Source organism: Lactuca sativa, chromosome 5 (assembly GCF_002870075.4).
Source record: "Lactuca sativa cultivar Salinas chromosome 5, Lsat_Salinas_v11, whole genome shotgun sequence".
Classification (NCBI taxonomy): domain Eukaryota; kingdom Viridiplantae; phylum Streptophyta; class Magnoliopsida; order Asterales; family Asteraceae; genus Lactuca; species Lactuca sativa.
In genome coordinates, this window is record NC_056627.2 from 164726279 (window position 1) to 164870457 (window position 144179).

The 144179-nt window shown below is 37.1% G+C and overlaps 3 protein-coding genes, 1 long non-coding RNA gene and 1 pseudogene across 5 annotated transcripts; 2 read left to right on the forward strand and 3 right to left on the reverse strand.

The window, feature by feature from the left end:
- Positions 1–14432: 14432 nt before the first annotated feature.
- On the reverse strand, positions 14433–17951 carry LOC111881126 (serine--glyoxylate aminotransferase). The gene is made up of 6 exons (XM_023877518.2): positions 17795–17951; positions 16740–16955; positions 16386–16670; positions 15108–15474; positions 14802–15012; positions 14433–14722 (listed from the first exon to the last, which is right to left on the reverse strand). Exons 2-6 carry the CDS (start codon positions 16942–16944, stop codon positions 14585–14587), a joined length of 1206 nt encoding a protein of 401 aa, XP_023733286.1. The 5' UTR covers positions 16945–16955; positions 17795–17951; the 3' UTR covers positions 14433–14584.
- Positions 17952–19918: 1967 nt separating this feature from the next.
- On the reverse strand, positions 19919–21355 carry LOC111881127 (uncharacterized). 2 transcript variants are annotated; one of them, XR_006192493.2, is made up of 3 exons: positions 21170–21346; positions 20704–20855; positions 19919–20165 (listed from the first exon to the last, which is right to left on the reverse strand). It is a non-coding gene; the product is annotated as an uncharacterized LOC111881127 (long non-coding RNA). The 2 variants fall into 2 exon arrangements; XR_002846681.3 differs by lacking the exon at positions 19919–20165 and having other exon boundaries at positions 20645–20855; positions 21170–21355.
- A 38625-nt stretch (positions 21356–59980) lies between these two features.
- LOC111881130 (uncharacterized) lies at positions 59981–65193 on the forward strand. The gene is made up of 14 exons (XM_052764364.1): positions 59981–60429; positions 60545–60585; positions 61021–61113; positions 61515–61589; positions 61953–62002; positions 62289–62378; positions 62577–62633; positions 62837–62906; positions 62991–63092; positions 63174–63226; positions 63334–63481; positions 63626–63710; positions 64594–64722; positions 64834–65193. Exons 1-14 carry the CDS (start codon positions 60135–60137, stop codon positions 65019–65021), a joined length of 1476 nt encoding a protein of 491 aa, XP_052620324.1. The 5' UTR covers positions 59981–60134; the 3' UTR covers positions 65022–65193.
- A 7978-nt stretch (positions 65194–73171) lies between these two features.
- LOC111881129 (T-complex protein 1 subunit eta) lies at positions 73172–77359 on the reverse strand. The gene is made up of 14 exons (XM_023877523.3): positions 77195–77359; positions 76819–77079; positions 75722–75847; positions 75422–75625; positions 75163–75332; positions 74960–75095; positions 74778–74894; positions 74582–74701; positions 74391–74489; positions 74188–74277; positions 74022–74109; positions 73844–73932; positions 73664–73738; positions 73172–73483 (listed from the first exon to the last, which is right to left on the reverse strand). The coding sequence occupies exons 1-14, from the start codon at positions 77207–77209 to the stop codon at positions 73388–73390; spliced, it is 1686 nt and encodes a 561-aa protein (XP_023733291.1). The 5' UTR covers positions 77210–77359; the 3' UTR covers positions 73172–73387.
- Positions 77360–142975: 65616 nt separating this feature from the next.
- LOC111881131 (thylakoidal processing peptidase 1, chloroplastic-like) overlaps positions 142976–144179 on the forward strand; it is a 3052-nt pseudogene continuing 1848 nt past the window's right edge.

Sequence of the window (144179 nt, forward strand, 5' to 3'; positions counted from 1 at the left end):
AGTTGTATTATCTTATAAATTGCTATAATCTCCGCATGGTTAGAATAAGCAGCAACTAAAGTTTGTTTAACAAAATGACAAGAATTTACGTTACCTCCACAAGTGAATAAATAACTTTTTTGTGTGGATCAGATAAATATCTAGCATATACATAACTAATTAACTTTGCATTTTAAGAATTTGATTAGTATAAATTCATATCCATTGTACCTCAAAGATATCAAAGAATGTGTTTGACTTTATTACAGTATCTTCTTGTTGGACAACAACTATATCTTGCTAATAAGTTTACGATAAAATATTTATCAGGTCTTGTATTAATAGTAAGATATATTAGTGCACCAATAGCACTAAGATATAGTTCTTCTGGAACAAGAAGATTTTCATGTTTTTTATGATGCTGAAATTGATCCTTTTTGGCATCTAAGTGCCTTACCACCTTCGGGTTACTCATGGATGTGAGTTATTCATATAAAACATTTTTAGCACCTTTTCTAGATATTAATGTACAAAAACTCCATTTTTTGTGTGCTTAATTTGAAGACCCAAATAGAATTTCATCTTATCAAGATCATTCATTTCAAAAATTTCTTTCAAACAGGAAGTGACCTTTTCCAATTCTCTAGGAGTTCCAATTATGTTCAAATCATCTACAATAACATCAATTATGATAAACTCTTATCTGCATCTTTTTATGAATACACATGGGCTTAATGGATCATTTTTATAGCACTTTTTCAACCGAAATGTACTAAAACAATTGAAGCACATACGGCCAAATTGTTTCAATCTATACAAAGATTTATTTAATTTCATCAAATATACTTCACGAGAATGAGAAGTTTGTGCTTCTAGCACCTTAAACACTTCTGGGATTTTCATATAAATATCATTTTCAAGTGAACCATATAAATAAGTGGTAAAATACATCCATTAGACACATCTTCAGTTTTGCATATGTTGTTAAACTTATAAAATAACTGAATGTAATTGCATCAACTACAGGAGAATACGTTTCTTCATAATCAATTTCGGGCCTTTGGGTAAAACCTTGTGCAACAAGTATTGCTTTATATCTCACAACTTCATTTTTTCTCGTTTCTTTTGCCCACAAATACTCATTCGTGTCCCACTATTCTTACTCTGTTTGGTGTATAGACTACAGGTCCAAAAACTTTTCATTGGGTAAGACAATTAAGCTCTTTATTTATTTCATCTTTCCATTTTGGCCAATATTTTCTATTCATACATTTCTTAATAGATTTAGGTTCAAGATCCTCATTTTCTTTATAATCGCGCGCGGAACATAATATGAAAAATTATCGTCGACTTCTGTCTTATGTTGGTACCATCTTATTTCTGTGATGACATAATTTATTGAGATCTCATCATTTTCATTTTTTCCAGGTACCTTATATTCTTTTGTTATGTCATTGGGCTCTTCTAGAGCTTCATTAATCTTTTCAAGAGATTTTGTTTTCTCTTTTGGACCATCAATTGTATTTGCTCCATTTCATTTTCGAGGATTTTTATCTTTGGAACCGACTGATCTTCCATGCTTCAGGCGTGCCTAAGATTCATTTGTAGTTGTATTTTTTTTCTTGTAGGATATAAATTCTAACTGGAGTATGTATAACTGGTACATGAGACTTTGTTACTCTCTTAGGGTCAGTAAATGCTTCTGGCAATTGATTTGCTACATTTTGTAAAGGAATTATCTTTTTTATCTCAAGTTCACATTGACTTGAACGAGGATCTAAAACTGAAAGTGATAGTTCCTTTCAAGAAATTTTATTTTCCAGCTTCTTTATTTCTCCCCCTAATGTTGGAAAATATGATTCATCAAAATATTAATCATCAAATATAGCTGTAAATAAATCTTTAGTTGATGATTTTAAATATTTTACTATAGATGGAGATTCATAACCAACATAAATTCTCATTCTTCTCGAGGACCCATTTTTGTGAAGTGAGGTGGAGAAATGGGTACATAAATTGTACATCCAAACATCCTTGGATGGTAAATATTTGGTTTCTGACCGCAAACCAGTTGAATAGGGGAGAACTCATGATAACTAATTGGCATTATGCATATAAGTGATGTTGCATGTAAAATTGCATGCCCTTATGTTGATTAGAAAGTTTATAATGCATTAGTAATGGTCTTGTAATTAATTAATGGTGTTTGATTAATTAATCAATTAGACCATTTTGTGTACGAACGTGTGTAACAGGATGTTCAATCCAATTGACATGCAATAATCGTTAATAGCATGCAATGAAAATTTTGCAACATTGTCAAGTCGAATTATCTTAATTGGGTTCGTGGAAATGTGCCCTTGGGCTGATTATTTATGCAAGTAATATTGCAAAAACCAAATTACAGCTAGACAACAAGCACACATGTGACCATCTAGTTGACTCATCAATTAAAACCATAAAATATCTAAATGGTCCACATGGTGTTGGATGAATTATTCCATATATATCCTCTTGAATTCTTTGTAAGAAACTAAGACTTTCATAACCAACTTTGTTCAATGATGGACTGGAAATTAATTTTCCTTAAGAGCATGCAACACAATTCATTATCTTGAAAAATCTTCTGGTTTTTCAAGGAATGACCACTTGAAGTTTTATTTATCCTATATACCATAATTGATCCGGGATGGCCCAACCGGTCATGCCAAACTATGAAGGTAATATCATATCGTTTTTATTTTCAATAACATGAATCATTGTAATATTTTCAATAGCATGAATCATTGTAATATTTGTATAGTACAATCCGGAGGACAATACATGTAATTTTTCCAAAAAACTTTTCTTATCCGATATCATTTTTGTAATGTTGAGATAATTTTTATTACCATTATTAGTTGTTTCAATAGGATATCCGTTAGACCGAATATCCTTAAAACTTAATAATTTTCTTAGTGATTTTAATAAAAATAATGCATCACCAATTGTAATTATTGTCACTTATGGTAATACTATATTTGCTCTTCTGGAGCTTTTAATCATTTTTGTATTACCTGTTATTATATTAACATTTGCTTCTCTAATTGATAAGTAAGCAGAATGTTATTGCATTGTTTGCAAGAAATATATCTTCCTTATTTCTTTTGCGAATATTCATATTTCTTTTCAATAAATAAATAAAACATAAGAAACATTCGACATATGACATAAAAACATAATAAATGTCATGAAACAAAACTACACAATATTCTTCAATCACCATCCATATCACCACTTGTCCCTTCTGGGTAGACAAGAAAATCGGCAACATCCAAATGTGTCATTTCAGGTTGATCTTCATGAATATCACTTTGAATAAAAAAAATTTGATATATTATTTTTCTTTAGATTTTAGAGAAGTTTGATAAAGATCAACAAAATGCTTTGGTAAGCAGCATGTACAAGACCAATGAATGGTCGTTCCACATCAATGACAAACATTTTCAATTTTTTTTTTCCTTAACCTAGTCTATCATTAGGATGTGGATTTTTGCTATTTTCCAACTTCTGGTGGTTGCTTGTAATCTTGTTATTGTTTATGATAATAACCTCCACGACCTCGATTATACCCATGACTATTATGATTATATGATATTGCATTCACTTCAGGGAATGCACTAGAACCGGTTGGGATTGGTTGATGATTTTTCATCAATAGTTCATAGTTTTATTCAGCCACAAGAAGAAATGAGATTAATTCATAATATATTCTTTTTAAATCTTTCTCACGATATTGCTGCTGCAGGAGCATGTTGGTGGCATGGAAAGTAGAGAAAATTTTCTCTAGCATAACATAGTTTTTCATAGTGAAAATACTAATCAAAATAAAGACTTGTATGCTCAAGAATTGTTAGTTAATAAATTTCAGAAAATAATTTGTAAGCATTGTACATGTAAACTTATAAAAAAATACATACCTGAAAATAATGAGAGCGATAAAGAGTTAGAGCTCTATGGTAGAGTCGTGCTGATAACGTGTTATAAAATATGATCAAATAACAAGATAAGTTATAGAGTAAAGAAAGACATGAGAGTAGAGAGAGCTTTTATTCTAATACTTGTGATGAAATCATCAAACTTTATAATACATAATATTCACTATTTATACTAGACAAAGAAGATGAAAGGTGATGTATGATATGAATGCTCATTATAGTGGTGCATAACTACACTCATAAAACACATAATAATGTTTGCTATAATGTTCACTAATTATGGAGAGTAATGGGGGAATATGGAGAATCCAATAGTCATTCACTAAATAATAATTCATAACACAAAATTGTTTGTAAAAAATTTGGTCTAATGATAACCTCAGATGGAGCATTAGAGACTAAAAGGTATTGGGTTGGGGCTAAAAGGAAAAATTGTTTCTAATGAAATAATTGGGTAAAATAAAAAGAAAGAAATTAATTGGTTTTAAAAAAATGTTGGGACAAAAAAATGTGTCATTCAAAATTAGCAAAAGTGAATCCAATAAAGAGAAGTGAATCCAAAATGAAGTGGGTCGGTTCGGATAGTTTGATCCGAAATAGAAAACCAAAAAATTTGAATGGATTTTTCTCGTACAATGAATATGAGCAAAAAGAATCCAAGCAGAATGGGTAGGATCTTGTGGATCCGAGATTGAGTCTGATCTATATAAATAAATGATGGTCGGATGAGGTTTGTAGGTAATCCGAGAAAGACAAAAAATTAGCTTAAAAAAAAGTTGTTCGAATGGGTGTGGATCTGTAATTGGAATATAAAAAAAAACATAAAAAATAATCAAAATAAAAAAGAGTTATGTCAAAAGCAACTGCCTTGGTTGGGTAATAAGGTGTTTTTTTACTTTTGGTTGAGAAACCAAGTGGGTATCACCAATTGATAAAAAACAAATGTTGCATGTACACAAACTCACAACCCATAGCTTAAAAAGAAACAAAGTACAAGTTTTTCCAAAACAACATTGTTCAAAATATAATTTCATAATAGTTTCAACACGATGCAGCATGTTCTATGATGATGAATCTTTATATCCACTTACTAATTATTTCCTGAAAAAGCATGTAAAAATCATAGCTAGTAAAAGTTGAGGTGTGACCTGGTAAAAAAATGTAGGCATGAGTAGGGCTGTTAATCGGGTCAACCCGATTGGGTTTCGGGTTAAACGGGTCGGGTTAGTCGGGTTTTTTATAAAAATAATTTCACCCAGAACCCGTCCCTATTAAGGTACGGGTTATTCGGGTTTCGGGTTTATAGGGTCGAGTTAGTCGGGTTAATCGGGTTACAATGTAAGACAAAAATATTGTGTCATATTTATAATAATGTTTATTTTCAGAAGGTTAAATTAGGATGTGTTAAATCCAAATGACTATGAGTGTATATGGTTTATTTTTCTTGTTTATACTATACAATTAAAAAGCATTATTCATTTGATTTGTGACTGTGTATTTTTTATTTTAGGCCACGATAAACTACCATTGCATATTATTTTACTATGCTACATATTAATTTCCATTTGTACAAATCAATATTTTGTTCTACAATTGTGTTGCATCTTATTTTCCTCTTTTTTAGGCCACATAATGTACAAAAATAAAAGATGTGAGGTGGAATAAAATACATAAATATTGTAGTGTATTTTTATTCGGGTTAATCGGGTTAACCCGAAACCCGACTTTTATAAAAAAAATCAACCCTAAACCCGACCCTAACTATAGTTCGGGTTTGTCGGGTTAACCCGAATAACCCGATTAAGAATTTTGACCCTATAAAACCCGACCCTAAATACCTTAATCGGGTTAGGGTCGGGTCGAGTTAATCGGGTTCGAGTTTTTTTGACACCCCTAAGCATGAGTGTTAGCATTTATTCCTTACGTTGTACGACAATTAATGCACAATGTCGATTGTTACTCATTCATAAATTTCCTTTATTCAACGTATGATAGCTTCTAAGCTTTGCACATCAGTTATAAGAACTTATGCACTCCATAAAAAGCTTTAACATCTAAACTTAGTAAAAATGTTAAATCCTATATCCTAAAACTAGGTTTATTTCTTTTTCAAAACAACTTTTTCCAAGGGATAAACATATCAAACAATCTATTTTCAACAATAACTTCATATTCTTCATTATATATATATATATATATATATATATATATATATATATATATATATATATATATATATATATATATATATATAATGTCTTCAAGAACTTAGATAAAAAGTAGCAAATGTATAAACAATAACACCAAAATCTTTATTTTTGGAAGCAACATCACCAACAAAACAGTAAAAACTAACCGGAAAAATTCCAGATGCAAAAGTTGAAAATTTCTTCAATAATCACGAAAATCTTCAAAATAATAAACTGATCGGGATCGTTCCCTTGAAAATCTTCAAGATAATAAAAGTTCACCACACCTCATACCATGAAATTACGAGGATTCATCGGTGAACACAAAGTGATTGTGCTCACTGACAGCGGTACCACACATAATTTTGTATCATTGCGGTTGGTTGAACCGCTAGAGCTTACCATAAATGGGAAATGGGACACAAGAAAATGGTGTTATCTTGGGTAATAGAGGGTTTGACAAGAGTGTTGGAAGTTTCAAGAGCGTGACATTAACCTTACATGGGTTTCGACTGGTGCACAGTTTTTATCCACTAGACTTGGGTAGTATTGATGTTATATTGGGTATCAAATGGCTTCGCACCCTCAGAGAGACTCGGGTTAACTAGTGTGATTTAACAGTGACATTCATGGACAAGGGGCGCAAGGTGACTTTACAAGGGAAACCAGGTTTGAACCGGTCAGAAACGTCCTTACAGACATTGGTAAGGGGTTTATCTATGGCTCTAAAAAGTGCGCCATGGTGGACCTCAAGGTGTGCCATGGCGCGAGGCATGGTGTAGTCATTACAAAAATGTCCAAGGCGGTTTTGTTTATCGTGGCATCCAAATAACGTGTCAAGGTGTACCTTATCGTGTTATGGCACGCATTCTTTTCAAGGTGGGCATGTTTTTTTTTTTTTGGGTTTTTATTTTTTTGTTTTTCCTGATAGAGGCTAAAATAATTGAGTTTTTGTTACCTTTTTTATATTAAATATTAATATAACACTTCTAAAAACTTGATATATTTGATAAAATTCAATAATTATATAATTAATCTTTTTTAATGTATATAAAATAATCATGCCTTGAAAAACGTCATGGCTTGCCATGACTTAACTTTGACCTTGCCACCAAGCCCACCACCAAGCTCACGACTCTCTTTATTTAGAACTTTGGGTTTATCTCAGGGTAGTTAAGGTTTTTTGATAGCAGTACTCCAACTAGAATTCATTGATCAAACCGATTCTCAAGTTCACCCTACAGTTAACGAAATAATGATAGAATTTACTGACGTGTTTCAGCTACCAGCAGAGCTACCGCCACCTTAGGGTCACGAACATGCCATTACATTGAAAATGGGCACCGAACCTGTCAACACCTGACCGTAGCGCTACCTACAATTGCAAAATAAAAAATCGAGCGTTTGTTGGAAGAAATACTTACCGTGGGGGTTATTCGGTTGAGCTCAAACCCATTCTCTAGTATGGCTCTACTAGTAAAAAAAATAGGAGTTGGCATTTCTACATGGATTACCGTTCCTTAAACAAATCCATGATCCTAGACCCATTATTTATGAGTTGCTCGACAAGCTACATGGAGCAATGATTTTTAGCAAGTTGGATCTCAAGTCGGGGTACCATCACATTCGCATGAAACAAGAAGACATCAAAGAAGGAATTTCGAACGCATGAAGGGCATTACAATTTCCTTTGACATTTCAATCTTTCATGAATAAGTTTTTTCTTCCTTACCTCAGAAAATTACTGCTTGTTTTCTTTGACGATATTCTTGTATACAACAGAACCATGGAAGATTATCAGCAACACATAAGGATGGTGTTCGAAAGTCTTAGGGCCGAGAGCCTATTCTGTAATAGAAAAAATGTGTATTCGGTCGAAATCGGGTTGACTATTTGTGACATGTGGGGATTAGCAGGGATTAGCAGCTGATCCAATCGAGTTGACTATTTATGGCATGTGGTGACAAGCAGGGATTGGCAGCTGAACCAAGCAAGATTTTAACTATGTTGGAATGGCTTATGCCCAAGACAATAGGTAAGTTGAGTGGGTTTTTAGAACTAATAGGTTATTATCAAAATTTTGTGTAAGGTTATGGAAGGATCGTCAAACCGTTGACTATCTTACTCAAGAAAGACAAATTTAGTTGGAATGACGAAGCATCACCAGCTTTTCGGTAGTCACAATAAGCAATGATGTTGGTAACAGTGTTAAATTTACCAGATTTTGCTAAAGCATTCACGATCGGGACGGATGCCTCGGGTTATGGTGTAGGACCAACTCGTATGCAATAAAACAGACTTGTGGCTTGGTTTAGTCGGGTCTTTGGAACCCACACCCAACTCAATTCAGTTCATAAGCGAGTGTTGATGAAAATAGTGATAACGGTTCAAAAGTGGCGGACTTATTTGCTTGGGTGTCGGTTCAAGGTTACCACCAACCAATAGAACTTAAAGTATTTGTTGGAGCAACGATCAATATTCGGCGAGCATAAATGGTGCCTTTCAAAGTTGTCCAGATTTGAATTCAAGATTATATATCGTTTGGGAAAAGAAAACAGGGTAGCCACGTGTTATCCAGGCACGGGGTGGGGGTATCCATGGCGGAACTCACGTTGTCCGAGATTAGCCACGGGAGTAAACTTCTATCCAACTTTCTTAACGAACCAAAATTGGCCACTATCCAAAAAAAATAGAAACCCCTAGCAAATATATGGTCGGCTATGTCATTTCTAAGAGGGCATGTGCGCTACAAGGTTCACTTAGTACTTTCGCATACATCTAAATAGGTGGTACGTTTATTTCAATAATTCCAATGGGGGTGACCGGGGGGTACGATGGCATGCAAATAACATATCAACGTCTCGTGAAAGCATTCTTTAAGGTCGGAATACAGAAGGATGTGGCCAAATTCATCTTGGAATGTGCAGTGTGCCAATGCAACAAGTACTCAAACTTGGTGTCGGTGGGTCTGTTGCAACCGTTAGCATTACCAGAATAGATTTGGGAAGATCTGTGTATGGATTTTATTGAAGGGTTACAAAAATCGGTGAAGTATAGTGTAATTTTTGTGTTCGTGGATCGCTTGAGCAAATCAGCCCATTTTATACCCCTTAATCACCATTTCATGGTTTTGTCTATATTTGTGATCATTATCCTGGAAGTACTTTGCTTACATAACATTTCATGTGTCAGATAGAGACAGTGTTTTGTGAGTTTATTTTTGTAACGCCTGCAGATTCGGGCTAGTCAATTTAGAGACAATAAGCGTTATAAATGAGTTTTCGATAGAAGATTATTTAGAGTAATTAATCTGAACCAAAGTTATAGTATATGTCACAAGGATTTCATACATATAAAGAACGCTGAAATCCGACTTAAAACGAAGAAGTTATGACCCGTCGAAGTTTTGCGACAAAACCAGCACGACGCGGAGTATCGTAAAAAGAAAATTTTTGAAAAAATACTTTTTAGCCCTAGCGATCTAAACGAAAGTCATAGTATATGTTAAACTGAGAGTGTGCATATAGAGAACATCCAAATCTGACTTTGTTTGAGGAAGTTATGATTTTTCTAAGATTTAGCAAAGCAGTTCACAGCCCGAAAATCGAATTTCAGATCGATCGATTATTAGCCGACACAACCTAAATGATAATTGAATATCTCGTTAATAGGAGCTCAACGATATAAAGAAATTCGAAAACGGACGTCGAATGACAAAGTTATGAATTTTTAACGGACTTTAACTGTTTAAGTCTGTTAAAATATAACTTTAAAAATAAAGTCAAAATTAGCCAATGGAGTCTAAACGAAAGTTGTAGATCACTTCGCTACCTACGCGTGGAAATAAATAATGTCAAAAATTGAGCTCGTATGTGAAAGTTATAGAATTTGGAAGATAATTAATTTTGGGGTTAAGTTCCGAAGGTGACACGTGGCACCATCTCAGTCACACCTTCCTCCCCATGGTTTCGCATGTGATGCTTATACATGGAGCCGGTACGCCCAGCGTAGGGCTTGGTACCCCCTGTATATCGATTACGCCCAACGTACATCTCAGTTACGTCCCACGTAACCCAATTTCCCAGCCTATTAATAGAGGCGCGGATCACTCATTTTTCTTCACACTTTCTCAAACCTTCTCTCCCAAACACCCCAACCCTTCCAAATTTTTCCCTATAACCTACTAGGTTCTAGAAGCGAGTCCCGGAGCGCCAGAAGGCCCTGAGAAGAAGATCTTTCGCCTCAGAAGTTCTGTCCGCGCAAAGCCCAGTTCTTTGCTAAACCCCCTTGTAAGTGAGTTATGGCTACCATACTTTAAGTATAACTTATGTTTAAGTTCATTATCATTATTATGAAACTATAAACAAGATTTATAAGTGATTCCAAGTCGTTATATTGATTGATCTACTTACATGGATGATGTCTAGGTTGTGATTTAGTAAGGTGTTTAAAGTGGGATTTCCAAACAGTATACTTCGTATACCAAATGGACCCTACCTCTGATATGATCCTACCTGGTTGTTCCTTAATTGATAGATCATGAAAGTATACTTTGAGTTAATGATGAATCTAGACTACTAATTAGTCGCAATCTTAGACTAAAACTTAGTGATAATAATACTAGGTTTCGTCAACAGAAAAAGGCAATTGCTAGAAGCGAATCGTTGTCTGAATTTCGAGTCATCAATTTAACAAGTGAGTGCATAGTCCCTTTCATGAACATGATTTTAATACAAGTATTAATAAAAGTATTAAATATATGTTGAAATTTTATATGTGAGTTATATGATTATTATCTGGAAATTTGTGTTATATGTATATTTGATGATATACGCTATACGAACCAGGCATGGTTCTATATGTGTTGAGATGTATTTACAAGATACTAATAATAGAAGTATTATAAATGAGAAGATAAATGTATGTTAATACTTAATACTCTGTATAAAATAGTAGACTAAATTTAGATAGTGTTTCCGAAACAGAGTTAGTATTGAAAGTTGATTATAAGCATTGTAGGCTTGCTTAGTGATGAAATAAGACTTAAAAGAGATGCTTAGTTCAATTAAGTTTGGATATTGGGTAGTATCTTATTAACGGTATGTGTGTGATCGGAATAGAGAGTATAAACTCTGTTCGAGGAGATTGATGATCGATGGAGTATGTCCTACGTACAAAAGTACTTTCTATGTACCAATTCTTTTTACAAAACTCTGTGTTTTAGGTGCTGCTTGTGTTGGGGTATTATTATGTTCTAGGGTACGAGTCCTACTCATAATAGGGTACTATAATATGCCAGAAGTACTATCATGTACAAAGTCCTTTTTTGACACTATTGTGTGTCTGGGTATGGGAGCGTACGGGAGTACTTTATTAGTATTTACCCATACTTTTTATTTTGAAGAGCTTTGGAGTCATCGTTTCTTTTATGAAGTGATCAGACGAGCTTCATGTGTCAGAGTTTCCTTTCATGAAGTAATTGAGGGAACTTCGTAGACTGCCTAATATAGTGTGTCAGCAATAGACCACTACTAGGTATATATGATGTTGTATTGCTGGATAGGGTGAGTTTTGGGGTAAAATAGCTCATGATCTCATACCATTGCTAGGCACAGTAATCTAGATAACCACCCCTGACTTAATTGTCTTGTTGTTTTTACGAACGGAGGTTCATGGTGAAACTTATTCCATTCCCCTCATTTGATGTACTTATTGATCCTCGTTTGCTGTCAGGGAATTTCCAAAACAGCGTCGTCAGATTGTTGTTCATATTGATCCTTTAGGATAGATCTTGTAAGATTGTTGTATAGGATTTATACGAGGGAATCGACGAGATAGGATAAATTGTTTTAAAAGATATGATATATGGGTTAATGATAATAGTTGGATTGCAGGTTTGAGATATACATTATTATCACATTGTGGGATTGAAATCCCTATGTACTCGCCAGGTTTTCCAACCTGGCCCACTCAGTTTATTGTCGTCCATCGCTTCCATTCACCCAGTTTTCCATGTGTCGTAGCTCAAGAAGGTGTGATGCAACTACAATGAAAAACACACTACAAACGGGAAAGAAAAGACAATCAACGAGACAATTTTGATATAGAGCGACTCTACTCAAACAAATATTACTTTTATAGTTTTATCAAAAAAATCTCTCCTTCAAACATAGGCTTCAAGAAATACTTGGGCGTGTTCGGCACGTGGCATTTAGGAGCTTCTGGCTTCTAGTTTTTAAGAAAACACTTGTATAAAAAAAATAAACAAAAAAACAAACTTCGTTCGGCAACAACAGGAGCGTTTAGTTTTTACTTTAAACAAAATGTTCCAAAATCAAAAGCTACATGGAGAAGCTTTGAACAAAACTCTCCAAAATCAAACGCTACTCGTTACACGCTACCAGCTATTTTTGTCGAACACGTTCATAGTATAGTAAACATATAAAACTGGCATTAGCATATTGGCCACATAAAGACCAATTAATAAAATAAAATAAAATCCTTCCAAAACTTATTTAGGTGTTGTTTGTTTTTTTAATAAAAAATTCATGAAGTCTGTGGACCACCTCCGCTACCCTCTACAGTAGAAGAGGTGGACCAAACGGCTGCATATTATAATAAGAAACGTGTTTGTTTTTTTAATATCTACATGCTGCTGCAGATATTAAAAATTAAAATAAATTGATTTTATAAATCGAAAATAGTTTTGTTAATACCGAAAATTTAATAATGTATGACATTTTAGCAATAATTTATGATATTTCAACAAAATAATGATATTTCAACAAAAAAATAAAGATATTTTAGCAAAAAAAATAATAATGTTCATCAAGAAATTATTATTATTTAATATAAAAAAACGAAAAAAAAATGTAAAAGAATATTTCAGCAACATATAATAAAGATTTCAGCAAAAAAAAAATAAAAAATAAAAAAAGTGGTTGAAAGAGGCAATACAAGTGATGCGCCAAACAGAACACGCACTGAGATTTTTTACTCTGAAGACTTCTAAAAAACAAACAACTACGAGATTAAAAGTGTTTGGTGTGTGTTGCGTCCAGTAGCAATAAAAAATCTGAAGAGGTTTTTTTTTAAAAAAAAAAAAAAAAAAAAAAAAAAAAAAAAAAACCAAACAGCACCTTAGTATTCGTGCCTTTCTTTCTTGACACCAACGTGGTTAGTGACAACAAGTGCTTATCGAGCTTCCATTTGAACTACATGAGAGGAACGTGAGGATACTCAACACCGATTTCCAGGTGATTTTTCATAAAGAGGGGGGGTTGATATGAATGGGCTGGGTCGCCAAAGCTTATCAGAGGCGTGGAAAGAAATTGCAAAGGGGCGATTAGTTATTTTGCTAAAAAAAACATCATTAGTTAATTTTGATATGTATCTTTTTGGATTATGCTTTCATTTGAAGTATTTGCTTCCTAATTTTCAGCTAGCGTTAGACTAAGTAGAGAGGGAGCCGACCTCTCGGTGGTAGAAGATTTAGAACCTTATTTTCGTTTTTGGAGATCCTCTTGAGTCTCGAATTTCAGGCTTTCTTTCGATTAATTGCAAGCATTAAGCTACATTTGATTATGTCCTCAAAAGTGTTCTTATCAATAATCCTTGAGAGTATTTAAGCAACAATCACTACCATATTGTGTTTTATAGTAAAACTTAGATTGAGGTGTACTTTGGATGATGTAGTGTTGAACTCCATGTATGGTATAGGAACCAAAGTAGCTTCCATCTAATAGACACATGCAAGAATCAACATCCAACCAATAAAGTGCAAAGAATGGATTGCTAAACCTTAAAGTATGAATATCAATGCCTCTCAACCCCCTTAAAGTGAGGAAAGACTCCACTTAAATAGGTTGGCACTAGGATTCTTGAGGGGATTTGGTTGTAATGCATCGACCATGTTAATCATGAGACCCAATTAATCATGAGATTCACAACACTTTCAGTCCAAATAGTAAGGTGTCATGTTGTTCTTAATTATGATCATCCCACTATAATCGTTTACTAATCGCCCTAATTTTGCAAACCAATAGATTTATATTGATAATAGCAAAGAGCTTTTCTAACTAAGCCCATCGATTTTCTATATGAGTAGGCTCTCAACTCTCAAGTCTCACTTCCATAGTGGGTCAATTGTCAAAACCTCTTGTACTAACAAGCAACAAGCTCACATTTAATATTGTGTGGGTGATGGTAGTTGATATAGATTTGAATTTGGTCACACATAATTTTTCAACTCAAAGGCATATTCATGGATGTAATGAGAAAACAAGAATTTACAAATGAAGATGATTGAAGTAAAGTAGGATATTTAAGTGTTCTTTACAAAGGTATTAATTTGAAGCAAATCAACATTGAAGAAGAGGAGTAGCATGCAGTAGTTACATACATAAACACAATTGACACTGACAGTGACACTGACAGAATTCAAATCCTTGATGGAATCATGGGAATGTTGTTCTGTAGATATGCACAAGCAGCAGCCACTCCACTCCCCAGCTTCACCGGGTATCCCACATCCTTGAGCACCATCTCCACCCCCGCAAGACACCCCAGCAGTTGCAACTACACACACATTCATTTATTAATTCTTAATTTTGTAACATCGATAGACATATGCATGTATGTATGTATGTATGCTTACGTCATTAACATGGCCAAGATGTCCTATTCTGAAGACTTTTCCAGCTACTTTGTTAAGGCCAAGACCCAAGCTTAAGTTGTATCTTTTCCATCCCCTTCTAACAATTTCAGAGCTATCAATATATGGAGGAACAACCACAGCTGTGACTGTGTCACTGAACCATTCCTCCTTTTGGGTGCAGTTTTTCAACCCCCATGCTTCAACAGCCAGCCTTCATTACACATACATATTTATTTATTAGTAGTATAAACTATAAAGTAAATAGAAAGTTAAGTTTGTTGATATTAATGTAAATAATTTATATACCTTGTGGCAGTGCCAAGACGATTGTGCCTTGCAATAACATTATCCAAGCCTTCTTCAAAGATGAGATCAAGGGCAGCTTTTAGGCCATAGAGAAGCTGAATGGAAGGAGTGTAGGGCCAATAAGTCCCCATTTTGTAGAATTTCAAGTAATCTTTCCAGTCAAAGAAAACTCGAAGTGATTTTGCAGTTTGAGAGGCCTCGATGGCTTTAGGGCTCGCACACACGATTCCCATACCGGTGGGAAGGGAAAGTGCTTTCTGAGAACCGGTTAAAGCCACATCTACACCCCATTCATCCATGCGGAAATCCAAAGCGCATATTGATGACACCCCATCAACTAGAAACAGGGCCGGGTGCTGGTAGTGATCTAACATATATATTACCAAATTTACAAAACTTATTACTTACCCAACAAAATACTATTTTAATACACAAAAATTAAGAAAAGGACAATGTATTTTAATTAACCATTTATCGATTAATCTGTGGTGATCATACACTTTTTACCGTTTAAAACCCGTTTTTATTTTTATACCGGTAATGTATACAAAAAATCACAGCGTACTTAATTACCATCTGTCGATTGCATCAGTTGACTGTTTTCTCAAGTGTGATTAAATCATTACATATTTTTTTGACTATTCTAAATTATTACTATTTTTCCTTGTTACCAAATTTTGGTATCAGTATAAATAAATGTATAATATACAAAATCATTACCTACTGTCATAATTTTATGATTAAGAAGTTAACTATTTTATATGTAGTAAATAAACCATTATACGTTACCATTCAAAATTAAAAAACATTATTATTATTGATTGTTATAAATTGTAATTTTTATTTTAAACAGCCACCCAAATTTATTGAAAAACAACTATCAAGGAGCTAGTAAAAGTTACAAAGTACAAGAAAAAGGACTTTTAAAATTTAAACCACTTGTTTCTAGAGATAATATTATTTCATCCTAATGACAATAATAAAAACAATGACAGTAAAAAAGTATAATCGTTTATTTACTATAGAAAACAGTTAAATGATTAAATCGATAAAGTTGTTAAACAGGAACTGACAAAGTAAATTATATTTTCCTGGATTTTACCATACTAATGTTAGAGGTTGACCAATAACAAAAGATAGAAAATAAGGGAACATCTCTTTCACTTAACTTACCATATTAAGTCGCTTAAAACAAAATAATTAAGAAGGCGAGTTTAGATGGATGTAATAATATGAATATGATGCGATAAAAAACTAAAAAAAGCAAAATGATTTTACCAAGTATTTTCCTTACGGAAGCCAAGTTGTTTGTAACTCCGGTGGCAGTCTCATTGTGAACAATGCAGACAGCCTTAATAGTATGCGCAGTATCTGCAGCCAGTTTTGATGCTAAAACTTCCAAGTTAGCACCCGCACCCCATTCACTTTCCACCACATCAACATTGAACCCAAGTCGTTGCTGTTGATCCACCCAAAGCAAACTGAATTGTCCAATCACAAATGACACAATTCGGTCTCCAGGAGACAAGGTGTTTGTAAGTGCACTTTCCCATGCACCCGTACCTAACCCAAAATATTGCAATAAGTAACTATATGTTGATATTTAACCCTAGAGAAAAGAAAATAATATACCTGTAGTTGGGATGAGAAAAGGGGTCCCCGAAGTGGTTTTGAAAATCTTCTTCACATCTTCAAGTAAAATTTTAGTCAAAGCGGGAACTGCTGGAGACCGATAGTCTTCATTGTTTCGGTTCATTGCACGAAGTACTTGATCCGGGATGTTCACGGGTCCCGGAACAAACAAATGATTCCTTCCAGGTGCATAAGTATAGTCCATCTTTTCCTTACCTTTCGCCAATTCAAAAAACAATTTAAAAAAAAAAAAACATACTTTCTTTTATTTGTATATTATAGTGTTGTACTTTCTTTTCATTCTATCACATCATTGTACTTTCAAGTGAAATTTACCGGATTATAGCAGTGAAATTTGCTTTGTATTTTGAATGACATCGCCATAGTTATAGATATTTCAAAATGAAATGTTAAAAGTAGGGTGTTATATAAACAAATCAACGAAAATTTGTTGTTATTGATTGCATTTAACACAAAAATAAACTACATAAGATAAGCACAAAAGGTCAAAAACACAATAATTGACTAATTATGTTTAACATAAAAAGGTGGAAATCAGTGTTATAATAAGTACTATAAGTTAAGTTAGGCGATCAAATGACCTTCTAGCACTTAATTGTCTTAGTGGGGATTTACAAGTGGTTCAGTTTACCATATAAAATATAATTATTTCATTTTCTTATGAGTTTGTATTCTATACGTAATCAACAATAACTGAAAACTAGAGATTAAATCTTCATCAGGATTGATGATTCAAAGTCTACGTTTATTCTTTAGATTTATATTCTAAATTTCTAACCACGAACAACCATAGTGTTCAAGATAGAACGAGATCTCTGTTTAGTATACTCGATTATTCCTCTTTTTTACAGCAATCTAAAGCAAAATCAACCTCAGATTGCGCAAAAATCATAAAAAAGAAAACGACAGTTCGTGAAAGTAACCGGATTGCTAAGAAATCAAACATAATCCGGAAAACTGATGAGCTTGAATAAACGAAATCTCGATTCACAGCGTAAAATTTTTCAAAGTGCATATGAAATGAAAGTAATTACCTGATTGCGTAGGATCTCTGTGAAGGAGGAGGAGGAGGAAGGAAAAGACACGGATGAAAAAGCCAAAAAGGAAGGGAATCGGAATTTATAAGAGGGCGGGAGATGATGTGGGTCCCATCAGCAGATAAGAACTCAAGAGAGCCTCAATTTTGAATCCTACGGCTAATACTATATGTATGTATCTCCCGTTGCCACCTAATCATCCTCATCTTCATTTATAAATGAGAAATTACAATCCAATAGCCAGCCAATAGTAAATTTATTACTAATAGTTACTAAAAATGTATTTCGCTCACATTATCGTTTTTATTTGAACTTCTATCTTTTATTCCTATAATTATTCATACCCATTAAAATCATGACAAATCACCATTTAATTCAATTTAATTTTGTTATGTTTAGTATATAGGAAACGAAATAAAGTATTTGATGATTTGTGAGCACGATCGATTGTGAATCCATAGAATAAATAAAATGAAATTATATATTATAGTTATAAATTTATTTAGTTGAAATTTATTTTTTTCAAACTGAAAATGTAATTTATTATAATGTTATTTTAAAAAGGTATTATTATTATTATATTTTTAATTTATGTTTTCCCAATGGTAAATAAGGCTTGTTTAAAATATGTGTCGATTTAAAATGTGTTTATATATAGCTTATTATTAATGGTATATCTTAATTTTATCAAAGTTTATTTTACTGAATTGGCTCTATTTATCAATTTTATTTCAAAGTTTATTTTATAGAAGTGTCTATTTATCAATTTTATTTCAAAGTTTATTATTAATGGTATATCTTAATTTTATTTAAGTTTATTTTACAGAAGTGTCTCTATTTATCAATCTAATTTCATGTGTTTAATTATGCATAGCAAAGATATTTTTGAATTAAGCCTACAAAACATTATTATGCGATATAATTACATATTTCACACTGAAATCAACCACTATATGATTCTAACACATTTCTTTTGTCCGTTAATACTTTTCATCTTATGTATTTACTTTTTTTTATAATAGCTCCAGTTATGTTTGATAAAATTAGTTGGTAGCTAGAAATATAAAGACATAGCATTTATTTGTATAAAAGTACTGAACAAAAGTAGTTGTAAACTTCTAAAATATGTAAAATGACATAAAACATAAAAGCTAAGCTCTTAAAAGCTAGTATAGTTTGGAATTTGGATTATGGGTTTTTGTTTAAAATAAAAGTTTTAATCTTGTACTACTTGACGAAGTTTTTTCTTTATTTCTAACTTTTTTTAAAAGCTAAAAGTTAAAAGATACTAAAAGCTCTCAAAGCAAAATATGCTCGAATATCTAATATGTTTCAACCATTGGGTATCAATTTATTTAGTTTTTATTAAGTAAATGAGAAAGAAGTTGTAATATTAAGATCCACTTGATTCTTACCCATTTAAGAAAGGAAATAAGAGGTTGTAATGAAAGATAAAGTGATAGAGAAGAAGGATGATTATAAGCCACACCCTCACTTGTGGGAGCCAAACCAATACCTCCTTTTCTTCTTTTGGAACTACTCTTCCATCATCATCCAGATTATCCATCATCTTTTGCTTCACTACATTTTAAACACACACACGCACATAAACTAATAACACCCATATTTGTAATAAAAAGAAAATCAGTACAATGAACAATAGATGGGGCTTATAGACGAGTGGGGCATCGTTAAAAGTATCACACTTTGGAAGAGTTTCATATTTGCATCATGAAATTTTCATTTCAGTACATTACATTTCAACGTGTTATTGTTTTCCTTTTGAAAAAAAAGGCTCTATTATTATCTTTTGTTCATTAATGGTTATTAAAAAAAAAAAAAATAGTTGTTCATTAATAGCGTGATTGTATTGTAGGTCCTCGTGTTGGCATAATCAAAACACATTCCATATGTAGTGGTTACGTGTACTCTCTTCGTTGATAAAACTAAAATAATTCTTCAAATTGGATGAAAATCACTTACATTCATAGATCCAATTCAAGATTTTTTATGAATATCCACAATATTTTTGCAAGAATTATTCTTGTAGCAACCTTGATACTTAAGAGCATCATGTAAAGCAATTTTCATCTTAACAAATAACAACTCTTTTTTCATTGATTTGCTTATTAAAACATCAGACTTTCATTTCTTCTATTATAACAACAACATATTTTAAAAATTCTAGCCAATAAGAGCAATATCATCCATAACAAAAAACAACTTACACTTCTACAATAAGAATAATGTAATATTCAAATATAACAATGGAAAGAAAAGAATTTTCATAATTGTGATATTATTGCCTTAAATGCACTCAGTAATTCATGTTCTGCCTCATCTTCAGCACCTTTCTGTTCAACCTTTTCTGCTCTTTCAAGAATCTCATCAATATTATGAAAAAAAATATATTATAATATTGATACTTTGACCTTGTTCAAAGAAAGGCGAAATGAAAGAAATAGCAACATACTTTCATTTGCTTATTTATTACGTCATATTTCTTTCTATTTCACTTTTATACTTCCAAACTTTTTCACATTAAGGAATTTTACTTTCGAAAATCTACCCAATTATAATATTTTCTTTCAGCTGTTTTTTCTTCTTTCACAATACAATGTTTGTATAAAAGAGAAATGAAGGTAGGAGTAGCATGCTATATTACAAAGATTAATAAGATAAGTGAAATCTTCAAAATGATTGAAAAGAAGCATATTGATATAAGAAATCTTCATAATGATTAATGAGTAAAAAGAAGCATATAGATAAGAGAAAGCTTCAACATAAGTAACAGAAAACTTTCAAAACGAGTAAAAGAAGCATGTAGATAAGAGAAAATATTTGAAATAAGTAAAAAAGAAGCATATGGATACATGGATGTTCAATCAAGATAATGGAGTCCAAACCTGGAGATCATTTTGAGGATTACAGTCAGAGTCAAAAATGCTTACTGTGTCTGCTGTTGCAGAGTCTCCAGCATAACCATGGTCAGCACTTTCAAACAGGAATGGATGATTACAGCATTTCTTCAACTCACCACAATGTTCAAAAGGGAAACCTAAACATTTGCAAGAGATGGAAGTCAATATTTATTGATCATATAAGTATATTGACAACTGTATGTCTAAAGAAATAACAGAACAAGTGATAAATTGATCGATAAGAACAATAATAAACTTTTTAAGTTCTAAGAACGCCGATAATGACCAATTATAAAGAAAACTGAAGCGTTGAATTTTAACAGCGTGTATGATTCCCACATGAAGATTCGCAAGCTATAAATATAAAATATAATCTCAGTTTTATGCCACTTAAAATTTCCCTGGTTTAGGGTTTAGTAAATCAGGAAGAATGTATAAGAATAATTTGCACCTCAATCTCATTAAATGAGCTGAGATTCTTGTAGTTCTGCACGAATTCATCCTTGTTATTGAAGAATCGAGAAAGTGGAGCAACGCCCTGCCAATATACAAAAGTATAAATCGTTAAAAAGGATTCATAGTTAGGGTTTATTTGAGTGAGAGGTGAGAAGTGAATGGGGTGTTATGGGAAGTTTTGGGTTTTGGGTAGCTGGGGTTTATCAAACAGGGGTAGCTAGGGTTTTTCCTTAGAAAAATAATATCCAATACCCGCCCGCTATTACAATTTGGGTTCTCGGGTTTCGCGTATTTGGGTTTTAGGTTGGGTTGAATATTTTTGGGTGATGCGACATGGTCACCAAACAACTACACCTGTTGCCTCTTATTGTTCCGATGAACCTGCAAGGTCACAACAGGATGAAGTCGTCAGTCGTTCTCCGGGAGGAGTCCCCCGGGAAAACACTCTGACGGTCAAGTCAATGGATAGAATTGGATGTGTTTTAGGGTGAATTTGGAGAGAGAAACTTACCTTCCAAGGTCCCAGAGGAGGCATTTTATATTGAGGCCTTCTGCTAGTCCCTACGGGACAAGGGTGTCAGACCCGACAGGATCGGGAGTGTTGATTGGGTAATCATGCTCATTATTTTGTCATAGCCAACGATTGGTTCAGGTGATAACACGTTGAGCATCCTCCTTGTCACCTGGAGCCGTTATACTTTGTCGCGGAGTAGAAGGTGCCATTGGCGGTGTCGAGCCTTCGTCACGACCGCCCTGCTCCTAGGGGCGTCTGCGGGCGCGAGGTTCCGTCGGGCTTATTCTGCTAGGCGCGGCTTGCCTTGGGGAGTTCTCTAGCGCATCTGAGAGCGACTCTTCGTTCATGCCAAGGGCAGGTCATCAAGTCCCCTAGTCCAGTAGTCGTAGCGTTGCTAGACTGGCTATGATGTTCTAGACTTAACTAATTGGTACACGCGTTAAGTTCTGATTCAATCGTCGCTTCGGTTTTTCCGGCGACGAGACTGCCCATTATAACAGTCAGTTACATCATTGCGTCAGGGATTTTGAATATCCCGCCTTTCCTTATTCTTTATAAGGTTAAGGGCTTCTCCTATCAACGCAACCTCTTCCTCTTATTTCTCCTTCTTCTTCGTCTAGGGTTTTCTTTGTTTTCCCCCTTGTTTTAATGGCTGCTCAATCCGGCATTGTTCCTTCAAAAGTTGGTTTCAAACTTCTCAGCGATGCTTACGGCTTCTCTTTGGCTGACGGTGTAGATTTTCGACGGACGACTCGATGACCCTTTCTCCTCCTTCTGGCAAGGTAGGTATTTATTTGAAGACCTTTGATGTTGGTTTGCACCTTCCTCTCCTGACTTCCAAGAATAGCTTCTTCGGAAGAATGGTTGTAGTGTCCAGATGTGTGACAACAGCCAAATCTGGTCAAACAAAGTCAACAAACGTCAACCATGTCAACTTGTCTAGTATTGGAAATTTAGGAGAAATGTGATATCCCCTGGTGTTTCTAATATACTATTGACAAATTTTAATACAAAGTACCTCTCTGGATTGCCAATTATCAAATATAAACCCTAATTAGGGTTAGTAACGTAACAACTCGATAATTCAGCTATATATTATTTTAGAATAAATAATACTCGTAACATAATGTAGTGGAGTTCATAAACCTAACACTACGTGGCAAATTCATAGCAAAGGCTATAAACACAAATTTTTGGTGAATTCCTCACCAAATGCGACAAAGTTTATACCCGGTTAAACACCAAATTTTTAACGAAACAAACTTGGAAATTCAGCCTAACTTTCATGTAACGTATTATTATTTTGATAATAATGTTTGTTATAATGATTTGAATTTTTATAATTCAAATTAAATATTTTATACATCCTTTATACCTTATTTATTTTATAAAAACGTCATCATTTTTATAAAAATACCAAAAGTTTATAAAGGTTTGACTTCTTTTTATAAAAAGTCACAAGTTATTAAGTTGTACCTTCATCTTAAATGGGCAACCACTTAAACCCTAGACTAGCTTACCATTAGTCCAATCCATGTCCCCCCATACCACCCCCCATAACCCACCCCACCCTCATTCCCCCCGTAACTTCCCAAAATTTAAGACCAAAAATTTCATTTTAATTAAGTTATTATAAAATCAACAGTATAAGAAAACATCCATAATAACATATCATGTCAAAACCAGTATGTCAATAATCAAAGCATGTCATCATAAAACAATATCAGAGTATAATCCCAAAAATATCATGTGCGGAAAACATAGTGTGATGTGCTGCGATCGAGTCGGCTCCTTTCCTTTGAAAACGAAGTACCTGAAACCAAAACTGAAAACCGTAAGAACGAAGTTTAGTGAGTTCCCCCATCATACCACACACCATACAAATCACGTACTGCCAGGCATATCTGGGTGCCCGGCCTACCCTGTCAGGCATATCTGGGTGCCCAACCTAACCTGTCAAGAATTAATTTAGAATTAATTTAGTGATCAAAAGGAACTAATTAAATATGGACTCTTATATATAGGATGGGCCAAGTTCATTTAGGTTGGGCTAAGCTTTCATGGATAGTCCATGGAGTTTTAACCCATGGATCCTATGGAAATGAAAGGTCATGGGTATTATGGTTTACATGAATGTAACCCTAATCCTCCACACTATATAAAGAGGCCTTTAGTTCATGAAACTGGCACTAGTGTATAGTACACAAGAGGGAAAATTTGATTTCATAAGAGTGAACATAAGTATTCTTTGTCTCAAGTTATTCCAAGGGTTTTTGGTGTTGTGTGAACCATTTGAGGTGCAACAATTGGCGCATTAAGCTCTTAAAGGTTCAAGACTTCAAGCTCCATCAAAAGGTATGTCATCTAACAGGACTTTTGTAGTATAGTTTCTCCTTTGTATGCTAGTTAGGATGAGAACCTTGGAAAAATCATATTTGCATGTATAATAGAGAAAACATAGATCCAAGTTTTCTAGGGTTGCCTGTACACCATAGGAGTGTTAGAATGCTCAAAACCCATCAGTGGTATTAGAGCCTAGGCTTGTTTCCTTTATACTTGATGAAAATTGCTGAAAATGTTGAATTTATGCACACTGCCCAGTTGACTCGCCTAGTCCCTCATGGAACTCGACGAGTTCATGCATATATTCAACCAACTCGCCAAGTCAGTTCTTGCACTCGACGATTTGGCAGGCCTGAGTGCAGATTTTCAAGTTTTGGTGCTGGAATTGGTGTAGAATCATTACCTTAAACTGTTTTGGACTTATAAAACCTGTTTTTTGATGTGGTAATGATTATGGTAAACCGATTTCAAGGTTATTATCAAAATTTCAAGTTTTATATGTGTTTATATGATTCTTGAAATTGTTAATATGATTGTTCATACACTTATGAGTTTTGGTAGATCATAGGAATTATTTGCAAATTGGTTGTTAGTTAATTCTTGATCTAAATGTTTTTTTAATGGAGTCCATAATTTTTCCTCAAGTTATGGATCACCAAAAGTCATTTCTTTTAAAGATCCATTAAAAACTCATAGGTTACATAATTGACGAGTCTTTCTCATAAATAGTTTTATGGGCTCCATAACTTGTCCTCAAGTTATGGATGTTCAAGAGTTTCTTCATTAAAGTTTTAAAACCTTAATTAAACTCATAAGTTATGAAAATCCAAAAGTTTTTTGAATTTTTCAAAACTTGCCCTCAAGTTTTGGAATTTGTAAAGTCTCTCACTAGGGATGTATGTGCTTGCTATCTTTGTGAATCTTGTTGTATGCTTGTATGCTTGTTTTCTATCTATATGTGGGGTGAAATAGACTCGTACAATTAAAAAATATTGATTGAGTTAAAATAGACACGGGGGTGAAATAGACCTGGTACATCCTTGAGCTAATATTTGAGTTGAAATAAACTCATGGGTGAAATAGACCCGGTACAGCCTTGAGCGGACGTATGTGTATGGTATGCGGTATTTTGGGGAACTTACTAAGTTTTGTGTTTACGATTTTCAGTTTATGTTTCAGGTACTTCCGGTTCAAAGGGGAAGAACTCGAGATGATCGCATCGCACACACCATGATTTTCCGCCTTATTTGACTCTGATGTATTTTTGGATGATTGTTGACATACTCTAATTTCCTTTATGATTTCTATAAACATGCTTGGTTGATGGTTTTATTAATACAAAAATGAAATTTTTGGTTATAAATTTTAGGACATTACACCTTCATTAACTTCTATAACAAAAAGACAAAACATAAGTCAACTTCTTTTGGTCTACACACCTCCTTCAGAACATGCACCTTCCGGATCTCACTTTCCTTCGATCATAATAGCTTTCGATCAACATATTATTGTTGAGCTTCGTTGGAGGGTCACTTATGGGTTCAACAGATGCAAAGCATAAGACTTATACTCAGAAATCCTATGTTACATAATAATTTAAAATTAAACAATTAAAACAACAAACAAAGTGATTTCCAATTTTTGTAAAACCAACAAATTTGTATGAGATTGTAAAATCCGACTCAAATGCAGAATTGTGACTACACGCCACGAAGGATGAGCCATTGCACCATGTCCTACGAACAAAATAGTGTCATGAAGCAGAAAACATCGTGGCACAATTTTTTGTTTAGGGTCTCAGATTAAACTCGCCATCGCACCGCAAAAGAGAGCCTTTCATGCCATGATAATGCAAAAACATAGTGGATCAAAACCCTAATCATTTTTCATATTAAACCAAACCTTTTAAAACGATTTAATTTTTTTAGTAACCCGATCTAATCATTTTACTAAGATGCAAATTTGGTTATAATAAACAGAACGAGAATCAATATGCGTTAGACGTGAACAAGTGGCTTTGATACTACTATTGGGTTATGATGATCTTTTGGCCATAAAGGCGCACAAAGGAATCATACAAAACAAAACAAATAACTCATAAACCCAATAGTCAAATCCATGTTCAACCAAATTTAGTGCAACTCAAAATAAAGACGAATCAACAATACATACCCTTGTAGTTCTTTGAAAACTACCAAGCTCTTGAGAGAGAGGATTGTTAAGAGTCCAAACTAGAATTCTTTTTTGTAGTCTCACCCAAGAAGCAGATCCAGCAATGCATGACATCCTCAAACCACAAAGTAGTAAACCCTATAAAATTAGGGTTATGTCGTAGGCTTCACGACGCGGAGTATGAATATTCGAGATGTGAACTTGGAGTAAATCAAGGTTTTTATGAGAAGATAGAGGCCAGGAAATTTTTTTGGGTTGGAATCACTTAAAATTAGTTCCTAAGGTTCCTCTATTTATAGGGGAGGGTTTTGAACCCTTCTGGGATAATTACTTGGTCACTAAGTAATTATCCATAAGTTTGGTAATCATACTAAAGATCTGACTTTCAGATCTTTAAAGTTAAACCCCTTAAGTCTACAAGTTTCTTATTAATTAATTAAATACTTAATCAATTAACAAACTAGACCCCTAATAAAACTATCATGTCAATAGTACTTATATATTCCCTTACGTGTAACCCGAAAGAACTGTGTTATTAACAATAATGTTACCAATTGTTGTGACTACGGACACTATTTCCATCAGTGAATCCTCTACTGCCTCCTCCATAATGGGAATTACTAAATGAGGTAATGGTCGTGTTACCCCTATTGTAATTGAATAATTATAATGAAACCAAGTTTAATGCCCACTTTTATGTTAAGCCTACTCGTTATATCCTTATTCAAATAAAATTACATAGAAGAAGTACGACGCCCCGATACACATATAAAAAAAAGGCGATCTTTGGAAAATTTTCAAAAAACATAAACTGTCCTACTTTTGAGCTTGGAAAATACGACTATTTGATATCCAAATATTGAGTGTAATATGTCCATAGATAGTCGTTGTTACAAAGAACACAACAAAAAAATCAACTAAAACATAGTTCATATGCGAAAGTTATAAATGTTCAAAGTTGGGTCAATTTTCCTATTTTTCATTGAGTTTTCTACCTTGGAATTAATATATATATATATATATATATATATATATATATATATATATATATATATATATATATATATATATATGACTTTCCGATCACCAAAATTGGAGTGTGATATTGTTCATAGATAACTCTTATGATAAAAATTAAAAACACTATGAAAATAAAATCACCTCAGACAAGTTTCATATGAAAATTATGAATATTCAAAGTTGGACAAAAAATTTGATTTTCGACCGCCACCTAAACGCTCTAGGGATATCTAAAAGTCTCGTTGGGCCCTGATCCCGTATGGGAGATATTTGTTAAAAAAATCGGGGGTGGGGGTGTTGGCGGGGGCAAGGTTAACCCTCATTTTAATTTTAGGGGCGGGGACGAGGTGGGTAGTCATGTCCTGAATCCCCCATGGGGGCTCCGTTAATATATATATATATATATATATATATATATATATATATATATATATATATATATATATATATATATATATATATATATATATATATATATATATATATAATAGCAATAATTTGAGCTTCCAAAATTTAACAAAAAAATTATCTTTTTAAGTTGTTAGTATAATGTTTTTAAGATGTTATAACATTTTCGTTTTTAACATGTAAAATTATGTTATAAATAATTATTTCTACCCCAAAAAATAGATTTTTAAAGCCTAAAAAACAATTTCTTTTAGCCTAATAAAAAGATAGCCCAAAACCAATCGGGGGCGGGGAAACGAGGGCATGGGCAAGGGTAATCAATGAATTCGGAGGCAATGATGGGGGTGGGGAGGCTAGAAATTTCGGGGCAGGTGGGAGAATGGAAAATTTTCAGGGGTGGAGGCGGGGAATGCAATCCCGTCACATTTGCCCTCGTTGACATTCTTGAGACGCTCACTTACAAAAATTGTGGATATTTAGGTTATTTTTGAATTTTTTTGGCCTTTCTTTTAAAAATAATAATAATATTTTTTTTAAATTTATCATTTACTTACATTTTAAGATATTATAATAGTTAGAGGGTGTTTGGATAGGGAAAAAAAGAGAAAGCTTATAGCTTATTGCTTATCCCTATCGCTATAAGCTAAGTTTTAGTGTTTGGATACGAAACACTAAAAATCAGCTTATTTGGGTTGGGGATAAGCTAAATAAGCTAATTTTAATAAGCATCATCTTGCTTATAGCTTATTGCTTATTTCTAATTCAAAAATATTAAAAAAAAAACTATTTTCTCTCACCACCATAAGTTAACAAGCTATAAACTAATTTATCAAAAAAAAAAACCTTTTAGATTATCTATATGTATATATATATATATATATATATATATATATATATATATATTAAAGCAGAAACTTAATTACATCACCTCAAACAATCTGGCCCCTTCAATGTTTTTCATTGATTATTTTAAACCATTGGATCAATTTCGCTGATGTCATCGTAACAAAAGGGAACTACAAATACGCCTTTGTTACCATCTATAACCATTTTTCCTCCAAAATAGGGATTGCTCTCTTCCTCTTTCTCTCTCTGATGAAGATAATATCAAGCGCCGATGATCTCTCCAATTTATATCCATGTTCTTCCTCCTCAAGAGCCGATGATCTCTCCAATTTCTATCCATGTTCTTCTCCATCAATTCATCTCATGCATCGTGTTTGTCACTAACAACTTGAAATTGAGATTCACTACCAAAGATTATTCCCATTGCGCTTTTCTTCTTCTCAAGGTATTTGAATTTTTATGAATCTGCAACTGGTTTCCATTTTGATTATTCTAACGGGAATTTTGATTTGAATCACTCTTATTTGGGTTTTAGGTTTATATTATGCGTATCCAATTTATGTTTCTATCTATGGTTTTTTAGTAATCAAATCGAAATGGTATTGATTCGTTTTGGATTTGACTGCGATTAACGAAATCAAACAGGTTGTTGGATGTGAAGCAAGGTGTAAACAAAGATGGGAAGACAATCCTCTTGGGTGAAAATTCTTAAAAAAAGTACCATTTCGATTGACAAAACGGTTAAAATTATTAAAAAAAAAAAAGTTAATTTGAAGATTGCTAAATAACTTGTATCATTTCAGATATTGACCCTTTGGTATAGAGCTCCAGAAGTCCTTTTGGGTGCTACTCATTATTCAACAACTGTTGACATGTGGTCTGTTGGTTTCATATTTGGTACTCATTCTTTCTGAATTAATTAAGTCTGTTATGTATTAAGTCAAAAAAAACACTAATGTGTTCTTCAAATTTGAAGACTGTAGTAGTCAGAATGCAACCGATGGCATTGTTACCACCTACACATACTATGATTATACTTTTGGATTCATCCATCATTGCAATCTTACTGATTTGGAGGTACTAATTTTGATTTCTACTACCAAACTTTCTTATAATTCATCAACATTTAGGATCTTTACCCTAATTAAAAGAAAATTTTGTTTGGAATCATATTGATTAGTTATATTTTGTAGCATAATACAATTTGATGAGTTTAAGAAACTCTTTGATCGTTTAGATCTTATAACAGATAAATCACGAAAGCGAAAAACACCAATATAAAACACAAGAATGAATCTGAATATGTCGAATGATTCAATTGATTCAATCCTCAGCAGAGCTCGATTAAGAACTTCCGCTATAGAGGATATTAGGGTTACAAAAGATAAAGATCAAATGCTTGACAAAATAATTTCCAAAAATCCCACGTACTAGGATGCATGCAAGCACCTATAAATACAGAACCCTATAAAATAACTCACGGATGGACAGGCCCATACCAGAGACTAAATGGACTAAATAGCGAGCCCAAGACGCAACACCTTCTGGACCTAACAATCTCCCCATTTGCGTCAATTGGAGCGAGACTGTCTCTTCGGCTTGCTGGGTCCAGCTGCAGGAACTTTCTTAGTGATATCAAACAGACGTGGGATGAGAGCAAGGATAGTCTGTCTGAATCAAATGTACCACTAAATCATGTCATTGAAGTACTTCTTGTCGTCTGCTGAATTCTGCTTGCATCGATGAATGATACCTAGAACATGTTCCAAGCATGCAGTGGTGTAAAGGTGTTTGTCAGCCAAGGCGAACAGGCATTTTTGGCCTTCGTTCCTTGTAAACATGACAGAATTCCGCTTCAGGTCAATTCTTCTCATCTGCATCATGTTCAAATCACTGGCAGAGCCTATAGGAGAAATAGTAGGCTTTTTCCTGAAGATGCTAGCGATCTCCTGATCCATCTTGACAACCTCCATAATGTAGCATACGAGCATCCTTTTGAAGTGATCAATAATTGGACCATACTCAGCTTCGTTGGTGAGGAGGATGTTGTGCAAAATAATCCAGTCATGTGGATTCAGGTTGGGAAGATCAGCAAGTGATATCGCGTGTTCGGTTTTAGCAGAACCTCTCAGCACTTTGAATCAAACGTTCGTGAAGTTCCCCTCACGAAACGGCTTGAGGACCCGAACATTGACGATCTTCTGAGCGCTCCAAGTTTGATACTGTGGTTGAGCAGACTTCAGATAGAATTCGACGAGTTCCCTATCAACCTTTGGATGAGGATGAGGGACATTAGCAACGTTATCAAAGGCATGAAAGATGAAGGCTTTTCGGGTCAGTGGCATGTCGAACTGAGAATCGACAGAGTTGATACGATCCAATGAAATCACTGGTTCGAGCCACAGAATGCTGGGAGTTTCAATAGCCTCTTTCAAAAGCTTCTCAAGAGTCCAAGGAGGAAAAAGAGTTTTCCTACTCTCAAGAAGGTCATGAGCCTCCTTCATTTTCCTATCGGTCGCCTCAGCCTCTCTGGCAACACGAATGCATCGTAAACTTGAGGAGTGAGGTCAATAATCAAACTTTGTTGAGGACGGATTGGCAGAATGTGAGAAGTAGCATGAACTGATGATGAGTCCGCCATTGAAGAGAATAATTTGGGAGGGATGATGAACAATAGAAGAATCAAAGCTTTTCTTGCTCTCTGAAGGTTTGGTGCAGTAAAGAGGCAAATTATGGTAGAAATTACCTTTTATACCGTGGTAAGAAGAGAGAGAAAAATATGTTCCCAAATCTTCAAGGGAAATGCGAAGAGTTTCCTTAGGTGATTGACGCGTGACAGTTTAGAGCCCCGATGATTACGCAGGAGAGAGAAAAATTGTCCCATGTCACACGCCTTCCCATCAGGTGCCGTTTGGAATGTCAAAAACGGTTCCACTTCACACGCCTTCCCATCAAGCGCCGTTTGAAATATCAAACCGATTGGACTTTCGGCTGAGTCAGCAACTTATCCCTTTAGAGTGAGCTGTCGTCATAAAGCAAAATAACCACGTGTAACATTGTGAGCCACATCTCTTTTATAACGTTAAATCCCATAGCCAAAAATTGCTTGTAAGTAATGAAACCAGAATTATGGAAAATCAAAAAGATTTTCGTGCATAGAGTGTAAAAGAAAAGAAATAAAGCAATACATATGTGGGAAATTGTGATGTCAATAAAGACACGAAACAATAGATCCCGGGCACGAATCTCTTCCTTCAAAGTCAAGAGAGACCTTAAAGTGTTTGTGTGGTTTCCCGTTGAATTACGATCAAACACTTATTAAGAAGTGTTGAAAGGCATCTTTTAATAAGGCTAATGTGGGTGGTTTTCGCTTCAGTTCAGAATTCCTGATCTTGACATAAGACAGAAATCAACTGAAGTACTTGTGAGACCAATGCAGTCTGTTGAAAAAGTAGGTGTGAAGAGAATTTAAGTGGCATGTGGAAAATACTTTTAGGTGAAATCTCAAAAAAAAAAAAAAAAAAAAAAAAAAAAAAACTGGATTCTAAGGGAAGAAATGTTATGGGATTTAACAATTTCGTAAGAATCACACAAAAAGAAAATTTAGAGATTTCAAGGTACAGCCCCATGAGTGACTTCGTTAATTCATTAGTGAAAACTAGAGCAAATTTAATTGTTCACCGTCAATGCATAGTAGGTATTGAATTGTGGGTTTCACTTAGCACGTAGTGGCACGATGCTAAGATCATAAACACAGAAATTGTGTAACCATAAACCTTAGTGGTAATTACTGAGAGTCTCAAGGGTTACTTGTATGAGGCAAATAGGATGGAGAAAAGTATTGGAGATGGTGTAAAGAAACCAAAGTACCTCTGCTGTAAAATAAGGACCAGGCAGAAAACTCTTATCTCATGTGAGAAGAGAGTAAGGTAGCTCATGATTAGAATAAATATAAAAGCCTAGTTAGGAAGACAAGGGTTGTATATACCAAGTCAGTAAGGCTATTATTCATAATCAGGTGAGGCTTTGGACACATACAACATCATGCTTCTAGGGTTACTTAACTATTAAAAATGTGAGAACAAGAATTGCTCCACAATTATCCACAAAAAAAATAACGAACACAAAAAAATGTTTTTGGAGTTTTTGATTTAAAGAGAAAAACAAACAAAAATATTTTTGGAGTTTTTGATTTAAAGAAAGAAAAGAAAAAAATAAAAAAAAAAAAAAAACTTTGGAACCGAACCCGAAATAGACCGAACGCTCGGTTCATTTCGGTTAAAAAAACTTTGAAAAAGTAAGAAAGAAATGAGAAATAAGAGTACAAAAGTTTACAACCAAAAGTTTACCACCAAAGAAACTACCTTTAAGTGAGAAGCGAAGATAAGAGAATAGGACCGAACCCGAGCGCTCGGTTCATTTCGGCACTCACGGGAACCGAACCCGAACGTTCGGTTCATTTCGCTACCAACTTTTAGTTTTGAGAAGTAGTTTTTGGTACTGACTCCGATTCCATCATACCTAGCCCTTGTAGAATTTTATTGAAACTTGCTTTAGGAAGAGCTTTGGTGAAGATGTCAGCCAGTTGATCAGTAGTTCGAACAAAATGAATCTCTATGTTTCCGTTTTCTACGTGATCTTTAATGAAGTGATACCGCAATGCAATATGTTTGGTTTTGGAATGTTGTATTGGGTTATGACAGATCCTAATTGCACTTTCTGAGTCACAATATAGTGGGATCTTTTTCATGTTGAGTCCGTAATCCCTGAGTTGACTTTGGATCCAAATCACTTGAGATGTGCAAGAAGCGGCTGCAATATATTCTGCTTCGGCTGTAGATAGTGAAACACATGTTTGTTTCTTAGATTGCCAGCTCACCAATTTTCCGTCGAGGAATTGACATCCTCCTGTAGTGCTTTTCCTGTCTAAACCACATCCTCCAAGGTCTGCATCGGAGTAGGCTTGAACAAAGAAACCTGAGTTTGATGGATACCAGAGACCGAGAGAGGTGGTTCGCTTCAGATATCGGAGTATGTTTTTCACTGCTAGCAGGTGTGGTTTCACGAGGATTCGCCTGAAACCTAGCACAATAACACACAGAAAACATTATACCGAGCCTGCTAGCTGTGAGGTACATCAGGGAACCAATCATTTGTCGATATAGCGTTATATCAACTGCAGGTTTTTCCAAGGATGGTGTGAGTTTGGTGTCGAACGCCATTGGAACTTTGACCTTTGAATCTCCCATCATGCCAAATTTAGCAAGAAGAGTTTTGGTATATGCTTCCTGGTTGATAAAGATGCCTTCGGGTCCCTGTCTAATGTTTAAACCAAGGAAAAAGTTAATCGGACCCATTGAGCTCATTTCAAATTTAGTCTCCATCAGCTTTCTGAATTCAGCTGTTAAGCTAGGATTCATTGAGCCAAAGATGATATCATCGACATAGATTTGAACTATCATAAGGTGGTTACCTTCCTTCTTTCGAAAGAAGGTTGGGTCAACCGAACCTTGTTTGAATTTAGACGTCTTTAAGAACTTAGTTAGTGTTTCATACCATGCCCTAGGCGCTTGTTTCAGACCATAAACTGCCTTGTCTAGAATGTAACAGTGATTTGGATGCTTTTCATTCACAAATCCTGGAGGTTGCTCCACGTAAACCGTTTCTTCAAGTTCTCCATTCAGAAAGGCGCATTTCACATCCATTTGGTAGACCTCGAAGTTCTTGTGTGCAGCGTAGGCAAGAAATATTCGAACAGATTCCAGCCTTGCTACCGGAGCAAAAGTTTCTTCGTAATCAATTCCTTCTTCCTGGCAGTATCCTTTCACCACAAGACGAGCTTTATTTCGAATCACATTACCCTCCTTGTCCATTTTGTTTCTGAATACCCATTTAAGACCAACGACTGAGGAATCTTTAGGTGTTGGAATGAGGCGCCATACCTTTTTTCTTTCAAATTCATTGAGTTCATCTTGCATAGCCTGAACCCAATCAGAATGGTCAAGAGCAGAATTGACGGTCTTCCACTCAATTTTGGATACGAAGGAATTATACATGCAGAACTCTACTTTGGAAAATAGGGAGGTTTGCTTTGCCTTGACTTGGGATCGGGTCAGGACCTTTTCAGATACATTACCCACTATCTGAGATACAGGATGATCTCTGGTCCGTTTAATGAGGGGAGGATAGTTTGGATCATAGGATGGATCCAATTCGGCGTTGACCATTTCTTCCAATTCAGATTGACTATCGTCATCATAGAACATATCGGAATTCTCCCCCTCGACTGATGATGAATCATATGGATTTTCAGGTTGGTTCAGACCTTTGGGTGCAACAGAACTCTCAGGTGTAGCCAGAATGTCGGGTGCTACTGGACTTTCGGGTGTAGCAGGGCTTTCGGGTGCTACAGGACTTTCGGGTGTAGCTGGGCTTTCGGGTGCTACAGGAATGGAATTCTTCCCCTGAAATTGTGAGTTCATTTGATTTGAAGAAAATAGACTCTCCCCCTCAACTGAAGTGTCGTGCTGAGGAGGTTCGTTTCGAACTTGTTCTCCTTCTCCCATTTGTTTGGCTGCATCTTCGACAATCTACTTCAGATCATCGATTTTGTTGTCTGCCGCCTTGGCTTCTGAGAGAGTGACTTTCTCAGGTTCATCGAACATGTCTACGAACTGATCAAATAAATTAGCAATCGTGGCTATGACTTGACCTGTTTGAGAGAAAATCTCTCCAATTGCTTCTTCAGTAGTCTTTAGCTTCTTGACGTAGCTGTCATCGAAAGTCACATAATAGGTTTCTTCAATCTTTCTAGAACGCTTATTTAAAACCCGATATGCTTTTGAAGTAAGAGAATATCCCAGAAAAATTCTTTCATCAGCTTTAACATCAAATTTGTTACGATGTTCTTTGGAGTTGAAGATGAAGCACCGTGAACCGAACACATGGAAGAATTTTACGTTCGGCTTCCTGTTATTGATGATCTCATAAGGAGTGAGAGAGAAACACTTGTTGAGATAAGGCCTATTCTGCGTAAAACATGTTGCAGCAATAGCATCAGCCCATAAATATAAGGGAAGAGAAGCAAAACTTAGCATAGTTCGGGCCGCCTCACACAAGGATCGGTTTCGCCTTTCGACAATACCATTCTGTTGAGGTGTGTAAGGGGCTGAGAAGTTATGACTGGTTCCTTTTCTGCCAAAAAGTTTTCGAGTTCTTTGTTCTTGAATTCCAGTCCATTGTCGCTCCTAATGTTTCGAATGATTTTTCTCAGTTGCACTTCAACCTGCTTGATAAACATCTTTAGCTTAGAAGTGGCCTCAGATTTGTTCTTCAGAAAGAATACCCATGTAAAACGTGAGAAATCATCAACAACAACAAGAATGTACTTGTTACCGCCAATGCTCTCGATTGATGATGGACCACACAAGTCGATGTGAAGCAACTCAAGTGGTTCAACAACTTTTGTGTTTATAATTGATGGGTGACTTTGACGACTTTGTTTCCCCATTTCGCATGCAGCACATAAGTGTTCTCGATCAAACTTGAGCAATGGAAGACCCCGAACATGACCTCCGGTGACAAGCTTGTTGATGTCTTTGAAGTTGAGATGAGAGAGCCTTTGGTGCCACAACCAGCTTTCGTCAGAATGAGCTTTGGACAAAAGACATATGGTTGGATTTCCTTTGATTGGTCTGAGATTCAGAGGAAACATTTCGCCTTTTCGATCTGATTTGAGAATGACCTTGTTGGATTTCTTCTCTATAATCTCTGAACCTTCGTCGTCGAATGATACTTTGAGACCGGTACCACCCACCAGTTGAGATACACTAATGAGATTATGCTGCAATCCTTCTACGTATGCCACCTTTCTTATCGTGAAGTCTCCATTGGTTATCATCCCATAACCCTTTATCGTTCCATAGGAGTTGTTACCAAACTTGACATTGCCACCATTATGAAGTGATCGAAACTCCCTTAACTCTTCCTTCCTTCCTGTCATGTGACGTGAGCAACCACTGTCAATGTACCATTCTTCGTCAAACTGCTCGTAACTAATAACCTGCAAAAATTAAGCAGATTTAGGAACCCAAAGTTTCTTGGGTTCACGTGAGCCTTTCACAGGAACAGGAATAGTAAGAGAAACATCAACAAGATATGTGCGTTTTACTAAGGTTGTTTCATCATTTCTTTTAATAGTAAACACTTTGATTTTGTTAGAATTAGTTTCAGGTATTTTGGATTCAGATTCTGGGGTTTGAGCACTAGACTGCTTTCGGTCCTCCTTGACTGAGGAAACCTTCGTTTTCCCTTTCAAGTTCGTTGATGATCTTGAATTTTGTGCAGAGACTGAATTGGGTTTAGAAGAGGGTTTAGAATGAGAAGAATTAGAGAAAGAGAATTTAGAATGAGAGTTTTTCCTAACTTGAGGTTCGAAATGACCCTTTCGTTTATGGTCATTAGAGGGACCGAACTTGGACCTTCGGTAGCTGCTCGATGATGAGCCGAAGTTGGATTTTTGGTTGTTGTTGGCTGGTGGTCCGAAACTTGGTCTTTTATTATAAAAGCTTGATCGACTGAAATCAGGTCTTTGCCTGTTATTACTTGGGGGACCAAAATTAGCTCTTCGGTTGCTGCTGCTTTCGGGACCAAACCTATCCTTTCGGTTTTGTGCTTTGTGTGGCCCGAAAGTCTTTCTCTTTGACTTAGAATCTTTATCATGGTAAGAGTAATGAGGATTTTGAGAGCGCCAAAACTGCTTTCGCTCTGAGATTTTTCTTGTATCTAAGATTTCTCTGCTGGTTTTGATTTTTCACCTGTTTCGGTTGTCTGTGGATATTGGCTTTTTGTTTCAGCTTCTTGGCAGTCGGTTCACTTTTCATAGATGAGGATTCGCTTGTGGAGGTGACTTCTTCTACAGGAATTTCTTTGGTGCCACTTGTACCAGGTACGTCAAAGTTGGTAGGCTTATTCAGCGGTTCTGGCACATATCTTCCTTTGGTCTTCCAGGATGTTCGCTCCGACAGACTAACCGTTTCATATGCATTGTCTATGGGTGCTGACCAGAAAAACTCATCACAGCCATCTGCATTATCTTCGTTCACTATGGCAGTGAGTTCGGCTGTTTGATGTTCAGTTACTCCTGTGACCTTATACACCTGATTGGGAGTAGTTCTAACCTTCTGAAACACAACAGCTTTTTCTTTAAGGGCTGGAGACTTAGTTTTGGACAAACGAGCGAATTCCACAGAATTTTCAGAAATCAGATTTTTGTGGTTTTCGGGTTCGCTATTGACAAACTCAGAACAGTCGACTTCAACCTCTACAGAAATTTCACTCATATCATCGTCCTCATCAAGTTCAGATGCGTTTTCAACATCAATTTTGTTTTCTGAACTTAAATTGGTACTCAATGAGTCAAATTTTTGTATGGTTTCGGTCTTGAGTTTCAGCTTATCATTTTCATCCAGAAGATTTTTAAGCATGTCCTTATGATCTTTGGACTTTATAAAAGATTCTATTTTGTCCAGACCATACATATAAGTGGGATTCACATCATCGGAAGATACAACACTTTCACAGTTGTATGCTTCAGCATCGATTTCATCCTCCTTAAACTCAAGGAAGGGTAGAATCATGCGATGTATCTTCTGCCCTATTTCACAATTCAGATGCAGTTGAGTAATGTTAGCATAAAGCCTTTTAGCGATTAAACTGTCACAACCAGAAATTTGGTGTCATGTAATCTCTACACTCAAGTAAAATGTAGAATCAAAAACTTAAAGAGCATGTAAGATGCTTACTCTATGACATCTAATTTTCAAACTAATACACCATACAAGTGCTACAAATAGTCAATAAGCAATTGGAAACCCTAGAGGTTCTTGTTAAGTCTATGTTGGACTAGGACTTCCTTATTGGACCTATTGGGCCAATAAGCCTCCAATTTGACTATCATGGGATTAGAACTAATGGGCTCTAATTAGACCCACATTCATGTATTTCAACATTTTGGGCCATATTGGACCTATAATGAAATAAATTAAATATTATGAATCATAATTAACTCAAACTAGCTCAACAAAGTGTAAAAATCATATTATATTTTTTTGGGCCAAAGATCATCCAAACTAACTATAATATGGGCTTAGGGGCAATAAAGCCCAAAAATCTTTTCTTCCTTTCCAAATCTCGGCCCAAGACAAGCCCAAGAAGAGGAAGTGGACTATTGGCATGACACCTCACTTTTGTATGGGGGATATCCAAGTTTTACACCTCAAACATCCATGAAAATCTCATCTCTCCATGCAAACCACTCTCTTCTTCTCCCTCTCTCTCATTCTCGGCCGATTCCAACACACACACACACACACACAATTCACTCACTTTTCTCTCAAGGAAACTCTCTCATAACTCATCCATATTTCGAGATCTAAGGAGAAATCAAGAGGATTTTTACACAAAAATCAACATCTAAGGTAAGAAATCTCTTAGATCCTTAAACTAGCTACTTCATTTCATCCAAAAATCACCACTTAATTCATTCAAACTCATGATCTTGCATCCTAGAAACACCTCAAGGCCGAGATCTTCATCAAAATGTGCTAGGGCCGAAAATCATCTCATTTTTCTTCCATCTTTTCTCCAAAACCGAAACCACACCCAAGGTGAGCTTCATACCCCCTATTTCTCGGTTTTTATAAGTTTTGTGGGGGGGGAATACAAGCAAATGTGTATATCTATGATTATATGTATGCTTTGTATGATTTCTATGCTTATTTACATGTTTATATGTGATTATGGTGTTGAAACTAGTCAAAAAGTCCTAAAAATCGAGATTTGCATTAGGATGTATGAAACAAGTGTTAAACATATTATTACACACAAATCATTTCTAGAGAAATAACCAACTTGGTTAACATGAACTCATTGGGCTAAAAATCACATTTTTGGACTCAAAATGTTGAAAATATAAAGTTAAAGGGCCCAAAATGACAAAATACAAATTCTGATGGAGGAAATGAGTCAAAACAGTTTCAATAAGGTATTTTCCAGAAACTTACTCTTTGGAAGGATTAAAATGTGAACTTTTAAGCATAATGGGCCAAAAATGAACTTTTCGGCCCAATAAGGCCCAATATGCGAAAATTGTAAAGTTGAGGGGCTGGAAATGCATTTTTCTGTAAAACAGGGGACTACTAGTGTCCCAAGTCCATTTCAAAGGTTAAAAATGCTTTTCATATTTAAAAGGGACCAAAAATGCAAAAATTCTCTATTTTGGGCCAAAAGTGTAAAAACTGCGAAAATGAGGGTTCCAGCAGAGAAAAATTTCATTTGGTGGACTAAAACTGTTTTCCAAATAATCTTTGAGCTGAAAAATAACTTTTCTATAAGTTTTGATACTAAAGTGTCAAGAAAAATGGTTTGAGGACTAAAATAGAAATTTATTTTATACAAAGGGCTAAATGTGTAATTATCCAAAAGAAAGGGGCTGAAATAAAGACACATCCTAATGTTTTAAATAATAAATCCGTCATGAGGAAATATTAGCATCTCGACTATCGGCAATTTATAATACACCTTCAACACCAAAACTCGTTATCAAACGAATTGATTCGGTCTCGAATCAATAATGAATCCGAAATTACTAACACGACGAAACTTCAATACACACGCGGAAAATTCGGGAAGTCAATACACACGTGAGAATACACCAGACGTCGATACACTGTCTTTGGGCCCAAAAGTTTCAAATCATGCTTGTTGGGCCTAGCTAGCCCGATGACATGATCTTTAGGCCCGAAGGAACCTCGCTTACATGTAGTTGGGTCTTATATGACCTAATTTCGTGTAAAAGGACTCTTACAGGCTTTGTGCTGTTGGACCCCAAGGGCCTTCTGGTGCTGCTAGTAAAGTCGAGAATTCACCAAATGCGAGTCGGACTAAGGGTCCTTCGCATTCACGATAGCCTTGAACGACGTAGGGAAATACCGGGGTTTCGCACCCTCTTCTTTTCCCCTCGGTTGTGGGGCTACATGAGTCCGGGTGGTTGGGTTAAGTGAATAGTGCAAACGACGCCTAAGGGATCGTTTGTACGGTTGTCAACTGGTCGTTTTCATTAATGTATGTTTACAACAATTCACAACTCGCAATTAATCCAACGTCTCCGAAGCTCAACGAATACACCTATCGTAACGAAGAAACAAAACATAAATTATTTAATGCAAAGTAATAGGGAAACGTCGGGTTTTCCTAGGGTTTTCAATTAATACACCTACAAATTACATATCGAGTTTTACAAATCGTACTCCTACATTTATAGAAACAAACAAGCATACTTACGGATCTTCACACTTTTTATACTAAGTTCTTTTCAGAAAATATCGGATTTTCTGGTGATTTTCAAAACAATACAAACCACTGTATTTCAAACATTACTTATGAATTCACCAACATTTCATATGTTGACGTTTTTTCAAAATACTTGTATTCTCAGGTAACAGGTAAACCAAAGGAAAAATGTACTCAGTGATGTCTTGTTGTTTGTTTAACTAGTATTGAACGATCTACTTTTGAGAATGTAATGTTTTGAACTATGTACTGAATGTAAACGCAACCAGTTGTAATATTCCAATGCTTGGTATTGTATGATGTTATGTTTCATGTATATTCATTGTGATGGTATTCAATTGAGTCACAATAGCCCTCGGACGTTTCCGCCGTCTGGTTCGGGGGTGTGACATAAACAAAAAACATTCCTTTGTTTTAACAATTTCAAATTGTCTCTTTGCAAATAAATGTTTTCATCTCTAGTCTTAATTAGCTCCGACTCCTTCTGCTCAATCCACATCCTTCGCTCCTCACTCTTGGATGACACCCTGCTTATTTGGTCGGTTAGGTTAGAATTTGTGACCCGTGTTTGAGTTAAACAACTATCTAGATTTGAGATTCTTGAATTCAGGTTATTTAATTCCTTTTCATATGATTTTTGTGGAATTTTAAACGCAATAAAAACAGATTGTACCTTCTTGATCAGTTCATCAAGTTCACAGATCTGCACACTGAGAGGTTTTGCTATGAAGCATAAGTCCTCTCGCTCCTTGGCCTCGTCATTTCCACCATCAGTATTATATCCCCTCATCTGAGATACGTCCATCACCATCAGACATCTTCCACTGGTTTCATCATCTTTTGCAACATAAGCCTTTCCATGCGAAGGCTTTCTCACCTCATCATCTTCTGAATCGGTCGACCACACCTGTACGCCACCGAACTCGTCATCCTCTGCCGAACCCTGCACAATAAGAGCATTCATAGAGGGATTAGTAGCAGCTTTCTTCCTTTTAATCTCCTCCAGCTTTTACATAAGAATTGCCTCTTCATCTTTCTCAGCCATCTTCTTCAGCACACAATCCTTTGCGTAGTGATTCTTTCCCCCACAGTAGAAGCAACTGACACCAGAGTCAGCTTCACCCTTAGCTTCCGTTTTCGACTCCTCAACTTTCAGTTCATCTTTTACTCTTTCGGAACTATAGCTTCCTTGCCAATTGCGATTTTTGTTGGAAGGAAACTTTTTCTTGATAAATCTTCTGGGATTTGACACCATTAAAGCATAATCTTCGGCTGTCAGATCGTGATCTCCCAGATTAAGATCCTCTTCATCTTCTTCTACACTTTTACCCTTGGATAAGAGTGCCAGAGACCCCAGACTAGAAACCACGCTCTTCTCTTGCAGTACTATCTTTTCTTGGGATTTCAGAATTCCCACAAGTTTCGCCAGCGAGTAGGATTTGAACTGTTCGTGTGCTTTGACTGTTGACATAACAGCTCTCCATTCGAATCTTAGACCATTCAGAAAAGTGACCTTCTGTTCAATAAGCTTCCTTTCAATATCATGTTTGATCATCTTGCTGAGAAGATGATTGAAGTGATCAAAAGTCTGTGTAACAGATTCATCAGGGCTTTGCTTGAACTCTCCAAATTCAGATAGGAGCAAGGTCTGAATTGAGTGCTCCAGATCTTCATCTGTAGAATACAGCTCTCGCAGCCGATCCCAAATTTCTTTAGCAGTACTTCAGGAACTTACCAATCTAAATGTGTCAAATTGAAGAGCGAATCGAATCAGTCTCAATGCTTTGATGTTGCACTGAAACTTCTCCTTTTCGTCCTGAGCAACATCTTTCACATCTTTTAACAAATCATTATACTCCTTTTGAGTTTTAATAATTCTGGATGTTCCTGAATGAGCAAATGGTCCAGACACAATGGCCTCCCATATCAGATACCCATTATCTTTAGATCCAATGACGTAGTCTTCGAAATTATGCGCCCAAACCTCGTAATCTTTAGTGTAGAGAATTGGAATCTTGGTTGTAGATCCTATACTGTTTGAGATGTTGATAGGATTGGATTGAGAATCGTCCATGTTTGATCGTTTAACCTGTTGTAAGATCAGACTTGTAATACTTAATATTAGGGCAAGATGAATAATTACTGAGATTCGTAAATTATGGAGTGACGGCTCAATAAATATCAGTAAATGCGGAATAAACTCTAATCACTTCTTTCACAGAAGAGATGTGTATGAATTACACAGCCTCCTGCTCTGATACCAATTGATGAGTTTAAGAAACTCTTTGATCGTTTAGATCTTATAACAGGTAAATCACGAAAGCGAAAAACACCAATATAAAACACAAGAATGAATTTGAATATGTCGAATGATTCAATTGATTCAATCCTCAGCAGAGCTCGATTAAGAACTTCCGCTGTAGAGGATATTAGGGTTACAAAAGATAAAGATCAAATGCTTGACAAAATAATTTCCAAGAATCCCACATACTAGGATGCATGCAAGCACCTATAAATACAAAACCCTATAAAATAACTCACGGATGGACAGGCCCATACCGGAGACTAAATGGACTAAATAGCGAGCCCAAGACGCAACACCTTCTGGACCTAACACAATTATATTTCAACTATTTTTGAAAAGTATGTACACATTATATCATCCTACTTTGCAAATCTGCAATATGATTCCAATATTTGACTTTATCGGTTAGACTTTGGCCAAAAAGTTACTCTTCATCCCTTAATCTTTGGCTTAAGCCACTGAGTTTGTTATTCCACAAACAATATTTTATAGCAATAATTTTTTTAATTGTTCATAACAAGCTATGTTGACCAAGTCTATTATTGTCAATTTGTTTTAAGTTTAAATAACAAACTATGTTGACCAAGTCTATTATTGTCAATTTGTGTTAAGTTTAAAGGTAATCTCCTTAATCTTTGGCTTAAGCCACTGAGTTTGTTATTCCACAAACAAGATTTTATAACAATAATTTTTTTTATTGTTCGTAACAAACTATGTTGACCAAGTCTATTATTGTCAAGTTGTTTTAAACTTAAATAACAAACTATGTTGACATGTGGTCTGTTGGCTACATATTTGGTACTCATTCTTTTTTAATTAATTAAGTCTGTTATGTATTAAGTCAAAAAAACACTAATGTGTTCTTCAAATTTGAAGACAGCAGTAGTCAGAATGCAACCGATGGCATTGTTACCACCTACACATACTATGATTATACTTCTGTATTCATCCATCATTGCAATCTTACTGATTTGGAGGTACTAATTTTGATTTCTACTACCAAACTTTCTTATAATTTGTCTACATTTAGGATCTTTACACTAATTAAAAGAAAATTTTGTTTGGAATCATATTGATTAGTTCTGTTTTGTAGCATGATACAATTATATTTCAACTATTTTTTAAAAGTATGTACACATTATATCATCAGACTTTGCAAATCTACAATAGAATCCCAATATTTGACTTTACCGGTTAGACTTTGGCCAAAAAGTTACTTCTTCGTCCCTTAATCTTTGGCTTAAGCCACTGAGTTTGTTATTCCACAAACAAGATTTTATAACAATAATTTTTTTAATTGTTCGTAACAAACTATGTTGACCAAGTCTATTATTGTCAATTTGTTTTAAGTTTAAATAACAAACTATGTTGACCAAGTCTATTATTATCAATTTGTTTTAAGTTTAAAGGTAATCTCCTTAATCTCTGGCTTAAGCAACTGAGTTTGTTATTCCACAAACAAGATTTGATAACAATAATTTTTTTTATTGTCCGTAACAAACTATGTTGACGAAGTCTATTATTGTCCATTTGTTATAAACTTAAATAACAAACTATGTTGACCAAGTCTATTATTGTCAATTTGTTATAAGTTTAAAGGTAATTTCCTTATGCCCAAGAGTATAATTGTCAACACGAGCACAAACTCTACAAATTTTAATTTCTTTCATGAATCTTATATTCTTATTTATGCAGATTATCATTCCAATTATAACGTCAATCATAAACACTTTCCAAAATAAATATATGTATATTTATCATATTTCAATACATAGAATCCAGACATTTATGATTAAATCGTTTAATAAGGAAATATTATCTTTAAATCTTTTCAAATTCATGTCCCCTTACCAATTTCAAATCCGGTCATTTAATTATATCTTATTAATTATCGATGTAAATCATATTTTTTTTATAATTATTTTAACTTAATATAATATCAGGACTCATGTTTTCCAATTATACCCTTTTTCCATATTTTGTTAAGATATATAGATATAGATATCTTATAAAATCACTGTTTACCATTCTATATATCCTTATTAACCCTATATATATTACGTATCATACAAATCAGGAAAAAAATTGTTTCTTCAACCTCTCAATCACGAAAAAAAAAAGTTTCTTCAACCTCTTTTTACACTCGTTGCTGCCTACTTCCATCATCCATCATCCATAACAGGTTTCATTATCCTCTGCAATGTTTGTTTTGTTGTTATATTATGAATCATGTATGGAATGGTGTTTTGAATATGTTTATCACGTATGCAAATTGCTTTATTTTTCCTTTCTTTCGTGTTAAAATATTTAATAATTCTAACTCTTCTTAATTCACATTCTGTCATTGAACTTCCTTTGCCGAATGCTATTTGATTTCCGTCTTTATTGAATTGAAAACTGTTTTTTTGGTGAAGGTGCGGTTTACACTTTTTCCTTCATTAAAACAACAATCATGACAGCAACAATCGATGTCAAGGTGCATAAAACCAAAATGTTGGAATATATAGATGTATATGTAACGCCCCGATTCTCAGGTATCGATTTTGTATAAGAATTTATTTGATTCAAGGTCTACTCGACGAGTTGGTTGCCCTACTCGTCGAGTAGCAGTGGGTTGGTCTACGTATTTTAGTGACCTACTCGCCGAGTCCAAGAAGGGACTCGACGAGTAGGAGCTGGCAGATGAAACCCTAAATCTCAGGGTATTGCACCCTATTTAAAGGATCATTGGCCTTCCCCAGCCTCCCCTTTACAGTTACTTGACACCCTCACACCCTAATTTGTGTGAGCATATCCCATTTGTGTTTTTAAGCTTGGGAAGAGGATCTTGGTGGGAAGAAGCTTGGAAATCAAGTGGCTAGGAGCAAGGAACGTGTGGAACCAGAAATCTACCTCAGTTGGCATCCTTTCTAGAAGGTATTAAGCCGTTATCCTAACCCCTCTTCTTTCTAGGTCTATTTTGGGTGGATTTTAGGGTTTTTCTAGCTTATTAGGAAGCCTTTCTTGTGTTTGAGCTAAGATCTGAGGTTGAAACTTCATATCTGAACTCTCTTGGGTCTCTAAGTCCTTAAAGTTTCCAGTTTTCGCAAGAATGAGACTCTCCTAAGATGTAGAGCTCCATTGAAAGCTTGGATTGGTCATTTAGAGTCTCTAGGGCCTTGCATGCATGTAAACTTTGCAACTTTACGTGATAAGCATGCCCTAGGAGCTTAGATCTGCAATATGGAGTCGTTGCATGGCTTAAAAAGTTTATGTATGGTTGAAGGTCTGAAGGGGACTCGCCAAGTTGCATAGTCAACTCGGCGAGCCACATGAAGATGTTCATGTACTCGACGAGTTGGATGAACAACTCGTCGAGTCCGTTGATGATTGTCATAGACCCAGCGAGTAAGTAGAATGACTCGGCGAGTCGGTTAGGGTTTTCCCAACCTTCGGAAACGTATGAGCACAACGAGTTGTAAAGGGAAAACTCGGCGATTTAGCCAAGGAGTTACGGCCACTGACACTAGGAACTCGACGAGTCACTCAAGTGATTCGGCAAGTTGGCGAGTCATGCCAGGAACTCGGCGAGTAGTTGAGGGTACTCGACGAGTTGAGTTCAACATGGACTGTTGACCTTAAAGTTGACTTGGACTTTGGCCGAGGGTTGACTATTGGACTTCTGGGAGTATCTTGGGAATTTATGAACTTTGTGATGTGTCAGATATAGGTGGTGGTGTTTGTGGAGGTGATCCGGGAGCTGAGCTTTCTAGTTTTAGACGACAGTTGCGAGGTGAGTTATCCTCACTATACTAAGGGGTCTAAGGCACCAAGGTCGGCCCAATGGATATGTTATCCTAGCAGTGTTAGAATGTGAGTATGAGTAGTGTTGCATGTTAGTGGTTATGCCAGTTAGGTAGATCTGTATGGCTACCTATGTTGTTATGTGATTAGTTGCATGCTCAGTGGTTATGTTATTTGTTGATGTGTTATGCGGGATGGGTTGAGGTGATACTGCTCCGTGCGATAACATATAAACCAAGGAGCATTCCAGATATGGGCTAAGGGAGACTCGTACTGTAGGCTCGATGGTGAGCCAGATGTGAGATGTGGGCCCGTAAGGCAATCCAGACTCACACTGTGGGTCCAGGGTGATCCACTCTGTAAAGCTGTGGACCCAGTACATGCTGTTATTTATATATATGTGTTATGTGTAGTGTATCGGTATTTTGGGGGAACTCACTAAGCTTTCGGGCTTACAGTTTCAGTTTATTGTTTCAAGTACATCAGGATCGCGGCAAGGCGAAGGCATGATCGTACAGTTCCTCCTATTCTATTTATGGTTCTGGGGAAAACTCTAATATAAACTATTTTGGAAAACGATTTTGTAATCATTAATGGATCTTTAATATTTTGAAAAGTTTAAATTTGGTATGATTTTTATAGATGTTACAAGTTGGTATCAGAGCCTTGGTTTTAGTGAATTAGAGGAACATGCGTGTGAATGCAGTCTCAAATCAAGGAAAGGTTTTCAAAATGATTTCTAAAATGGTTTTCAAAATAAGTAAAGGAGGATGCAGGGTGTACAATCAGCTGGAGCTAGTAAGTAGACCCCAAAATACCATACAGTTATTTGATTATGTGATATGTTAGAATGGCATGCTAGAGATAGGCTAGGGATCTTCAGGAATTGCATGATAGAAATTCCTGATTATATGATGCCTGCTAGCCTAGGTTTTTCCTTATATGAGATTGACATCATTATTGTAGTTGCTTAGTGTATGCGTCACGGTTATACATAATTAAGATCTTTTAGCATGAGAATGTTGGGTTTGACCTTATGTTCTGTTCTTATTGATTAGGGCTTTGGGTAGGATCGGATATTCGAAAGTCTATAGGGTCCAGCGTTATGTATGGCTAGCATAAACTAGTGTTACATGGTTGGTGGAAGTTTCATGGATGAATGGGTTATGAGATATCTAGCATTCCTCTAGGAGTGAGGATTGAGCGCTCGTTATGTTTATGTATTAGTAGGGTGTTGTGGTGATACTTGAGATAAATATGGGTAGGTGTGGAAGGTAGTATGGGCATGTACTACTGAAAGCACAGGACACATACACGTATCAAGGAAGTCACAACCCCTAGGGTTTAGTCGGGAGTTGGCTCCCAGCTATTTATGTGGATTATCTGATATCTTGTGGTATGTTTCAGAATGGTGATGACGAGACGCTTTGTGACTGGATCTGGTTCAGGATCAGGATCAGGAGATGGAGGCCAGGAGGGGCCAACCGCACCTGAGCCCGTGATGCCGATGGGTACAGAGGAGTTGGATGCCAGGATTCGGGAGATCCTGCATGATGAGGTTGTTGCTGCTTTCCGGGCACAGCTGCCGGAGATGTTTGGGTCTATTAAGACCGTCATGGTCGAGTACTTCGACGAGCGATACGCAGCCCTTGCGGAGACGGCTGCCGCTACAGCTGCATCGGCTGTAACAGTGGAAGGGGGGAGGAGGAGCCACTCGAGGCTTCCAGTATAGGGACTTCAATAACACGCAGCCCCTTACATTTGATGGGACGCAAGACCCCATCAAGGCTATGAGGTGGATCTCAGATGTGGAGGGGTGTTTCTTTACTTGCTCGTGCCCTACTGACCAGAAGTTCAGGTGTGCTCTGAACCTGCTAAGGTCCGGGGCCAAGGACTGGTGGAGTTTGGCGACTGGGTCGTACACTGATGATCAGAGAGCTGCTGTTACTTGGGAGCAATTCAGGGATATGTTCCGTGCCCGATTCATTCCACAGGTCGAGCGGGAATGGTTGTCACAGGAGTTTTTGAGTTTGAGACAGGATAGGGAGTCAGTAACGGAGATCACCCGCATGTTTACAGAGAGAGCGATGTTCTGCCCAGAGTTTGCTTCCGAGCAGGCTCAGATGACTCGTTATCTGAGCATGCTCAAGGCTAGCATCCGTTAGTTTGTGTCTACCCAGTGATGTGATACTCTTTCGGAGTTGCAGGAGGCCGCTAGGCGGCATGAGTTGGAGATTGAGCTGCAGTCAAGGGAGCAGCGGCAGGCCCTGACACAGTCGCAGCCGGCACTGAAGCGGCCTAAGACCGTTGTTTTTAGGACCGGGGGTCAGTAGAGCCGCACTTGTGGAAAGTGTGGCAAGGGTCATTCTGGTATGTGTCGAGCTGGTAGTGGGTGCCACATGTGTGGCAAGGAGGGGCATTACGCGAAGGACTGTTGCCAGGCAGTCCCGGTTCAGGGTATGAGGTTATGTTATCACTGTGATCAGGTTGGCCACGTGAAGGCCAACTGTCCGTTGCTTGCCGCTAAGCCGGCGCAGGTTTTCGTGTTAGCTACATTGAGGATTCCTGATGGGAGGCCAGTTAAGGCAGAGCCTCCGAAGGCTCAAGGGCGTGCCTTCCAGCTTATGGCCGAGGAGGCCAAGGCAGCACCGGATGTGGTTGCTGGTATGTTTCTATCCTTTATCTTATTTACTATATATGTCGTATGCTTATCTATTGTACCTGTGATTAGGTACGTTTCTTGTGAACTCCTTACCTGCATTGGTTTTATTTGACTCGGGGGTGAGTCGGTCTTTTGTATCTCATACATTTAGTAGGGAGTTCAGAGTGCTAGTAGGCGAACTAGAGTGTCCGTTGCGAGTCTCTATCGCTAACGAACACGGGGTTTCTGCTTCTTCGGTCTACCGAGGATGCGAGATGGAGATCTTCGGGATACCTTTTCCAATAGACTTGATTCTAATTCGCATGAAGGATGTATGTATGATTGTGGGGATGGACTGGCTCAGTCGATTCAGTGCCATGATTGATTGCGAGGGTCAGCGGGTAGTGGTTCGAACCCCAAGTGGGGGAGAAATGATCGTATATGGTGAGGGTACCATAGTGGGATCAGGGTTTTGTTCAGCCGCCAGGGCTCGACAGGACATTCAGCACGGGTATGCGGGTTACCTAGCGTATGTGATGGATACGCGAGTCAGGGATCAGACTCCAGTTTTGAAGGTTCCAGTGGTTAGAGAGTTTGTTGATGTGTTCCCAGAGGAGTTGTCAGGGATACCTTCGGAGAGGCATGTCGAGTTCCAGATCAACCTGGTGCCAGGTGCGGCCCCTATCGCCAAGGCGCCGTACTGATTGGCGTCGCCTGAGATGCAGGAGTTGTCATCACAGCTGCAGGAACTGCTAGGCAAGCAGTTTATTCGACCTAGTAGTTCTCCATGGGGAGCACCGATCCTCTTCGTCAGGAAGAAGGATGGTTCGCACCGGATGTGCATTGATTATAGGGAGTTGAACAAGTTAACGGTGAAGAACCGTTATCCACTCCCGAGGATAGATGATCTCTTCGATCAGTTACAGGGTGCATCTTGGTTTTCCAATATTGATTTGAGATCCGGGTATCATCAGGTTAGAGTGAGGGAGGAGGACGCGGAGAAGACCGCGTTTCGGACTCGTTATGGACATTATGAGTTCGTGGTGATGCCGTTTGGGCTCACCAACGCACCAGCAGTATTTATGGACCTGATGAATCGGGTCTGCAGATCGATGTTCGATCGTTTTATCATTGTATTCATAGATGATATCTTGGTGTATTCCAAGACCCGAGAGCAGCATGAGGAGCATCTACGGGAGTTATTGGGAGTCTTGAGGCGAGAACGGATCTATGCCAAGTTATCAAAGTACGACTTTTGGTTACGAGAGGTCCAGTTCCTTGGGCATCTCGTTAACTAGGAGGGGATTTTGGTCGATCCGGCCAAAATCGAGGCGGTCATGCAGTGGGAGGTTCTGAAATCTCCCTCAGACATCAGGAGCTTTTTGGGATTAGTAGGGTACTACCGGAGATTCATTCAGGATTTCTCCAAGATTGCAGTACCCCTCACTCGTCTGACGAGGAAGGGGGTGGAATTCCGGTGGGGCCCTGAGCAGCAAAGGGCATTTGAGACCCTTCGACAGCGGTTATGCGAGGCCCCAGTCTTGACACCCCCGAAGGGAGTTGAGGATTTTGTGGTGTTCTGTGATGCATCCATCACAGGTTTGGGGCAGTCCTCATGCAGATAGGACGAGTGATAGCCTATGCATCACGATAGCTGAAGCCGCATGAGACAAGATACCCTACGCACGATTTGGAGTTGGGAGCAGTAGTGTTCGCTCTCAAGATATCGAGACATTACTTATATGGGGTCCGTTGCACCATATACACGGATCACAAGAGCTTGAGGCATATCATGGATCAGCCGAACCTGAACATGAGGCAGCGCAGGTGGCTGGATGTAGTTTAGGACTACGATTGTGAGATCCTTTACCACCCCGGTAAAGCGAATGTGGTGGCGGACGCTTTGAGCAGCATGTTAGTGTTGGATTAGTGTCTAAGTCCATAACTATTTTGGTATGTACTTGACCCGATGGTGCATGGTCCTTTTGGGTTGCCTTCACCAAAGCAACTTGATAGGATGAATTATGGAGAGAGAGAGAAAGGATTAATTATGATTTATTAATATATTATGAGAATAATATATTAAAAGAGAAATCATATTGTTTAATTAATATTAGTCAATAAATAATTAAGAATTAATTTTGTGGCTAAAAGACATTAATTAAAACTTAAGGGACTAGAACTGTTAATTGTATGATAGTTGAATATTGAGCTAATGGACTCCATATTAGAGGGGTGAACGAATTCTATGGGGAAACCCATTAGAAATCATCATAGGCCTCTAACAAGGGAGTCCATGGGTTTTTTAGGGCCTAAGCAGTCAAATTAGGGTTTCCTTGTTAGATAACCCTAATAGCCTCACTATTTAAGGATCCCTAGAGCACCAAAAACGTGGAAAAAGAGTTTCATTAGGGTTTCCACACGTTTTTGGGTGCCTCTTCTCTTATCATTCTTCATCCTCTTGCTCTTGGTGTTTGTGAGCCATTAGAGGAGTGACACTTGTGACTCTAAGCTTTCTAAAGCCATTACAAGGAGGATTTGAGTTGTTATTACAATATAACAACAAGAGGTATGTAATCTAATCTTCTTGGTGAATTTAGAAAATAGTATGACTCATTAGGGTTTTATTATGTGTTCATAATGTTGTGTATCTAATAGTGAAAACATAGATCCAATTCTAGGGTTGCATGCACACATATGATTGTTTGTATAAAACTCATTAGTTAGCTGGGTCTTCCACCCCAGCGAGATGTATGAGGATAGCGGTGGATTCTCTGCTTGTGAGTTTGATCAGAGATGCCCAGGTTGAGGGCATGCGACCGAAGAATTGGAAGTTGGAGAGGATCAAGGGTGAGAATACCCGGGTTGTGCAGGATAGTCATGGATTATTGACCCGATGCGGTCGGGTTTGGGTTCCGATGTCTGGTGGGGTCAGGCAAACGGTCATGGAGGAGGCTCATAAGTCTCATTTTTCTATTCACCCGAGGCCCACCAAGATGTATAGAGACCTGAGTTTGAGTTACTGGTGGCCATGTATGAAGCGAGAAATCGCTTGGTATGTCGAGAGGTGCTTGACATGCAGGATGGTCAAGGCCAAACATCAGAGGCCGCATGGTAAGCTGCATCCTCTATAGATTCCCATGTGGAAATAGGAACAAATCACGATGGATTTCATTACCAAGTTGTCGAGGAAGGTGAAGGGATTTGATGTTATATGGGTCATCGTAGATCGATTGACCAAGAGCTAATTTCTTGGCTATTCGGGAGAGTTCGTCGGCCAAGAAGTTGGCCGACATGTACGTTCGCGAGATCATGTCTCTCCATGGGGTTCCCGTATCCATTGTCTCCGACCGAGATGTTAGGTTTACCTCCCGTTTCTGGCAGAAGTTCCATGAGGAACTGGGCACGCAGTTGCACTTTAGCACATCATTCCATCCGCAGACTGACGGTCAGAGCGAGCGAACCATTCAGACCCTCGAGGATATGTTGAGGGTGTGTGTCATTGACTTCGGTGGGAGTTGGATTCCCACCTACCGCTTACAGAGTTCTCCTACAACAACAACTATCATTCCAGCATTGGCGCCCCGCCTTTCGAGCTGTTGTATGGACGGAGATGTTGCACCCCGGTTTGTTGGGGTGAGGTGGGACACAGGGTGATGGGGCGTACGGAAGTAGTCTTGCAGACTACTGAGAAGATTCTGGAGATTAGGCAGCGGTTGCAGACCGCTCAGAGTCGGCAGAAGAGTTACGCCGACAAACGTCGATCTAAGTTAGAATTTCAGGTGGGTGATATGGTATTCCTGAAGGTCTCACCCTGGAAGGGTGTGATTCGCTTCAGGAAGAGGGGGGAATTGGGTCCCCATTACATTGGGCCGTTCAGGATCATTCCAGGGTTGGCAAGGTGACTTACAGGCTAGAGCTACCAGAGGAGCTTATTCGGATTCACAACACTTTTCATGTTTCGCAGTTGCAAAAGTGCATCATGGATCAGGAGGCAGTGTTGTCGTTGGATGATATTCATGTCGATGAGCGCCTGAATTACGTAGAGAGGCCTATGGCCATACTGGAAAAGAAGATGAAAGTCCTGCGGGACAAGGAGATACCTTTGGTGAAGGTACAGTGGGAACATCGGAGGGGGTCCGAGTGGAAGTGGGATCCAGAGGCAGAGATGCGAGAGCACTACCCAGAGCTGTTCGCCACGACAGACTTCGAGGACGAAGTCTAGTTCAAGTGGGGAGAATTGTAACACCCTGATTCTCAGGTATCGATTTTGTATAAGAATTTCTTTGATTCAAGGTCTACTCAACGAGTTGGTTTCCCTACTCGTCGAGTAGCAACGGGTTGGTCCACGTATTTTAGTGACCTACTCGCCGAGTCCAAGAAGAGACTCGACGAGTAGGAGCTGGAAGATGAAACCCTAAATCTCAGGGTATTGCACCTTATTTAAAGGATCACTGGCCTTCCCCAGCCTCCCCTTTATAGTTACTTGACACCCTCACACCCTAATTCGTGTGATCATACCCCATTTGTGTTTTTAAGCTTGGAAAGAGGATCTTGGTGGGAAGAAGCTTGGAAATCAAGTGGCTAGGAGCAAGGAACGTGTGGAACCAGAAATCTACCTCAGTTGGCATCTTTTCTAGAAGGTATTAAGCCGTTATCCTAACCCCTCTTCTTTCGAGATCTATTTTGGGTGGATTTTAGGGTTTTTCTAGCTTATTAGGAAGCCTTTCTTGTGTTTGAGCTAAGATCTGAGGTTGCAACTTCAGATCTGAACTCTCTTGGGTCTCTAAGTCCTTAAAGTTTCCAGTTTTCGCAAGAATGAGACTCTCCTAAGATGTAGAGCTCCATTGAAAGCTTGGATTGGTCATTTAGAGTCTCTAGGGCCTTGCATGCACGTAAAGTTTGCAACTTTACGTGATAAGCATGCCCTAGGAGCTTAGATCTGCAATATGGAGTCGTTGCATGGCTTAAAAAGTATATGTATGGTTGAAGGTCTGAAGGGGATTCGCCGAGTTGCATAGTCAACTCGGCGAGCCACATGAAGATGTTCATGTACTCGACGAGTTGGATGAACAACTCGTCGAGTCCGTTGAAGATTGTCATAGACCCAGCGAGTAAGTAGAATGACTCGGCGAGTCGGTTAGGGTTTTCCCAACCTTCGGACACGTATGAGCACAACGAGTTGTAAAGGGAAAACTCGGCGAGTTAGCCAAGGAGTTACGGCCACTGACACTAGGAACTCGACGAGTCACTCAAGTGACTCGGCGAGTTGGCGAGTCATGCCAGGAACTCGGCGAGTAGCTGAGGGTACTCGACGAGTTGAGTTCAACATGGACTGTTGACCTTGAAAGTTGACTTGGATTTTGGCCGAGGGTTGACTATTGGACTTCTGGGAGTATCTTGGGAATTTATGAACTTTGTGATGTGTCAGATATAGGTGGTGGAGTTTGTGGAGGTGATCCGGGAGCTGAGCTTCCTAGTTTCAGACGACAGTTGCGAGGTGAGTTATCCTCACTATACTAAGGGGTCTAAGGCACCAAGGTCGGCCCAATGGATATGTTATCCTAGCAGTGTTAGAATGTGAGTATGAGTAGTGTTGCATGTTAGTGGTTATGCCAGTTAGGTAGATATGTATGGCTACCTATGTTGTTATGTGATTAACTGCATGCTCAGTGGTTATGTTATATGTTGATGTGTTATGCGGGATGGGTTGAGGTGATACTGCTCCGTGCGATAACATATAAACCAAGGAGCATTCCAGATATGGGCTAAGGGAGACTCGTACTGTAGGCTCGATGGCGAGCCAGATGTGAGATGTGGGCCCGTAAGGCAATCCAGACTCACACTGTGGGTCCAGGGTGATCCACTCTGTAAAGTTGTGGACCCAGTACATGTTGTTGTTTATATATATATGTGTTATGCGCAGTGTATTGGTATTTTGAGGGAACTCACTAAGCTTTTGGGCTTACAGTTTCAGTTTATTGTTTCAGGTACATCAGTGGATCGCGACAAGGCGAGTGCATGATCGTACAGCTCCTCTTATTCTGTTTATGGTTCTAGGGAAAACTCTGATATAAACTATTTTGGAAAACGAATTTGTAATCATTAATGGATCTTTAATGTTTTGAAAATTTTAAATTTGTCTAATTTTTATGGATGTTACATATTAGGCAACAATGTTTACAAATCATATGGACCATTTATGTTACAATCTCCTAAATGAACATGTATTCAATATATTCTACCACATTGATCATAATATAATTTCACTTTCAATGTTGTCCCATATTATCATTAATAACAATTATATTTCAACTATTTTTTAAAAGTAAATACACATTATATCATCCTACTTTGCAAATCTGCAATAGGATCCCAATATTTGACTTTACCTCTTAGACTTTGGCCTAAAAGTTACTTCTTCATGTCTTAATCTTTTTCTTAAGCCACTGAGTTTGTTATTCCACAAACAAGATTTTATAACAATAATTTTTTATTGTTGTTCGTAACAAACTATGTTGACCAAGTCTATTATTATCAATTTGTTTTAAGTTTAAATAACAAACTATGTTGACCAAGTCTATTATTTTCAATTTGTTTTAAGTTGAAAGGTAATCTCCTTAATCTTTAGCTTAAGCCATTGAGTTTGTTATTCCACAAACAAGATTTTACAACAATAATTTTTTTATTGTTCCTAACAAACTATGTTGACCAAGTCTATTATTGTCAATATGTTTTAAGTTTAAATAACAAACTATGTTTACTAAGTCTTATTGTCAATTTGTTTTAAGTTTAAAGGTAATTTCCTTATGACCAAGGGTATAATTGTCAACACGAGCACATACTCTACAGATTTTAATTTTTTCATGAGTCTTATATTCTTATTTATGCGGATTATCATTCCAATTATACCGTCAATCATAAACATTTTCTAAATAATTATATGTATATTTATCATGTTTCAATACATTAATATTATATGCCACCTATCATGCCACATGTCAACCTATTAATTCTCCATTTCAAATTTAAAATTTAAAATTTCTCATTCTAATTACATTAAATTAATAATTGATTCTTCATTTCAAATTTCAAATTTCAAATTTCACACCTAATTATATTAAATTAATAACATTAAAATAAAAAATAATAATAAAACTAATATATATTATAAGGTGATATAATTTCATGTATTTATTTAAATGAATGATTATAATTGTATATAACTAAAAAATATCTCTTAATTAATAATTAATTTAAAATAATTTATTTGAAATAATTGATTAATAATTTTGAGTTTTTTACTATAAAAGTTTAATTAATTTTATAACTGTGGTTCTCACGGGTTATAAACTAGTCGTTTAATAAGTAAATATTATCTTTAAATCTTTTAAAATCATGTACCCTTATCAATTTAGAAATAATCATTTAATTTAATATTATTAAAAAGGATTTAATTCATCTATTTTTGATATATATTTTTATTTAATATAAAATCACTACACATGTTAACCAACTTTAATTCGTTATTATCTTCATCAATATTCTTTAATTTCATTCTTTGTATAATCATGATGAGTATTATAGATGCGTCAACAACTCTATTTGCTAGAGGTGTTGGCAAAACTGCTATTTCCATATGTTCAGCAAATGGACATTGCTTACTTTTGATTTATTATCATATCACATTGGAGAAACCTCACAATTGCAAATATGTTCATTAAAATTAATAAGATATAAGTTTTTTTTAGACTGTTATACTAATTATTTTAAATTAATATATACTTTTATTTTAATATTTGATATATGTTATGTATGTTAGGACGTTTAATATAATTATGCCCTATAGAACATAATATAATTTTAAGATCCATTTATAAGTTAAAATCTGTGTAATACACATGTTGATAACGTAAATGAGAAAAAATAACAACGTACTTTGAAAGTATGTTGCTATAAATAACAGAAATTGTTCATGTTACTATTTTTTGTTAATAATTTTTTTTATAGTTTTAGAACTCAATAAAATTATATATTTCGGGACATAACCTTAAAATAACAATCGAAATTATATAGGTTTTGTTCATAACCCTAAAATAACAAAGTATAGTTCGAAATTAAAAAAAAAAACAAATAATATTTAAATAATAAAGTTCGAAGACGCTTGTATGTATTTTAGGGATGAGATTTAGAACCGGAAAACCGGACTGAACCCGGTATACCCGGAAATTGCTTAAACGGTCCGGGTATTGGGTTTCAAAATTACTCTTATCCGGGTTCCGGGTATTTCGGGTATGAGTCTAACGGGTCCGGTTAATCCGGGTTTTTTAACCGAATTTGTTTAAAAAACCGGAACCGGGTTTAGTGGGTATTAGAACCGGTTTAGATGTGGAACTGGTATAAGGTATAGGAAATATGGGAACTAGATTTGCTTAAATGGTATTTTGCATGTGGGTGTTGAACATTAATGTTTCTTTCATTATTTGGAAATCGGATGATTGAATCAAAAGGAATCCTTATTTTCCAGATTCATTGTTGCTAACTCTCGTTCAAATTACTTTGCACATGTAAAAGTAGATGATACATAATTGTTTGGAAGAATAACCATTGTAGTTTTTTATTTTTTATTTTTCGATCCATTGTATTTTTTATTTTTTATTTTTTTGCTTCACAATGTCACCACCAAAAACAAAGTACAGGTTATTTTTTTTAAAAAAAATACATATCGTCATTTTAATAATCATTTTAATGAATGTTTCTTTTTATCCATGTTGTGGTAAAATAACAATAAAAAGAACATAACACAAGCAAGCGAAGAAAGAGACAATGGTTGGGTTCAAGTTCATGGTACCTATTGAACAATTCAAAATCAAAGTCTAATATTCAAAACAATTCAAATCAAAATTCTTAAACAATTAAGAACAAAACAACACTTATTCCTTGACCATCTTGTCGAGTTAACGCATCTTCAATCTTTATACATAAAACAAAAATAAACATATTTAGTATTAAAAAAAATGTTATCAAATAAACTAAAAGCACAAAACTTATTACCTAGCTATATTATTCGGATTTTTGGCACACGTACGACAATGTCTATTAAGACTACTTGTACCGTGTCTTGATGGATCGACTTTAAGTGTAGCGAAACAATACTTACACCTTGCTTGCCTTCGTTCAACCCCATCATCTTCTACTACCCACAACATATCAAAATGTTGCCAACATGTGGACCTCTCCTTCAAAGTCAAATGCTAAACAAATTAAGTAAAAAAAAATCTAGATAGATTTAAAGCATGTAAAAAAAATGAAGTATCAAAGACATAAAACTAATATATTCAAAACGGAACCTAATTGAAGTATAAAGACGTAAATTAGTCAATTACTTTAAATGCATATTTGCATAAAATTAAAAAGAAACATACTTGAATTGGGTGGTTAGCTTCCATTAATGTTCTTGAAAAGAAAAAACAACTCAAAACCTTCAACTTAGAGAATAATAAGTTAAATGAAAATGTAGAGGTGGAAGGGCCTATTTATAGTGAGAAGATGTGAGATGTTGACAAAACATGAAAATTAAAAGATTGCTAATGTCAAAAAAATTGTCTCTTACTTTTATGTTCAAATTTTCAAAGTTGAAGCCTTCAAGGTCAAAGATACAAAAAGACAAGTTAGTGTGGTTGCAAATAAATAAATAACTAACAATTTAGAATTTCCACATATCTTAAATTAAAACACACAATCCAAAATAAATTATCCAATAGTCAAATACATAATTTCTTTAAAATAATAATAATAATAATAATAATAATAATAGTATCAATCGTGTACAGTGCCTTCTCCAAAATCATGTACAGTGCCTTCTCCAAAATCATGAACTATGAAGTGCCTTATCCAATAGTCACTGTGATATTAGTTCATATTGGACTATTGTAGTGTCTAAATGTAATTTCTTTAAACCAACTTTGTTATACCTAGTTATTTTTTTTTTAAATAAATCAATGTCGTCAATAACCTAATAACCCAAATGTAATTTTTTGTTTGTTAATTTTTTTTATAACGGTTGAAAGATTATGCGATTGAGGTAACAAAAAAAAATCCGGGTTTTCCGGTTCTAAACCCATTTGATCCGGTTCTGCGTTACCCACTTTCCTATTTTCGGATTTTTCGGTTCTAGACCCACTTTACCCGGAACCGAACCGGACCCGGTTCCTATATACCGGTCCGGTTTCCGGTTCTAAAAAATATCGTTAAACGAGTCCGGGTTTTCCAAATCCGGATCCATCCGGTCCGGATTTGAACCCACTTTTGTTCCTAATGTATTTTATGCTCCTCGTTTAACACGGATTATAATCTTGGATCTAATTATACCACGAAGTTGTAGGTGAGGTATATTTGTAAACAATGTTTTCGGAGCAGCGTGCGCGGGGCTACAACCACTGGCTTAAATTCATTAGCATCTACCTTTCCCTGACGTGGCAAACGCATACCGTTCCCAGCTTGGCGACCACTTGGTGTTAGATGCCCCCCTCAGTTGATATTGCAGGGAAGAATGTCCAGTAATCACAAACCCTAACATGGCGGCCTTTTCTTCTCCTTCTTGCTTCCCGCCATTATCTTGCAGTGATAATCACAAGCCGTTAGGATTTCCAATTTCGTATCACCAACGCCGTCGTCATCATCATCACACCAAGACATCAATATTACTACCCCCAAGTGCACCATTAGGTTTAATCAAATTCAGATGCTTCTCCTCTCAGGAGCAGCGGCAATCTTCCGAACAAAAACCAAAACTCGAAGAAGACGATATAGAATTTGAATTCGAGAGGCTCTTCTCTAACCTTAATCGAGCTACTCTCAAAAGGGAACCTGGTATTAATCTAATTTACATTTTTAACTAATCGCCCCTTAAGAATTTCTAAACCAATTAAATGTTACGACCAATGTTTTCATACCGACTTACAGATTCTTATCCACTGCTCTCCAGGAAGCGTCACTAGTTCGATTCTTCTGGTTGCTGGCACCACTGTAATCCCTCTCTTTCTACTTAAACATGTAGTAGTTAATACTTAATAGTTATACACACATGAATAGGTACTCAAATTACTTCTTTTGATCGACGATCATAAAAGACAAAATGAATGTATGCTGTGCCTTTCTGTTACATCGAAAGGCAAGTCAGCCAGAGATATTTCATGATCCAATAACCTGCTTGAATAAAGATTCATCCCTCATAATATGGATATATAACCACACACACACACACACAATAAACTGAGTTTTGTAGGGAATCCAAACATATCCTCTATCCTCTATGTATTCCTACACTTTTGAAATTTGCTGATATTTTCAATTCTACAACTACATTTAGATCACACAACTGACCTTTCTTTTCACCATATTATTTTCTTTCTAATCACTCAATGGTAGTTTCTTAAGTACTTAACTAAATTATCTGAACAGGTAGGTGCTGGAATTCTTGCTATTCCTGCAGTGACTCAGGAAGCTGGCTTTTTGGCAGCTGGGATCACTTGCATTCTTTGTTGGATTTATATGGTACTTCCTTTTTTGTAATCAATTTATAGATATATCTCTTTTCTCCCTAGTCTTGTTGCTTTTTTCTTCTCAAAGTACATTGTTTAACAATATAGTATTTTGTACATGTAATAGGCATAAGGGTTAAATACACATTTATGTAACAACATTTCATCTTCACACCAGTTTATGCAACAAGTGATTTTAGACTAATATATACAATGTCATTCCATTATATGACCAAAAGATGCAATTTGCTACCAGTAACCTGTTTAACCAGTCGAAATATGGCTGCATAGTTCATGTCATTTTCATAAATTGGTAAAAGAGTGAAACATTGTTGCATAGATTGGTAAAAAAAATGAAACAATGCTGCATAAAATATAAGTATTATACACTGATACAGAATTTTTCTCATGCAGGTTGTAACTGGGCTGCTAATAGCTGAAGTAAATGTAAAGACAATGTGTGAACTGGGCTCTGGTGGTGTATCATTGGTAATTTCAATAATCATTTATTAGAAGTTAATTTTAATCCATTCCTCTCAATAGAATGAAACATAACTTGTATCCTATGGTCTTTCTAATTTGACTTAACCTTAATGGGTGTGAGATTACTGCGTAAAATATTTGAGAAAATGACTTCAGATTTGGGGAAATGGAAGGAAAAAAATATAAAGAGGAGAAATTTTCCCTGACTTTCTCTGTTAAGTCACTCTATCTGCGTTAAGTAAAAGAAAGAACACCCTGATTAAGTCTTGGTATCAAATTTACACTTGCCATTGGGTCATAGGTCACTTGATCACACAAGATATATATATTTTTTAATTTTTCATAACTACTTCCATGTTTGTTTTTCAGGTATCAATGGCTACAAGAACACTTGGTACTATTGGAGTTCAGATTACTTGGTAAGATGATCTGAATCTGATTATGTTAATTAGGCTACATAGTTCCAAAACTTAGTTTAGTGATTGCTTATGTTTAATGCGTTATTTATCATTATTGATTATATAGGGGTTAAAACTTAAAAGCAAGAAATAGGATTATACTTTCACCTAATTTAACTCTAGATGACTATATCATATAAATTTGTAAACAGCTTCTTTTTCCTGAACTTGTTTCCTAAAGCCTTTTCATGTTTCTTTTAACAAGTAGACCATTTTATCTTTTTTTTTTTTTTTTTTTTTTTTGCAGCTGGTCATATATTTTTATACATTATGCCCTCCTTGTTGCGTATGTGGCTCGTTCATCAGACATCTTGACTAATATCCTTGGCATTCCAGTGTATGATTTAATCTAATCTCTCATAAACAATTTTGCATTCATATAATCTTCATGCTTTTGGATGAGATCTTTGATCTGATAACAGCACATGTTTCTTAATTCTCTACTTGATGCATATTAACACAACACATGATTCTTAGATTGATATTCTTATTTTACATATTTATGATGCTACAAATTATATCATCATGATTGCAGATGGGAATGTGCATCTCTGTTTTCAATTCTCTTGGGAAGCATTTGCTACTTTGGAAGGTGGTTATTGCCTTATCTTCATCTCTCTTCTTTTACCATATCTATACAAACAAATCATTTCTTGATTTAATTTTGTTAGCCTTTTCATTTAGCTTTCATATAATAAGGTTAAATGCAAAAATAGCAACAACATGCTTTCATGAAATGGTTATCCAAAAGATATGCAAAAAAAGCTCACCCTTTTTATATTTTGATGTAGCCAGCCAGCGAGTTATTGGTGCAGTTAATGGAGTTTTAGTATCTGGCATCATAATTTCCTTTTCAGCTCTTGTGGTAATTTTAATAAATTTTTTGGCAACTAAACGTAAATCCATGGTAATGAGATTTTTCATAATTTGTTGATTGTTGATATATTAGGCAGTTGCAAGTGGAGATTTGCAGTGGGATGCTCTTTTGAAAGCTAATTTGCAAGCTATTCCCACAAGTATACCTATAATAGCACTCTCTTTTGTTTATCAGGTAATGATTTCATTTCTTACTTGAGTGTACATATAATGTTGTTTCCATCATAATTAATTGATTAAACTGTGTTCTTTTCAGAATGTAGTGCCTGTTCTTTGTACAAATCTGGAAGGAGACCTGTCAAAAATAAGGTAATTATTTTATATTTTTAATGCTAACATGGTATATGAAGATGATATCTACTGAAATGTTTGGTATTATCAAAAATAATTAATAAAAAAAAAAAAATTGGGTGCAGGAGTTCGATTGTTGTAGGCACTGCGATTCCCCTTGTCCTGTTTCTTGTTTGGAATGGTGTCATTCTTGGAACAATCACAATCACTAATCCTGATCATAAGCTTGCCGACCCATTGCAACAATTGCTAGCTACTAATGGAGTTGTTGGGGTCAGTAATTAAAGTACTAATTAATAATAACTACTAAATGCAAAAAATATTTTTCAAAGTATGATGCTATGATAAATAAATCAATAAAAGTATGTTGCTATTTCTTGCATTTAACCCTTACTGGAGTTATAAATTATCATGTAGCCGATTGTTGGGGCATTCTCACTTCTTGCCATTGCAACTTCTTATATTGGATTTGTTTTGGGCCTTTCTGACTTCCTATCTGACTGTGAGTTTCTTCTTCACGATAATCTTTGCTGCACCAAAATTACTATTTAATTTGTTTTTATTGAAATTACGAGCTTACTTTTGATATTTTATGGACTCTATTTATCTTATAACCACTCTGGCATGCTTTCTGTCAAGTTATAGCAATGTGCTTTCGTTTATTTGCTTATTATATAGCATCCTACTGTCATTTCTTTCTTGTACTTTGAAGTTTTTTTTTTAATATTAAGGAATTGTATAATGGAAAATCTGCCGAATTATAGAATTGTACTTTCATTTTTTATCATATTAGGAAAAATCTACCCAGTTATGGCCGGCAGTGAAAATTCCTTTGTATAATTGGGTAAATTTTTGAAACTACAAATACTACAATAGGAAGAAATGAAAGTAGGATGCTATATAAACAAATCAGCAAACATATATTGCTATTTCTTACATTTTTTTTATTAAGGCATTGTGCTTTGAAAAATCTACTGCATTGTACTTTCATTATTTAGCATATTAGGTAGGATTATACTTGGAAAATTATAGCAGTGAAAATTCCATTGTAGTTTGTTGAAATTGGTATAATTAAGTATATTTTTTACTTAATAGAAATAGAAGTAAGATGCTTTAACAAACAAATCAACGAAAGTACATTGCTATTTCTTGCATTCAGTTTTGGCCACCTTGTGGCACAGGAGATGAAACAAGCGTTTTATAGATACTTTTTAATTAGGGTGATGATGAGGTCATTCACATCTTTTACATAGGTCTATCTTGTTCCGCCTTTTTGGGTGGGTATAATTTTTGTTCCATTAACATCGGTCTCAATAAACGTTTACCTTTTTATTTAGTTGATTTAGATTAATTAATTAATTGTGTTTTTTTTCATGTGTTTGCAGTGTTGAAACTTCCATCTGATAGAAGCAGACCACTTCCGTACTTTCTGACATTGTTTCCACCACTAATATTGTCGTTGCTAGACCCTGACATCTTTTTCAAAGCGTTGGATTTTGCTGGAACTTATGGAGGTATGTATGTAGTTATTTGGATATATATATATATATATATATATATATATATATATATATATATATATATATATATATATATAAGAGGTTGGTTGCATGATGTTTGTGTAGTTCTGGTGCTGTTTGGTGTTGTTCCTGCTGCAATGTCTTGGTCTGATAGATACTCAAGTAGAAGTACAAGTATTTGTTTAAATCTTCGAGAGCTGGTACCTGGTGGTAGGTTCACTCTTTCTTTAGTAATTGGAGGTGCAGGGTATGTTATCATTTCAGAAGTAATTCATAACTTGATGCCTACATGATCATTAAATTCTCAAATTCCTGTAAATGATGTCCCAAACATGGAATCCAGATTTCCTACCATCAAATGCTTTGTTCCCATCCACGCATTTCTGTTTCCAGGGTTTTATTGGGATGTGTTTGTTATATGGACTCCGACTCTGGGTATTTCTAAAGGAATTTACATCTTCTCTACATATGTCCCTTCTGTTGGAATTATTTTTGAAATATACCTTACTTTGAGAATTCAGATTGAAAATTTATGACAAGATAACTCATCGCTTCTATTTTTCAAGTTCCAACTAATTTACTTTGAGAGACTTAAATATTTCATTTATCTTTGCTTCAATTTGGATTATATACATATGCTCTTGAAGGAAACCATTGACACTGCACGACAACCCAACACAAAATTAGCAGGTTTGGAGTTTGGGTAAGAGATTCGATGCATTTAAGTAACCGGGTTGACACGACATGACACAGAAATTAAACAGGTTGGGTTAGGGTCAAGAAATATGACTCGTTTAATTATATATTAGTGGACTGAATTCAAGAATTAAAATTAAAATTCCAACACCACCTATCCCATTTGCTCTCATGCTAATTCTTTCCATTTTTCCTTCTAACTAACTTTGAATTTTGTCACTCCACCTTCCAACTCCAGTTAGGGTTATAAACGAACCAAATGAACACGACACGAACCAAGGCTAGTTCATGTTCGTTCGTTTTAAGTTAGCCGAACAAATAAACAAACACAAGTGGATAAACGAACGAGTTTTATTGTTTATGTTTGTGAACACACTAAAGGAATATAAACGAACAAACACAAATGAACTGAGATAAAGAAACATAATTGAACATATTTGAATATAAACTAACATATAATATGGTAATGTAATCAAACAAAATTGAATATATATGAACATAAAATGAACTTAAATTAAATAAAACGTAGATGAATAATATAAATGAACGTTCACAAACATAATTAATTGAACGAGACAATTGTTCATGTTCGTTTGTTTAACTAAACCAACAAGAATTGGTGTTCATAACTGTTCATTTATTAAATAAATGAACATAAACAAACTTCATGTCAAACGGTTCACGATAAGTTTGTTGAACGTTCAATTTGTTTAAAGTCCTAACTCCAGTGTTTGACTTTTTCCTTTTTGTCTCCTCGTCTCTTACTTTTCTAACATTTAAAATGTTTCAACCCGACATGACAAATAGGCATGCAAAAACCGGTTTTTTTTATGAACCGGACCGGTTCAGAAAACCGGTTCGGTTCAGGTCCAAGTAGTCAAAACCGGTTCACCCCCAAACCGGTTCGGTTCCAAACCGGTTCACCCCCAAAAATATCCGAACATATGTAAACCGGTTCGGTTTATTAGAAACCGGTTCAGCAAAAACCGGTTCAGAAAACCGGTCCAAAACCGGTTCGACGCAAATAAGCTTTTCTAATTTATTTTTTTTTGTTTTTGGGCTAATAAGTGTAAAATAGGAATGTTTTTTTTTGTTTAGAGTATAAAGCACTAGATTGTCTTAAACCAAAAAAAAAAATTGGCTTCACAGTAGGTGGTTTGGGGGATTGGGAAGGCAAAGGCTTATAAGCCTTACATATATACAATACACATACACGTCCATATGGACCATGTCCAAAAGGTTTGGTTTTTTTTTTTTTTTTTTTCTTTCTTGCTTAATAATATACATATCTTTTCATGTATTAACTTTTATTTTGGTTTTGAATTTTATGTTTGTGTGTATGTAGAAAAACATAATGTATGTAAAAAATTGTTCAACTTGAATCAACACATTTTTTGGAGCAATTTTCAACCTTTTTTTCATTTTTTTTGTTTTTTTTTATATTGGAAATACATAATACAACTTCAAACATAAAAACACAAAACATCCAAATTGTCAAACTAATACATCTTCAAACATAAAAACACAAAACATCCAAATTTTTTTTGTTTTTGTTTTTTTATTCGTCATCCGCCATGTCGTTGCGTAATCCTCTCTCATACTCGATCTCTTCTAGGGTGAGTGGCACCGACATTCCCATCGTTACTTCTTCCTCATGTACTCGTGCTTCGGCATGCAACGATGTGCCTTCTAGTACTTCAATGTCTTGTATCCTTTCCACGCCATCAAGGTAGCATTTCAAGCAAATGCACACTTCCACCGACAAAGGGGTTAGTTTTGTTCTTCTTGGTGATATTACCCTGCCACTAACAGAAAAAGCCGATTCCGAAGCTACCGTAGAAGCTTGGGAGCTTAGTAGATCACGGGCCATAGCGGCTAGAATCGGAAATTGGGTTTCCTTTCCTTTCCACCAAGCCAAGATATCAAAAATTTCAAACTCTTGAATACTCATTTGAGACAAGAAATCGTAACAAATATTTTCAATTAAAGTCTCAACCCCCCCCCCCCCCCCCCCCCCCCCCCCAACATTTAGAGTCGGATTCAAAGCGGCGGAACAAGTAATAATGGGAGGCATTTCTTGAAAATATTTTTTTAACTTTGCTTTCATCGGTTTCATCATATTAGCAAACATTGTGCTCCTCATTTCAAACTCATTTATTTTCGCACACATTAAAAAAATTTGGTTTAAAACTAAATAACTTGTAGGATAATAAACACCCGATAAAAAAGTAGTTGCTTTTTTAAAAACATCAAGCATGTCCGTAACAAGTTTGATAGTATCCCAACTTGATTCCAGATAAGCCGTAACCTTATTACGGTCCGCAAGGTTGTCATGGAACATTTTTAAAGTATCTTTTTGACGTAAGGCACATTCAAACATTTTGCAAGTGGAGTTCCATTGGGTATTATTTTCCCAATTCTGACCTAAAAAGAGGGCATTCGCATCGACACAAAATTGCATATAATTATGATATCGAGCGTTACTAGAACTAAAAATATCTTTTAGCATGTCTTTGAAACCATCTTTTATAGTTTCAATGCTAGTTAGTCCATCTTGCACAACCAAATTAATGATATGTGCAACACATCGACTATGAAAAAAAACACCATCGCAAATTGGTTTATATTTTCGTTTTAGTTGTCCAACCGCGACGGTGTTGTTTGCAGCATTATCAAAAGAAATAGAAAAAATCTTTCCTTCAAGTTTATAAGTTTTGATCACACAATCTAAAATTTTAAATAAATTTCTACCGGTGTGCGAGTACTCAAACAATTCAAACGTAATCGTACGCTTCATCATTACCCAATTAGTTGGATTATGTGACAACCCAAATTTATTGCCGTTACAAATCCCGTCTGCACTAACGGAATTCGTCGTTATATTTATTGTTTTCCGTGATGTTTGGAGTCGTCAATAAACAAATATCTAGTTATTTATATGTCCTGACATTATCATAAGTAATTATAACTTGTAAGTGTTAACCCCGTTTAACTAAATAGAGTTATATTACTTTTCAACCATTTCACCCGGGTAAAAAGTTTTGACCCCGTTAAACTTTAACATCGGGTAGCCATGTACCGGGTGCAATACCCGAGACATATATAAGCAAATGAACACCACTTTTAAGCCCTTTTACCACTCATTCACTCTCTCTCACTACTTTCTCTCTCTAGACCCGAACCCGACTCCAAAACCGCGAATTCCGGCTTCCAAACGTAAGGGTTTCTTCACTATCTTGCTCTAATCATAGTCCATATCATTTAGAGGCCAAAAATCAAAGGATTTAGTAGATTAAAGGGAGTTTACGGCCTAGGAAGCCCCTTAGGCCGTAAACACCCAAAACTTGGCCAAATAACACATTTTTCTTTCCCATAAGCTTGTACAATAATTAGGGATATAGCCTAGATGAGTTGGGACATGAAAACATAAGCTTTTATGATCTAAAAAGGAGTTTACGGCCCAAGCTTGTGCTTAGGCCGTAAACACCAAATTTCTATGCCATATTTCCCCAAAAACTCATCTAAGGCATGTGGGAATTTAATTATGACCTAGAGAAATGTTTAAAACCATTAAACAACACCATTTAGAGACAAAAAGAGGAGTTTACGGCCAAGTCTGAGCTTGGGCCGTAAACACCCAATAATTATGCCAAAATGTCCCCAAAACTCCACCTAAGGTCTTCAAAAATTTATCTAAGGTGTAGGGAAGTGTTTAGGACCATTTAAACATCCATTTTGAGGGATTAAATGGAGTTTACGGCCCAAGAACAAGCCTGGACCGTAAACTCCCCAAAATGTCACAAAATGAGGGTTTAAACCCTCCAAATTAGTCCAAGACACTTGCTAGTAAATTAGGGAAGTGAAATAAGGCCTTAACTTGTAATTTTGGAGGAATACATGAGTTTACGGCCAAGCCTAGGGGGCTTACGGCCGTAAACTCCCAAGGAGTGGCCTTTGGGTCGTAAACTCCAAGGGAGTGAACTCATGGACTCCCCCGCAAACCCCTCTTGGCATTGTACCACTCCCGGGAACCCCTTCTAGGCCCTAAAACATCAATGCTAGAATGCCCAAATACTTTAATGAAAAGCATAAAATGATTAATTTATTGTAAAATACATATTTCATATGACATTAGGGGCCTAAAAGGTGCACAAGTCGTTATTTGGTACAAAACGCTCAATCGACACTTTTACCCGATTTACCCGATTCACCCGATTTACGCGATTTCAGGTGAGTTCATACCCCTTTAATGAACCTTTCAAATGTTTTATATGTTTTAAGGGGGGTACAAGTCAATTATACATGTTTATGGAAATTCATACAAGTCATTTATTCATGTTACGGAAATTAATCACATGTGATTCACTATCCGTAGTTCAAATCACATGTGATTTACCACTATGCTTTATAAAAAGGATTTTCGTTTTCAAAACCATTTCGGATAAAAGATCAATTTTCTAAATATTCCCTTTTGACAAGATTTTTATTAAATAAATTCCTTATAAAATGTAACCACACCAATATATTTATATAAATAAGGCTTGAAGGACTTAGGACCGATAGCTCGCCTTATTTCCTGTTCTTGTTTGATTGTGGGCTTAGGGTAGTTGTTATCCGTCCGACTGTCGTTGATTTCTTAGTTATATATCATATATATTAGTGTTGGATACGAGTATTTTCAATTCATTCGATGTTTAAACCACTAAATTGACAAGAATCATACGCACTAAGTTAACTATAATAGGTATAGTTAAGGCCACTATTACTCGCTAAAGCTACTACTCTACACACTATAATACACTCTATAATGATACTATATACTAATACGAGAACATATTACGAGTATACAAAAGACTACTACGCTATAATACAATAGAAAGCACTAATCAAGAGATAACACACTAACCCACTACGAGATACTCTATTCGCTACGCACTACGCCCAGAGTCTTCTGGCAGGAAGACGACGCTATATGTATAGATCTATACGGGGCAGACGCTATTACATCCCGACTGTTAACCTCAGTCCGAGCCGTACAGGTCCATGGATGCCACTACTTCACTACATTGTACATGACCGGGAAGGTCATGGGGTCCTCTATTACTCACACTAACGGTAACATACAAGAAATACACTATCACCACACTAAACTACTAACTAAGAGTTAAGTTAAAATCCTGAAGTAATCAAGTATCTAATATTATAGAAAGTTTGCACCACTATTATTGATTTCAGGCATAACCTACCATATTGCATTACTTATTGGGAACCCACTATTATACTGTTACAATGAATGTTTTCTTCAATGATGAAAATTACATGTTTCCTAAAGGTTTTCACTTACAAAGTATTTCTGGAAAATATAGGATTTTCTAGGTTTTTCTACTACTTATGAATGTAAATTACAACTTTTCATACTATCGGTTCTAATGCTTTTTATACAAAAACTCACACTAAACTCTTATGAACTCACCAGCTTTATGCTGATATTCGTTTTCAAACCAACTTGTATCCTCAGGTCAAAGATAGACAGGCATAGGCGTGGCATTTTGGAGAAGGTGGAGCATACAAGATCCATCTCTTATTTTTGTAATACTTTTGGTGATTGTTAAACATTATAAAACACACTTGTAATTAAACTCACTATGTAATGCAATGGTTGTATGTTTCTTGTTTTTACTATTATGCAATTGTGATGATACTGTACATGACGTCCTCCACCCCGAAACGTATTCCGCCGTTATCGGTTTTGGGGTGTGACAGATTAATCCAATGAGCGGTAACACAAAGGTACGCATCTGAACCGTGAGGAGCCGTCCAAACATCATAAGTTAAATTCACACCGGTTTCTAAAGATTGAAATCCTCAAATCAATTCATTTTTTGCAAGTTTCCACATTTCAATACAATCACGTCTAATAGAAGTACGACTCACATGGCAATATCGTGGTTGGAGAGTATCTTGGATGAGTGAAGTCAATCGTTTGTTGTCGAAGTGGTCAAAAGGCAAACATTCTTAAATCACGAACTTCGCCATCCTATCCCGAACTTTACTCAAATCGTAACTCCACAATGTTGCATCATTCGCCATTGTTGTTTGATTATGTCCCGGCCCAAATTTCACCGCGGGGCATCTTTTGGTCATATGAGTTTTGAATGTCGAATTCCCTTCTTCATTAAAAAAAGCACCACATTTCTTGCATCGCGCTCTTTTTGTACCGTTCGACATTACACACAAATCATAGTTGCACCAAATAGTCGGATTTCTATTTGTTTCTTTGATGCTAACAACGGTAGGATTGTTTGATGAATCTCCAACACCAATGGAAGCCGAATCCATTGTTTGAATTTAGATGGTTTTTTGAACTAAGAGAGGTTTTTTGAGGAATGGTTAAGGTAAAGTGGAGACCTAAACATCTAATACATATATATACTATAAGGAATGGTTAATATGGTCAAAAAGAGCCAAAATCGGGTCCTTAACAGCCTCAAACGGCTATATAGCCGTTAGGAAAAGACAAAAAAAACGGTAACATTCGAAAACCGGTTCAAAACCGGTTTGGAAAACCGGATCATCACCGGTTCAGCAAACCGAATAAAAAAAAAACCGGTTCCAAACCGGTCTCAAAGCGAAAATGGGCGAATTAGTCGGATTGGTCGGATCGGTTCACATGCGGTTCGGTTCTTGAGTGAACCGATTCAGGCCTAAACCGGTTTTTTGCACACGCCTAATGACAACACATTTACAAGGTCTAAACTTTAACCTGTTAACCTGAAACCTGACACGAAAATCAACAGGTTAACATGACATAACATGATAATTAAACATGTTAAGTTATGGTCAAACCATATCAATCCGTTTAATGTCTTGACAGGAAACATGTTTGTCAAGATCTAACCGCAACCTATTTAAATATTACACATGGATCATATATATATATATATATATATATATATATATATATATATATATATATATATATATATATATATATATATATATATATATATATATATATATATATATATATATATATATATATATATATATATCTCCAGATTTACATATGTGAAAAATCATACTAAAATAATGTTTTTCCAATATCTACAAACTTAATTACTTTGTATAAACGTTTTTTTGTTATTAATATTGATTTGGGAATGCAGTTTTGTGATTGTTAGTCAAAGTCCATGTGTAACTACAAAACTAAACTTGGTACCTTTAAATATTGATTATAAAAATTGGTCTTTATGAGTAATTGGTTCGTTTTAAATACTATAATTTTCAAACGCATTTTAACAGGAAATATTTTAAAAACAAGAACGAAAAATATACTATCAAAAAAACATGAATAAAGCACATCCTACGGACATGTATGTATCTTTCGAATCTTAAAATAAATGTCAAAACAATCATCTGTAAAATATTTTTATTATAAAAAGGAAGTGTCGCCTATATCGTTCTGTAGATTTGTCTTTATTAAGAAATATTGAGCATTGAATTGTATGCACTAAAAGACTTCTCAAAAGTGTGGAGACGAAGAGACTTGAATCAGAAGTAAGGTCATTGTCACTCCGATAATCGTTCTTGCAAAAACTCAATTCAAAGATCCATTTTTGATATCGGAATATAGTAATTGCTTTAAACTGTGAGCAAAGCAAAAACTAATAGCACCTGAGTTTTTTCTTTTTTTTTTCAAAGATCCAACACACTAATCGAAGCTCTACAAAAGCAAGCAAACAAAAGATACTCAAAACTTAAAAATAATCCTATTCAACCCAACCCCAAGCAGCTACAAAACACAAGTTCCATCCGTACAGAATTAATACACCAACAAAAAAAAAAAAAACAGCAAACAAAATTCGAAAATGTTTAACGTCTTTTCGGTCAAAACCCAAAATTACTTTCATACCCTTCTTCCTTAGCTCAAGCTTGTTTGTATCCCTAATAAAAATGATTTCATTTAACGTCTTCGCATCCCTCTTCCACGTCCGCCACGCATGCCACCACCACCACGGCCTCTCCCCATACCGGCGGCATCGCTTTGTGCACTCTCCGACTACAATTCAAACCAATCATTATTATTATTATTAACAAACAATTATAACCGTTTTTTGCTTTAAGGTTGTGTAGGGTTATTTCTGACAAGGTAAGAAGGGCATCAACGTCTTTTCAACTTAATGTAGAGAAATAATAAAATAAATAATTCATATAGAGAAAGTATTTAGTTATAGTTTACCTTTGGGTTCTTGACTGTCTCATCAACACTTAGTATAAGGCATGCTGCCTCAGTTGCAGCATTTATAGCATTTATCTGCAGTAATTAACAATCAAAGTAAGTTATTTTAGTTTTTTTTTTTTTTTTTTTTTTAAAAAAACAAGTCTTAAACAACATCAACAAAGAAACTATTTAGTTTACCTTTACAACTGCTGGCTCCCACACAAAGTTGGCAAAGGAATCTGAAATTCCACCTGTGTTAATATCCACTCCATAAAGAGCACCCTCACCTGTATATAATATAAATATAAATTACCAAAATAAAAACAAAAACCCCATTTTTCAAAATTTAATGCAAAAGAAAAAGAAAAAGACCAACCAGCAGCAAGTGCATGTTTCTGCCTGAGCTTGTTAAGCACATCAATTGCATCAAATCCAGCATTATCACAAAGTTGACGTGGGATAACCTGTTTATTAATTATTAATTATTATTATTATTATTATTATTATTATTAGATAAACAAACCATGATTTAAAAAACCTACCTCAAGTGCTTTAGCATAAGCATTTATAAATAGCTGGGACTTTCCAGCTATATTCCTTGCATGTTGCCACAGGTACCTGCTTATCTCCATCTGCAGTTTAAAAAATAAAAATAAAAAAAAAATTCAAATTATGACATCATCATAAACACTAACACTACTAGTAAATTATTTGATCACTTTCTTATTAAAAGACAATAAATTACATCGATTGCACCACCGCCAGCAACCACCGTGGAATTCTTCATGGCCCGCCTTACTATCATGATTGCATCATGTAAACTCCGTTCTGCTTCCTCAATAAACTATATTTTTTATTCAATTAAACTTTTAATATCAGAATCAAAATCCACTAAAAATTACAAAATCACTTTAGAAAAAAGATTAAAAAAAAAACCTGATCAGCTCCACCTCGAAGAACAATAGTGGCTGTCTGACCTAAAGGACATCCACTAAATATGTTGAATCGTTCGCTTCCAACTTGTTTTTCCTCAAAAATCTCACAAGATCCAAGAACCTTTTTTAAAAAATAAATGAAACATTTAAATAATAATAATAATAATAATATAAAGTAAAAGAGTCAAGAGGCTGACCTCATCGATAACATTGTTAACAGATGTCTGTACAGTAGCTCCAGTTGCAGCTGCAACTCTGTGCAGATCATCTTCAGCAACTCTTCCAGCACAGAAGATATCTCTGTCTGCAAAATACTGATATAACCAAAAAAAAATTAAAAACTGAATTTCATTTGTGGAAAAGTCAAAAGAGAGTCAACCTGTGTAGCCAGATCACCAATAGCAAGACGTGAAAGAACAATCTTGGCACCACTCTTGACACATTTATCCAACTTGTCATAAATGATATTCCATTCTGCATCAACTATAGACTGATATTGCAATGGATCTGAAAGCCTGTTCATAAAAACAAATGTCAAATCATAATGAAACTAAACAAATAAAATTAACCATTTATCCTCACCTTATCTCAGCATTCTCCTTTTCTGATTTTAGTTCCAGTTCAATGTTCAACAAAAGTATCTTTGGATTCAAAAACTTCTTGGGTTGTTGTTCAAATCCAGCATATGAAAAAGTCTTCTTAAATGCAACACCATTCACAAGAAATGAATCCCTCATTGTCCCACCTTGCACCTAAAAAAGAAAGCATAAATTATAGTTTAGTAGAAATTTTTTTTGCACATTTTTAAAGTTTAGTGTTGAGAATTTTTAAGAATTCACACCTTTTTTATTCCAATCATGTTCAACCTATCTTCATTTCCAATTGCAATAACAGCATCCACCACCATTTTTGCAAAAAAATCCTTCTCTCCTCCTATTAGTTTGGAAGAGAGTGTTGTAGCAGCACATTTAGCTAATAAGCTTCTTTTTTCATCTAAACTTTTTCCCTCTATGCTTACAGCTAACTCTTTGATCTTCTCAATTGCCTGTAACAGAAAGTTTCGATTCAAAAGACCTAAATCAGGAACAAATAAATACAATCATATGTAAGAATTAAGATACTATATAATAAAAAAAAATACCATAAAGGAAGCTGTTCGATAACTTCTTATCAGATTTTGAGGGTGGACCCCATCTTCAATGAATGGTTTTGCCTCCTTCAAGAACTCACCAGCAAGAAGAACTACTGTAGTGGTTCCATCACCAACCTTCATGCACATGAATAGAAATTATATTTCGAGTACAAAATCGGTATTCACAATCACAAGATTGTTGATTTTGAATAACAACATATATACATACAGTCACATAAGAAGAGCTAACACATAATATACAAGAAAGAAATCAAGTTCTTATAAGCACAAAGAATGATATGATAAAAACTTAAAATCCATACAAAAGTGATAGCCACTCTACATAATAAAAACCAACAAAACATAGCACTCTAGAAGAAATGAAATGATCAATCCCTCCTTATAAGTTACAATTACTAAGAAGATCAAACACCCGATTAAAGTAGGGTTTGATTCTCTACTTAACACAAACTTTACTCCATATGCAGTATTTATCGTGTGTTACTAATTTACTTGGTGCTTTCTACTAAAAAGCTCTAATCATACCAATACTTGAGTTCAAAAGCAACTCATTTGGCATACAAACTCAGGGATTACATGTGCAAACTTTCAAATCCTTGCAAGGTAATGCATTATCACTAAGATCAAGTTTTCTTTCTCCAATCAAGTGTTGAGCAATTGACTATACACTTGAGATATGATAGAAAAAATTTATTATGACAAGTTAAGGACTTAATGAGGAAAGACTCATTTCCCAGATGTTCTGTATTAAGCCTATTACTGGTGTCTAAACATATGCATTCAACACTCTTGATATATAATACCCTTGTAAGCAATTTTAAGGACTTAGTGAGGAAAGACTCATCCTTTTCAGTCCAAATATGTTTTTTCTACCCTACATTTGATATATAATACCCTTGTAAGCAATTTTAAGGTCAATTTGACCACCTACTTTCAACTAATCTGCCCTATAAGATGACTCCAAGTGGTAATCATTTTGTCCATTGCTAGAGCCAGGTTAAATATTCAATCACAAGATCTAAAGTACAACACCATTAAGATAACAATAACAGCTATATCGCCATGAGTGTTACTATAACTGTTACCTCAGAATCTTGTGACTTGGCTATATCAACAAGGATCTTAGCAGCGGGGTGAACGATGTCAAGAAGCTTCATGATGGTGGCGCCGTCGTTAGAAATAGTGGTGTTACCTTTATCATCGTGGATCAACTTATCCATACCTCTCGGACCTAGGGTTGTACGAACGACATCAGCCACCGCCATACACGCATTGATGTTGCTTATCAACTGCGGTTTCCCTTGCGAAGTGTCTGTACCTTCTTTAAGCAGTATGATCTGGGGTTGCTGTTTATTGTACGAAAATGAAAACAAAGTTACGCATTACATCAGTCATAACAGTAATAATAACATAAACCCTAGTACAAGGGGAAATGGGAATATGAAATGAGATGATGATTACCATCATAGATGCCATTGCGAGGGGATTTGCGGCGGAGAAGGGTGGAGGTAATACAGGAGGTGATGGCAAATGGTAATGGTGGCGCTAGGGTTTAGACTTGGTGTATTCAGCTTCCTTCCCACTGTTGTTTCGGTGTTTAGTTTGTTTTAGTACTGCGTCTCTTGGAACATTCTTCCGTGCGCTCGAACCCGGGCTGTTAGGATTCAATAAATTCTTTGATAATTTGTTATTTTTTGTTTAGTTATTTGTGAAAAATACATTACATTTAAATCCAACATCATTGGATTTATAAAAATGCTAATCACAAAAATACCAAAATAATAGAAGTGATATCATAAAATAAGAATCGTTTTAAGTATATATATTAAGATTAATGTTATTGTAACTTAGTCAAGTATTGCATGTGGTTTTAAATGGTCATTGCTAATGTTTCTTTTACAATATGGCTCCTTAAACTCTTAAATTAACTATGAAAAAGGTTTTAAAGAAAGGAAAATGATACTTTAGCACAACATTGTTTTGACTTCGTTTCGGGTTGGTCATTAAGGTTTATTTTTTACGCAATAGATCATTAATGTATTATGTTAGCTGTTAAATAAGGGAAATAACCAATTTCATTACGGTTTAACAGGTTACATTCGATCTAGGTGGTCTTTTTGAAAAAAATTCAAAATAAAAAATTAAAAGTTAAAAGACATGGCTTTTCTTTTCATTTTCACTTTAATAGAAATCTAAATTAAAACACTCCAAGACCGTCTTCTTCTCCATTCCTAGCACTAACCCTAGTCGGTGATTCATATACCAACCACCGTCGACACATTTCTCCTCAACCTTCACTGACGACTCCTTCACCAACCATCGTGTGTGCCTTTCATCACAACCATCTTCGACGTTTTTGCGTTTGATTATAGTCTTGTGATCACCGTTATAGCTCTCTCGCTTCATTTAAATCTAGTTTGGCGAAGGTTCGGTTTTACATCAGGGTTCAATGTTCCTTAGATTTCTTCGAAGATGTATTTTTTATAGGTTTTATGAACTTGAGATGTAGAATGGTTGATGCTTTTCAGGAAAGGGGGAGGAGAAGCGGTTTTCATCTTGTTTTGGAAGGTAAAGAAGGTGGAGGATGGCGATGATGGAGATGTTGGTGTTCATCTTGTTTTGGAAGTTCCCAATCTTCTTTTTGAAATGATTCAAATGTTTCTTCTAGATTTAAAGAATTTCCTTTTTATTTTTATGTAATCGGATTTTCTGGATTTTGTTTGATTTCGAGTTGTGTTTCCTTTTGATTATTGAGCGCCTACTAAGATTCCAAAAATCAATTTAAGGCTTCATGATGTTCGTAAATGTCACACCCCAAAACCGAGAACGGCGGAAACGTTCTGGAGCGGAGGACGTCATGTAAAGTATCACAACATAGTATAATAGCAAACAAGCAAACAACATCATCCATTGCATTAAATATATAATTTTAATACAAGTGTGTTCTGTACAGTTATAGACACCAAAAATGTAAATCAAAATAATAAGATGAGTCTTGAATGCGCTCTATCTTCTCAAAAGCTGGCCTCAGTACCTGTCTACTGATGACCTGAGAATACAAGTTATTTTGAAATAGTTTATCAGCATTAAAGCTGGTGAGTTCATAAGTATTTAGTGTCGATGTTTGTACAAAATATTTGAACGTAATTTGAAGTACGAGTTTGTAAACGTTTGTAATAAAAGTATATGAATGTTTGTAAGTGTTTGTAAAAGTTTGTATTTTCTAGAAAATCCTATATTTCCTACTAAAAGTAACCTTCTACCAAGGCATAACTGTTTTGTATGTTCGTTTCTTGTAAAAGTGTGTAATTTTCCCAAGTATAACTATCATTATCAAAATATAGTTTGTACATTAATGTTTAAATGAAATGTTCACTAAATATATGTAAAGGGTAAATTAATGTAGTATTGTAGTGTTGAACTACTGATGTACTAACTACCTTAAATCGGATTTATATCAAGGTATTATGTGATTAATTGTACCATACTATCGACTATGAAACACGACAACGTAAGTCGTAAAAAGGTATGGCGTTTGGCACCCGCAGACTTGCAGGTCCGGCTGTAGCTAGCAGCAAGGTGTAGGATAGTCAATCCAGTATAGATCTATACGCAAACTCACGCTCTCCATCCAAGAGACTTTGGCTACAACTCAGGCCATGACATTGAAGGCATGCTCCGATACAGTGGATCACATTTATGTTAACGTATTCATGTATGTGTAATGTATTGTTACTCATCCTAGTATCGTTGTATATGTTCTCTTTCTAGTATAGTTGTATATGTTCTCCTTCTAGTATAGTTGTATATGTTCTCATTCTAGTATAATGTATATGTTCTCATAGTAATATAATGTATATGTTCTTGTAGTAATAAGTACTGACTCATGAATCAACTGACTTCTTGTATGATTCGAGGAACTGAAAATAGTAAGTAGTATAACCCTAAACTACACCTATTATAGTTTATTAGTAAATTTGATGAATGACTGAATGTACTAAACTGAGATATAAATCTTTATGTCTTATACACATACACATAATATATAAGTAAGGATTCAACGACATTCGGACAAACAACTGGATACTTTAGGACCACAACCCAACGAGGACAGGAAGTAAAGTGGGTTATCTCTCCTAAGTCCTTCAAACCTTATTTATATAACTATATATGTAGTAGACATGGTTTTTAACAATATATAAGTTTAAAAACATGTAAAATAGTTTGATAACAGTTTAAAGTCATTTGCTTGATAAAACAGTTTAAAGCATGAAAAATCTATTTGTATGTTGGTTATTAATCACATGTGATTGATCTAATAACTAACATGGTTCAACTTGTATCCCCCCATAAAGCATTTAAAACATTTCAAAGCATTTCAAAGGTTAGTTAAAGGGGTATGAACTCACTTGTAGTGAGTGGATTGGATTGAAGTGTCGGATACGTGCTAGGTGACAAATGGAGACTTATACACACACATGAGCCTGGTTATCATATAATAAACACATATATAACTAATTAGTCAATTTATAACTAATAAATTAAGTTGGGACACTCTAGAACATGGAAACACTTTGTTTCAAGTGTTAAAGATAACAAGGGTTGCATCCAAGTGTTGTAGGGTATAGCTAGTGGGTGTAGGGTTCAAGGAAAACTCCCTAAGGGAGTTCACGGCCCTAAGGTCCTCAACAAATTAGTTTATGGTCGTAAACTCATGGGTTTACGGCCGTAAGCTCATAATTCCATGACCATTTGATGTTTTGAGGCTTTACAAGACCCTAAGAAGCATTTCTACTTGGTGGTTAAGTCTTTGGAAGAGATTAGGGCACCATTTCCCTTATTTGAGGAGTTCACGGCCCTAATACCATTTCCTTTTGGGTTTGCTGCTGTAAATCCTTAAGGATGATGGTATTTTGACGTTTTCTAGTCCCTAACTTAACAAGGAATGAATCTAGGCTAGTGTCCAAGGCTTAGGAAGCATTTAAAGCACACTTTGGCACCTTTAATTGGTGTTCACGGTCCAAGAACTTTTTGGGCCGTAAACACCTTACTCTTGGTGTTCTTGGGACATTTTCTTGGTGTATGGTAAGTTAATAAGTTGTACAATACACTAGGGTGGGAGTACTTACTAGTTAGAAGCTTGAAAAGATGCTAAGGGCCCAAGAACACTAGTGTGTGCTCTTGGTGTTTTGGAAATCTAATCAAAACACAAAAACAGATGGATGAAAAGATGTATAATCACTAGTTGTTATGATATATCAACTAATCAAGTCGAGAAATACTTGCGTTTTCGGGAAATCGGGTGAAAACCGGGATGATAGTTGAGAGTGTTTGGGAGTTGTTCTTGAGAGTGGAAATGAGAAGTGAAGTGTTTTGGGGAGTAAACTCATGCTTAAGCATGAGTTTACGGTTTTTAGGGGAATTTACGGCTCAAACATAAAAGTTTGGCCGTGAATTTCTAAGCTACGTGGTATTCGCGGTTTTGAAATTTCAAGACTCGAGACGGCACATCCTTTCACCCGTTCGTTTAAAGAATAATTATTATAATAGTCAAACGAACTTTAAATTTGTTAAAAATAAATAGAAATGAAATTGACTTATAATATGAAGTGATTGACTTTTAGGGTTTGACCGAATGAAAATTTCGGGTTGTCACAGTAAACCATGGTGGTGTTCTTCAAGATTCAGGAACAAGAACTTAGGATTTTCAGTGTGGTTTGGTTTAGTGATGGTAAAGAAAAAAATATAATTATTCTTTTAAAGCCCACGTAGAGGCCATGTCACTTGCCACATGGATCTATAAATTTAAATGGTTACTCAACTTACATGTGGTGTGTCATGTTAGGTAAGATATTAGTTGTTCCATTAGCATGGCTAAAATGGTGACATCAAAATTTCAAGTTAAATGATATATTGCGCAAAAAATAAACCTAACGATGACATCAAAATTTCAAGTTAAATGATATAGTGCGCAAAAAATAAACCTTAGTAACCAATTCGGGACAAAGTCAAAATTGTGTTGTGCTACATTGTCAATTTCCCTTTAAAAAATAATTATCTGATTTCATCGAAAAAAATGATGTGGATCTAGATTGGTCTATGTGACAGATTTGGTTCATATTAATGTCACATGAAAGATAGTTTGAATTTCTTTATTATTTATATTTTTTTTATGAAAAAATATATAAAGGAAACTAATGATGAGGATATGATTTGCCTCCTCGTTCAGATCGCCACCCCCAATCGCTTTTAGTCCATGAACCTTCGTCTCCTACAACCACCGATCTTATTGAACTACTGACCTCCGTTTCCCACTACCACCATCTTCCCATATATTCTAAACCTCCGGCCTCCATTTCTCATGACTATTGTTTGCATCCTACCACCACCTACATTCATCTCTTCCAAACCAATGACCTCAATCTTCTATTACCATTACTGTCCACTCTTGATTTGGGATCTGTTTGTGTGATAGCGGTGGAAAGAACAGGCAACAATGATAACGGGTAGGATCTTTACTTTTCGTTCTCTTGATGGATGCTTAATGGTGATCGTCCCACCATTTAGATGTACCTGGGAGCAAGATCTTGTAATGTCCATATGGATGTAAATTGAGTTCCATGTGAGTATTTTATTATATTTTGATCTACAAGCAAACATGAAAGAACATCATGGTGGTGGTTTGAGGGTCACTTGTTGGTGGGAAAAATGAAGGAGAATCATCAGTTGGGTGTAGAATAACAATAAACAAAAAAAATCTTAAGTATTCTTTAAAAAAATTGTCTCTACAACAAAATTGAGTTTAAAAGCCAATTATGACTTATACATCCACTTCACGAAGGTGGTTATTAATTAAGAACTTAACCCAGATGTGTTTCTAATTTTAGGAACATCAACCCATATTCTTTTTTCAATTTTAGGATGAAGTATGCTTCGATTTCAAAAAATATGGTGATAATGAAAGTACTAGATTGGATTTCTCGATGAGTATTTTGATTTGCCTTCAAACAGATGGGGAAAAGGATGTGAAGGGTCACCTGTGGCGCGAAGTTGTAACAACCCAACAAAAATAGTGATAATTTTTTTTAAGGACCAATAGTTTCATTCATTAACTATCTCAAAAACCATCACCAAAAACTATATCAAAATATCATAGTACAATTATCCAAAAAGTGCGGAAATCATGAGGGGAGGATGTTGTGCCATCACGTTGGGCTCTTCCCATTCGTACCGGAAGTACCTGAAACCATAAACATAAACTGTGAGCACAAAGCTTAGTGAGTTCCCAAAGTACCATATGCTAAACATGCATATATGGGTCTAGCCCTAGGGTATATTCAAGCCCAAAACACAAATATGGGCCTATCCATGGAGTTTATTTCAACTCAATCAAACAAATATGGGTCGATCTTGGGGTCTATTTCAAGCTAATAATACAATAATGTGCCCAACCCTAGGGTTTATTTCAACCCGATTAAAAAAATATAGGCCCAACCATGGGGTTATTTCAACCCGATTATACAAACATATAAGAGTCGCATAACATATAGCATTCTATATAACAAAATAATAGGCCGACATTGGTGCCTTTGACCCACAAATATAGTGAGAAGACTTAGGACAGAAGATAATTGCATCACACACTCAAGCTGCTACTAACATGGCTCCTGTAACACCCGTTATGAGAAGGTTTAATTCTAATCCTAAAACGTTTAAATTCTTGCAATTTTGGTTTGTACGTCGTGCGTACTCGATCTATATGCGTGGCATACTCATGCATGAGAAAAGCGAGACTCACACGCATACCCCGAGCATACTCAGCAGGTACGTCGCGCGTACGTTGTCCAGACCAAAACCCTAGTTTTGAGGGTTTGCACCCTATATAATTCCCTTTATGGCCCTAAGTCCTTCACTCTCATCAGCCTCCACCTAAAAATCGTCCCTCTAACTAACCCTAAATGTGAAGAGTGCACCTTGAGCTCACTTGTGTGTTTTGGTGGTGTTTTTGAAGAAGAAGAAGGTGGTAGAAGGACATTGAAGATTGAAAGAAGTTTGGATATGGGATTCTCATCTTGCTAGCAACCTTTAGGAGGTAAAAAGCTCCTAGCATGATTATCTTTTCTTGTAGATCTATATATTCCTTCATTTAGGGCATTTTTGGTCCCAACCTTTGTGGTTCTTGAGCATAGCATGCTCTTAACCAAATAAGTTGTCCTTTCAGATCCAATGAGGGGTCTTGAGTCATAAAAATGAGATCTTGATACTTAGTTCTTCCCCATGCATGCTCTAGAAGGTCTTTAGGTGTTAGGAAGTTAATATTGTTGGTATTAAGCACTTAATGGGCATGCAAAGTCACAAAGTTGGAAACTTTATGACTCTCAGTGGTATTTTGGCATTGGATCTACAATTGGAACGTACCAGCTTAACACATTAAGCTCTTAATATGGAAAGGAATCCCTTGTGCATATGTCATGCGTAACTCCGCGTACGTTGCGTGTACGAGGTCAACCGCCCGATCCCGGTCAAGGCTCGTGTATACCCAATGTACAAGCTGAGTATGTCCCACATACTCAACAGAGTGATCGAGTTGCCTCGTTGACCTTGACCTTTGACCAGAGTTTTGACCAAGTTTGACCTAGGGGTATTTTGGGTATTTTGAGTTGTTAATTAAGATTAGGTCCTTGGTTTTGGTTAGGTGATTGTTGAGCCGATTTTCGAAGCAGAGATTTATTAAGCTTGCATTTTGACTGAGAGGTGGGTTTTCCTCATTGTACATGTGGGTCAAAGGCACCAATGTCAGCCCGCTAGATTATTTATCATGGTTAGGATAATGTTATGCTAGTTTGTAGTTGTTTAGTAGATCCGTATGATTATATGTATTTGATGGCTCTGTGTTTATGTTTATTTGTTGCATATGTCAACATATTGTGTTGGATGAGGCGGTCCTGCTTTGTGTTGTAAGTAAAGACACCAGGGGACGACGGGATAGGCTGTAGGCCCTACGAGGCGGTCCAGTCAGGCCAGCGGCCCGTGGAGCGGTCCGGAAAGGTTGTAGGCCCTGTGAGGTGATCCAGTCATGCCGAAGGCTCATAGAACATTCCAGATATGTTATAGGCCCTACGAGGCAGTCCAGTCAGGTTGGCTACTCATATTTGTATGCTTGTTTGCTATGTGGTGTGTTGGTACTTTGAGGGAACTCGTTAAGCTTTGGCTTATAGTTTATAGTTTATCATTTCAGGTACTTCTAAGGATCGTGGGAAAGCAAAGGCGTAATCGTGTACAACTTCCTGTTTTATGTCACTGTGTCTTGGGAAAACCCTGATTTAAAATAATGCTTTTGAAACAATGACTCTTTTTGTAAGCAATTGGTTAATGGTTGATTTCGAAACTTTTAAAATTTCTTTGATGTTTAAAGTGTTACAAGTTGGTATCAAAGCCTTGGTTTGAGAAAATTGGATGAACATTCATGTGAATCCATGCTCAAACTAGGGAACAACAAAAGTTTTTAAATGGTTTTCAAAATCATATTCAAAATAACCAAGGATGGATGTGATGTGTAAGATCATTCGGAGCAAGAAAGTATACCCCAAGTTACCCACACTATTATTTATTATGATATGGTAGAACAACATGCTATTTGTAGGATAGGGATCTTCAAGAATGATGGTAGGGTGAGGTGTGGATCTTAGGATAGCTTAGGGAGTATGTAGTACTCATGATGCGTTTTTCTTGCAAGTGTTGGAAGTTCCATGGATAGGATATGTGTAAACAACGGTCCAGTTGGGGAATGTCTAGCCTTTCTCTAGGGAGTGAGAATAATATGTATGTGTATTATAGTATGTGATGTTAGGCTTGTTGTGATGATCTTCTGAGACAAATACAGTACATGACCCGTACGCGTAATAGGGAAGTCACAACCCCTAGGGTTTCATTATTTAGAATAGCTCATATGGCATGAAATGCGCCTTATCTGATATTTTTTGGTTTATTTTCAATATGTTGGTCACGAGGGGATCCAGATCAGGAGCTGGAGCGAGTGGCCATGATAGGTTGTGGTTGACTGAGGATGAGATTAGGGCATTGATTTCTTTTGAGGTTATGATTGTTATCCTTGATAGTGTCAAACAACACAAGGGTAGCATCCATGATACCGCAATTAATCTCGGCTGAAATGAACTCAAACAAACACTCATCAATTAGCTCAACATCTGAACCCGAGCCTGAACCAGAACCCTAACCTCCTCGAGTGATCATCACCATCCTCAGACCGAAACACAACATAGAAACAATCATCAAAGGATTCTAGGGGACTTCTCTACACAAACCTCCTTAGAGTTTCTAGAGCTGCACTAATCTCAGGTACAGGTCCTGTTCTCCTAGTAGTACGGGCCCAATACTAGCTTCCACACCTACCTATACGTTCCTCTAAGCCGGTCCTGATTCCTCTAAGTCGTCACAATAAAACCATAAACCGATCCTATTCTATAAAACATACATATCCAAGACTTTTCTAGGAATTCCCAAACCTCACAACTTGAAATTTATACACAAAATAGGATCACATAGACTATCAAATGATGATTCTACCCTAAGTCCACAATCAAACAAGGAACAGGAAATGAGGTTAAATCTATCATTCTAGGGCTATACAATCCTAATCGTATACAGCTTTGAAAACATACACTTAGCAAGTAATTGGGTCGATATCAATTCCAAGTAATACATAACATCTGATGCTTGAATGTATATTTAGCCCTAATCTAGCATGCAATTCTCATATCAAGCATACTACTCATAATTAATAGGTATGGGTAATTTGGGAACCACTTAATTAAGCTCGGCGATCTAATTGATCACACCCCCTCTTCTTAACAAAAATCTTTTTTTTAAGTTTAACTCCGTTTTTATTAAGAAAACTATAATTTCCTCAGTTTGAGTTCAGACACACTTGAAAATATGCCCAAATCACTCAAACCAAGGCTCTGATACCAACTTGTAATGACCGAAAATTAACAGTAAAACTTTTTTTTTTTTTAAACTTATCAAATCATTCATTAAGTTGTTCAGAATTAACATCAATTCATAATATCTAACAAATCATAGTACAAATATATCAAATGTGGAAATCGTGAGGGGAGGATGTTGTGCTATCACGTTGGACCCTTCCCTTTGGAACTGGATGTACCTGAAACCATGAACATTAACAGTAAGCATAAAGCTTAGTGAGTTCTTTCAAGTACCACATACTACACATGAAAGAAGATAATACTATGGTCCAAAGCATAGTCATATAATCATTTCCTACTATGGACCAAACCATGGCCTTTCCGTTCAGTGCCGAAAGCCAAATCTCAGTCTTGTATACAAATACTAGGGGCCAGATCCTAGTCTTTCATATAACTATCAGGCCCAAACCTTGGTCTTTCATACAAATGCCAGGGGTCAGATCCTAGTCTTCCATATAATTATCACAAAACATCCTACATTCTACACAACAAACAATGGGTCGGCATTGGTGCCTTCGACCCATGGATCTAGTGAGGAAACTCACCTAAACTGCTGAAAAACTAGATAAACGCTCGGACTGCTGGACTGGAGAAATCCCCGTGCTAACCAAACAAACAGGGCCCTAATTAATAATTAGGGCATAACCCAAAGTTAAAAACTGACATTACTTGCCCAATGTCCAAGGTAAAAAGGGCCAAGTTATCCTTTTCTTTTAAGCCCAATAAAATCCTAGGCCCAACCTTGAAAATCATCCAAACTCCAATATGAGCCCAAAATCATAAGTGGTCCATTACCAGGAGAATCTATGATCCAGCCCAACAAGAAAAGCCCAAAGATTAAAGGCCCAAAAATCACCCAAGTTGGACTAGGCCGTACGCCCAATGTACCAACTGGTACGCACAACGTACACGGCCGAAGCGGGAAAGGGCCGTGACTGAGGTGCAATACGCGTGCCGTACTGGGAGTTACACCCAACATATGCACCCTTAGGCAAAAAAGGTTTTAATGCCTTAAGAACTTACGACAAAAACATTTTGGGTTTAATAAGACCCCTAAGGTCAGAAAGTTGCAAACTGTATGCATTTGCATGGCTACAAGAAACCCAACACTAACATCCTAGCTTACTCAAACCTTTTCTTCACCATAACTATTGCATGCGGACAAATCAAAATCAAGCTTGCATTTTTATGACTTATAAGGTCTTAAAACGTCTTAAAGGACACCTTAAATGCTTTGGAGTACCTCTTACTTGCCAAGTTCTTGGTTTTGTGACAAATGGGTGAAAATCAAGGCTTAAATAAGATCTAAAGAAACATAAGCCAAGATTGGAGCTTTATACCTCCAAATGATGCACAATAAGGAGAAGATGTTGGATTCAAAGTCTTGAGAGCAAAGCCTACTATAACATCCCAAAAATCATGACCACAAATTTCTTTATAAAACATTAATAAAATCATAAGTATCAAGTCATTTCATTCATAACAAAGGTTTATATATAACAAATCTGAGTATCATCTCAAAACATGATCTTTTTATCAGAGCAAAATATTCCAGGCTAAAATTTCTTGGTGTGTGCCATGCGATCATCCCAAGCTCTTCCCTCCGCTGTCGGAAGTACCTGAAACCAAAACTGAAAACCGTAAGCACAAAACTTAGTGAGTTCCCCAACCTACCACATACCATATACGCATAACCATGAACACATAACCACGTACTGGCCCCCCGCCTACTGCATCGGGCCTTGCGCAGCATCAAGCCCCGCCTGACATCAGGTCCCACCTGGCATCGAGCCCCGCTCAATATACAAATTTGTCTCTCTTAGGCCCCGCCTGTCTCTGGGCCTCGCCCGCTACACACATACATACAAACAAGTAGCATACTAGTACGTAAATAAACACTCTCTAACTGTATATTGGTCTAAGGCCTCGCTTAACTAGGGCCCCGCCCCTGCTTAGAAACTGAGGTTGCGGAACCCCGTCTATACTCCTGCTAGTAATGAGATATGGGCCCCTGCCCACACTCACTTCCTTCCTATCACGGACCTTACCCTACTATGCTAATGTTGATATATGGAACCCCATCCATACTCAGCTAGTGATGAGATACGGGACCTCTCCTACACTCACCTCCCTACCAGGCACATACAAGTATCACAAAGACAACAAGTATAATCTAACATACAACATAAGAATATTCCTCGGCATTACCCTGACATCGGACCCCCGTACCGTAAATATACTCTCATCTAATCATACTACGGGCTTACCCCAACATTGGACCCCCGATCCTGATTGTTTCATACCTACTCATGCAAGAATCACAAAGACCTCTTGCATTCTAACTTTCCTCAGGCCTCGCCCGACATTAGGTCATAACCTGGAACATATCACAATACGTACCTAGGGCTAACCCTGGGTCTTCCTACTGTACATAAACATAAACATAATGGGTTGACATTGGTGCCTTAGACCCATACAAACAGTGAGGAGACTCACCTCGCACTGCTGAAGACTAGCTGAACACTTCGGACTACTAATCGACAACTTCTGAACCGCTGACCCTTCGGCTTCCCGAACTATCAATTCCCAAAATAAAATTTAGACCACAATAATGCAAAAGTCAACCCAGGTCAAAGTCAACCTCCAGTTGACTTGACTCGCCGAGTTGGTCTACCAACTCGTCAAGTCCATACTCCTCCAACCCAATACAACCCCCGACTCTACTCGTCGAGTCTAGCAAGAACTCGACGGGTCCTCTTTCAACCATACAATCGGGACCATCTTCAACCAAATCGCCGAGTTCATCCTTGAACTCATCGAGTTCATCTTCCTTATATGAATGTGTCCAGTTTGTGACTCGCCGAGTTGTATGAACAACTCGTCAAATCCATCTTCATGGATTGGGAGATTGTCTTGGACTCGCCGAGTTCCTCCTTGAACTCATCGAGTACGATGATTAACCCCCTCATTACTACTCGCCGAGTTCCAGCGTCAGCATCCAAATGACTGCCTGCACCACCTCCACCATCACTCTCAATAACGACATCCTCATCACCAGCAATTGTGTTGTTACCATGATCAAACCCCTCATTACCACCCGCCGCATCTTCAGGAGTACCATCAGAACCAGAAAAAGCGCAAAGATCACGAACCCCCTACATATACAATTCACCTAATCCCAACAATGAAGCATGATCCATACTAGCAAATGCTAAGAGAGCCTCATTGGCACTAGTAACAGAGCCAGAAGCGGGGGCATCCACAAGGCCTTGATGACCAGCATCAGTTAGAGCCTTACGTACAGACTCCGCTCCGGCAACAAAGGCAACATGAAGAATGAGGCTCACTGCCCCCGTAAACTCCGGATGCTCAATCAGCTTATCGACGACTCGTACAAGCCCCACTCATAACAACCAGTTCAGATCACGCCACCCAACGTTCACATTTGACTGCAATTCAGAAACTACCCGATCATGATCAGCTGCATCATGTTCAAGACTTTCAACTTGAATCATTAAACCCTCATTAACCTGAAAGAGAGAATCAAATTTTGCTTCCAAACCAGACCTAATCTCTTCCATGGAAGCCTTCTCAGAGTCAAGAAGCTGGTAATTCTACTCCGAACACTGATGATCATTGTTAAGTTCCGAAATACGGCGCTCCAGCTCAATAACACGAGCCCCACAACCGGCGTGTGCCATTTCCATCTCGCTGAACATCTGAATACGCCATGCCCCGACAGCAAGATAGAACATGGACTGTGCGACAGCATAGGTCATGTTATGGGAAAGAGTAGGACTACCCATAACCTCCATATCAGTAACGACAGCCGGAGGAAAGGCATGTCGGGAAAACTCCAAAGTGTTAGCACGAAAAGAAAGACGAGACCCATTCTGAAGATTACAATAGGGGATAAAAGGAGAAGGCCCTGAGGGCTCCCCACCCAAGTCTTTGATTGGAGAAACAGGAGTTGGATCTGGATCACGAAGGTCCTTTGAAGGAGAAGGATTGACAGAAGAAGAGGGAATGACCTGAGCAGGAACAATGGGTTGTTTATGTGCCCCACCAATCCTTTCAGACTGTGAAGCATCATCATCAGGGATTACTACAATGGCCGTCGGTGACGAAGAAATGGAACTCAGAAGGCGTGAAAAGCTATGCCTAGTCTGAAATCGCTTAGTAGCATTGGGCGCACTGACAACCGACTTCCCCATGGCTAGTATGGCTTTCCGCTTGGCTTGCAGTCGCCGTAAATCAGTGATAACATCATCCTTGCTATCCTCGTGACCCTCGGAGGAAGTATGGTGAGCATCACCCAATGGCATGACGGAGGAAAGAGGACGAACTGCAAGGGGTTCCACTTCGGCAGATGATAGATTTTCGCTCATCGATGGAGGAATAGGCAAAGCAGCAGTCAGAGCAAGCTGATCCAAGCAGCGGGGAGGAGGGAGACGATCAACCAGATCCACTTCATGATGTTCTAGTTTACCCTTGTAGTGTTTCCAGAGCACCTCATCCATAGACAAAGGAGATTCATTGCCTGGAAATATCAAGACATCAAAGAAAGAGTCAGGAGGGGAGGCCTCCAAATAGTAAAACCATAGCACTGATAAACAAAGGGAAATCACAGGTACGAACCACCAATGACGAGGAAGAAAACTACCATTTTACCGCAATGCCTCCAAGACGAGCTCATTCCTACATCAGCAAGAAGAGCCTCAAAATAATCCTCGGGGAACACCTAGACATTCTTAAGAAAATTGTCCATGCCCTGGTTATGGGGAAAGAGTTTGGGGGTAGTATCAGCAAAAGTATTAGCACGGTAGCGTCCGTTACACACCAAACCCTGATTAACCCCAAACCACTTATCTTGCCAGTTTTTGGGCGTTCGGCCGTTAGGCACCAGAGTATGTCCTCCCCGACGAACAGAAAACGTGTATTTATCACCGTTGCAACAAAAGCGGAAGAAGTACTTAAACACGAAGTAATCAGGAAGATACCCATTAGCCCGACAGATCATTTCAAAAGCAACAACCTTGTTCACAGCATTTGGTGTTATCATTTGAACGCTACAACCGTCTCTTTGATGGACCTCCTCCTGGAAATCAGTTAAGGGGAGGCGAAGGCCTGCATCTAGGGTTTTTTGGTAGATCCCGACTTTTCCGGGAGGGGGGGGGGGAGAGGATAGAAGAACCTGGTGAAGGAAACTCCACACCATCGAGAGAAGTGAGATCATAAGTGGTTTCAAGGTATGAGTACTCAGAAGTAGAGGGCACAATGCCCGGGGGGGCTTGCCATGGAAGGAAAGAAAACAAAATGGAGTTGAAGAAGAAGAAGAATAGAAAGGGAAAGGAAACGTAGATAAGAAGTTATGATGAACACTCTTATAAGAAAACGGAAAGGGCAAATGTTCAAAATGTCTGACACGATGACGTAACTATCGACCATCATGAGCGGTCACGTCACCATTAAAACCGGAATGGCGAGCGAACGAGGAAACAACACGCGTAAGGCTATCAAGTCTATAACGCCGTATCTAGAAGTACAACGCTAAGACTACTGAACTGGGGGACTTGATGACGTGCCTAAGCCGACATAGAAGAGTCACGCCCGATTGAGAAACCTGGCGCCCTGGCCGAGCCAAGAAAAGCAGGCTCAGCGCCTGCTAGCGCCCCTAAGGGCAGGGTGCCCCAGTGAAAGGCTCACGACCGCCAGGGACACTCTCGACGTCAAGACAAAGAATACGGTCAAGCAACAAGGCAAATGATCAGAGCATTACCGCCGGAGCCAATGGCAGTACTCTGACAGAAAGAGGCGCACAATCCTCCAATCAGCGCCTCTGACCTTGTCCCCTAAAGCGATCTTGCCCCGTACGGACGGACAGGGTCGTTAAGTATAAAAGGGCGCGCTTAGGAGCCCCTAAAGGTAAGCATTCTTCTCCAAGCAACTCTTACCAATATAACCTCAAACCCCATCTAACTTAACCGTCGGAGCGTTTTTCCGGGAGCCTCCTCTCGGAAAGCGGCTAATGGTTGTTTTCTCTTGTGACCTTGCAGATACCTTCTAGCGCCATACTAAAGCTTAAGTAGGAGCTGCAAAGGAAGGTCGCATAAAACTTCATGTCCACAATGGACCCAGATTGGCTGAGTCCCTTACCAACTCAACTCATACTCTTAACATAAGGGTTTTGGGGCAAGAAAATGGCCTGACTCGCCGAGTCCCACGAACGACTCGCCGAGTCCCTCTATGTCCAACTCTATTCACACAATTTCAGTCAAGCCCAAGGCATCCAAGTCCCAGATCTAGCCTCCGAGGGTTGAAATAACACGCAAAGCTAATACCTTTTCATCCATGCATGGCCCTTTTTGCTCAAAAGGCCATAACAACCTCTTAAACTTTGCATGGGGAGTTCTAATGGCACAAAGCTTCCACCTTTATGCCTTAACTACTCTAAATACTCCCAGATCTGAAAGGATCTAGCTTGGGGACGTCCAAATCCCACAAGGAATCATTCTTGGTCCATAAACTTCATAAAAGGGGCTATTAAGAGATCAAACAAACTAGAAGTCAAGATGAAGACTTGATTACCAAGAAATGCAGCGAAAGGAGTGTATCTTCTAGATCTACTTCCTCCTTCTTGAACCTCCACTTCCTTCTTCTCCTTATTCCTCTTCAAGAGTACACAATCCACACAAAAGTGGCTCAAACACTCACAAGATACACTAGGGTTTCGTTATGGACTTGAGAGAGCATCAAGGAGGCTGATGAAGGGTTATAATGTTCTTTAAGTAGGGTACAACAACTGCATTTAGGGTTTTCCCAAAACCTGACCAACTTGCTAAGTCAGTCTTCTGACTCGACGAGTAGGTCACGTAACCCGTGACCCAATTCATGCTCCTACTCGTTGAGTCACCCCATCTACTCGATGGGTCACTTCCTTATTTTGAGGTTTTCTTTCCTTTCTAAACATTCTGAATTCGGGGTGTTACAACTCTCCTCCACTTAAACTAGACTTCGTCCTCGAAGTCTACCACGGTCAAGTACCTTACAATCTGCTTACAACTTTCCCACTAGCTACACACTTCGCCCATTCAGTCAAATCTTTGAAATATCATCTTTAGAATAATCCGATCATTACTATCCTTGATCACAACATTCTTACTAACAGGTAACCCTACCGGTACTTCCCATACAATTACACTTGATATACAAGGGGTCCACCCCTTTACCTTGCGCTGTCTTTGGCCTTTCTAAGGCATCTTTCCACACACAACAAACCTCTCCAAACTCCATCAAAGACAAATCCTTTGCTGAGACTGCAATCTCGGCCACTCCCAGTGCCGACCATCACACCAGTACACACGGAATAATTTCACATACGATGCTCCAATACTGAAAACTCCACCCAACGTGTGAATTCAGATGATCCTTCGAGTAATAGATCCCTCTTTGTTACAGTTAAAGCTCAGACAAGAGCTGCATCACAGAGCTAAATCATTCACTCTGAGATTATTTAATTTTGCGGTGAGCAACTTAGCATCACCCGATCAGCTCACTGCTCTCTGCACCAAATCCCTTATCATCATTCTTGACAGAAGTCCTGCTGACTCACATCTGCGTTTCGGATGAACCGAGACCACCCTGGTCCCAACTGATCTACCATTACCCGAAATACCGATCCCCCACCGGTTACCGAACGCAAGAACAATCCCTTAACCGCTCTCAACGACTTATGAAGATACTGTGACAACCTGAACTGCTCTACCAACCTAGCCACTCTGGCTCTAGAAGATTTGGGATCCTCGACTGTCACACCCCTGAACCAGACGGCGGAAACGTCTGGGGGCTGGCGTGACTATCAATTGAAATATCATCACAATGAATATACATGAAACATAACACATTCATCACCAAACATTACATAGTACAATTGACATTGTATACATCAAGTACATTGTTTACATTACATAATCCAAAAATATTAAATGTTTGATGATTAACAATATCACAAAAGAAATTTTCATTACACACTTGAGGCTTCCTCGTTCTAACGGTTACCTGAGAATACAAGTTATTTTTAAAACGGTCAACATATATAATGTTGGTGAGTTCATAAGTATGTTTGATGTAAAATAGTTTATGTCGCTTGTAAAACCCATAAAATCTGATATTTTTTGTAATAAGATTGTTTACGAAAAATGTTGTGATGATCCCATTTGTGTATGTGCATGTGATTTTAAACGGGTAAAAGGAATAACTTTCATATTTGTTCATTGTATAGTAGATAAGTGTTTGTAAACGAATTGAATGTCATTGTTATCCCCGGAAAACCCAATGTTTTCCGTTTTAATTAGTATGATGGTTTTGTATTATCGAATAACCACTTGTACGTTCAATATATACGAATTTGCCTTCCCAAAAGACGAAATAAGTAACGGATCTCGATGTGAGTCGTTATAACCATACATGATGATGACTATTTCGTCTGCCTTAGCATTTGTGAAAATGCCATATTTGATCAAGGTTTTGTCACCCTAGACTGGCCGAGTCTAACTGTAGCGAACAACTTAGGTGTAGGGGAGTCACCCCCGTATAGATCTATACACAAACTCTCACTCTCCCTCTAGGAGACTATGATTATAACTATAGTGTGACAACCCGAAATTTCCATTCTGAACAAACCATATCAAGACAATAGAGCTTAGAACAGTTTCAGTGAAATTCCAGACTTCGGGTATAAATTTGGCAGTTTTTCAGGATTTACACTTAAGGGGATATCAAGAGAGTGGTTGCACTAGGGTTTTGTGCAACACTATTATTCCAACACTCTGTAATATTAGAAATCATTTCAGGAATAAAAATATTTTCTGCCAAAAATATCTCAGGACTATAAATAGAATTATGAACCAAATTCATTCATTATTCGCATTTCCAACTAGAGAAAAGCCATTTTCTCTCTCCCGGATCTTCGGGTTTTTATCCCAAATCGTGAGTACCCCTCTCTAGTAGTGTTATATAGCTTTAAATGTGTTCATAACATAGATTACATAGCTAAATCACTAGATTTAGGAGTTTACTCCCCAAGGTGTTCTTGGGCGGTAAACTCCCGAAAACAATGTCTAGCCTTTCCCCCGCGATATACTACTGCCTTAGGCTTGTTTATAAGTGTATTTGGGACATGAAAACACCAAAGAAACACATATGTATGGGAGTTCACGGCCCAAGAGGATCTTGGACCGTGAACTCCAAAAATCATGCACAAAAGGGTGCTTTTAAGGCACCTAAAGCATTGGACATTTACTAGGAATTGTTCCCACTTAAATCAAGGACCAAAAACACATCAAAATCACCTTCCAAAGTGAGTTTATGGCCAAGACATGGTTCTTGGGCCGTAAACATGAAAGAAGGGCACCAAAGTGTGCCTAATGCCTTCATATGCTTGGAATAAAAGTCTAGAACCTATACCACATGTGAAAGAGACTTGAAAGCATCAAAAACACCCATACTTAAGAGTTTACGGCTGCAAAATCTAAGGGAAATGGCCTTAGGGCCGTAAACTCCTAAATGGAGTGTTTCTATGCCTTAAACCCTTCCAAGAATATAACCACCAAGTTGGAATAATTCTAGGAGTCATTTGGAACTTCAAAACACACAATACACCCATGGTTGGGAGTTTACGCCCGTAAAATCAAGAGTTTACAACCGTAAACTCCATGTGTGCTGGTATATGAGGAGTAAACTCATATATAGGGTCTTTTGGAACCCTAAACACAAGTGCCTTGTCCCACAATAGCTTAGATGCAATCCTTAGGACTTAAAACACTTATATAAAGTGTTTATTATGTCTAGGATGTCTTAACATTATCAATTAGTAATTTGAGACCAACTGAGTGCATATATGTGTGATTATATGTTCATTAGGATCGTAGTGTGTGTACAAGTCCTCACTTGACGCCTAACAATCCTACACCGTCCAGTTCATCTGAACTACCAACTACATGTGAGTTCATACCCCTTAATCAATGTTTTAAATGATTTTAAACGTTTTAATGGGGGGGGGGGAGTACAAGTAAAAAACAATATGTTATTAAATCAATCGTATGTATTCTGTAACTGTGTTTTCACTCAGTAGATTTCACATATTTCAAAAGGTGACACATGAAGTGGTTTTCTATCTTAAAATACCTTGATAACAAAAGTATTAGTTTTGAAATGTTTATTAAAATGACATCAAGTCATTCTTAATTATTGTTCAAAACTCCTAGATATCTTGCAAAACCATTATTTTTACCTTCTTGAATCAAACTATACTTATACACATATGTTCATATATATGTTAGAGATTATAGTTTCCATCCTTCATTTAGTTTCCCACACTCTTGTGTAGCAAGGGTGTATAAACCTACTTGAACAACCAATTACCTTTCAGTTAACTACCATAGGGATAGTTAGAAGATATCAAACAATAATCCTATTACAAGGAATCACACAAGAGTCAGTTCATTCATGAGTCTTTACAAGTACCTTACCTGATACATGAGTACCTTTACATATGCTTACATGAACACATTACATGAATACCTTTACGTGGATATATCTACCTGTGTATACTTACATGAATACTTGAAACTCGATTCGTAAACATGATTTATTAGTACCTTCAGTAAAATCATTCCAGCCCATCCCAGTTCAACGGGAGTCAGTTACGGGACTAACCATTACTGGAACCTATTGTTCGCTACAGAGGTTAATTGGACAATCTTCGGATGTTCATTAGGTTATCCATTTCGCTTATAGCGATGTAGAGTCAGTTACGGGACTAACCATTCCTAGAACCTACTGTTCGCCACAGAGGTTAATTGGACAATCTTCGGATGTTCATTGGGTTGTTATTACATATATTAGGAGACAGTTAGGGGACTAACCATTCCTGGAACCTACTGTTCGCTATAGAGGTTAATTGGACAATCTTCGGATGTTCATTAGGTCATTTATTTCGCTTACAGCGATGTAGAGTCAGTTACGGGACTAACCATTCATGGAACCTACTGTTCGCCACAGAGGTTAATTGGACAATCTTCGGATGTTCATTGGGTTGTTATTACATATATTAGGAGACAGTTACGGGACTAACCATTCCTGGAACCTACTGTTCGCTATAGAGGTTAATTGGACAATCTTTGGATGTTCATTAGGTCATTTATTTAACTTACAACAATGTAGAATCAGTTACGGGACTAACCATTCCTGGAACCTACTGTTCGCCACAGAGGTTAATTGGACAATCTTCGGATGTTCATTGGGTTGTTATTACATATATTAGGAGACAGTTACGGGACTAACCATTCTTGGAACCTACTGTTCGCTATAGAGGTTAATTGGACAATCTTCGGATGTTCATTAGGTCATTTATTTTGCTTACGGCGATGTAAAGTCAGTTACGGGACTAACCATTCCTGGAACCTACTGTTCGTTACAGAGGTTAATTGGACAATCTTCGGATGTTCATTAGGTTATTTATTTCGCTTACAGCAATGTAAAGTCAGTTACGGGACTAACCATTCCTGGAACCTACTGTTCGTTACAGAGGTTAATTAAACAATCTTCGGATGTTCATTAGGTTATACCCTTTCGCTTCGGCGATGTCGTGTTAGTCTTGGTAATCCAGGAATAACACTTACATGATTATACTTTTTCCTGTTTACTTTATTTTGTGATACTTTCACACAAACGATGAGATAGACTAAGTACTTTAGTACTAGTCAATAGAAAGGAAAAACTATCATTTTACTTACAGAACATTCGGGTCTTGGTAGAAGACTACATTTCATACTTGTAGGAAATAAGGGATTTTCTAGGATTTTCAAACTTATATCAATTGTTACATTTAAAGATTTGCCAGACAACCATGACAGTTTTCCAAACAAGACAATGACACTTAAATACTTATGAATTCACCAGCTTTAGGCTGATACTCGCTTTCAAAATAACTTGTATTCTCAGGTCACCAGTTAGATAGGTACGATGTCCAGGCCTTGAGAAGACGGAGCACAGTCAAGAATCGTCATATTTTGATTATTCATTTTTATTGTTGTACATTATGAAAGAACACACATGTATTAAAACTCTACTTATAATGCAATGGATGATGTTGTTGCTTGTTTATTATATTACATTGTTGTGATACTGTACATGACGTCCTCCACCCCTGAACGTTTCCGCCGTTCGTGGTTTTGGGGTGTGACATATAGGCTACACCCAAACACTCGTTGGTGCTGAACGACGTTTCTCACTAAATCCAACTGATAGTTTATGAATATGAATAACCTTGTCCATACTTGTTTAATGATTTCATGAATATGAAGTAGGCCTAACAGACACGAGTGAGGACCATGGCGGCCCGTAGATCATGAATGTTATATTAGGCCATCGTTTATGCTACGGACGTGTTAAAGCCCATTAAGCTTATGAGGGGTATTTGGGACCACATTACTAATTCAAATTGGTCACTATGGCCCAATAGCACTTGATAGCTAATGAAGGTCTACCTGTTGGGGTGCAAAGTTCTTCATTCATGACTTTGTAAATGTTTGACTTTTCAAAAACCCACTTGCATGTGGTGCTTTAGCCTTTAGACCCATTTGTTAGTTAGAGTGAGAGAGAGAGACATGTAAACACCTCTATATAAGGTGGGTTTGTCCACTTGTAGAGGTGTGCTTGAGAGATGTAGTTCATAGTGATTAGTGAGTGGGATATTTATGAAGCTCTAGACTAGATCCCTTTTTGTACTCATTTACTATGATCGAATATATCTTTTAGCACCCAAATCACCATGTTCAATTGTGCAAGATTTAATTCCGCATGCCAAACCATGTTCTTTGTCACTACAATTGGTATCAGAGCGGGTCTTCAAGATCAAGGTAATATTTGAAGAACGATTCTCGGTTTGGCAATTTTTGTCGCAATTTGATCAAATTTTGGTGAGTCTCTCTCATTGATCTCTCTTAATTTTGTTGATTCGTGCGTTACGTTCTTGAATTTTTGATCGATTTGTTTCATTGGATCTAATTCGTTTTAATTCCTTTTGTTTGATCCAATTAATTTTTGCTTAGATCAAAATTTCTAAAATCATTCTCAAATTCGAAATTCACTGTTCATCTAATAATTCTTTTCTTTTTCGGGTTATTGTTCATTGATCCAATATCAAGCCCAATATAACAATTATTAACTATTATTGTTCATCGTGTTAGAGCCCAAAAGAATTTATCCGATATAGTTCACATAATCGATCTCATTTATTCATCAAAATCATATATTCGAAACTCGGAAGTCGTATTCAGCGTTACTGTTAATCTTGTTCTTGATTTTCATTTTCATTCTATCGTTTCTAATAATCGATGAGCTTTGATTTTTGTAATAAACTTGTGAATCGATTTCTTCGACTATAAAAATCGATAATGATCAAGTTACTCATTAAATCTGATCGATGGATCAATGGTTCTTGGTTTGAAGATTTTGATTAAGCCCTAAAATTGTTGATTTGGATCAATTTCGATTATTGATGTTATCGATCAAGAACCAAAATCAAACACGAAAAGTCAAAATTTGAGTTCCTGAAAAACGAACCAAAATCGGAGTTGATTTCATGTGTCGATCAGTAAAAGTAATTGATTTTTTAGTCGATTTTGACTGGTCGTACTTGGTGTCGATTAAAAACAAACATATTGGTTTTCTTGAGGTCCAATGGTGGTTACTGGGAATCAAATGGATATGTGCTTACTTGATTTTGGAGTCGAATGTGCTTTGGATTTGAAATCAAATTCAATTTCATGAAAAACGATTTGTGAAGGGCACTGTGATATTTCGATTTTGTATTGGATGAATGGTTCACGATTCTAAATATCGATGGCTGAATTTGGTTAATCGAGTTTAGGGTTCACATATTCTGATTTCGAAGAGTTAATTTCAATGTGGGTTATGATCGAAGTGGTTGAGGTCGACGATTCCCGATTTTGGATTTGATTGTTATTTGGGTTATGATCGAAGCAGTTAATGTCGATGTGTTGGAATCGATAGTCGATGTTCGAAGAATGATTGATACAGTCGAAGCGTTGGATTATAAACGAAGGGTGTTTTTGATTTTCATTCGAAGGGAAGTGTTTGTGATTTTGATATGAAGAATAAAAGTGTAACTGGGTTTTTATTTTGATTCGAAGTTTGGTTGTGAAATTTTTTAAACGAAGGGGTGTTTGGTTTGTACTTTGTACGAAAAATGATTATTCGAAGGGGGTGTTTGGATTTAGATTCGAAGGGTGTTTGTGGTTAATACGAAGGGATCAAAGCTTCGTATGAATGAAAGAAGAAAACAAATAGTTTCGATTTTGGTCCCTGCTCTTTTAACAAAGTGACACAAATGGTCCAACTTCGAATGTTGGGGCAAGACTTCGAATGATTGGCACATGCTTCGAATAAATTGAAAGAAAGCAACAAGTTTTGAATCTGGTCCCTGAACCTTCGAATTTTTGTCACTTCGCAAACTAAAGCAAGTTTCGTATGTTTGACACTTTTCACCCAAATTCGAAATTTTTGTGGGACTTCGAATATTTTGGGGAATCTTCGTATGTTTGGAACACAAAGAGCAGAACTTTCGAAAATAGTCCCTTAGACTTCGAATTTTCGGTAGTTTGCACCCAAATTCGAAAAAGGACTATTTTTTGCTGGAAATTGAAGAAAATGCATTTAAGGCCCCTGCAGTTTGTGCAAATTGACGCTTTCTACCCAGCTTTGGAAAAGGGGGAGAGTTTTGCATATTTTGCTGTTTTGGGAGCAACGGGTCACTGCAGAATTTTGAAATTGACAATTTCTACCCATTTTTAAGATTCTTTGTCAAAGGCAATCCGTGAACGACAATAAAAATTGATTATTTTTTGGGTTTTCCGGAATGAAGCACAAAGTTTATGCCACATGTTAAGGGGGAGTTTTGACATGAAAAATTCCGAATAGAGCACGTTCTTTTTCCTTCGAAGTTTTATAATCAAAATTTTGATTATAAAAAGGGGGAGAAGTTTTATATGGAAGTTCGAACTTGAATTTTTCATATTACGCGGATTTGAAGACCGAAGTGATCTTGAAATTTTGAAGCTTACGAGATGATGCAATTGGATGATCGGAAGTGATATATTCGAAATGGGTTTGGTTTTATTGATGATTTTTGGGTTGTGTTTTTATGCGCAACTTTTGGGTGATTATTTGGAGTTTGGAATACTCTTGATCATTCGTTGCTTCTCGGTTTGTATGGTCTCTGTCACACCCCAAAACCAAGAACGGTGGAAACGTTCTGGGGCGGAGGACGTCATGTACAGTATCACAACAATGTAAAGTAGTAACAAGCAACAACATCATCCATTGCATTAATAATAGAATTATTATACAAGTGTGTTCTGTAAAATTTTGATAAACACTAAAGCATAAATCAAAATGAGAGATGAGTCTTGAACGAGCTCCATCTTCTCTAAACCTTGCATCGGTACCTGTCTATGTTTGACCTAAGGATACAAGTAATTTTGAAAGCGAGTATCAACTTTAAAGCTGGTGAGATCATAAGTATTTTAGTGTGTTAATTTGTATGAAAGAAATTGTTTGTAAATGAACTGTAAGTATGGAAAAATGTAGATGAACTGTAAGTATAAAAATGTTTGTAAAACAACTGTAAACGTTTGAAAAACCCTAGAAATCCCTATGATTCCTACTATTATATAAAGGTGTCTTCTACCAAGACTTAACTGTTCTCAATGTAGTCTTCTACCAAGACTTAACAGTTCTAAATGTTCGTTTCTTGTAAAAGTGTGTAATTTTCCCAAGTGTAACTATCATTAACAAAATATAGTTTGTACATTAAATGTTTAAGTGAAATGATCACTAAATATATGTAAAGGGGAAATTAATGTAGTACTGTAGTGTTGTATTATAGGAACTAATGCTGTACTAACTACCTTAAACCGGATTTATATTAAGGTATCATGTGATTAATTGCACCATACTATTGACTGGTAACAACGACATATGAATGGTCATAAAACGGAATGACGTTTGGCACCCGCAGACCTGCAGGTCCGGCTGTAGCTAGCAGCAAGGTGTAGGATAGTCAATCCAGTATAGATCTATACGCAAACTCACTCTCTCCCTCCAAGAGAATTCTAGCTACAACTCGGGCCATGACATTTAAGGCATGCTCCGATACAGTGGATCACAATTGTTAACGTATTCATGTGTGTGTGCTCATGTAAGCGTAATCATGTAAAAGTATATGAACGTATGCCTTTGCTATCCAAAGGCACTGAACTGACTGAAAGGAACTATTATGTCCATATGTGTACACATGATATATAACAAATGTTTAAACGACCTTCGGACAGTACCCGATATCCCACCAGACCACATCCAAATCGAGGAAAAGGAAATAGGGTGGATAGACTTCCTAAGTCTTTTAAACATTTCTTATATAACTATACATATATAGGCATGATTTTAACATAATCTCTATGTAAACATAATCATGTATATGTAATGTAATGTTACTTGTTCTAGTATCGTTGTATACGTTCTCTTCCTAGTATAGTTGTATATGTTCTTCTCTAGTATAGTTGTATATGTTCTTCTCTAGTATAGTTGTATATGTTCTCATAGTAATGTAATGTATGTGTTCTGATCGTAATAAGTATTGACTCATGAATGAACTGACTCATAGTATGATATCGTGTTCTAGTAGTAGTTTTAGTATCTTCCTAAACTACCCATATGGTAGCTTACTAGTAATATAACGGGTAAGTATGAACATGGATGTATACCCTTGCTACCCAAGGGCATTGGATCAACTAGAAAGAACTTTATGACCATATATGTACACATGATATATAACTAATATTTAAACGACCTTCGGACGGTACCCGATATCCCACCACACCACATCCAAATCGAGGAAAAAGAAATAGGGTGGATAGCCTTCCTAAGTCCTTTAAACATTTCTTATATAATTATACATATATAGGCATGCAATTTATAATATAAAAGCATAAAATAAGATTTGTAAAACCTTTGAACATAAATATTTTCTAAGAAAAGATCGACTTGATGTCGATCTATAAAACGGTTTTGAAGGCATGGGTTTGATAAAACAGTTTAGTCTAAAGAACATTTGTTTGAAACACAAAATATGTTTGAAATGTAATATACAGAGTAAAATGTACAATTTAATAAGGAGTTTTAAACGTATAAAGTGTTTATGAAAAACCTTTGAAGGAAACTGTTTGGTAAAACGGCTAATGAGTAGCCAATCATTTAAATGCTGCTTATTAATCACATGTGATTGATATAATAATTAGCATAATTCTACTTGTATCACCCCCCCATAAAACATTTAAAAACAATTTAAAACATTGATTAAGGGGTATGAACTCACCTGCAGTAAGTGATTGGAATTGAACGAATTGTTATCGTAAGGAAGGATCGGACAAGTGCTTAGACTTTAGACACACACAATGATCCTAATTACATATGAAGACGTATGTATTAAAATAATTAGTGATTAAAACACTAATTATACATGTATAAGCATTTTAATGCGAGGAAAACACTTTTGGTCAAGTGCTAGGAGGCAAATGGGTTGCAACAAAGGAGTGCAAGACCACTAAAGGGAGTTTATGGTCAAATGACCATATGTTTTGGAGTTTACGACCCTGGAGAGTAAAATCCTGGCCGTAAACTCTATGTTAGGTCACATAATGAGGCTTAAAGTTAATACAACTCTAGTGGTGAATTGTTTTAAGGCTTAAACAAGTGTTTGGGCTTCTTATTTACTCCTTTGAGGAGTTCACGGCCCTGGGACCATATCCCATGGAGATTACGGCTGTAATCTCCCTTGGGGAAAGGTTTATGGAGTTTTCAAGCCTCTAATTTAACAAGGAATGAATCAAGGCAAATGTCCAAGGCTTTAGGAGGATTTATGGCATCATTTAGCACCACTTAATGGAGTTCACGACCCTGGAACATCTTGGGCTGTGAACACCCTTTTCTTGGTGTTTTAATGGTGTTTGCTAGCCCCAAACACACTAGGGTACTTGTCCTAATTTGTCTCTTGTCTTAAGGAAGGTTTTTAAGGCATTTTGACACCTAAACATGGAGTTCACGGTCCAAGAGATTCCTTGGCCGTGAACTCACTCTCATCCTTGTTTCTAATTGATTTTGGTGTCCTAAACATGCAATGGTGGCTTCTAGTTTGAGTTGCAAGGCTTTGGGGTACATTGGGACGCTTTTGGCCCTTAAAATGGAGTTTACTCTCCAAGTGTTCTTGGGCGGTAAACTCCCAAATCTTGGGGTTTTGGTCCGATTTTGATGTTCTGAAACACAATCTAAGCTATATAATATAACTAGATCGAAGTACTCACGATTTGGGATAAAAACCCGAAGATCTGTGAGAGAGAATTTGACTTTTCTCTAAATGGAAATGTAACTAATGAACGAATATGGTTCAGATTTCTATATATAGTCCTGGGATTTTTGGCAGAAAATATTTTTATTCCTGGAATGAATTCTAATATCATAGAGTATCGGAATAACAGTATTGCACAAAACCCTGGTGCATCCACTCTCCTGCTATCTCCTTAAGTGTAAATCCTGAAAAACTGCCAAACTTATACGCGAAGTCTGGAATTTAACTGTAACTGTTCTAACTTCTATTGGCTTGATATGGTTTGTATAGAATGGAAATTTCGGGTTGTCACAGTCCCACATCCTAGAGCCCAAATTGAAGAGTCATGGAAGAATTGAAGATTGAAGTTCGTTTCTACATGTGTCACCTTTGAGGCTCGAGCCACGTAGTGCTTGATTTTGGAAGATTTGAAGTGGGTCATTCATTCCTAACTTTGATGGGGAGAATGTAGGGGTGCAAATTTCTTCATTCATGACTTTGTAAATGTTTGACTTTTGTAAAACCCACTTGCATGTGGTGCTTTTGCCTTTAGACCCATTTGTTAGTTAGAGTGAGAGAATGACATGTAAACACCTCTATATAAGGTGGGTTTGTCCACTTGTAGAGGTGTGCTTGAGAGATGTAGTTCATAGTGATTAGTGAGTGAGATATTTATGAAGCTCTAGACTAGATCCCTTTTTGTACTCATTTACTATGATTGAATATATCCTTTAGCACCCAAATCACCATGTTCAATTGTGCAAGCTTTAATTCCGCATCCCAAACCATGTTCTTTGTCATTACACTACGAAACATGTAACTGGGCCACCAAGGCCCAATAAACATATTTTAATTATAATGGGCCCAAGAGATTATGAAATTGGGTCACGAAGGCCCAATAAGCTCGAATAGGGAACAATGGGCCCAATTATCATATCATGTATTTGTTTGTCTGTAGAATTAGTAACATAGGATTTGTTTTACTTTGATTATTTAATTACGAAGCAAAAACACCTGATGTTCGATTTATAACGACGATATGGTTTATATATATATATATATATATATATATATATATATATATATACACACACACGCACACACACACACACTTCGTATCCATGGGTTATAAATTTTTGTATTCTTGACATATTTCATCAAAAATGTTTATTTGGACATTTCAACCCATTCTTTATCAAAATGTTACAATTTCATCCCTTTTTAAATAAAATGACATTTTTAGTCCTTTTAAATGAAAAGTGACATTTTTTTAGTCCTTGAATTTATTTTCTTGGCATTTTCGGCCCAAAAAATTTATTTAGAATATGATTTCAAGCCAAATTATAACTTTGAACATTTTCAGTCCCTTGTTTACAAAAATTACAGTTTTGGCCCAATATTTCGAAAGTTTTACATTTTTGACCCAAAATCCAAAAACTTTACATTTTTAGTCCCGGATTTAAAAATAATGCCATTTTTAACCCCATACTTGTTTTAATTACTGATTTAGCTTGATCTTTGACTGTTATGACATTTTTATCCCCAAAAGTCCATTTTTTCGCAACTTTGGGCCCTTAAACCCATAAAGCCCATATGTAAGCCTAATAAGCTAACATTTATGTTTTTAACCCCTAGAAAGGTGTAATTTTTCATAAAAGTCATATCGTTTTACAAAAATATCATTATAACCCCTTTAGATCTGAAAATGTCATTTTTACACCAAACTTTTGTTATTTTTATAGAAATGGCACTTATGAGGGTTTTTGCTTTGTTTTCATATCTTAAGCATGAAGATTCTAAGATCTCCAAAGTAGGTTGTTTATTATGTCATGTGTTTATGTATTCTTCACAATTCTACCATAAATTTCGAGTTATAGCAATTTATTATCATATTATCACAACACAAACCAAATAAATCACATAAACTAACATATACACATAGATCAACACATGATACTTGTATTCTCCCCCAAAAACCAAGTAAAAACCGAAAAGAAACGGGATATGAACTCACCTTGGGTTTGTGGGTTCGGTTTTGAAGAGAAATGCAAGAGATTTTCGGTCCTAGGAAGTCCCTTGAGTAGATCTCAAACTCAAGAAGATTTCTAGGAGTATGATCACCAAAAACTTTGCTTAAAAGAGTGATCTATCAAGAAAATGGAATTATAAAACTTGGAGGTGTAAAGACTTACCAAGAAAGGATGATTATCTTGTGAAAACCTCTTGAAACACAAGCAAAGTCTTGAGAATTTTTGGATGAAGAGTATGAATGAGTTTGAGAGAGTTTGTTGTGATGTGTGTGTTGTGTGTCCTCGGCCGAAACAAGAAGAGGGAGGGGAGAGAGAGTGGTGAATGACTAGCTTGGATACATGGATGATCTTGCATGGGTGCATGGTGGACAAAATGGAGGTGGCACTCCAAGGTCAACCCCCCCTTAATCTCTCTCTTTTTTATGCTTGGGCCGAAAACATGGGCTAGAATAAAATAGTTGCTTAGTTTGGGCCATTATTTGTCTCATTTCGAAATTTTAAGGCCCAAAGAGTGTTTCTCGGTGCATTGGATCCTTGTGAATACTCTCGGCCCAATGTGATATTAAGGGGATGGATTTATGGCTCATTAGGGCTAATTTGATTAGTTATGGCCCAATAAGGCCCAATAGAGGTACACCTTTCCATTTATGCCCATGATGGCCCAAAAGGTTAGGTTTATGATTGTGGGTCCAATTATGGCCCATTTGAAGGTTCTAAGCCCAACAAAGTCAAATTGTAGGCTTATTGGCCCATTAGGCCCAATAAGAAAATTCTAGTCCATAATGAGCTTAGACCATGATTTTTAGGGTTTTCAACTTTACTTGATGAATCTAGGTTTGAATTTGTTTCCATAGGTTAAACTTCAAGCATAACATGAATTAGGGTTACGAGTTTACAGAAGATAATGTTTACAAGAGTACATAATATCCTAGCTAGAATGCTAGTTGTGACATCATCCCCTCGTTAGAGGGAATTTCGTCCCGATTTTTTTTGAAGCTAGAGTTCAAGAATGTGAGAATAAGTGAGGGCACTTCTGTTTCATCTGGTCTTTGCGTTGCCAAGTGAATTCCGGTCCTTGCTTTGTGTTCCATCGAACCTTCACTATTGGAATGCGACTTTGCTTAGTACGCTTCACCTCCCTGTCCATGATCTCAACGGGTTCTTCCACGAACAGGAGATTCTCGTTGATTTTGATTTCTTCCAACGGGATGACGAGAGTCTCGTTGGATAAACACTTTTTCAAATTTGAAACATGGAACACGGGGTGTACACTGCTAAGCTCGGTAGGTAGCTACAGTCTATAAGCCAATGGACTGATTCGGGCATGAATCTCGAATGGTCCAATGTATTGTGGGTTTAGTTTTCCCCGTTTCCCAAAACTAATCATCCCTTTCCAGGGAGAGACTTTTAGCAGCATTCGGTCTCCGACTTGAAATTCGAATGGCTTTCGCCGTTTATCAGCGTAGCTCTTATGTCGGTCCCGTGATGCTTGAAGTCGAGCCTTGATTTGAATTATCTTTTCAGTCGTTTCGCGGATGATTTATGGTCCGGTTAAAGTATTGTTTGGTGCTTGTCCCCTTGCTAGCTGGGAGTCGCCTACCTCGGCCCAGCATAGAGGCGATCTGCATTTGCGTCCATATAATTCTTCGAAAGGAGCCACCTTGATGCTCGTGTGATAACTGTTATTATAGGAAAATTCAATCAGAGGCAAGTGGGTGTCCCAAGACTTGCTGAAGTCAATCAAATAGGCTCTAAGAATATCCTCAAGTGTTTGAATGGTACGTTCACTCTGCCCGTCCGTTTGAGGGTGGTAGGCAGTGCTCATATCTAATCGGGTTCCTATTCCCTTTTGAAGCGATTGCCAAAATCATGAAGTAAATCTACTGTCTCGGTCTGAGATAATAGATACTGGTACTCCGTGGAATCTCACGATTTACTTGATGTAAATTTGCGTTAATCTCTCCATCTTGTAAGATTCCTTTATTGGCAGAAAATGGGCGGATTTTGTTAATCTGTCGACAATCACCCATATAGCATCCAATATGTCCGCTGTCTTGGGTAATTTAGTCACGAAATCCATGGTGATCCTCTCCCATTTCCACTCAGGTATTACCGACTGTTGTAATAAACCTGAGGGCTTCTGATATTTCATTTTCACTTTGGCACAAGTGAGGCACTTGCCCATGTAAGTGGCAATTTCTGCTTTTTGGTTCGGCCACCAATAGTGTTGTTTGATATCCAGGTACATTTTGTCTGCTCCTGGGTGGATGTAGTATCGTGTTTTGTGAGCCTCATTCATGACTACTTGTCTGAATTCGCCAAGCTTAGGGATCCAGATTCTATCCATGAAATAGTATGCTCCATTTTCTTTGACTTCAAGATTCTTCTCCATACCACACAATGATTCATCGGTAATGTTCTCGGGTTCTAATGCATCCAGCTGGGCTTCTTTGATTTGTGAGGTTAAGTGGGATTGAATAGTTATGGAAAGGGTTCTTATACTACGAATCGAATATTCCTTTCGGCTTAATGCGTTGGCTACTACGTTAGCTTTGCCTGGGTGGTACTTAATTTCACACTCATAGTCGTTAAACAGCTCAACCCATCTTCGCTGTCTCATGTTTAGTTCCTTCTGATTCAAGATGCGCTGGAGGCTTTTGTGGTCAGTGAAAATGGTGCACTCGGTACCATAAAGGTAGTACCTCCAAATTTTTAGGACAAAGACCACGACTCCTAGTTCGAGATCGTGTGTGGTATAATTCACTTCATGTGTCTTGATTTGTCTCGACGCGTATGCTATTACCTTCCCATGCTGCGTAAGTACACAACCTAAACCCTGATTTGAGGCATCGCAGTATACCATGAAGTCTTCGGTTCTCTCCGGTAAAGATAGTACAGGTGCACTACAGAGGGCTTTCTTCAGGGTCTGGAAGGCAACTTACTACTTCTCTGTCCACTCGAAAGGTACTCCTTTTTGTGTAAGTGCGGTAAAAGGCTTGGCTATCCGGGAGAAATTCTGGATAAATCTTCTGTAATAGCCTGCGAGTCCCATAAATTGGCGAATTTCCGTGGGTGTTGATGGGACTGCCCTTCCTTCAATGGCCTTAAGCTTAGAAGGATCCACATGCATCCCTTCTTTAATGACAACATGACCCAAAAAGTTTACGCTTTGAAGCCAAAATTCACACTTGGAGAGTTTCGCGTACAACTTTTCAGCTCGCAGGGTTTCTAGGATTTGTCGGAGATGTCGTCTATGCTCCTCTTCGCTTCAAGAATAGACTAGGATATCGTCGATGAAAACAATGACAAAGTTGTCGAGGAATGGTCGACATACTCGATTCATCAGATCCATGAACGCGACGGGAGCATTCGTTAGACCGAAGGGCATTACAACAAATTCATAATATCCATAACGTGTTCAGAATATCCTCGTCTCGGATCTTGAGTTGATGATAGCCGGATCGCAGATCTATCTTAGAGAAATAGCTTGCTCCTTGCAGTTGGTCAAATAAATCGTTGATTCGTGGAAGTGGATAGCGATTTTTGATAGTGAGCTTATTCAACTCTATGTAGTCAATGCACATTCGGAAGGATCCATCTTTCTTCTTAATGAAAAGGACCGGAGCTCCCCATGGCAAGAAGTTGGGTCAGATGAATCCTTTGTTTAAGAGTTCAATGAGTTGACTTGACAGTTCCTGCATCTCCGCAGGAGCCAACCTATAGGGTGATTTGGCGATTGGAGTGGCTCCTGGTACCAGGTCTATCTAAAATTCGACCTGTCTATCAGGGGGTATCCCCGGGAGATCCTCGGGAAACACATCCGAAAAGTCACACGCCACTGGGATCTCTTGAAGGTTTATTTCTTCCTTGGACTTGTCCAGGACATGAGCAAGGAACGCGCAGTTCTTCTTATGCAAGCACTTATGTGCTTTAATACATGAGATAAGACGAAGGTTGATGCCGGGTTTATCTCCATAGACGATTAGGGTTTCGTGGTTAGGAAGATGAAGGCGAATGATCTTCTCGTGACACATAATATCAGCATGATGGGGGCTTAACCAATCCATATCGATGATCTCATCGAAACTCCTACTATTCACATGCATCAAGTTTATTTGGAAAGTGTGGTGATTTAGTGTTAATGTGCACCCTACATAGATATCCTTAGTTGACTCTGTTTTCCCATTAGCTATTTCCACCTTGAAGGCTTCATTGAGCTTCAGGGGTCGTTGATTTAGTAAATGTTTAAACTTGTTACTAACGAAGCTTCGCTCTGCTCTGCTATCGAATAGGATGCATGCGTAGGTGTTGTTAAGAAGAAACGTACCGATGACAATAGTGGGGTCTTGGACGGCTTCTCTTTGTCCCATAGTCAGCACTCTTCCTGCTGCTCCTGTCTCCTGGTTGTTTGCATTGGGACAATTCCGCCTGAAATGTACGGTCTTCCCACACCCATAGGAGGTATAAATGGCTGCATCCTTTGTGTTGTTGTTGGGCATCTGGTTTTGTGGAAGTTGGGCCCTAAAATACTTTTCTGTATGGCCCTTCCGGTTGCATCTTGTGCACATCATCTCTCTGCATTCACCGTGGTGATGATAGTTACATTTGTTACACTTGGGAAGATTCCCTGTGTACTGTTTCGGAGCATTTGGCGTGGATGAGGCTGGAGCATGTGGTGCTACGGTAGCTTGGGTTGCTGCATGGACAATCATTATCTGTTGCTTCTTAGACGATTCATAGTTCTGTTTTCCTCTTCTCTTGTTGTTCTTCCCTTTCTTATTCTCTTCTTCCTTCTTAACATCCGCTTCCACAATCTTAACACTCTTCTTGCTGCCATGATCATACAGTTTCTTGGCCAATCTTTTGGCGCTATCAAACATATCAGGGTTTGCCGCAATGACATTCCCTTGGATAGGTGCAGTCAATCCCTAGATGAACCTCTCAATCTTTTTCCCTTCCGAGGTGATCATTCCCGCACACAAAAGGGATAGTTCGCTAAACCTGGATATGTATGCATCGATATTGGAGTTCTGAATTGTCAAGTTCCACAATTCTTGTTCCATCTTTTGTATCTCGTCTCTAGGGTAGTACTCTGACAACATCATCTCTTTCAGTTCTTCCTAGGGCATCGCGTTTTCCACTGGAAGGGTCATGGATTCGATGTGACCATTCCACTATGAAAGAGTTTGATCAACAAAGGTACATGCTGTGAACTTGACCTTGCACCCATCTGGAGACCCGCAAATTTCAAAGACGGATTCAATTTTCTCAATCCACCTCTTTAGGGCTATGACACCTCCTGTTCCATTAAAGGTTCGTGGCTTGGCGTTGGTAAAATCTTTGTAGGAGCATGCCTTTGTAGGCCCTTGGTTCATTCTGTTGTTGGAACTTCCGACTCTTTGTCTGTTTCCTCCTCCATTGTTTCCATTGTGAAATTGTGCCAATGCTGATGTGACTGCAGCATATACAGCCGCTTGGAATGCAGTGGAGTTGATTTCTGGTGTCGTTGGAGGCTGATTGTTTTCGCAAATGGGTCTCCGAGGCATCTTTCTATCATAGAACAGAAGGATGTTGTGTGCATAGCATATCTTGAGTTTATGGTATAACTACCTAAATGAGTTTGTTCATGTAATGGTTGGCTTGTAGATTTACAACATAGATTAACGAATAAACTCACATAGCATATCACAACATCACAATTAAAACACATAACATCTTTTCATTAGTAATATCCGACTTGGTTCATGAAAATTTGCCCGAGAGGGCATACAAAGTTTGACAACATGATGACTCTATGAGTAGTGTAGTCACTTAAACATAGAGTCGTTGGTACATAGCATAGAGTACGAAACATAGAGTGCCTAAATGAAAAATAGTACTACTGGGAAGTCTACTGATCCGGGGTGCTCCGAGATGTGTCAGGTGGTGGGGTTGATGATGTAGATGCGCCCTGCAGGCGAGCCACCTGCCGCTCTGTGGCTCGTAGTCGATCCTCCCAAATTGCTTGATGTATGTGGAAGTCGTTGATCACTTCTCGTGTTTCCTTTTCTACCCTTTCCACTGCAGCTTGCATCTGGTTCAGCTGTTCGCTGTGTCCTGGGCTAAGTCACCAGTGTTCCTTAGCTGGCTCACCATGACAGGGAATGCCCAATCAGCTGGCCCTTCGTCCCTCAGATCATAGAATTTCCTAGCCATGCCCTACGGGGGTCCCTGACCTTGCTGCCTACTCCATCTCCATATGTCAACTCCCCATGGGGGTGTAGGGCCATTGGGGCCCATCCGGTAAGCAGACACCCTAATCGGGTAAGGTGGATTGATGACCTCAGACTCTGTGTCCAGATCATCATCACTATCAGCATTGTGTTCTACCCATGAAGGTGAAATCCTGCCATTGCGCCTATATGGAAGCGTATAAGCATAGGGAAATAGTTTACATACAATTTTCTATTAGTATCTTAATTAAATTAAGTCCTTGTTTCATCGATAATCACAATCATGTTGGGGTTGCAAAGTTATTCATTCATGACTTTGTAAATGTTTGACTTTTGTAAAACCCACTTGCATGTGGTGTTTTAGCCTTTAGACCCATTTGTTAGTTAGAGTGAGAGAGAGACATGTAAACACCTCTATAAATAGTGGGTTCATACCACTTGTAGAGGTGTGCTTGAGAGATGTAGAAGTGATTGTATAAGTGTGTGTTAATTATGTAGTCTAGATCTAGATCTTTTTTGTAACACCATATACACTCAATATATCTCTTAAACACCCAAATCACCATGTTCAATTATGCAAGCTTTAATTCCGCATGCCAAACCATGTTCTTTGTCACTACAATTGGTATCAGAGCGGGTCTTCAAGATCAAGGTGATTTTTGAAGAACGATTCTCGGTTTGGAAAAATTTTGTCGCAATTTGATCAATTTTGATAATCGAATGGGAAATCAATGCTTGCAAAAGAACGAAAACTTGAATGGGTATACGAAGGTGTTTACGGTTGTTATTCACTTCGCATTTGGTGAATCAATTTAAAGATCAAAACTGGGTTCGCACATAAGGTTGTAATATGGTTCACAATTTGGAAGTCAAACAAGATGGTCATTTGCATTTTGTTATGTAATGGTGATATTCGCATTTGAGATCCAGAACAGTTCGCATATGAGTGACTCAAAGTTGAGTTCGCATCTGGGTTTCAAAACTAATTTCGCATTTGGTTAATTGAATAAAAAATGCAAAGGTGATTAACAGTTCACATTTGTTTAGATGGATACAAGATGCGAAGGAATGTGAGAATGAAAATGCGAAGCATTCCCTGTTATAATCGTTCAATGAAGAAGAAAACAAATAGTTTCGCATTTGACCCTTGACCTTTTCACGAAATAATACAAATGGTCCAACTTCGCAAAATGGGATTATAAAATGACAAAAATGGAGAATTTTCATTTCGCATCCCTGCAGTCTTCGCAAGATGGAAAATTTTACCTAGTTTCGTATTTGGGGCAAAATTTTTGAGAAATTGGAATATTTTCAAATCTGGTCCATGCAGTTTGTGCGAATTTACACATTCTACCCAGTTTTGCAAATGGAAGTGTGTTTCACATATTTGGCTGCTTTTAGCGCAACGGGTCACTGCAGAATTTTGAAATTGACAATTTCTACCCATTTTTGAGAAATTATGTCAAAGGTGATCCGTGAACGATGATAAAAATTCATTATTTTTTGGATTTTCCGGATTGAAGCACAAAGTTTATGCCACATATTAAAGGGGAGTTTTGACATGAAAATTTCCGAATAGAGCACGTTCTTTTTCCTTTTGAGTTTTATAATCAAATTTCGATTATAAAAAGGGGGAGAAGTTTTATATGGAAATTCGAACTTGAATTTTTCATATTACGTTGATTTGAAGACCGAAGTGATCTTGAAGTTTTGAAGCCACGAGATGATGCGATTGGAAGTTCGGAAGTGATGTATTCGAAATGGGTTTGGAATTATTGAAGATTTTTGGGGTGTGTTTTTATGCACAACTTTAGGGTGATTATTTGGAGTTTGGAATACTCTTGATCATTCGTTGTTGCTCGGATTGTATGGTCTCACATCCTAGAGCCCAAATTGAAGAATCATGGAAGAATTGAAGATTGAAGTTCGTTTCGACATGTGTCACCTTTGAGGCTCGAACCGCGTAGTGCTTGATTTTGGAAGATTTGAAGTGGGTCATTCATTCCTAACTTTGAGGGGGAGAATGTTGGGGTTGCAAAGTTATTCGTTCATGACTTTGTAAATGTTTGACTTTTGTAGAACCCACTTGCATGTGGTGCTTTAGCCTTTAGACCCATTTGTTAGTTAGAGTGAGAGAGAGACATGTAAACACCTCTATAAATAGTGGGTTCATACCACTTGTAGAGGTGTGCTTGAGAGATGTAGAAGTGAGTGTGTAAGTGTGTGTTAATTATGTAGTCTAGATCAAGATCTTTTTTGTAACACCATATACATTCAATATATCTCTTAAACACCCAAATCACCATGTTCAATTGTGCAAGCTTTAATTCCGCATGCCAAACCATGTTCTTTGTCACTACAAATCACACCCAGGAACATGACAATCATACTTTGGGTAAATGTAGTTGATCAGGCTACATTTACCCTCAATAGGGCTACACACTGTCCGAGCATAATTGAAATGTCCGACTCCTCCAAAGACCCTTAGGTATTGTTATGTTGTTAATTTAGTGTGAGCACATAAGCACACAGTTGTATTTTGTTCAAAGTTATTTTAGTCCCATTATGTTTATAGTTGCATATCATGTATGGTTAGATATGCTAGTTCACTATAAACAAAGCTCTGATACCAACCTGTCACACCCCCGAACCAGACGGCGGAAACATCTGGGGGCTGGCGTTACTATCAATTGAAATATCATCACAATGAATATACATGAAACATAACACATTCATCACCAAACATTACATAGTACAACTGGCATTGTTTACATCAAGTACATTGTTTACATTACATAATCCCAAATATTAAATGTTTGATGATTAACAATATCACAAAAGAAGCTTTCATTACACACTTGACGCTTCCTCGTTCTAACGGTTACCTGAGAATACAAGTTATTTTGAAAACGGTCAACATATATAATGTTGGTGAGTTCATAAGTATGTTTGATGTAAAATAGTTTATGTCGCTTGTAAAACCCAGAAAATCTGATAATTTTTGTAATAAGATTGTTTACGAAAAATGTTGTGATGATCCCATTTGTGTATGTGCATGTGATTTAAAACAGGTAAAAGGACTAACTTTTATATTTGTTCATTGTATAGTAGATAAGTGTTTGTAAACGAATTGAACATCATTGTTATCCCCGGAAAACCCAATGTTTTCCGTTTTAATTAGTATGATGGTTTTGTATTATCGAATAACCACTTGTACGTTCAATATATATAAATTTGCCTTCCCAAAAGACGAAATAAGTAACGGATCTCGATGTGAGTCGTTATAACCATACATGATGATGACTATTTCGTCTGCCTTAGCATTTGTGAAAATGCCAGATCTGATCAAGGTTTTGTCACCCTAGACTGGCCGAGTCTAACTGTAGCGAACAACTTAGGTGTAGGGGAGTCACCCCCATATAGATCTATACACAAACTCTCGCTCTCCCTCCAGGAGACTCTGATTATAACTATAGGCTACACCCAAACACTCATTGGTGCTGAACGACGTTTCTCACTAAATCCAACTAATAGTTTATGAATATGAATAACCTTGTCCATACTTGTTTAATGATTTCGTGAATATGAAGTAAGCCTAACAGACACGAGTGAGGACCATGCGGCCCGTAGATCATGAATGTTATATTAGGCCATCGTTTATGCTACAGACGTGTTAAAGCCCATTAAGCTTATGAGGGGTATTTGGGACCACATTAGTAATGCAAATGGGTCACTATGGCCCAATAACACTTGATAGCTAATGAAGGTCTACCAAACATGTAACTGGGCCACCAAGGCCCAATAAACATATTTTAATTATAATGGGCCCAAGAGATTGTGAAATTGGGTCACGAAGGCCCAATAAGCTCGAATAGGGAACAATGGGCCCAATTATCATATCATGTATTTGTTTGTCTATAGAATTAGTAACATAGGATTTTTTTTTTACTTTGATTATTTAATTAAGAAGCAAAAACACCTGATGTTAATTTGATTTATAACGACAATATGGTTATATATATATATATATATATATATATATATATATATATATATATATATATATATATATATATATACTTCGTATCCACGGGTTATAAATTTTTGTATTCTTGACATATTTCATCCAAAATGTTTATTTGGACATTTCAACCCATTCTTCATCAAAAAGTTACAATTTCATCCATTTTTAAATAAAATGACATTTTTAGTCCTTTTAAATGAAAAGTGACATTTTTTTAGTCCTTGAATTTATTTTCTTGGCATTTTCGGCCCTAAACGTTTATTTACAATATGATTTCAACCCAAATTATAACTTTGAACATTTTCAGTCCCTTGTTTACAGAAATTTACAGTTTTGGCCCAATATTTCGAAAGTTTTACATTTTTGACCCAAAATCCAAAAACTTTACATTTTTAGTCCCGGATTTAAAAATAATGCCATTTTTAACCCCATACTTGTTTTAATTACTGACTTAGCTCGATCTTTGACAGTTATGACATTTTTATCCCCAAAAGTCCATTTTTTTCGCAACTTTGGGACCTTAAACCCATAAATCCCATATGCAAGCCTAATAAGCAAACATTTATGTTTTTAACCCCTAGAAAGGTGTAATTTTTCATAAAAGTCATATCGTTTTACAAAAATATCATTCTAACCCCTTTAGATCTGAAAATGTCATTTTTACACCAAACTTTTGTTATTTTTACAGAAATGGCACTTATGAGGATTTTTGCTTTGTTTTCATATCTTAAGCATGAAGATTCTAAGATCTCCAAAGTAGGTTGTTTATTATGTCATGTGTTTATGTATTCTTCACAATTTTACCATAAATTTCGAGTTATATCAATGTATTATCATATTATCACAACACAAACCAAATAAATCACATAAACTAACATATACACATAGATCAACACATGAGACTTGTATTCTCCCCCAAAAACCAAGTAAAAACCGAAAAGCAAGGGGATATGAACTCACCTTGGGTTTGTGGGTTCGGTTTTGAAGAGAAATGCAAGAGATTTTCGGTCCTAGGAAGTCCCTTGAGTAGATCTCAAGCTCAAGAAGATTTCTAGGAGTATGATCACCAAAAACTTTGCTTAAAAGAGTGATCTATCAAGAAAATGGAATTATAAAACTTGGAGGTGTAAAGACTTACCAAGAAAGGATGATTATCTTGTGAAAACCTCTTGAAACACAAGCAAAGTATTGAGAATTTTTGGATGAAGAATATGAATGAGTTTGAGAGAGTTTGTTGTGATGTGTGTGTGTTGTGTGTCCTCAGCCGAAACAAGAAGAGGGAGGGGAGAGAGAATGGTGAATGACTAGCTTGGATACATGGATGATCTTGCATGGGTGCATGGTGGACAAAATGGAGGTGGCACTCTAAGGTCAACCCCCCCCCCCTTAACCTCTCTCTATTTTATGCTTGGGCCGAAAACATGGGCTAGAAGAAAAGAGTTGCTTAGTTTGGGCCATTATTTGTCTCATTTCGAAATTTTAAGGCCCAAAGAGTGTTTCTCGGTGCATTGGGTCCTTGTGAATGCTCTCGGTCCAATGTGATATTAAGGGGATGGATTTATGGCTCATTAGGGCTAATTTGATTAGTTATGGCCCAATAAGGCCCAATAGAGCTACACCTTTCCATTTTAGGCCCATGATGGCCCAAAAGGTTAGGTTTCATGATTGTGGGTCCAATTATGGCCCATTTGAAGGTTCTAAGCCCAACAAATTCAAGTTGGAGGCTTATTGGCCCATTAGGCCCGATAAGAAAATTCTAGTCCATAATGAGCTTAGACCGTGATTTTTAGGGTTTTCAACTTTACTTGATGAATATAGGCTTGAATTTGTTTCCATAGGTTGAACTTCAAGCATAACATGAATTAGGGTTACGAGTTTACAGAAGATAATGTTTACAAGAGTATAGATGCGTGTGAATTCATATAATCCTTCGAACAATAGATCCCTCTTTGTTACGGTTAAATCTTAGACAAGAGCTGCATCACATAGCTGAATCATTCACTCTGAGATTATTTAATTTTCTAGTGAGCAACTTAGCATCACCCGATCAACTCACTGCTCTCTGCACCAAATCCCTTATCATCATTCCTGACTGAAGTCCTGCTGACTCATATCCACCTTTCGGATGAACCGAGACAACCCTGGTCCCAACTGATCTTCCATTATCTGTAATACCGGTCCCCCACCGGTTACCGAACGCAAGAACAATCCCTCAGCCGCTCTTAGCGACTTATGAAAATACTGTGACTACCTGAACTGCTCTACCAAACTATCCACTCTGGCTCTAGAAGATCTGGGATCCTCGATCCGCTACCTTACCCTAAGGTCTTTACCAGGTCCCACCTGCTGCTATAAGAACACGGGCCTCGCCCATGGGTCTCACCCAAACTATACTTTAGAGCGGCCTCTCCCACATGTCTCACCTATCCAGGGCTATGTAGGCCCACTCCCCCTCTAATCTCAACTTGCTATCCTTTCCTGATTCTTATCATGCTAATTCAGAGATACGAGCCCTTTCCCGCACTCCGTGAACTAGGAGATACGGGCCTTTGCCCACACTATGCTAAGTAGGAGATACGGGCCCCCGCCCACACTCCACTAACTAGGAGATACGGGCCCCCGCCCACACTCCGCTAACTAGGCTGCTAATGAATGCTACGACTTACCTACAACCTTACAACACTTCCCTTACTGACTCGCTGCTGGGGAATGTTGCGGCTACCCTGCAGTCTTATATCCTGACTAAACTCGCACCTTGTTGGAAGCTCTCCGACTCGGTTTCCCTGAACCAGTTATCAACTAATCGCGAATACACAAACTCAAGGTTGGAAAGTTTCCACTCCCAACTTACTTTCCTCAATCCAAATAGCCACTTGAGCTGCTTCCTTCCTCACAAGACTACGAAACCGCTCCAGTCTTGCACTTACTTCTGTTCCTGGCCATACGGATGACTCTCCCCCACTTCAACTTGACTACCTCCTCACAGCTCATAGCTGGGAAAAATTCCTAATTCTCCCTACCATCCTCTAGCCACTCTACTGAAAATCCAAGCTTACCACAGTTGGGGGATCTAACCGATCTATTCCCAAACCATACCTTCCCGAAACTAGCGAGACACTACCGAGTCCCACACATGCATGCTACAGTTATTGCATCCGAAGTAACCTACTCTAAAGGAGATGACCTCCAATTGTCATTCTAAAATCCAAGGTATGTAGATGGCATATAACTCAAGCACAAACAGGTCACAAAATTATACAATACCTTTACCAATACCGATGTAGAACCATAACAATAAAATCATAACATAAGCTAATAGAGAAGAAGAAAAATATACACCTGAAACATCGGGGGCTGCTAGCACATCCTCCAAAACCAACTAGTACGCCCTGCTCCTTGCTGCATGTAACGCCCGCAGATCCGGGCTAGTCAATTTAGAGACGATAAGCATCAAAAATGACTTTTTGATGGAAGATTATTTAGAATTATTAATCTTAACCAAGTTTTAGTATATGTCACAAGGTTTCTGCGCATATAAAGAACGCCGAAATCCAAGTTATAACGAAGAAGTTATGACTTGTCGAAGTTTTGCGACAGAACCGGCACGACCCACGCGACCTAGCGCGATGTAAATAGTGAATTTACGTTAGAGCGATATTTATCCAAAACAAGCTAAATGATAATTAAAGATCTCATCGATATTAGTGCAACGACGGAAAGACAGACGAAAACGGACGTCAGACGAAGGAGTTATGAGTTTATAATAGAGTTTTCCTGTCCCGGCCTACTAAAAATAATATATAAGTAATATATTTATAATATATTAAAAATCAAGTCAAAATTAGCCAATGGAGTCTAAACGAAAGTTGTATAGCATAATCTCACCTCCGCGTCATATAAAGAACGTCAAAAACGGGGTTCGTATGCGAAAGTTATGAATTTCTGAAGTTTGGGGCGCGAAACCCCAAAACTGTCAGATACCACGACGTGGCAAGCAGTGCCACGACGTGACAAGTCTTCTGACACCTCCGGGAGTCCCCCAGATGCAACTTGAGATGACGCATGCAGTGACGACCAAGCCCACGACGTGGAAAAAGGTGCCACGACGTGGCAAGGGCCAGTTTTGCCCTATAAATAGATTTGAAGGGCCAGCCGAGTTTGGTTGCTCATTCTCTCATCTCTCACCTATATTGCATCGATTTACGTGTAAAAAAGTACCCCCGAAGCTCCGATATCAACCCCGAGACCCGAAGCAAGTCCCGAAGCCTGAAGATCCCTAGAAGAAAAGAGTTTCCGAGTCGAAGCTCTGCCCGCGAGAAGCCCGGTGTGCGAAGTGATCCCGGTTTCACCGAAGAATACTACTCTTAGAGCTGTAGTGCTGTCCGAGCATCGTCTAACCATGTGAGTGTATAGTCACTTTCATCTTAAGCATAGATATGAAGTATTTTATAAAATACGTGCTATGTGTATATATATTGTTGTTTATATGTGTGAGTGTGTGGTTACTTTCTTCTAACGCATAAATACGAAGTATTTTATACGAAATATGTGTTATGTGTATATTTTGTTGTTATATGTGTGAATGTATATTCACTTTCTTCTACCGCATAGATATGAAGTATTTGCTATGAAGTACGTCTAGGTGTTTATACATTGTTTGTTTACTTGAGATAGATGTTGAAATAATGTTTTATACATGTTTTAAAAGATTTAAACTGTATATGTGTTTGCATCTACAAATATGTTGGGTAGATGAAATAGTTGATGTGAGATGAAATAATAAGTATTTTTGAACTCAATGTGTTCATTAGGTATTTTTGAACTCTATGTGTTCACTTGGTGTTTGAACTCAATGTGTTCATTAGGTATTTTTGAACTCTATGTGTTCACTTGGTGTTTGAACTCAATGTGTTCATTAGGTATTTTTGAACTCTATGTGTTCACTTGGTGTTTGAACTCAATGTGTTCATTAGGTATTTCCGAACTCTATGTGTTCACTTGGTATTTTTGGACTCAATGTGTTCATTAAGTATTTTTGAACTAGATGTGTTCACTTGGTGTTGTTGAATTGAGTGTGTTCACTAAGTGTTTTAGAACTAAGTATTCACAAGATGTTTTGAATTAATTGTTCACTAGGAGTGTTAGAACCAGGTGTTTGTTAAGTATGTTGAACTAAGTGTTTACCAGTCGTAATTTGTGGACCTTGGCAGTGGTGGACTTTATGTCAATTCCTTAGGTCAATCCTTAGGAATAAATGGATAAATGATAGTTGATTCTTACGGTAAATCCTTAAGAAATAAATGAGAGAATGGGAATAAGTATTTGGGTTGATTGTTTGATAATTGAATATAATAAGTGTATTATTGTGGGTTGAAAACCCTATATGCTCACCAGGCTCCCAAGCCTGACCCACTCAGTTTTCTTTGCATTATAGATAATGGAACAAGAGTATAAATTGGTGGACTTGACGAGAGATTTTGGATTATAGATCAGTAGTTATAAATAACTGTTGTAAGGTCTATTTTATATTCTTTATGATTTTGGTCTGTATCGGAACATGACATCCCAAGGTTTTATTATTTAATGAAAATACATTCTCTTTGAGAAACGTTTTGATAAATTTTATCATATTTTGTTTTGGGAACAAATTCCGCAACTCTTTTAATCAAAAGGATTTACTCTGATTTTATAAAACAAAGCATAAACAAATCGCTCTTTTCTGGCTATGAAATTGGGGATGTCACACTGCAGGCGCCTCTGCCCAGCCCTGACGGCCGTCAGTGATCCTCAAAGTCTCAGGGCAGGTGCTATCACCTGTTATGCTAAAAGCAAACTCAGGCACCGGGCCTTTTCGTGGCCCCTATGACTGTAGTGGAAACATATCAAGTCTGAACCCTGGGTTGTGGTAGTAGTACAATCCTTGCTAAAATGACCAATTCGGCCGCACTTGAAGCAACCAGAATCACCATCGCTGCTACTCCTATACGCACCCTCGTGCGTCCTGCCACACTTGCCACAACGACCCCGACCCTGAGGACCTTTCGATGTAGAATATGATTCCTTGGGCCTTTTGCCCGATCCCATAGATACCTGAACCTATGCTAGCTTCCTCTTCTTTTCTTTCTCAAGATCAATCTCTCTCTCTGGCCCGAGTGATCATATCTTCCAGCGTCTTCAGCTGGACCGACTCACGAACTGACTGATATCACTCCTTAACATCTCATGGTACCGAGCCTTCTTCGTTTCCTCATCCGCCACATACCGCGGAACAAGAATGGCTCTCTCCCTAAACTTGGCGGTGATTTCCTCCACTGTCTCTGTAGTCTGTCATAGATCCTGGAACTCCCGGGCTAACTGCTGCCCCTTAATCACTGGTGCAAACTCGGCCTTGAACCTGGCCGAGAATTCACTCCATGTCATCACGTCCAACGCGACATCAACCCCAATAGCATGACCAGTCTCCTCCCACCAATCATGCGCTCTGTATTTCAGAAGATAGGAGGCAAGTTGAACCTTGTCCCCTTCGTGACATCGGATAGAATGAAAAGCATTGGCAACATCTGCCACTAGCAATGGGGTCCCTGGCCCCATGGTAATCTGGAGCTCCACAAGCTCTAAACTCCCGAATGTCAAAGTATGTGCTCCCATCATGGCCATCATCTTAGTGTGGAAGGCTCCCAGCCTCTCATCCAAAATCTCCAGTATTCCCTCATTAACCTTGCCAAAGATCACAGGAGTCTGGCCTAGAATACTGCGTGTAATCTATGCTGATACAAATTCCCTCATCCGTTCCTCGAGCTGCTCGGTTCCTGAACCCTTACCGGTCTCTCCCACAACGTCACCATGCTGGAAACATAATATAACAACCATCAAAATACACATCACTGCCAAGGGATCACACACACACTACAAGATCCCTGGTTTTATCTCAGCCCTTCTTGAATCAAGTATAGATCCTCTGCTTTTAGTAGTATGGGCTCATACTACCTTCCAAATCTGTCCATACTTTCCTCAAGAATTGCCTCGACTCCACCAAGTCCCTTACTACTACTACTACTGCTCCCATCACTACTCTTATCCTAGGCTTGCCCCAGGGTAACCTCCAACCCAAACCTAGTCCTCAGCTACTGAAGGCATCTTCATAATGCCAATTAGCCGCTACCTGAATACCATCACATGTGACAAGGCTCAGATAATCCTTCGAGTAAAGGAATCGCCCCTACAATGGTTAGATTCAGACGAGAGCTGTGCAATAGGTCCAAATCAAGCACTCTGAGATTATTCAACCCTGTTCACATGTGACTTGATGTATTCGCCTAATGGCTAAATCCCACCACTCAGAGTCCCACAAAGCACAAAGCAATTAGCATTCATAAAAAAAGGGAAATCTAACCAGAACATAATCAAGCAATTTTAACCCCGTAACAAGAATCTGTACTAGCATGTAGTTCTAAGCTCATATAATCAGGCATAACCTAAACAGACTATCCTACCACTGTCTAGACGATACTAGCATGCAGCTCAAGAAACTCATATAACATGCATATAAGGCATCCTCCTAGATCCTTAGCCCTACATCTAGCATGATGATCACATAATCATATCATAACATAAAATTATATGGGTAATTTGGGAGAACTTACTTGAGCTTGGCTGATTGCATGCACGACACCCTTTTTCTCTTTTTCCAAAGTTTCTTTCACTTTTCAGAGTGCTTTTCTTTTCTCAAAATTCTTCTTCTTTTTCCTAAGCTCTTTTATAAGAACACGATTTCTTTTAAAACTCTCATACCAAGTCCTCAGTTTGAGTTTAGACACACCCAGGAGTGTGCCCGAATCTCTCAAACCAAGGCTCTGATACCAAATTGTAACATCCTAAAATCATGAACGGAAATTTATTTTTTAAACATTAATAAAATCATAAGTATCAAGTCGTTTCTTTCATAACAAAGGTTTATATATAACAAATCTGAGTATCGTCTCAAAACATGATCTTTTTATCAGAGCAAAACATCTCAGGCTAAAACTTCTTGGGGTGTGCCATGCGATCATCCCGAGCTCTTCCCTCCATTCCCGGAGGTACCTGAAACAAAAACTGAAAATTGTAAGCACGAAGCTTAGTAGTTCCCCAACCTACCATATACCATATATGCATAACCATGAACACATAACCACATATTGGGCCCCCCGCCTGTTGCATCGGGCCTTGCCCGACATCGGGCCCCACACGACATCAGGTCCCGCCTGGTGAGCGTGGGTTTAATCCAATGCTCAAATCACACATCTCGGTTTCAAGAATATAAGATATTATCGTCTCACCAATCACTCGTGATAAAATCCATGAAGTGATCCAAGTGAGCGTGGGTTTAATCCAATGCTCAAATCATATTCATAAGCACTCATGAACGTTGCAACAAACATTTGCTTATGTCTAATACACTTTAGACAATCCACACACCAATTCACGACAGTCTTCATTCATACCTACTTCCAACATATGAACGATTGTGGTCCGTTTGAATAATTCGATTATTCTGAAATAATTAATTATTTTGGAAGTCAAAACATGCAAAGTGAAACAAAAGAATAATACTAATCCTATATGGTCCCAAACCCTTGAGTATAAATAAAACGCCTTTTATTTATCACTATATCGATTACTCATTATTTGTTGTTTCGGGTAATCAACTTCTTACTTGAATTTTTACCACACTTGTCCCATGCTCTTAGCATGCACACAATGTTTACCTATGGTCCTTACTTTGTGAAATAGATCAAATGAACACATTTCCAATCATACTCATTTCGCAACTCCCAATCCCTATCACAAGTGTAAGAATATCAAATTCTTGTTACTTATGCTAGATTCTAACATTTTATGCAATGATTATTTCGTAAAGTCATAGCTCAAAATCATCAAGGCTCGGCCAATCTCTATAAGAAACAATTCTATAGATATGATGTCTCTCACTCAAAGTACATTCCTTTGAACATCCTTTCTTGCATAAAGTTTCTAATCTAGATACAGATTCTCAATATCCAACTCCCAATATGGAAACATTTTCATATTTGCCATATGACAATTCATTATTAATAGAATCTTATCTGTTCATAATAATGTCGATATGGTCCATCCAATACCATACTTCCAACTACTCACAAGCGACCAATCCTCAGCGAGCTTTGGATCGTCCTTTGATAGTTGTTTAATTATCTTAGTCAAAACCGATTCTTGTCCTTTTCCCTCTAAATGCGCTAGACATTTGGAAAATTTTAGAATGGTCAAATATTATAGCACTAGCAATCGATCCTATACCCGAAGCGTATGGGACACGATGCATAATGTCTTACATAAAGATACAATACTTTATCAATCTTCTGCCATAATATTTAATGTGTCACGTTCTCACAATTCGAACTATGAAGAGGGATGCCATAATCATAATCGAAATTTTGAGAACGCACTATGTATCCTTGACTAAATTTATTAACATTCCACAACCTAAGCCTTTAGATTTGAAATGAAGCATAATATTCTCTCCCTTAATTATAGCAAAACAATTTTTCAACCCTTGCGACTTTGCAAAGTATAAATCTCGTTTTCTATAATTTAAAATTGCTAACTTGCAATACTTGCCATAATAATCATACAAGCACAACTTTTATGCTCCCACTATCATGATGATTATTATCATATAAGCATAACTCTTATGCTCCCACTAGCTTTGACATGTATTCAGAAAACAACTTAACTTCCAGAAAAAACAATACCTATTGAATTTCTTAAGTTCATATTTCTAATACCTAATGCTTTGATAATCCTTTATCTAAGCTTATACACCTTTGCCTTAGATAGCTCATATGTGTGTCTAAACAATTTAGACTAATTGCCAAATCTCATAATTTGAATCATGGAAAGGGATACCGTAACCATAATCGAATTTAAGAATGCAATTTTCACAATCACTATCTTCTTAAAATCTCTCTTAGTGAAAGCATTTCCTCACAGTCATTTTCATGAAGGAGTGAATCTAATGACACTTAGATTTTAATGGTGTATGTGTTCCTATCCATGCGAATTTGTCAAAACCAAAGTTTGCGACAAATCCAAACTCATATGGACCGAACTCTTAATCTTGATTTCTTGCCTTATGGTAACATGAGTGCCCACCATGTCTTCCAAGCAGTTAAGTAGCTCACCCTTTCCTATCAATGTACTTTTCATTGACCAAGGTCCTTGCCTTTTATGAGTTCAAATGAGAACTCATAGAACTCACATGCATAATTAACTCAATTGGAATGGCACAAAAACAAAAAAACGTCAACACGATAGGTTATAAACCTCAAGTCGTGTGCTAGTGATGATCGATAAGGTGTATTCTTGATTTGTTCTTGAAACCTTTCAAGATCCCTTGACATATAAGATTCTCTTGTCAATAAACATTTCTCGACAAACAAATATTCAAGAGTTAGTGTAGCTTTTATCAAGACAAAACACTTCATAAAATTGGTCCTAGTTGGTCTTTGTCTTATCCAAGACATCACAACTTTCCACATTTGATGAATGTTATAAACCTTCTTAAGACTTGTCACTCAATGTCACAATCTTAACTCTAAGACATGTTTTTGGAATGAAGTATGATTGACTTCTTGATTTAACCATTTCTTTAATTCTTGATTCCTCTTCTCAGACATACAATTGTACTAAGACTCACTTAGAGGATCAATTGAGATATGGTTCTTAATCATTAAGGCCTATCATAAAACATAATAAAAGGTACTCTCCCTTCTTCTTAGAATAGAGAAACTTTTATCTTTCTGCCTACTTGATTCTTCTTATTCGTTCTGCTATTGATTTAAACTCTTTCAATCAATTCATAATTACACTTAATCTTATAAGTATAATCATATTTACTAAACCTTTAGTAAATCATGACGAATATCTTTGTTACTCTTGTGGTGGACCTCATCAACACACAACTTTGTGTACTTGATCTCCTAGTCCTTCACTTGACACTTTGTCAACGAATTAGTCTAATTTCCAAATATGAAATTTCTCATTCATCATGCAACCAAGTTGCATGATTCCAAGTTTCTATCCAATTGAAACTTGGGTGATGAGAAACTCTACCTATTTGGTAAATTCTCGACATTTCCACATAATTACAATAACGAGGAAATTCAAATGAAAAATGATACAATTTTTTTAATTAAGAATCAAATCCATTATTGATAATAATAGAAACATTCAAAACATCAATTTTTCATACACGCCATCGCAAGGATAAATAAATAATATAAAATCAAAATTTTATTTTATTGCGGAAAAATTTGTCCTTGCAATTCTTTGAAAAGCTATGCTAATACATATTTCTTAGCAATCTTATTCTAACTCCAAGTAGTAGCTCAAGAATCTAATCTTCAAGTAATGTGATCGAAATCCATTTCTTCACGATTACATTCCGCTCACTTCTTCCCTTAAGTTTCCTCTCTTTTCTTCGATTCTACAAAACATCAAATGTAATCTTATCACATCATGTATTAAGAATCTAGAATAGGAACTTAAAAGAGTTAGTTAATGGATTTTACCTAAATTAGAGCCATACGTTTTGACTCTCCCATCTCTTAGATCTCTTAGGTAAATAGGGCAGCTTCGTCTCCAATGCCCCTTCTCTTGGAAATAAAAGCAAATGGATTCCGTTGGAATGACACATGGAATTATCTCAGAATCTACCTTTTCTGGATCTCCAATGTCACAATTTTCAATATCCATTGAAGTTTGGGAGTTTGATTTACCAAAAAAATTTGCTCGACCAGCTCGCCAAATCATTTCTGATTCAGCAGCTATAAGCAAATAGGTTAAATCAATGAGGGTCACGTCATGATCCATCATATAGTACTTACTTGCAAACTCACTATATGATTCAGGAAGCGACTAAAGAACCCACTCAACAACCAACTTACCTGAAATCTCAACACCCAACATCCTTAACCTTTCAATGTGTGACTTCATCTCTAAGACGTATACACACACACAGGTTTCCCATGTTTACTTGCCAAAAGGGCTTGAGTGAGCTTGAGCTTTTCAAGCCTTCGAACTTGTGGGTTAGGGAGAATAATTAGAGGAGCTGGAGGAAGTGACGCATGATCTCTTGTTCCTCGATCGAATCGTGGAATATCATCTTCATGTGGAAAGCTTGTTCCACGGGATTTGGGAATACCATAGTTTTCGTACTTTGACATCTACAAAACGGGAGAACCTAAATTCAAGTTGATTGATTGCGTCCTTAATAAATCACCCAAATGAGATATTAAGGCTAGGACCCAACACAATACGCTACAACCTAGAAAAGGCTGCCGTAATCCAGTTGCAGAATATTTGAAGGTAGGTAAATGACGATTTACCAATTTCCACCATGAAAAACAAAAAAGAAATTTAAGTTTTATATCTATGAAAACTCCTAGATCCTTTGAGATTCATTGAACTTTTCAATGGCATGTTTAAATCTCGATATGCCCCTCTAGTTTGTGACTGGGATACCGAGGATCACAAAGCGGATGTGAATAACCATGCAAACTTACATGGTGCCCCCACATGTTACCGTCACCTATTCGATGTGCCGGTTAACCACACACACTCCACCGAACTATGAAAAACATTAAGTCACCCTTTGCCACCTTTGCTTAGAACCATTTAGTGTGCCGGTTAACCACACACGCTCCACTAACGTCTTCGCAAGGGCACAAAGTGTAATTTCATGGGATTGCATCAATTTCACTTTTGCCTAAAGTAACTAGGATTGGGAATTTGCAAAAGTGTTTAGTTACTTTATATAGATTCATTATACTCATTAATGAAGAGACGATTGCCCTATCCTACCCGTTCGGCTAACGATCCTCCACCAATCAAGGAAGTGGTGGGTAAGAGTGGATACCCATTAAACAACCATTTTATAGGCCATAACCTTATACCCCCTTATAGATCGGCTTCGTGAATGAGACCTACTAACGGTAAGACTAGCATTTTAGTTATACATATATAATATTAAACTTTTAATGTTATACATAGTATAAGGGTGTATTTTACACTTTTGAAATACTAGGTGGTTTAAATTATACTTTTAATTAACCAAAATCATTATGGATTTATTAACTCTCTTTTAATTATACACTTAAGTAATTTAATAAAACCATAAGGGTTTAATTTGAACTTTTCAAAATTAGGGTTTTGGAATTTAGACTTTCAAAATTAACTTTTAATCAACAATTTAAATTCTAAAACTTGAGGGCAAGTTTTGAAACTTTTCAAAACAATTAGGTTTTAATCTCACTTAAAATTTTCGAATGTAAGACATTTAAATTAAAATTTTAAATATTAAAACTCTTTATTTAATAATTATCTTGAATTAGACTATTAATTTTAATTATTAAATCATAAGGGATTATCTAAATCATGAGGATAATTACCATTTATACATTTAAGATATCCTAATCCCTTAAACTTCTACATAGATTTCGAAAATAAGGGATGAGATATCCCAAAATCTTTAATTACCATATTTAACTATTAAAGGATAATTACAAGATATGGGATAATCCAAATCCCTAAAATTTAGGATCTTATCTTGGGGAGGAGGCTAATTTCGAAAATCATGGGGGGTTTGTAAACCCTAGATTTCAAAATCTTGGGGCTTAAGGAAAGGATTTGAAAAACTTGTTCAAATATTCGCAAATTAGGGTTTGGAAACCCTAATCTCGAAAATTATAGCCTCCTAGGGTTTATTGGCAATAAGCCCTAATATGTCAAGTTCATACTATTGTATAATACTAACTGAAAACAAGTTAACCAAAGGCTCTGATACCACTGGTAGGTTTTATACAAATAATCCTATGTGTGCATGCAACCCTAGAATTGGATCTATGTTTTCACTATTAGATACACAACATTATGAACACATAATAAAACCCTAATGAGTCATACTATTTTAGAAATTCACCAAGAAGATTAGATTACATACCTCTTGTTGTTATATTGCAATAACAACTTAAATCTTCAAACCCTAAGTCTTGAAAGCAAGCACCACAAGTGTAGTGCCTCTAATGGCCCACAAACACCACAAGCAATTGGAGAAGATATGGAGAGAGAAGGAGGAGGTAGAAATCGGCCCTATGATCTCTTAGAATCAAGTCAACGAATTCATGAGGCCTAGGGGTCTTTATATAGGGTTGAGATTAGGGTTTCAGTCCTTATCCTTATCTAGTTGCTTGCCCACCAAGTAACAATAAGATAAGCCTTGAAAGCCCCTATCTTTGGACGATTTCAAGGATCCATATCCTCTAGATTTCGTCCAACCTATATGTAGGATAATCCTTACCCTACTTTGTAACTATCACATTATTACAATTCAGCCCCTTTAGTTTAATTAATTACACTTGATCATAAAATTAATTCCTAATTAATTATTGACCAATATTAATTAAACAAATATTATTTCTCCTTTAATATATTATTCTTATAACATACTAATAAATCATAATAACCTCTTTCTCTATTATTTCTCCAGTCAAGTTGCTTTGGTGAAGGCAACCCAAAAGGACCATGCACAATCGGGTCAAGTACTTACCAAATATGGTTACGAGCTTAGACACTAATCCAACAAATACATTCTCTTTGAGAAACGTTTTGATAAATTTTATCATATTTTTTTGGGAACAAATTCCGCAACTCTTTTAATCAAAAGGATTTACTCTGGTTTTATAAAACAAAGCATAAACAAATCGGTCTTTTCTGGCCGTGAAATTGGGGATGTCACAGTTGGTATCAGGGCATTAGTTTAAGCAAACTAGGAATTTGTAGGATTTGTAGACTTACACTTAGAATGCTAAGTGATGATCGTGAGATGAGTGCCTACCGTATTTTTGACACGAGCACTAGTATATTTTAGGAAAGATGCCTAAAATGCTTTTATGTGCTAAATGCTATGTGTTTTCCATATATGATATTGTTTGTTCGGATCTATGGTCTGTTGCCGACCAAATCTGGAGACCTTATGTGTTTAGGATTCTAAGCGTTTGATACGATATTAGAACTAGCATGTAAACGTTTTGGAGTGATAAGGAGATTTATACGTCTATCGTAAATAAAGCTTTCTTATCTTAAATTCTCGCCCGGTGCACCGAACATCTGCTTGGGTGTAAAAAACATTATGGTGAAGACTCATAGAGAATTGAGTAAATGGAGGAAATGAAAGGCTTATGATAGTGAATGACACCTATCGGAAGATATCGTAAGAGTGGTGTCTTGCCTTTATTTTATGTTTGATAAAATAACAGAACGTTTAGAGGAGTACGGTACGTCTGAAGTACACCTTCGATTGGTAGGATGATGGAACAATTGGTGTAATTCTTGAAGTTGTCCTATAATCTAGAATTTCCATCACCAATCGAGTTGAAGTATGATTGGTGATAGAAGATACACATGGAAGAAGTCCTAGTAGAGTCTAGGAAAATTTTTATGATTAATTGGACACATTCGTATATGTTAAATTGTTTTGTGATTTTAGGACTTGGGGACTGAGAGACAATACTTGGAACGAGTATGAGTAGGTGTGAATAGTAGTAGGTTACCAAGAAGCTAGTAATTAAGTTCGTTTTTATTCAAGTATGTCATTACCATTGTTTCGGTAATGACTACAAAGATGATTGATATTCCGACCCTAGTGGTCATATCAAATTGAGTCCGACTATGATGAGAGGTCGTTAGAACACGACCCATCAGTTTGTTACAATAGATAAATAAAAGAATTTATCTTAAGAAGAAGAAGGAGTCCTCAATAAGGATTAATTTGGTAACTCGAAGGTCATGAGTAGAAGTTCAACATGGTACGAAGAACAGATGCAAGATTGAGCATCACGGTTGTTACTTAGGATGGAAAGATAACGTATGGAATCATTATACAAGTCTTTTTTCGTTGATGATTCCGGGACGTAATCATCCTAAGGGGGAGATAATTGTAACGCCCGCAGATCCGGGCTAGTCAATTTAGAGACGATAAGCATCAAAAATGACTGTTTGATGGAAGATTATTTATAAGGATTAATCTTAACCAAGTTCTAGTATATGTCACAAGGTTTCTGCGCATATAAAGAACGCCGAAATCCGAGTTATAACGAAGAAGTTATGACCTGTCGAAGTTTTGCGACAGAACCGGCACGACCCAGCGCGATGTAAATAGTGAATTTACGTTAGAGCAATATTTATCCAAAACAATCTAAATGAGAATTGAATATCTCATCGATATTAGTGCAACGATGGAAAGACAGACGAAAACGGACGTCAGACGAAGGAGTTATGAGTTTATAACGGAGTTTTCCTGTCCCGGCCTACCAAAAATAATATATAAGTAATATATTTATAATATATTAAAAATCAAGTAAACATCAGCCACTGGAGTCTAAATGAGAGTTGTAGAGCATAATCTCACCTCCGCGTCGATATAAAGAACGTCAAAAACGGGGTTCGTATGCGAAAGTTATGAATTTCTGAAGTTTGGGGCGCGAAACCCCAAAACTGTCAGATACCACGACGTGGCAAGCAGTGCCACGATGTGACAAGTCTTCTGACACCTCCGGGAGTCCCCCAGATGAAACTTGAGATGACGCATGCAGTGACGACCAAGCCCACGACATGGAAAAAGGTGCCACGACGTGGCAAGGGCCAGTTTTGCCCTTTAAATAGATTTGAAGGGCCAACCAAGTTTGGTTGCTCATTCTCTCATCTCTCACCTGTATTGCATTGATTTACGTGCAAAGAAGTACCCCCGAAGCCCCGATATCAACCCCGAGACCCGAAGCCTGAAGATCCCAAGAAGAAAAGAGTTTCCGAGCCAAAGCTCTGCCCGCGAGAATCCCGGTGTGCGAATTGATCCCGGTTTCACCGAGGAATACTACTCTTAGAGCTGTAGTGCTGTCCGAGCATCGTCTAACCATGTGAGTGTATAGTCACTTTCATCTTACGCATAGATATGAAGTATTTTATAAAATACTTGCTATGTGTATATATATTGTTGTTTATATGTGTGAGTGTGTGGTTACTTTCTTCTAACGCATAAATACAAAGTATTTTATACGAAATACGTGTTATGTGTATATTTTGTTGTTATATGTGTGAATGTATATTCACTTTCTTCTACCGCATAGAAATGAAGTATTTGCTATGAAGTACGTGCTAGGTGTTTATACATTGTTTGTTTACTTGAGATAGATGTTGAAATAATGTTTTATACATGTTTTAAAAGATTTAAACTGTATATGTGTTTGCATCTACAAATATGTTGGGGAGATGAAATAGTTGATGTGAGACGAAATAATAAGTATTTTTGAACTCAATGTGTTCATTAGGTATTTTTGAACTCTATGTGTTCACTTGGTGTTTGAACTCAATGTGTTCATTAGGTATTTTTGAACTCTATGTGTTCACTTGGTGTTTGAACTCAATGTGTTCATTAGGTATTTTTGAACTCTATGTGTTCTCTTGGTGTTTGAACTCAATGTGTTCATTAGGTATTTCCGAACTCTATGTGTTCACTTGGTATTTTTGGACTCAATGTGTTCATTAAGTATTTTTGAACTAGATGTGTTCACTTGGTGTTGTTGAATTAAGTGTGTTCACTAAGTGTTTTAGAACTAAGTATTCACAAGATGTTTTGAATTAATTTTTCACTAGGAGTGTTAGAACCAGGTGTTTGTTAAGTATGTTGAACTAAGTGTTTACCAGTCATAATTTGTGGACCTTGGCAGTGGTGGACTTTGTGTCAATTACTTAGGTCAATCCTTAGGAATAAATGGATAAAGGATAGTTGATTCTTAGGGTAAATCCTTAAGAAATAAATGAGAGAATGTGAATGAGTATTTGGGTTGATTGTTTGATAACTGAATATAATAAGTGTATTATTGTGGGTTGAAAACCCTATATGCTCACCAGGCTCCCAAGTCTGACCTACTCAGTTTTCTTTGCATTATAGGTAATGGAACAAGAGTATAAATTGGTGGACTTGACGAGAGATTTTGGATTATAGATCAGTAGTTACAAATAACTGTTGTAAGATCTATTTTATATTGTTTATGCTTTTGGTCTATACCGGAACATGACATCCCGAGGTTTTATTATTTAATGAAAATACATTCTCTTTGAGAAACGTTTTGATAAATTTTATCATATTTTGTTTTGGGAACAAATTCCACAACTCTTTTAATCAAAAGGATTTACTCTAATTTTATAAAACAAAGCATAAACAAATCGGTCTTTTCTGGCAGTGAAATTGGGGATGTCTCACTACAGGCGCCTCTGCCCGGCCCTGATGGCCGTCGGTGATCCTCAAAGTCTCAGGGAAGGTGCTATCATCTGTCCTGCTGAAAGCAAACTCAGGCACCGGGCCTTCTCGTGGCCCCTCTGACTGTAGTGGAAACATATCAAGTCTGAACCCTGGGTTGTGGTAGTAGTACAATCCTTGCTAAAATGACCAATCTGGCCGCACTTGAAGCAACCGGAATCACCAGCGCTGCCACTCCTATACGCACCCTCGTGCGTCCTGCCACACTTGCCACAACGGCCCCGACCCTAAGGACCTTTCGATCTAGAATATGATGCCTTGGGACTTTTGCCCCATCCCATAGATACCTGAACCTATGCTAGCTTCCTCTTCTTTTCTGTCTCAAGATCAATCTCTCTCTCTCTCTCTCTCTCTCTCTCTCTCTCTGGCCTGAGTGATCATATCTTCTAGCGTCTTGCAGCTGGACCGACTCACGAACTGACTGATATCACTCCTCAACATCTCATGGTACCAAGCCTTCTTCGTTTCCTCATCCGCCACACACCGCGGAACAAGAATGGCTCTCTCCCTAAACTTGGCGGTGATTTCCGCCACTGTCTCTGTAGTCTGTCGCAAATCCTGGAACTCTCGGGCTAACTGTTGCACCTTAATCACTGGTTCAAACTCGGCCTTGAACCTAGCCGAGAAATCACTCCATGTCAGCACGTCCAACGCGACATCATCCCCAATAGCATGACCATCCTCCTCCCACTAATCACGCGCTCTGTATTTCAGAAGACAGGAGGCAAGTCGAACCTTGTCCCCTTCGGGACACCGGATAGAATGAAAAGCGTTGGCAACATCAGCCAACCATCTGCCACTAGCAATGGGGTCCCTGGCCCCATGGTAATCTGGAGCTCCACAAGCTCTAAACTCCCGAAATGTCAAAGTACATGCTCCCATCATGGCCATCATCATAGTGTGGAAGGCTCCCAGCCTCTCATCCAAAATCTCCAATATTCCTTCCTTGACCGTGCCAAAGATCACAGGAGTCTGGTTTAGAATACTGCGTGTAATCTCGGCTGATACAAATTCCCTCATCCGTTCCTCGAGCTGCTCGGTTCCTGAACCCTTACCGGTCTCTCCCACAACGTCACCATGCTGGAAACATAACATAACAACCATCAAAATACACATCACTGCCGAAGGATCACACACACACACTACAAGATCCCTGGTTTTACCTCAGCCCTTCTTGAATCGAGTATAGATCCTCTGCTTTTAGTAGTATGGGCTCATACTACCTTCCAAATCTATCCATACTTTCCTCAAGAATTGCCTCGACTCCACCAAGTCCCTTACTACTACTGCTCCCAGCACTACTCTTATCCTAGGCTTGCCCCAAGGTAACCTCCAACCTGAACCTAGTCCTCAGCTACTGAAGGCATCTTCATAATGCCAATTAGCCACTACCTGAATACCATCACATCTGACAAGGCTCAGATAATCCTTCGAGTAAAGGAATCGTCCCTACAATGGTTAGATTCAGACGAGAGCTGTGCAATAGGGCCAAATCCAACACTCTGAGATTATTCAACCCTGGTCACATGTGACTTGATGTATTTGCCTAATGGCTAACTCCCACCACTCAGAGTCCCACAAAGCACAAAGCAATTAGCATTCATAAAAAAAAGGGAAATCTAACCAGAACATAATCAAGCAATTTTAACCCCACAACAAGAATCTATACTAGCATGCAATTCTAAGCTCATATAGTCAGACATAACCTAAACAGGCTATCCTACCACTGTCTAGACGATACTAACATGCAGCTCAAGAAACTCATATAACATGCATATAAGGCATCCTCCTAGATCCTTAGCCCTACATCTAGCATGATGATCACATAATCATGTCATAACATAAAATTGTATGGGTAATTTGGGAGAACTTACTTGAGCTTGGCTGATTGCATGCACGACACCCTTTTTCTCTTTTTCCAAAGTTTCTTTCACTTTTCAGAGTGCTTTTCTTTTCTCAAAATTCTTCTTCTTTTTCCTAAGCTCTTTTATAAGAACACGATTTCTTTTAAAACTCTCATACCAAGTCCTCAGTTTGAGTTTAGACACACCCAGGAGTGTGCCCCAATCTCTCAAACCAAGGCTCTGATACCAAATTGTAACATCCTAAAATCATGAACAAAAATTTATTTTTTAAACATTAATAAAATCATAAGTATCAAGTCGTTTCTTTCATAACAAAGGTTTATATATAACAAATCTGAGTATCATCTCAAAACATGATCTTTTTATCAGAACAAAACATCTCAAGCTAAAACTTCTTGGGGGTGTGCCATGCGATCATCCCGATCTTTTCCCTCCGTTCCCGGAAGTACCTGAAACCAAAACTGAAAATTGTAAGCACGAAGCTTAGTAGTTCCCCAACCTACCATATACCATATACGCATAACCATGAACGCATAACCACATATTGGCCCCCCCCGCCTGTTGCATCGGGCCTTGCCCGGCATCGGGCCCCGCACAACATCAGGTCCCGCCTGGCATTGGGTCCCACCTGGCATCGAGCCCTGCTTGGTATACAGATCCGTCTCACCTCCCTACCAGGTACATACAAGTATCACATAGACAACAAGTATAATCTAAAATACAACATAAGAATCTTCCTCAGGATTACCCCATCATCGGACCCCTGGACCAGAAACATACTCTCATGTAATCATACTACGGGCTTACCCCAACATCGGACCCCCGATCCTGAATCTATCATACATATTCATGCAAGAATCACAAAGATCTCTGGCATTCTAACCTTCCTTGGGCTTCGCCCAACATCAGGTCGTAACCTGGAACATATAACAATAAGTACCTAGGGCTAACCCCGGGCCTTCTTATTGTACATAAACATAAACATAATGGGCCGGCATTAGTGCCTTAGACCCATACAAACAGTGAGGAGACTCACCTCGGACTGCTGAAGACTAGCTGAATACTTCAGGCTGCTAACCGAAAACTTCTGAACCGCTGACCCTTCGGATTCCCGAACTATCAATACCCAAAATAACATTTAGACCACAATAATCTAAAAGTCAACCTAGGTCAAACTTGGTCAAAGTCAACCTCTAGTTGACTTGACTCGCCGAGTTGGTATACCAACTCATCGAATCCATACTCCTCCAACCCAATACAACCCCCTACTCTACTCGTCAAGTCTAGCAAGAACTCGACGGGTCCTCCTTCAACCATACAATCGGGACCATCTTCAACCGACTCGCCGAGTTCATCCTTGAACTCGTCGAGTTCATCTTCCTCATATGAATGTGTCCAGTTTGTGACTCGTCGAGTTGTATGAACAACTCGTCGAATCCATCTTGATGGATTGGGAGATTGTCTTGGACTCGCCGAGTTCCTCCTTGAATTCGTCGAGTACGATGAACTTCATGTCCACTATGGACCCATACTGGATGAGTCAATTACCAACTCAACTCATACCCTTAACATAAGGGTTTTAGGGCAAGAAAATGGCCTGAATCGCTGAGTCCCTCTATGTACAACTCTATTAAGATGATTTCAGTCAAGCACAAGGCATCCAAGACCCAGATCTAGCCTCCTAGGGTAGGAATAACACGCAAAGCTAATGCCTTTGCATCAATTCATGGCCCTTTTTGCTCAAAAGGCCATAACAACCTCTTAAACTTTGCATGGGGACTTCTAATGGCACAAAGCTTCCACATTTATGCCTTAACTTCTCTAAATACTCCTAGATCTGAAAGGATCTAGCTTAGGGACGTCAAAATCCCACAAGAAATCATTCTTGGTCCATAAACTTCATAAAAAGGGGCTGTTAAGAGATCAAACAAACTAGAAGTCAAGATGAAGACTTGATTACCAAGAAATACAGCCAAAGGAGTGTATCTTCTGGATCTACTTCCCCCTTCTTGAACCTCCACTTCCTTCTTCTCCTTCTTCCTCTTCAAGAGTACACAATCCACACAAAAGTGGCTCAAACACTCACAATATACACTAGGGTTGCATTCTGGACTTGAGAGAGCATAAAGGAGGCTGATGAAGGGTTATAATGTTCTTTAAATAGGGTACAAGGCCTACATTTAGGGTTTTCCCAAAACCTGACCAACTCGCCGAGTCAGTCTTCTAACTCGCCGAGTAGGTCATGTAACCCGCAACCCAATTCGCGCTCCTACTCGTCGAGTCACCCCATCTACTCGATGAGTCACTTCCTTATTTTGAGGTTTTCTTTACTTTCTAGGCCTTCTGAATTCAGGGTGTTACACCTACACCTTGAAGGTCCTTCTTTAGACACAAGTATGCGCACAACTCACTCAAAAGCTCAAAATGCTCAAAATAGACTAGGGTTTTCTAGGAGGGTTGATCTTGGGGTGGAGGCTAACAAAGGGAAAGGTCTTAGGGCCATAATGATGTTTAAATAGTGTACGAACCCTAAATATTAGGGTTTTGTTCTGAACCACATATGCCCAACGTATAGGAGTATGCGCAGCGTACTGGCGCACGACTTAGTACGCCCAACGTACTCAAGCTGCATTGAAAAGTCAAAGAATTACCCTTATGGACCTATTTTGCAAATAACTCATAACTCAAGGGTCTCAAAACAAATACCTAGAAAAAATAGATGTTATAGTAATTCTCAACTGATCTTAATTTAACAATCTAATAAGATTACACTGCAAATAATTTTGTAAAATTCATAACTCTTTCATACGACATGTCACACCCCCCGAACCAGGACGGCGGAAATGTCCGGGGGTGGATGATGTCATTGTAAAGTATCATTGTTGGATTAGGTGTCTATGCCCATAACTATAATTGATATATACTTGACCTGAGAGTTGCATGGTCCTTTTGGATTGCATTCACCAGGGCAATTTGATTGGATGGATATTTGAGAAAGAGGTTATTTATGATTTATTAATATACTATAAGTATAAAGTATTCATTGAGAAATCATATTATTTAATTAGTATTGATTAAGAATTAATTTGGAATTAATTTAGTGATCAAAATAGGCTAATTAAATTAATGGAGACTGGTTAAGTCAATCAGTAATATTTATAGTTTGGACCAATGATCCATATTGATTAGGATGGACTAATTCTATGTGGGAGTCCATGAAGAGTTAGCCCATAAGGCCCATCATATGGATTATTGGATTGCTTAAAGGCTTAAGTAAATGGACTAGGGTTTACAAGTTAAACCTTAGGAATTCCAAACTATATATGTGTAACCCCTTTAGCCAAAATCGGACCTAAGAGTGACATTGCAAGAGATGGACGATTTTTGAGCTTCATAACTTCTCTCTCATTATTCTCCAATTGTTCATGGTGTCTTGTGATTCCATTAGAGGTGCAATATTTGAGGCACTAATCTCTTATGAGCCAAATACTACAAGCCACAACAAAGAGGTAATTTTCTAACTTACTTTTATGATTCATATGTCAAATTGTATGCTAGTTGTAGGCTTCATACTTTGGATATTTTTATTGCATGTATAACTAGAGAAAACTTAGATCCAAAGTATTTAGGGCTGTATGTGAACCACAGGAGTGTTATAGTACATAAAACTCAGCAGTGGTATAAGAGCCATGGGTAGTTTTCTGTTCTATTGTTGCTTGATTAATTGTTCAAAACTGAAAATTTGCTTTTTGACTGCTGGACTCGACGAGTCCCATGAGTGGACTCCATGAGTTGGCTCACATGAACATGACCTCGATGAGTTCATTGCCTGGCTCGACGAGTTGGATCATAAGATGGCAGATTTTTTGAGTTTTTTTTGCCTGTTTTGGATTAGGATCATTACCACAAACTGTTTTGGTTCATAAAATTTGATTTTGTTGATATGGTAATGATTATCCCCATCCGATAACATGATGATTGCCAAATTTTAAGATAATTACTTGATTTTGTTAAAAACTAATTATTTGTAAAATTTGAATCATTTTGCTACAAGAGGTGAATTAGACCAGTTTAGTAAAATATAAAAATATGATTATTTTATTTGTTTAACACTTGATCTAAACGTTTTGGAGAGTTACAAAACTTATCTTTAAGTTTTGGAATTCTAAAAGTTTTTTTTAAGGAGTTACTAAGATTTATCATCAAATTTGGAACTCAAAAGGTTTTAAAGAGCTATGGAACCCAAATTTTTTCAAGAACTACAAAACTTGCCATCAAGTTTTGGTATTTGAAAAGTCTCAAATTATGAAACATTGAATTCTAAAACTCTTGGGTTCATAACTTAATAATTAATTAAATAGTTTTAATTTTGAATTTTGTTTAGAACCTTGATGCTTTTAAATTAATCGAATTAACTGTTATGGACTTTACTAATAGTTAATTAAATGTTTAATCAATAGAGTATTATTAAATCCATAATCATATGGTTTAAGTTTAATTAAATTTAGAGTATAATTTATTAATAGATTAAACCATCAAGTATTTTAAAAGTTAAAAATACACCCTTATACTATATAAAATTAAAAAGTTTAATATATTATATATGTATAACTAAAAAACTCGGTCTTTCCGTTAGTAGGCCTCATTCACGAAGTCAATCTATAAGGGGGTATAAGGAAACTGCCTATAAAATGACAGTTGAATGGTTGTCCACTCTCACCCACCGCTTCCTTGATTGGTGGAGGCACTACTAGAAAAAAGACCTTTAATGACGCGCTTTTTACGACACGCGATAATTAACGATACGCAAAAGGACGTGCCCTTAAAATAGTGTCATCTCTCCAAAAACATTAAGGATTTACATCACGCTTTATTGCGTGCCCTTAATTTAGTGTCTCAAGAAAAAAAAAATTAAAAACACGGAGGGCGGTTTATCTTAAACGCGCGTCGTCTGTACCTGTCGCTTTATAATTTTAATGAAACGCGCTTTTAGTAGACAAGGGGGGAAATGAAATCCCCAAAATTTTGAAAACCCGCCTTTTTTTTTTCTATCTTCTATCTATCTTTCATCTTCAACCTAACAAGGACGAGCATTGCACTCTTGATTTCCCTAACTCTTTCTCATTTTCTGATTCAAACTTGAAAGAATCGAAAAAAAATCTATCAACTTTGAAGCCTAAAGAATCACAACCCCCTATCAATTTTGAACACAGACCTATCCACAATGTTTTTCACCGGAAGTCTCTTTCGTCTCCATACCCTTGAGATCTCTCCATCGCTTCCCGGAGGAAATCTCAGGTTGTTTTCAGCTTTGGGGTTTTTCGATTTCATCATTTTCCCCAATTTTCAGCTCCCGATTCTTCCCTTCTTGTTCTAATCTTACCCTTCGATTCCACCCCACCCTCCTAATCTCACTGATTCCTTCATTTTCAATGGGATCTCTTTCTTTGTGAGTTTTCTTTTCACGTCACAACAGTTGATCACCGAAGAAGCAATTTTCCAAATCTTTTTGTTGTTAATCAAAATTGAGTGTATGGCGATCAAATTCACTGTTTCTTACTCCGGCTACGTGGCCAAAAACCTAGCCACCGCCTCCGGAAAATCCAATACATGCCGAATTTTTCACGAGGTTTTTTCTCGTCCTCGTATATTCCAGAATCCCGACCGAGATCCCGTCGCCGGGTACGGTCCGGCAGCAACGGCGGGTTCAAGGTGTTCGGTTTCGGCGTATACCACTCTCGCATGTGATTTTCTTGGTGTTGAGACCTCCTCCAAACCTTCTCCCCTTGTTGTTGGATTGATCTCGTTGGTAAAGTCAACGGCTACCGGTGGTGGCGTTGGTGGTGGTTTTGGGGTTTTTGGGATTTCGCCGTTGAAGGTGTCTTCCATGATTCCATTTTTCCAAGGGTCGAAGTGGCTCCCATGTAACGAGATTAACAATACGGAGGTTGATAAAGGCGGTACTAGCTCGACGAAGTCCAATAAGACTACTACTGATTGCGTGAAAACCTGTAATGTTGCAAGTACCAAAATCATCGTTGAGAGGAACAATTGGTTTTCAAAACTATTAAGTGTTTGATCCGATGATGCTAAGGCTGCCTTCACTGCTTTGAGTGTCAGTATCTTATTCCGATCGCAGTTGGCTGAACCAAGATCCATCCCCTCTGCATCCATGAGCCCTACCCTTGATGTGGGTGATCGCATAATGGCCGAAAAGGTATAATCCCAATTCTAACCTTATTACACACTATATGAATGATGGTTGCCAATTTCGCCATTTTGGCTTTTCAATTCACATAGTGATTGTATGCAAGATTTTGAGTTTTTGCCTGTTATTGATTTAGGTTTGATACATCTTTCGGAAGCCAGAAGTTTCAGATATTGTGATCTTCAAGGCTCCTCCCATACTTCAGGTGCGATTTCACTTCTTGATTATAAGTATCTTTGATTAG

What these genes read in the sequence shown, in the direction of transcription:
- LOC111881126 (XM_023877518.2), bottom strand. Translation starts at nt 16,944, where the DNA reads ATGGACTATACTTATGCACCTGGAAGGAATCATTTGTTTGTTCCGGGA. An exon ending in TTCCGTAAGGAAAATACTTG is followed by an intron (nt 15,475 to 16,385) that starts GTAAAATCATTT and finishes TATATATGTTAG; the next exon opens with ATCACTACCAGCACCCGGCC. An exon ending in ATCTTGGCCATGTTAATGAC is followed by an intron (nt 14,723 to 14,801) that starts GTAAGCATACAT and finishes ATGTGTGTGTAG; the next exon opens with TTGCAACTGCTGGGGTGTCT.
- LOC111881130 (XM_052764364.1), top strand. Translation starts at nt 60,135, where the DNA reads ATGGCGGCCTTTTCTTCTCCTTCTTGCTTCCCGCCATTATCTTGCAGT. An exon ending in TACTCTCAAAAGGGAACCTG is followed by an intron (nt 60,430 to 60,544) that starts GTATTAATCTAA and finishes ACTGCTCTCCAG; the next exon opens with GAAGCGTCACTAGTTCGATT. An exon ending in TTCTGACTTCCTATCTGACT is followed by an intron (nt 63,711 to 64,593) that starts GTGAGTTTCTTC and finishes ATGTGTTTGCAG; the next exon opens with TGTTGAAACTTCCATCTGAT.
- LOC111881129 (XM_023877523.3), bottom strand. An exon ending in CTTATGCTAAAGCACTTGAG is followed by an intron (nt 74,110 to 74,187) that starts GTAGGTTTTTTA and finishes ATTAATAAACAG; the next exon opens with GTTATCCCACGTCAACTTTG. An exon ending in AGACAGTCAAGAACCCAAAG is followed by an intron (nt 73,484 to 73,663) that starts GTAAACTATAAC and finishes TTTGAATTGTAG; the next exon opens with TCGGAGAGTGCACAAAGCGA.